Raw genomic sequence first — 144,179 nt, 5'->3', positions numbered from 1 at the left:
GTCCAAGAGTGCAGTGGACAAGACTAAACTGGAGTAGTGTGCAAGAAAAAGATGAGCCTCATTTATAAAGCCATGCGTCAGTTTTGCGCTACTGATGCGTCACTTTTTGTGACGCATTGGCAGCATAAAACATGTCCCTTGTTGCACCATATTTAAAAAGTGACGCATGTAGTTAGATGCGTCATTTTTTAAACCATTGCACCACATTATACCTCTGTCAAGTGTAATGTACATAGAGGGGTCATTTCTCTGCAAAAAGTCTCGTAATAATGACGCAATAAAATCTATGAGATTTCATTGCATCACTTTTATGACACTCTTACATCAAAATCTTGCACCTGCCTCACAGTAGAGATAAGACTGAGGCAAACGCTTTCACATGGAGCTTTCCCCATGTGATAGGATTCTGACACCTAAGCAGGAGTGCAGATGAGATGAAGCCTGTCCAGGGGATCACAAAAGGTGAAGTTTGTGTCCAAGAGTGCAGTGGACAGGACTAAACTGGAGTACTGTGCAAAAAAAAAAGAACCTCATTTATGAGGCCCTGCGTCAGTTTGCACTGCTGATGCGTCACTTTTTGTGACGCATCGGCGGCATAAAACATGTACCTTTTTGCGCCATATTTAAAAAGTAGGAAACACAGCACAGATCCTATGTACAAGCATTCCATATCATTACTGAAACCTCACTATTTTTCAAAATACAATTCCTCTAGGCAAACAAACTCAATATGCTTCCTACACTGAGTTAACACAGGTAACATCATTGTAAAGAGTCAAATTGACACCTGTGTCTAAGAGTGCCGTCGGGGATAGGCTTCATGAAGCCTAGTTCACTGCACTCTTAGACACAAGCCTCACCACCTACGCTCCCCAGGAAAGCCCAAACATGTACCTTTTTGCGCCATATTTAAAAAGTGACACATGTAGGTAGATGCGTCACTTTTTAAACCTCTGCGCCACATTATACTCAAAAATGTAAAAGCCATTCATTTTGCCCCAAAAAGTTTTTGATATCACATTTAGGAAATACAGCACATTTCCTATGTACAAGCATTCCATGTCATTATTGAAACCTCACTATTTTACAAAATACAATTCCTCTATGCAAACAAACTCAATAGCCTTCCTACACTGAGTTAACACAGGTAACCTCATTGTAAAGAGTCAAATTTATTTCTTTAAACGTGCACACATTCTTTATTCTTTTTAAAAAATGTTAAAGCTATTAATTTTTCCCAAAATCGTTTTTGACATCACATTTAAAAAACACAGCACAGGTCCTATGTACAAGCATTCCATGTCACTACTAAAACTTCACAATTTTACAAAATACAATTCCTCTATGCAGTAAAAACTTTTTACCAAGCATTATCAAAAAGCATGACACAAAGCAACATTAAAAAACCACACTTTGCTTCCAAATCTTCTCCAAGTATACAAGTCTCTATGTATATTAAATGAATCATAACTCACCTTTACAAATGCTTTAGGAGATTCACAACAGTGTCAGATACACACACCAATATTTCTTTAGCAGAGCAAAAGGTATGTTCTTCAGGCACTGCAAACCTTAATGGCACAGAGAACTTCTAATTCTACACACATATTCCTCATGGTAACCAATCAAAACTCTTCCCTCTGTATTTTCAAACAAACCAACACCCTTCCCCCCTTAGCCCTTTCTACCTGTTACCATAGCAAATCCCTCCTCACTGAGCTCTCAGGTTTAAAAGTTTATTCTACAATGTTGCAAATCACCTCAGCAAGGATGTTTGACCTGCGAATACACCAGCTTATCTGGTGCAATGTTTCTTTAAATGACTTTTTTTTAACCATTGAAATTACTTCTTACACAGAACACAACCATGCACCCTAACTTTCAGCTTTCAACTATCTCAATCTACCAATCATTGCTTGTGATTCAAGAGCACTGCAAGTCTACAGTTTTTTTTTGTAATTGTAATTGTGAAGCTTATAAAGCGCATGGTTACACTTACCAGTGTGTCCCCGCGCTGAATAAACCGCTGAGGAACCCGTCCTGGCCTGTTCCTGTGAGGCGCCCAGCTCCTGGGCACCCCCCTGGTGAAGCCAGGCCTCCTTAGCGATTAGGGCCGGTGTGGAGACTAAGCAAGCTATTGCCCAGAGTTGCAGCGTGGGACCCCATGATTAGAGTAGGCACCGTGCCGAGAATTATCGGGTCCACAGACATTTGAGCTCAAGACCCTGCCGCAACGGGAATTGAACCCTGGTCCTGGGCCAGACCTCTGCATCAGGGTCTGCCGCTCTAATCAGTGAGCCACACTCCTCCTTTTGCAAACTCCTATTGTTCCAACTGCCATTTCTTTCCCACACTTCATCTGACTGCACCAGAATCTCCTCTCACCATGTATTCTGTCTGGATTATTGGACATAGCTATATCCACTGGGCTCAAAGGTATGCAGCTACCAGAAATTTTCACAACCTTGATTTACAAAATGTGAACATTAAATGGATTGGCCAGAGAGGATTAAGATGTCACCAATTGATTCCATTGATGAAAACCTTTTTGCATTTGCCACACCCTAACCTCATAATTCTGCACTGTGGTGGAAATGACTTAGGCACTTTGACTGGGGTAGGTCTGGAAATGCTTTTAAAGGACACCTTTGGGCAATTGATGGCACTTTTTCCTCAAACTGCCTTGGTATTTTCCAATATTTGCCAAAGACAGAAATGGAAGTGGTCCAACCAATTTTGTCCACAATTTGAGAAAGCACGGAAACATGTGAATAAATCTGTTTCTGCTTACATGAGAGACTATGGAATGGGTTCAATATACAACAACAACTTGCGTTACAACATGCAAGATATCTACAGAGGAGATGGTGTGCACTTCTCAGATGAGGGGAATAGAATATTCCTCCTGAATTTAAGACTGTGCATTGGTACCTACTTGTAGGTACCTAAATCAGCCACAGGACCCAAAAGCTCTTTTCAGAGCTACCCTACCTCTGATCACTCAAAATGATTATCTTTTTCTAACTTTTTTCACTATTTTTCACCAAAGTACGCTCCCCGGTACGCTTCCCGGTGCGCGTACCGGGCGCTCCCCCCGCGAAAATTTAAAAATATATATATTTTTTGGTCTATATGGGCCTCCTAACACCCCCTCAGAAAACCTAGGGGGTCAGGGAGTGCCTACCGTGCCCCCTCTTATACCCTTTTCCAACGTTGTTTGTCCTCCATTTTCTGACTCAAATGTACCGAAACACAAAATGGAGGACTCCCGTAGCGCTGCCGGTACCCGTAGCGGGGCGCGCACCGGGAAGCGCTCCCAAAAATTTTAAAAGTTAATTTACATATAAACCACTGGAGACACTTTCACCAAATATAGAATAGGTCATACTACATACCAGTCCCTACCATTTTCCCAAATTTGGTGGAATTCCATTGAGCCATTTGAGCTGTAGCACTGTCTAAATATCCTGAGGTAAATTACATGACTAAAACACATATGAAAGTGTTAGAATTTGCAACCAATGAAAATGTTACTTTCATTTTGTATTTTTATGTGCTGACATTTCATTGGTTATGAACATGAATATATATGAAAAATGAGAGGGAAACACGGCCATTTTGAGTACTACTACCTGAGGTACATTTATAAAGGATTTCCTCTGAAAATATCAACTCCTTTCTGAAAGGTAATTTGTTAATTTTTAAGGGGAACTATGTTCTGCACTTTAAGTTAAATTGGAAAAACATTTTCTGATAGTTTTTTACTGTCCCTCTGTTATAGTTATAGATTCCGATAGGCTTCTCGGTTATAGTTATGGATTGATTTAGGCTTCTCTAGTATATTTATGAATTTACTTAGGCTTCTTCACATGCACTGTGGGTGTGGGGGTGTGGGGTGTTTGGGTGTGGGTGGAGGTGTGCGTGTGTGAGGTATGTGTGGGGATTGTGTGACTGTGGGGGTGTGGGGTTGTGTGCGTGTGGGTGTGTGTGGGACGTACTTGTAGGTACCTAAAACAGCCACAGAACCCAAAAGCTCTTTTCAGAGCTACCCTACCTCTAATCACTCAAAATGATTATTTTTCACTACTATTTTCACTATTTTTCACCAAAGTACGCTCCCTGGTACGCTCCCCGGTATGCGTACCATGCGCTCCCCCTGCTAAAATCGAAAAAAAAGTACTTTTTTTTTTGACCCGCGGGACCCTTTTATGGCCCCCACATCAAACCTAGGGGATCAGGGGGGTCTACCCTGCCCCCTTTTGGTTATTTCCCCCTTTGTTTTTGCCACCTCTTGTGTCTCGATCCTACCGAGACACAAGATGGCGGCCGCTCCAAACATTTTGGAATGTTTACAGACACCCGAGAGCCAATCAGCTTTCCGTGCGCAAGTCGCGTGGCACGCCCGGAGCGCGCCCCGGTGCGCGTACCGGGGCGCGCTTACAGATATATAAATGTTTTTGAACCTAAATTACTCAAAATCCTCTGGAGCACATATCTTGAGACATAGCAAAGGCACATCGGGCTACCAGTCCCTACAATTTTGCCAAGTTTGGTGACAATCCATTCAGCCGTTCGAGCTAAAAGTGCGACAGACCGCCCTATGGAAATTAACATGGGGAAAACATGTTTTGGGACCCCCCTTTTATCTCGGCCCCCGGTTGACGGATCCCCCCAAACTTTCAGAGAAGGAGCGAGAGCCGTGAGGCAACGTTGCTGAAAAAGTCAGGCAGAGTCCTCAACCGGCGCCAAAGTTATTCCCAATAGAATGCTGCAATTTCCCTATGGAAATCAATCCTAACTATAACTACCTACTGGCGACCGCCAGTAGGTAATATGAGCAAGGCACAGGGGTGCCGAAACTTTATGAAACCAACAAGCGAATAAAGAAATTGAACACCGTGAATTTTGGTCCGTGCTCTGTGTTTCTGCGCCAACTGGGAGTGTGTGGCGACGCACATGAAAACTTTGGTCGGTAACATATATATATATATCTCAAGCCGCGCTCTACTTTCACCCCTGTCACCACTTACGACAACATAGACATATTTCAGGATGCTGTTGTGAAACAAGTGAAGGCGTTGCATGTGAAAACTTTAAAATCTAACCATGGAAAACATCATGGCAGTAATGAATATCAAAAACTGGTCAAGAAAATAAAAGCGGATGGAAACATGATAGTCAGGCAATCTGACAAGGGGGGCAACATCGTGCTCTGGCCCAGAGCACTATATCTTGAAGAAGCCTACCTCCAGCTAAATGACCCGAACTGCTACAGACATTGTGAGATTAATGCACTCAGGAAAGCGCAAACGGATTTTCATTCTCTCCTGATGGGATGGCGGTCCAGTGGACTCATCAGTATGGATGAGTTAAAGTGCCTTAAAAATGATCATCCCATCACCCCTGTGTTGTACCTGATCCCAAAGGTACATAAGATGCGATCAAGCCGCCAGGTAGACCCATTATTTCGGCGTGCGGGGGTTTGTTGGAGAAAGCCACTACTTACATCGACTTGTTCCTCCAAGAGCATGTATTGGCGTTGCCATCATACATCCAGGACTCTAGTGATCTGATGAGGAAACTAAATGACTTACAGAGGTGTAATGACTACTGGCTAATTACACTGGACGTGTCATCTCTATACACAAGTATAGTACATGCAGACGGGTTAAGGGCTACTGAGTTCTTCCTGGGCAAGCGACCAATAGAGTTATCTGAACATAATAAGATGCTGCTCTCCATGATCAGTTTTTGTTTGCATCACAATTACTTCATGTTCCTGAACCGCTATTACCAACAGGTCAGAGGGGTTGCCATGGGGGCCTGTTTTTCTCCCAGTTATGCCTGTCTGCATATGGGGTACTGGGAGAAACAGGTCCTCAATGGTATTCACCTAGATATCTGTACTCGCCACATCATTCGATGGTACAGATACATCGATGATATTCTAATGATATGGCGTGGTACTTATGAGGAGGCTGCTAGCTTCATTGATGTTTTGAATATTAACTCATTCAATTTGTCCTTCACATCTCTTATTAGTCACGAGAAAGCACATTTTCTTGATGTTACTCTGGAAGTCAGTCAGGGCAATCTGGAAACTAAGCTTTACAGGAAGCCCACTGCGGGCAATACCATTTTGCATTCTGAAAGCCACCACCCCCCGCACTTGATTCGAAGCATTCCCTATGGGGAAATGCTTAGAATTCGGCGGGTTTGCAGTACAGAATCCCATTGTACAGTGGCACAAGCAGCCAGCAAACAAAGGTTTCTGGCAAGGGGCTACTGTGAAAATCTGATTGATACAGCTATCAGAAAAGCCATTGCCCTATCCCGCAATGAAGCACTGTCCCATAAGAAAGCCCAGAGAACTATTGGAGCCAGCAGTGAGCAACCAGTTAGACTTATCTGGACCTATAACAGTCAGCATGGGGCACTGAGAAAAATCATCAACCAACACTGGAATCTGATTAAATTGGATCCAGTTATAGGAGAACATGTGCCCAATAGGCCTGCGATTACCTTCAGGAAGGCGTTTTCATTGCAAGATGCACTGGTGAAATCCAGCCCTGAGGTGATCCCACCCAAAAACTGGCTAGCTGCCAGTCGCGGGTTCAGGAAGTGTTCTAGCTGCAAGGCATGCTCTCAGGGGCTCAACAAGACCGAGTTCTTGACAGCATTCTCCACAGTGCCTCGTAGAATCACCAAGCAGCTAACCTGCAAGTCGGAGTATGTGGTTTATGTGCTGGAGTGCCCTTGTGGCCTGCAATATATTGGTAGTACCAAATTGCAGGTTCACAAAAGGGTGCTCCAGCACATTAGAGCAATCAATACAAATGATGCCACATACCCCGTAGCTAGGCACTTTAAGGAGTTCCATAATAATAATAGTGGGCTCCTTAGATATTATGCTATTGATGTTTAATAGGTCCACTTAGGAGAGGAGGCAACCGAGATGGGATCTTAAGGGCTCTTGAGACCAGATACATCTTGGAGATGGACAGTAAAAGTCCTAATGGTCTGAATTCCACGGAGGACTTTTATACATGTCTATAGGCTTACCCATTTCTCCAACCTCTCGTATTGCCACTTCTCCTTTTGTCTTATATAGCTGGTTTTGCGTCCAGGCCATCTGACATATTTGTTTCTGCTAGTTGCCAGTTGATTAAATCTAAGATAAGAAACATCAGTATATTTAATCAGTCATCCCGTAAACTATTTCTATTTGCTATAGATCCTCAGTAAAGTTGTGCTAAACTGTATCTTAAAATTTCTATTTCATTAAGAACTGTTTTTAAATTTCACCTGTTTATAATTGTGTTTGCAATAACGGTATTTGTGGATGGGGTAACAGCAACCCTAGCAGGGCATCAGTGAACATGGTGAGGCATGTATAAAATCAGGCCTTTTTGATTATCCGCTCACCCACTATCAGTTAATAGAACAACTTGATTATGGGGAACAGTACATAAAAAATTCTGATTGTATATAGTTGTATATATATGAAATAGTTGTATATATTTTAAAAGGATTCTGGAGGACTGTCAGTTTGTGCATTAGGGGCTATTTGATACATGGCATTTAAGCAGTTATCACAAACCAGTCACACTATAGACAGTATTGCAGCTGTAGTTTTGCATAGATTGTAAATATATGAAATTTTATAATATGCCGTCAGGAATACCCAGAATGTCCTCTTTCCAAACTCCATATGAATTATCGGATAATTACACTGTATTTAAACATGTATACTAATGAGATGTGCCACTATAACACTGCATAATTTTCCTGCTTGCATTTATAAATTGCTGTTTTAACAAATATGTTGAGTATTTCCACTAATTAATTTGTAACCAATCAAAGTTACCGTTGTTACTGCACTAGCACTTTAAATACACGCAACTCTTTCAGTGCGTCATGTGATCAAGGCCTCTGTGTAGGCCGAAACGTTATCTGGCGTGGTGTACTGGAAAATAAAAACTCACCTGCACTCTGGGTCTTCCGTGTTCTTACTCGTCGATGGCTGAGGATTGATAGCCTGTCGCGATAGCAGGAATACAAGTGCGGATATATATATATATATATATATATATATATATATATATGTTTAAGCAAGGTGCGCAAGCGCTATGATGAGGGCTCACCGCAGCACCTTAACCCTCCGGTTTGTTTGTGGCACCCAGACGGTGATTGAAGGCTCCCTCTTGATTCGAAAGAATGTCCGACGCGTTTCGGGGCCAAAACCCGCCCCTTCTTCATGGACTGTGAAGAGAGAACGCCAAACTCAGCTTGCACTTTTCAAATTCGTTTTTATTTGAAAAAGGGCGTCGCCTGCCCTAAGTGGGTGGAGTTTTCGACACCAAGACTTCTGGTATATGTAGTCTTTACAAGTTAAGTAGTTTGTTAGAACCTTGAGTAGGTTGGCGTTTCTCCTCTTGTGTAATGTCTTTAAAACCTTAAGTAGGAAAGCGAAGGTAGGCTTCAAGCATCGCTCTATTTATCTTGAAGGTGCTGCGCTGACAGGCGCTGAAGGGTAACATCGCCTCAGGATTCAGTTGCTTGGATACTTGTTCCGCTTGTGAAACGGAGCTCCTCACCCCGACCAAGGCAGGCCGTAGTATAATGTTTAAGCAAGGTGCGCAAGCGCTATGATGAGGGCTCACCGCAGCACCTTAACCCTCCGGTTTGTTTGTGGCACCCAGACGGTGATTGAAGGCTCCCTCTTGATTCGAAAGAATGTCCGACGCGTTTCGGGGCCAAAACCCGCCCCTTCTTCATGGACTGTGAAGAGAGAACGCCAAACTCAGCTTGCACTTTTCAAATTCGTTTTTATTTGAAAAAGGGCGTCGCCTGCCCTAAGTGGGTGGAGTTTTCGACACCAAGACTTCTGGTATATGTAGTCTTTACAAGTTAAGTAGTTTGTTAGAACCTTGAGTAGGTTGGCGTTTCTCCTCTTGTGTAATGTCTTTAAAACCTTAAGTAGGAAAGCGAAGGTAGGCTTCAAGCATCGCTCTATTTATCTTGAAGGTGCTGCGCTGACAGGCGCTGAAGGGTAACATCGCCTCAGGATTCAGTTGCTTGGATACTTGTTCCGCTTGTGAAACGGAGCTCCTCACCCCGACCAAGGCAGGCCGTAGTATAATGTTTAAGCAAGGTGCGCAAGCGCTATGATGAGGGCTCACCGCAGCACCTTAACCCTCCGGTTTGTTTGTGGCACCCAGACGGTGATTGAAGGCTCCCTCTTGATTCGAAAGAATGTCCGACGCGTTTCGGGGCCAAAACCCGCCCCTTCTTCATGGACTGTGAAGAGAGAACGCCAAACTCAGCTTGCACTTTTCAAATTCGTTTTTATTTGAAAAAGGGCGTCGCCTGCCCTAAGTGGGTGGAGTTTTCGACACCAAGACTTCTGGTATATGTAGTCTTTACAAGTTAAGTAGTTTGTTAGAACCTTGAGTAGGTTGGCGTTTCTCCTCTTGTGTAATGTCTTTAAAACCTTAAGTAGGAAAGCGAAGGTAGGCTTCAAGCATCGCTCTATTTATCTTGAAGGTGCTGCGCTGACAGGCGCTGAAGGGTAACATCGCCTCAGGATTCAGTTGCTTGGATACTTGTTCCGCTTGTGAAACGGAGCTCCTCACCCCGACCAAGGCAGGCCATAGTATAATGTTTAAGCAAGGTGCGCAAGCGCTATGATGAGGGCTCACCGCAGCACCTTAACCCTCCGGTTTGTTTGTGGCACCCAGACGGTGATTGAAGGCTCCCTCTTGATTCGAAAGAATGTCCGACGCGTTTCGGGGCCAAAACCCGCCCCTTCTTCATGGACTGTGAAGAGAGAACGCCAAACTCAGCTTGCACTTTTCAAATTCGTTTTTATTTGAAAAAGGGCGTCGCCTGCCCTAAGTGGGTGGAGTTTTCAACACCAATACTTCTGGTATATGTAGTCTTTACAAGTTAAGTAGTTTGTTAGAACCTTGAGTAGGTTGGCGTTTCTCCTCTTGTGTAATGTCTTTAAAACCTTAAGTAGGAAAGCGAAGGTAGGCTTCAAGCATCGCTCTATTTATCTTGAAGGTGCTGCGCTGACAGGCGCTGAAGGGTAACATCGCCTCAGGATTCAGTTGCTTGGATACTTGTTCCGCTTGTGAAACGGAGCTCCTCACCCCGACCAAGGCAGGCCGTAGTATAATGTTTAAGCAAGGTGCGCAAGCGCTATGATGAGGGCTCACCGCAGCACCTTAACCCTCCGGTTTGTTTGTGGCACCCAGACGGTGATTGAAGGCTCCCTCTTGATTCGAAAGAATGTCCGACGCGTTTCGGGGCCAAAACCCGCCCCTTCTTCATGGACTGTGAAGAGAGAACGCCAAACTCAGCATGCACTTTTCAAATTCGTTTTTATTTGAAAAAGGGCGTCGCCTGCCCTAAGTGGGTGGAGTTTTCGACACCAAGACTTCTGGTATATGTAGTCTTTACAAGTTAAGTAGTTTGTTAGAACCTTGAGTAGGTTGGCGTTTCTCCTCTTGTGTAATGTCTTTAAAACCTTAAGTAGGAAAGCGAAGGTAGGCTTCAAGCATCGCTCTATTTATCTTGAAGGTGCTGCGCTGACAGGCGCTGAAGGGTAACATCGCCTCAGGATTCAGTTGCTTGGATACTTGTTCCGCTTGTGAAACGGAGCTCCTCACCCCGACCAAGGCAGGCCGTAGTATAATGTTTAAGCAAGGTGCGCAAGCGCTATGATGAGGGCTCACCGCAGCACCTTAACCCTCCGGTTTGTTTGTGGCACCCAGACGGTGATTGAAGGCTCCCTCTTGATTCGAAAGAATGTCCGACGCGTTTCGGGGCCAAAACCCGCCCCTTCTTCATGGACTGTGAAGAGAGAACGCCAAACTCAGCTTGCACTTTTCAAATTCGTTTTTATTTGAAAAAGGGCGTCGCCTGCCCTAAGTGGGTGGAGTTTTCGACACCAAGACTTCTGGTATATGTAGTCTTTACAAGTTAAGTAGTTTGTTAGAACCTTGAGTAGGTTGGCGTTTCTCCTCTTGTGTAATGTCTTTAAAACCTTAAGTAGGAAAGCGAAGGTAGGCTTCAAGCATCGCTCTATTTATCTTGAAGGTGCTGCGCTGACAGGCGCTGAAGGGTAACATCGCCTCAGGATTCAGTTGCTTGGATACTTGTTCCGCTTGTGAAATGGAGCTCCTCACCCCGACCAAGGCAGCTCCACCCACTTAGGGCAGGCGACGCCCTTTTTCAAATAAAAACGAATTTGAAAAGTGCAAGCTGAGTTTGGCGTTCTCTCTTCACAGTCCATGAAGAAGGGGCGGGTTTTGGCCCCGAAACGCGTCGGACATTCTTTTGAATCAAGAGGGAGCCTTCAATCACCGTCTGGGTGCCACAAACAAACCGGAGGGTTAAGGTGCTGCGGTTAGCCCTCATCATAGCGCTTGCGCACCTTGCTTAAACATATATATATATATATATATATATATATTTTTTTTTTTTTACACAAGAGATGCGGCACGACACAGTTCCAATTCAGTTTGTAACGATTTATTGCTCCAGCTCAGACCAACGCGTTTCAGCCTAGGAACAGGCTTTGTTCACGGTAAGTGAGCATACCACTATGTTTACTATTTATCCCACCTGGCTACTATGGTGCATTATGGGATATGTAGTTCATGTAATAAAAAAAGAGATTGTTTAACATGATTATGACATTAGCAATTTCAGCACTTAATTATTGACATTAGGTACTATAGCATTGTGTTACTAGTGAGTTCACTGTTATAGAGATAATCACAGTTTTAACTGATTTCTAAAGGTCACAGTGTACAACTAATGGTTTCATTTATGGTATAGTACCATAGATTAACAATATTCCATCAAATGTTTATATCATTTCCCTGGGTTTAGTACCCACTTGGGAAGTTCATATTTTTTCTCATATGTAACCATCGCAGTTCATTAGGTCAGTCACTGATGTTATTCTAAGTGTACGTAAAGTTCCTCGTCAAAGTTCATCTCTCTAGGCATTTTCGTTTTAAGTCTAATGATGAACTTTGATTCAGTTTGTCGTAATTTACGTTTTCTGTTGCCTCCGCGCTCATTCATCTCAATCATATGTATACCATAATATGACATGGCCCTCCAGTCACTTTTTTGACAGGTAGCCATGTGTTTAGCAGTAGCATAAGACATGTCTTTGTTTTTGACTGCTCTAATGTGCTCCAAAATTCGTTTTTTTAGGGCACAGGTCGTGCTTCCTATGTATTTGGATCCGCATTTGCATTGTATGATGTATATCACATGTGTGGATGAACAATTTATTTTTTCGGTGATCGGGAAACTTTTTCCATCAGTTTCTTCAAAAGTAGTTTTATTCAGGCCAATTTTGCAAGCTTTGCAAGCATTACATTTTTTAAACCCTTTTCTTTGGTCTGTTAGCCAGTCACTTTGTTTTTTAATCTTTTCCTCTTTGAAATGGCTGTGTACCAATTTGTCCTTGAGTGAGGAAGTTTTTTTGTAGGTTATCGTTGGTTCAGTTCCTACTATCTTTCCAATATCAGGGTCCCCTGATATCAGGTGCCAATATTTTTTAATTTTGCTTTTTATGATTCTGCTTTGTTTGTTGTAAGTTGTTACAAAGCGTGGTGGTCCTTTAAGATTGTCGGTTTTCAATTTTGGAATGAGTATTGTTGTTCTGTTTTGCTTTGCAGCTTTCTTTTTGCACTTTTCCAAAGTTTGTTGGCTGTATCCTCGTGTTCTCAATCTTTCAGCTGTTTCCTCTATTTTGATTTCTGCATCTTCCTTTTTTGAACAGTTTCTTTTCATGCGAATAAATTCGCCGTATGGGATGCTTGCTAGCAGTGGTTGAGGGTGAAAGCTAGTTCCATGTAGGATACTATTGGTTGCAGTTTCCTTACGGAATAGAGTCGTATGTATTTGCTCTTCTTCTACATAGACTTTCAAATCTAGGAAATCGATTTCTTTTCTGCTGGTTTTGTATGTGAACTCCAGTCCAATGTTGTTATCACACAGTTTGGCATAGTAAGAGTCAAATTCAGTTTGAGTACCATTCCAAATTAACCACTTGGATGCTAAGGGTATTTGCTCTTCTTCATGTAATTTCCATTGAAATCAATGGAAACTCCATGACGAGTTACCCTTGTCATTAGCACTGAAGGGGTTAAAAACAAATCGTCGATGTAACGAACCCATAAGATCAGTTTCTCTAGGTCTGCTTGATTTGATGGGTCCCATGCTATGGTTTTTTCCCACCAGCCCATGGTGGTGTTGGCATAGTTGGGTGAAAAAGAGATGCCCATAGAAGTTCCACATTCTTGCCTAAAAAGTTGCTGATTAAACAAGAATACATTGTTGGTAAGACATAGTTTGATTATTGCCATTAGCATTTCAGTGTGTTTAAGATTGCTGATATTTCTTTGTTTTAGGAAGTAATGACACGCGTTTAAACCTAATTCATGTTTTATAGAGGTATAGAGGGAGACTGCATCAATTGTCACCATCAAGTAATTCTCATTCCAGGAGATATTCTCTAATATTCGTAGAAAGTCCCCAGTATCTTTAATGTACGAGCTTTGACTTTTCGCAATTGGGGCTAGAAATAGGTCTACATATTGTGAGATATTTTCATATAGACTAGAGCATGATGAGACAATGGGTCTCCCTGGTGGATCAATCAATGTCTTGTGCACTTTCGGCAAAAAGTAGATTGTTGGAATTATTGGAAATTCATTGGTAAGAAATTTTTTCTCATCTTCAGACAACAATCCCTCTTTTTGCCAGTTTTCTAGTAGTCTATTTAGATGTAACACCATCTCATTTATGGGACTTTTTTCCAATTTGCTATAATTGGCTGGGTTGTTTAATTGTCTATTAGCCTCTTTGATGTATTTTTTGGTTTCCATTAAGACAATATTGCCGCCTTTGTCTGCCGGTTTTATTGTAAGACATGGGTCATCATTCAATGTTTTTATAGCATCTCTTTCCTTGCTGGTCAGATTCTCTCTGTTGTTTTTCTTACGAGTGTTTGAGAGTTTGTCTATTTCTTCTATTACTGCTTCAGAAAACATGTCAATTCTGTTGCCAGGTGATAGTGTGGGGCAAAACTTTGATTTATTTTTCAATCCGCTGTTGATCCTCCGATCAGTTCTTATGTCTAGTTCTTCCATCAGTTGTGATCCTGATGTTTGTGCTGTATCTTCATCATATAATAGCCCAAAGATATTTTGTAAGTCTGGGACCTCTTGGATCTGCCACGGTGATTCGTCCTCGGGGATTCTTGAGGCTTCCATATTTTCTGATTGTTTTGGTTTCCGTGCATGTATTTTAGCCAATTTTAATTTGTGGACATATTTGTAAAAATCAATCCTTGTTTCAACTGGGTTGAAATGTTTCTCTGGACAAAAGGAAAGTCCTTTGTTTAGTAGAGAGGTTTCTTCTTCAGTGAGTTCATGTTTTGATAAATTTATTATTAGATTCTCTATTTCCGGTTTCGCAAGGGGTAGATTTTTCTTTCTTTTGGCTCTTCGGGTTTTCCTTGTTTTCCGGCAGCGGTGTTTGACCCCTTTCCTCTTCCGCGAAATGTTCCTCTTCCGCGGCTCCCTCCTCGGGACAATGATTTGATATATATAACTTTGGTCGGTAACACATATATATTACCTACTGGCGGTCGCCAGTAGGTATATATAGTTAGGATTTTTTCCCTATGGGATTTTTGAAAATTCTATGTCTAATAACTTTGGCGTTTGTGGACGGAATTGGCTGAAATTTTCAGGAAAATGGCACATTTTGTTTCTGAGCAGCCCCTGAAAATTGGGCGGGGGTTCGTCCAGGGGGGTCGAGAAAAAAGGGGGGTCCCAAAACGTGTTTTTAACATTGAGTTTTCCATAGGGCGGTTGGCCTCACTTTTAGCCCGAACGGCTGAATGGATTTGCACGAAACTTGGCAAAATTGTAGGGACTGGTAGCCCGATGTGCCTTTTGTAGGTCTCAATATATGTGCTCCAGTGGATTTTGAGAAATTAACGTTTAAAAAAAGATATATATCTGTAACAGCGGACCGGGCAGCGCCCCGGTTCGCGTACCTGACGCGTAACGGAACTTTGCGTAGCGAAGCTGATTGGCTCTCCGGTGTCTGTCAACATTCTAAACAGTCCGGAGCGGCCGCCATCTTGTCTCTCGGTAGGATTGAGAGACAAGAGGAGGCCAAAACAAAGGGGGAAATAACCATAAGGGGGCATAGTAGATCCTCCCTGACCCCCTAGGTTTAAAGTGGAGGCTTTAAAAGGGCCCCGCGGGGCAAAAAAAATAATATTTTTTTTTGTTTTTTTGCGTGGGTAGCGCCCGGTCCGCGAACCGGGAAGCGTTCTGGGCAGCGTACTGCAATGAAAAATGAATGATAGACTTTTCAAATACTGTATGTTAATTGATTGTTGGTTTTGTTGATTATTTTTTAATTTTAATTTTTTCTGTAAACTACTTTCCCACCTTTTTTGATGGTGCGCTTCCCAGGGAGCGACCCGGTACGCGAACTGTTGAGCGCCCCGGTTCGCGAACCTTAAGCGTTACGGGAGTCCACCATTTTGTGTTTCGGTCGAATTAAGATACAAAATGGAGGGCAAATAATGTTCAGAATGGGTAGAAGGGGGCACGGTAGACTTATCTTGACCCCCTAGGTTTTGTGAGGGTGGCTGAGGAGGCTTATATGTGCGAAAAAGCTGATTGGCTCTCCGGTGTCTGTCAACATTCTAAACAGTCCGGAGCGGCCGCCATCTTGTCTCTCGGTAGGATTGAGAGACAAGAGGAGGCCAAAACAAAGGGGGAAATAACCATAAGGGGGCATAGTAGATCCTCCCTGACCCCCTAGGTTTAAAGTGGAGGCTTTAAAAGGGCCCCGCGGGGCAAAAAAAAATAAAAAAAAAATTGTTTTTTTGCGTGGGTAGCGCCCGGTCCGCGAACCGGGAAGCGTTCTGGGCAGCGTACTGCAATGAAAAATGAATGATAGACTTTTCAAATACTGTATGTTAATTGATTGTTGGTTTTGTTGATTATTTTTTAATTTTAATTTTTTCTGTAAACTACTTTCCCACCTTTTTTGATGGTGCGCTTCCCAGGGAGCGACCCGGTACGCGAACTGTTGAGCGCCCCGGTTCGCGAACCTTAAGCGTTACGGGAGTCCACCATTTTGTGTTTCGGTCGAATTAAGATACAAAATGGAGGGCAAATAATGTTCAGAATGGGTAGAAGGGGGCACGGTAGACTTATCTTGACCCCCTAGGTTCTGTGAGGGTGGCTGAGGAGGCTTATATGTGCGAAAAAAAAACAATTTTTTTTAAAATTTCACGAGGTTAGCTCCCGGTTCGCGTACCGGGTAGCGCCCCGGGGAGCGTACTTTGTTGAAAATTTGTGAAAAAAGTTAGAGTAAAATAATAATTTTGAGTGATCAGATGTAGGGTAGCTCTGAGAAGAGCTTTTGGGTTTATGGTACATTTAGGTACTTATAAGTAGGTACCAATGCACAGTCTTAAATTCAGAGTGAAAATTCTGTTGCCCTCATCTGAGAAGTGAACTCCATCTCCTCTGTAGATATCTTGCATGTAGTAACGCAAGTTATTGTTGTACAGGGAGCCCATTCCATGGTCTCTCATGTAAGCTGAAACAGATTTGTTTACATGCTTCCTTGACTTCTCAATTTGTGGACAAAATTGGTTTGACCACCTCCATTTCTGTCTTTGGCATATATTTGAATATACCAAGGCAGTCTGAGGAAAAAGTGCCATCAATTGCTCAAAGGTGTCCTTTAAAAGCATTTCCAGACCTACCCCACTCATAGTGCCCAAATCATTACCTCCACAGTGCACAATTAACAGGTCAGGTTTGGGCAAATGCATAAAGGTTTTCACCAATGGTATCAATTGGTGACATTTTAATCCTCTGTGGCCAAACCATTTAATTTCCACATCTTGTAAATTGAGGTTAGGTAAATTTCTGTTCTCACCATACCTGTGAGCCCAGTGGATATAACTATGTCCAACAATCCAGACAGAAAACATGGTGAGAGAAGGTTCTGCTGCAGTCAGATGAAGTGTGGCAATGAAATGGCAGTTGAAAAAATGAGAGTTTAAAATGAAAAAAACTGTGGAGTTTCTGTGTTAATGAAGCAGTAACAGTGATTGGTGGATTTTGATTGCTGAAAACAGAAAGTTAGGGTGCATGGATGAGTTCTTTGAAAGATGTATTTTGAATGGTCAATAAATAATCATTAAATGAAAGATTGCAGTGGATACGCAGGTGCACTGAGAGTTCAGAGTTCAATTGCAACATTGTTGTGTGAACTTGCAAACACCAGAGGTCTTGCAAGAGGTGGTTGCTATGCAGAAAAGGCATGAAATGGCAGAGGGGGGAAGGGTTTTCATTTGAAAAAAAGTGAGGGAAGAGTTTTGATTGGGTGACATGAGAGATATGTGTGAAGAATTACAGCATTTCTGTGCTTTTGATAGCTGCAGACTCTGGGGTGCATACCTTTTGCTCTGCTGAAGACAAATTGGTGTGTTTCTGAGACTGTTTTCAAACTCAAAGTATTTGCTAAGGTGAGAAAATATTTCTTTAATTTAGATAGAGAATAGTGTGCTTTAAGGAGAAAATTATGAAGAAAGTTGTGTTTTTCAAATGTTGCTTTGTCTCAAGTGTTTTACAAATAGATTTTGTTTCTTTGAGAAAATGTAATTGGAGAAAATGTGAAGTATTAGTACTGACAGGGTGTTTTTCTGCATAGGAGCTGTGGAGTCTTTTCAAATTATGACTTGAGAATCGTTTTTGAGGAAGATGAATGGTTATAATATTTCTGACAAGGACATAATGGTGTATGCTTCTTTATAATGCAATTGAATGTCTCTGATGTTATTTTTCCCATTTTAATGTAAGACCTTTCTCTGTGGCGCAAATTGCTTGTAAATATGCTCCCACCTGTGCATGGTAAATTTAGATTTTGAATGTTTGTGTTACATAGCCATGTTAAAAGTGATACAAACATGCTGCAAAGGCAATCAAAAAATGCTTTTATGTGTCTTAAGGACATTTTAAGTAATTTTCCCATGTGCAGTGTTTTGAAATTATGATTTGAAAATCGTTTTTGGGGAAAAGGAATTGTTTTTAAATTTTAGGACAAGGACATAATGGTGTATGCGTTTTTATAAGGCAATTGACTGTCTCTGATGTTATGTTTCCCATTTTAATGTAAGACCTTTCTCTGTGGCGCAAATTGCTTGTAAATATGCTCCCACCTGTGCATGGCAAATTTAGATTTTGAATGTTTGTGTTAAATAGCCATGTTAAAAGTGACCCAACCATGCTGGAAAGGCAATCAAAAAACACTTTCATGTGTCTTAAGGACATTTTAAGTCATTTCCTCATGTGCAGTGTTTTCAAATTATGATTTGAAAATCGTTTTTGGGGAAAAGGAATGGTTTGTAAATTTATGACAAGGATATAATGGTGTATGCTTCTTTATAAGGCATTTCTGTGTCTCTGATGTCATTTATCCCATATTATATTAAAAGACCTTTCTCCGTGGGGCACATTCATTGTAAATATGGTCACACTTGTGCATGTTAATTTTGGTTTTTACTGTTTGAGTTACATAACCATGTTAAAAGTGACCCAAAAAAATTGCAAAGGCTTTCAAAAAACACTTTCATGTGTCTTAAGGACATTTTAAGTAATTTCCCTGTGGGCAGTGTTTTCAAATTATGAATTGAAAATCGTTTTTGAGGTAATGCAATGTTGTTAAAATGTATGTGCGCCATATGCCCCCAAATTTCTTTTTCAGGGGTGCAGCAGGGTGTTCTTGAGACACCCCTGCACCTTTGGAAAAATTCCTAATTTGCGATGAGCTAATTGCTAATCGCAAATTGCACCTTCATTCATATGGGCATCCTGGCCCATGGAAATGAATGGGTAATTTGCAATTAGCAATTTGCTCATTGCAAATTAGGAATGGTAAAGAATTGCTATTTATTCCTTAAAATTTGCTATTTAGGAAATGCAAAATAGTTTGATGGTACATATGGCGGTTCATCTGTAACGAGATAAGAGGCTTAGGGATAGATTTATGATGACTGGCGCATCACCAGGGATGTGCCAGTCATCCTGCGCCGCTGTTCCGCCACCCATGGTGTGCTGCATTTACAATGCGGCGCAGCATGGGGCAAAAATGGCACAGATGTGACGTATCTGTGCTGTAAAGGTGGCGCATTGCTGGAATTGTATCGCAAGTGCGATGCAGCTCAAGCAAGGCTCAGGGGTGCCCCATCTCCACAATGTTGCGTCAAGACCTATGCCTGCTTAAAGCAGGCGCAGGGTTTTGACTCAGCTTTCTCCTATCTGATTGTAAATACGGCACACCATGGGTGGCAGAGCAGCGGTGCACGTTAACTGGTGCATGCCTGGGGATGTGCCATTTAACATAAATCTGCCCCTTTACATTTAAGTATGTGCAGGGGACACAGAGTTGGTGAGGCTTATCCAAGGTTAAGAAGAGATGAGTCCTGTTCACTGAAAAATTAGACATAGGCTTCACCTGCTCAGCATCGCTGGACATGGCTAAATAATAGCTGCAAAATGTTACTCTTGTTAAACAATTTTACTATTATAATCTCTGAGATTTGTCTCTTACTCTGCAACATCTCATTGTTGTTATCTTTCTTTAAAGATAAAGACAACATCAACATGAGCGACAATCTGCAATCAGTTGATTTTGACCTCATCATTGAACTTGTAATTGAAACATCAGTGGATGTTGATCCCTTGGATGATTTAAATCCTGAGGATGAAGAAGAGCGTGATGAGGATGCAGATTTGTCCGAATTATATGACATAGGGTGGGAAGCTGACCTGCTTGAGCCTATGGAACTATAAACATTTATTTTTAAAATTTATAATAAATAAAAAGTAAAAGTGTAAACCGTTTAATTTAAAAATAAAGACACCTTCAAAAACAGGTTATGTGTAGTGTCTTCAATAAAATATTAAAAAATGATCATAAAATTAGATCAGATTCACATATAAAATAGCACAGGTAACATGAATATAAATTCCATTTCTTTTCTGCTATTTCTGTATTGTAAATTTGCCAAGGACTAAAAAATCTTCTATTTAAAATGTCAAGTAGTGTGTTAAGTTTTTGATCACGGTTATTGATTTACTGTTTGGTAATAGTGGTTAATAACATTTTTTAATATATTTTACCACAGATTCAACTGCAGATCATTTCAACATTTCACCATGCCAACGAAAGAAAGAGAGAGAAAGGCTGCAAAACGTCAAAGACAGCAGGCCAATCAAAAGAAGCAGCAGTCCTCTAACAAAAAGATTTGTCAAGTCACGAAGAAAGCACCGGGTAAGAGTACAAAAACATTCATAAGAAATATGTGTAGTAAAAAAAATATTACTACAGAAAATGTTTCAGTCCATAAAAAGAGAAGCAATTCAAATGGAAAGGAAAGGCCAATCAAAAATGTTACTGCTAGAGCAAGAGATAACTCTGTGCATGATAGTAGAAGGAAACAACAGTTTAGGGACATTCGTAAACGAATGTTCCGAAACAGGATAATTGGCAATTTGTTAAAAAATATTAAGAAAGGTCAACAGAAAGTGGTTTTTTATAAGAGAAAAAAAAAATTTAGAAAGTTATTAATGAGGCATTTGAAATTAAACGTAAGTTATTTATTTTGATAATTAATAGAATTAGGAAGCTAAACAAGGCAATTTATGATTTCAAAAGAAATAGTAGATGGAAGAGAATAGTTAATCGTAGTAATTTTTGTGAAGTTTTTTCTGGAGAATGGATGCATAGTTCAAGCTCTGAGGCATTTTTTAATGAGGAGAGTTATTTCCAGGATACTGATTTGGTGCATGCAGTTGACACCAGTGGTCGTGCTTATGAAGTGAAAGATGGTTGTCCAGTTGAAAAAGAAAAACTTGTGACAACAGAGGCAGAAGAGGTGTTAGGTAATGAGGTTTTAGGAAGACGTGCTAAGGGTCATGTGTACACCTGGGAGTGTAGTAGTATTTGTAGTGTGCGACAGGATTCCATCAATTTGCTTTGTGATTTTGTACGGTCATTTAATAAGAAAAGTTTGAAGCAGAAAATAAGGTTGTTGCAAGAATTAGATCCTTGCAGAGTGAGAGAAGTGACAGGTTTGCATGGTCATTCACTGGCTTGTCTTTCCAGGAGAGTATGCCAGAGTGTTTTTCATCATTTCAGGATGCTAGCAGTGCATCATAATAAAGTGAGGAAATTAGTTAGAATGTTGTATTATGCTAAGAGTCCAGCAATTATGCTTAAACAATTATGCGCTGCTCTTTTGCATGGTTCTGAAATAGATGTGAAGAATATATGTGAAGAAATTGAGTTTTGTTACTTTGGAAGTAAAGAGGAGAATGTTGAAATTGACCAAGAAGAAGCGGGTAATGAGGAAGATAGTGTACAGGTTTCCAGTATAGATAATTTCCAGAGGGAAATTGCGACGTTTCAGGTCAAATCAAGTGAGAGGCCAAATTTCACTTGTGTGTGTTGTCGACGCACTTATTATAAGAATCAGACTAAGTTAGTGGATTTATATGCAAAAAGTGAAAGGGAAAATAATAGTGAATGGAAGGATTTCACAACATACTTGATGGTAGAAAATTGTTTTGATTTGGGATTGGATCTACGTGTGTGTACTTATTGTTGTAACAAATTAAATCAAAACCAGATGCCTGCTAGAGCAGTTCATAATAATCTGGAATTGATTGAGATTCCTTCTGAATTGAAGGATTTAAATACTTATGAATCTATTTTGATTCAAAGTATCCATCCCTTTCAGGCTATTGTAAGAATGGAGCCAAAGACAGGGAAATTGCCTCCATCAGATTTACAGAGAGGATTAAAGGGAAGAGTTGTTTATTTGCCTCTAGATTTGAAGAAAAACATTAACACAATTGGAGTGGAAAAAGTGGAAGAGGAACCTCTGGTTATCTTAGTTAATGGGGTTCCGACAAAGAATAAGAAAATATGGCAAGATTTAGTAGATGTTAGGAAAGTTAAAAAGGCAACATTGTATTTGAAAAAAAATAATAAATACTATAAGAATGTATATGTTGCAGAAGAGGAAGTAAGTGAGGAAGAGGATAGCGATTTGTGTGCTGGTCAAATTGAGAAAGTAGAACCCTCTACTAGTGAAGAAATATATGAACATTATAGTGTTCATCCTTTGCATTCCAAGGAAGTCATGGGGAATGCTATTGAGTTGTTTCAAATGAAACAAGCCAAAGGGAGTCCCATTAGTGTTTGGGAGGAAAGTTTGGAAGCTCGGTGTTTCCCACAGCTTTTTCCAACAGGTCAGGGAGGAAGATATGATGAGCGACCTCATCAAATTCCTGCTTCTGAATACCGGACTTTGCGATTGTATGCAGGAGATGCTAGGTTTCGACAATGCATTGCTTATTTGTTTCATCTCCTGTTTGAAAGCGATCTGTCTGGACTGTCATATGCAGTGAACCACATCTTGAAAAGTGGTATACACATGCAAAACATCTCGGCAAGTGACTTTATGGATAAAGTCAATGTCCAAGACAGTATTTTGGATTCTCACCTGATTAATCTCATGGCGTGTCAGCGTGGTACTAATGAGTACTGGTACCGTCGTCATGGTGATTTAAAATGTATGCTGAGGAACTTAGGTACTCCCACATGGTTCCTCACTCTGAGCTGTGCCGAGTATGGCTGGGAAGACTTACTTGAATTTCTACGAGAGGCAAATGCTAACGTAGATAACATCGAATTTAAGACACCCGGAGAACTGTGCTCTTTGGATCCAGTCAATGTATGTAGGTACTTCAATCATAGATTTGAAGCTATGATGTCTTTCATCATGAATAAGAAGAATCCACCTCTTGGAGAGGTGTTGGATTTTTTCTGGAGAAAGGAGTACCAAGCAAGAGGTGCTCCTCATATACATATGCTGCTGTGGATCAAGGATGCACCTAAATTTGGAACGGATCCAGAAGACTCAGTGATGAGTTTCATCCAACAGTATTCTACGTGTGCTGTTCCAAACGCAAAGGAGAAGAAAAGCCTAAGAGAAAAAGTTCTGCGTTTCCAAAGCCATCGATGTGGAAAGTACTGCCGTCGTAAATTCCGAAACAAGGACAAGTTCTACACCAAATGTCGTTTCGGCTTTCCACGACCGGTGATTTCTAAAGGAAGAGTAAACAGTTTGATGTCTTCGCTGCGACATAATGTGATGAAGAAATCACCTAAAAACACATACAATTTGAAGAGGAACGAAGAGTCCAAGTACATCATCGACTACAACCCGGTGATTTTGTCCATGTGGAATGCTAACATGGATATACAGTTTGTGGCTGATAACTGTATGGCTGTGGCTCGGTATGTGACATCTTACATCACCAAAAAAGAGAAGACAGAATTGAAGGATATGTGGGAGGACATTTCCCATGAAAAGAGCCTCAGCAATAAGTTGTACAGTTTCAGTCTGAAGATGTTGTCGCATCGAGAAATCGGAGCGTACGAATGCTCTGACCGGTTGTCTTCAGCAAGTCTCTATGCCAAGTCCAGGAGTATCGTTTGGGCGAGTCTTGGTCTTGCTGCAACGCGTAATCGAGTTCTGAAACCTGTGTGGGAAATTGAGTATTTGGCGGAAAAGGAGGCAAACAGTACTGACATTTTGAAGACCAACATGTTGGATACATATTATCCAAATAGAAGCAGTCACCTCGACAATGTTTGTCTGTATGAGGTTCTTCAAAATTACATATTCAAGAGGAACATCAAAGAAGATACTGAGAAAGGAGTGTATGCTGTAATAGGAAGTGAGGGATGTCTGATCAAGCAAAGAAAATGCCACTTGGTAAACCATCGAAAATTGACTGGCGAATCTCCTGAAAAAAAGGAGTTTTTCTATTTAGCACTTTTGCAACTTTTCAAGCCTTGGCGTGCAGAAGAGGAACTGCTTGGAGATTTCCTCTGTTATGAAGACTCTTTCAATGCTGCCAAGGAGACCATAGAATGTCCTGCTTTTCCCAAATATGTAGAAATGTTGAATGCGGAAATTGAGCAGGAAGCAACGATTGCAGCCAAGATTGCCAGAGACAGTTCTCAGGACAGTCAGAGTTCTGCTTCATTGAGTCAGGATCCACTAGGAGGACCTGTTATCGAAAATGAAGCTGCCACTGCCATGATTGAAGTGGAAAGAGCCATGGCACATGCTCAGGAGGATGCAGTTAACTTAGAAGAGTTGGAAAGACACCTCAACGTTGAGCAGAGGAAAATATATGACGAAGTTACCATGCAAATTGATCATGGATTAAGTCATGACAAGAAAGAGTGCTCATGTACGTCGTTGAAGCCTGTCCGACTGTACGTGAGTGGAGAAGCGGGAACTGGAAAAAGTTTCCTCATTAAAGCAATTTCATGCTATTTGCAGGAAAGGACAGAGTCATCGCTGTCTTGTGTTGTCACCGCTCCAACTGGACTGGCAGCACATAACATTAAAGGGATTACTTTACATCGTTTACTGATGCTGCCAGTGGAGCATGACAACAAATTACAATATCACAAGCTATCTGGAGATGCTTGTTTTGAAGTTTCAAGAATCTTGAGGAAAATTAAACTTCTTATCAATGACGAAGTAAGCATGGTTTCCAATGTCATGCTTGCCTTTGTGCATTTGAGTATGATGTGTTATTTGGTGGCAAACACATCATTGTTTTCGGAGATCTTTTGCAGCTGACACCAGTGAAAGGGCAACCTGTGTTCAAAATGCTCACGCATGAAGATACCAGGAAGTGCCTAGGCAGCATTGGCAACGTCAATATATGGTTAAACTTCAATTATGCTGAACTGCATGAAAATATGCGTCAGGCGAAGGATGAAGTTTACAAGACTATTCTACAAGATGTTAGAATTGGAAAAGTGACCGAGCATGGGAAAGAAGCTTTACATGCACGATTACTGTCAAATTTATATCCAGAACAAGATGTTGTGCCTGAGAATATTTTTCAGAAAATTACTGATAAGAAATCTGGAATATGTTTGATGCCAACTCTTGCAGAATGTGCCAAATTCAACAACAAAATGTTGCATTTAGAAAAGCAAGAGATTGTGAAACTGGAAGCTATTGACAGAGTAGAGCATATGGGATCAACAATTATTTTGTCTGAGAATCTGAAAACAAAATTGGATTCATTAGAGAAGAGTATATCTAAAACTGCAGGTTTTGAAAAGACTCTGAATGTGTGCTTGAACTGCCGTATAATTTTAAGAAGGAATTTACATGTTGAAAGAGGTCCTGGTAAATGGATCAATGGGTAATGTTGTTGATTTTGTAAAATACAGAAATAGAGATGGAATTGACTTTTTAAAAATTAAATTTGATGGCATTGAGGAAGTACAGCTAATTGGTCGTTGCTCTGCTAGATTTTTGCTTGTAAAAGACTTATATGTTCGCCGTAAGCAGTTTCCTGTTTGCTTGGCATATGCGGTGACAATCCATAAATCGCAAGGTTTAAGTGTAGACTGTGCATTGGTGAATATTGGCAGTTCTGTGTTCAAGGAGGGTATGGCATATGTGGCATTGTCACGAGTTAGAACTTTATCGGGATTGTACTTGATTGAGTGTGATGTCACAAACATTCGTGCGGATCTAGATTGTGTTAAGGAATACAATAGGTTAAGAAGAGAGTATGCGCCACATTTGCCTCAGTATCCTTTGTTTGAGAAACGTGTGGTAGGCCGGAAACGAAGAAATGTGACCAATACTGGGGAGGTTGTAGCAAAAAGACGAAAAGTCGATGAACCTAAAATTACAAGCAGAAACAAAAAGGATTCTGTTGAAGATGTTGTTGGTTTTCAATTTGAAAACAGTTCTGGTGTCAACTGCTATGCTAATGTAGTGGTTAATGTTTTGTTTTCTCTAGAAAATGTAAAAGAAGAGATTGTGGTCAATTCTGATCAAAGATTTTGCAGTTTGTTAAATTCTGTGTTAGAGAAATGTAGCACTGATAGAACAAACATAGAAAGTGTGTCTGAAGTTCGAAATCTGTTAGACAGATGTTCAGGCCAAACACAATTCTCTCAAAATATTCAGCAAGATTGTCAGGAGTTTTTAATGTATATGCTTGATGTATTGCATGCTGAAGGTGTAGATGTAGATCAGCTGTTTGGGCTTTCTTATCAATGGCAGCATGACTGCGAGAACTGTATGGTATCAAGTACTACTAGTGTAGACTCAGAAAGATTTATATATTTAACTTTGCCAGACAGTAAATCAGTCTCCTTTAATAAGCTAGTAAAAGCAGCTGATCACAACATGGAGTGTAGCCAATGTAAATCTGAAATGATGTCCACATTATTTATACGAACATATGGCCAGTATGTCATTTTAATGTTCCAACGATGTAGGCCTGATGGAACAAAATTGACAACTTTAATTAAAAATTTTGTAGCTTCGCAGTTGTCAATATCAGGAAGGACTTTTGTAACTGCAGCAATTATATATCATGACGGCCCTTCAATAACATCAGGACATTACACAGCTTATTTAAAGTCTAGAAATGGCTGGTCATTCTGCAATGATTCTGTTTTAATTTTAAAAAAAAAATTGCCGTATGACCTTAAAAACTCTTACCTGGTGTTTTTACAACCAAAATTTTAGGGAAATAATCTCGGGATGTGCTCTGTGGAATTTCAAGAAGTTCTAATGGCTCCTACACAATTTGGCCTTGAGGATAAGTGTAGTTCAGAGACATAACTTCTAACCATAACACTGGACGTCATGGAGAAATAAGTGCACTTTGAATGAGTTCAGAAAAACTATTTCTTTTTATAAGCTAATTGAAGCAGCCAATCAAAACATAGAGTAGAGGGAATGTAAGTCTGCAATGCTGTCTACTGTTTTACATTGCTTTGTGATTAAAAGTGATGTAGAGAATTAAATAATTGTAGTACTCATAGAGGTAGTGTAAGTCTGCTTCATAGTAAGCAGTATCAGTGTCATAGGAAATGTAGAACATGACTGAGCAAGAAGGGGAAGATATTACTATTCCAGGATTGTGAAAATGATCTTCAACATTTTAATTCTGAAAGTTGCAGAAATGCCAAATGACGGGATTGGCTTACAAGAAATCCAAGAGTTATAAATGGCTCTGACAAGATTTGGCCTTGTGGAAACTTGTGGTAGAGAGCAAGAAGTCATTTATTGCATGTAACATGTTTTTAAAAACGATGGAGATTTTCTTTCAGAAAGTGGCGGGTTTAAAGTAATAACAGCACAACAGAGTGTAAGCTGTTCATAGGACATCCTTTGACGTCATGGAAAGTAAGTTAACTTTAAGGAGTTCTGAATTCTGATTTGTTATGTTGTATGGGTTTTTTAAACACAATCATTTTGATTGTGTTTTTTTTTCCCCGCTGTTATATGATGAATACCTTCAAGTCACTGTTTTTAGTGAATTTTGATACATTCTGAGAACAGCAAAAATAAACCATTTAACATGTATAATTAATTCTGTACTGTTTGCATTTATGATGTATATGTAGAACTGTGTAGGAGGCATGGAGAAGGTGAGGCTTCTGTAAGTGTCAAAGTTGTTGCATGCAGTGCTGCACTTCTGCGTATTCTTTCATATGCTGGACTACATCTGCACAATGAGATACCTAAGCAAAGGAAACACAAGTGATGTGATTGTGAAATGAGCAAAATAAATTGCACGTATTTCATTTACATCACCTGTGTTTCCTATCATTACGAATCACATTGTGCAGATCAAGTTTAGGTCTGTCCAGGGAAACATAGGAGGTTTGGACTTTGTTCAAGAGTGCAGTGGACATGACTCACTTCATTGGTAGACCTTCACATGTATTATGTCCTCTATTCTCTTCAACAACTCGAAATTTCATCTGAAACCCTGAGTAGGCCTCACCTCAAACAAACCTCTGGATAGGACACATCTTATTGGCATCCTGAAGCAATCATTTAAAATTTTAGTGTCTTGCGACACTTTTCTGAGACAACAGCAATGCAAAAGATGCACCATGTTTTAAGATAGGCCTCACTTCATCTGCATCAAGATACTGTTAGTTTAAAATGTATATCTTTAGGACTGTGTAGGGGGCCTGGAGAAGCAGAAGCTTCTGTAAGTGTCAAAGTTGTTGAAAAACTGTTTGTCCTTCAATCTTTTCCCTTGTCTTTTGTAATTTTTAAATACATGTTTTAATATTTTTCAAATGTTTGTTCTCTCTTTCACAGATTGAAAGTATAAAAACAAAAAGTGAGTAATTTAACGACAATTATAAGGTAAATGTTTTGTATTCTTTTCGTTACATTTCTATCACATTCACCTACTATTAGTTCCACTGCTTCATTTCTTTAACCCTCAGTTTCCTGCCTTTGCTACTTCCCTCATTCCTTTCTCTATTACCTACTTACTCAACTCCTTCCACTCTTTTTCTCAGTCCCTCTCTTCTCATAGTTCCTCACTCTTGTTCACTCACTCCGTCTCTATTACTCTTAGTGTCTTTGACTGATCACTGTATCACTATTTGTTCATAATGCTTTCTCTGTGTAGTTGAAGCACACTAAGGGGCATATTATGAACACAGCCAATAAAATTATTGCTCTTTTTATTGGCAGAAAACTGGTGCAAAAGTGGTTTTAGCGGCAGTTTTCTGCTGCAAAAGCAGCTTTAGCGACACATTTCTGCCAATAAAAGCTGCAAAACTTTTATTGCATATGTTGATGATATGGCTCTATGTTACTTACATTTCTTTGCTGTTTCAATTAATCTTTTTCTGTTATTTTTTGTTTTCTGTTTTCTATTTTTTCTCTCTGTTATTCCCCATGTTTTAATCTTATTTTGAACATTCACTCACATTCTCCAAGAAACTCTTCTTTGTTAATGTTATACTCTCTTTTTTTTTTCTTTCACTTCGTTATCTATTTTGTTTTTCACAATTATACCCTCTTCCGTCTTTTCTTCGGTAAATAGATCTATTAAACAGTATCTCTTCTTTAGTCCCTATAGCTGTCTTTCTTTTAACATCACTCTCTGTTTACTTTCCTTATACTTACTCTATTTTTTTTTTTTTTTTTTTTTGGGTTAGCTCCCGGTCCGCGTACCGGGAAGCGAACCAAAAGAAATAGAGCTTGCCAGAGTGCTAAACATTCTAGCAATTTTTTAATAACGGGGAGGTAGTTCTGAAAAGAACTTTTTTTTAAATATTTTTGTTGTTTTATATTTTTTTTTTCTTTTTTGAACATTATTTGTTTTTTTGTATTTTTTGAACACTTATTTGTATTTTTTGTTTTTTTTCAAAGGGAAAGAACAGAAAGAGGCATTGAAAAAGGCTCAACAGGAGCAAAAAAAAAAATTAAAACTTGCTGCGTTTGGAGCATCGGTGTTTCTCGAAAGCCAAATTAATTAATTTCAGACTCATGTTTGCGCATGAAATTAAAGTGCCACAATATAAGCATGTCAGCTTCATATGGACAACATTTTTTTGAATATTTGGCACTGTTTCGTTGGCCTCTCCAACTGTGAGAGAGATATCAGTAGATGTTCTTGTCACCGAAGTTGGGGGGTTCTGTTGTAGTTCACGCATCTCTGCACGACTATAGTTGTTTGGATGCCACCTCTGCATATGTCGGTGCATCGTGTGATTTCCATAACTGTATTTTTTATTAGTGCCCCGGGATAACTTATCTTGGCAGATAAGGCACGTAGCATGGCGTGCATTGACTTTTTTCTCTCCTGGTGGAATGGAAAAAAATTGCCAGATAAAGCTAACTTTGCGATGAGATACCCGGGGTAACTCTTTGACAAATCGTGGTCCCTCTTCTTCCTCTCCGTCTTGTTCTTCCTCTTCCTCCTCTGTGTCTCCAATAAACTGTGCAGGTGGTCCTCTCTTCCTATGAGGAGATGGTGGTGGTGGTGGTGGGGGTGCAGAAGCTGAAGCTACTATTGAAGCCATTTTTTAATCAGAGCAAATGATCAGGTCTTCCTTTCTCAAAGTTGAAAGTCAGAGTGAGAAAAAAGGTGGGGGCTTTCATCATTTGGGAAAAAAAATAGTTCTAAACCAATGAAAAGTGTTATTTTTAGGTCACCTGACCTAGCCTTACATCATTATGAAACCAAAAGTGAAATGAACCAATGAAAAGTTTTATTAACAAGTCACATGACCTCTCACGCTCATGTTACGCGCTGCGGAACGCGCCCCGGTTAGCTTCCGGGTCGCTGCGCTTCGCGCCTCGGTCCGCGCCCCGGGGCACTTCCGGGTGCGCTAACGCGGTACGTCACAAGACGCATTATGCGGCAACGCGATATGTCGCGCTTTCGCGACGCGCCGCGGATCGCTTCCGGGGAGCTGCGTTTCGCGCCTCGGTCCGCGCCCCGGGGCACTTCCGGGTGCGCTAACGCGGTACGTCACAAGACGCATTACGCGGCAACGCGATACCGTCACTATGTTGATTTCTTACCGGTTCGCGGACCGGGTCGCGGCATTAATTTGAGCTAACGGAGAGCTTTCCGATTCGCGGACCGGGAGCGAAACAAAAAAAATATTACAAAAAATTATTAATAAACATATAAAATATATTTTTGGATTTAAAGAAGAATACATTTTACAGCTATAGATATTAGCTTTTAAAAAACCAATGAAATTCACTGAAAAAACCATAGGTTATAGACCATATATAGTTAGGAATTAGCATTTACAAAACCTTGAAAATTCACTGAAAAAACCATAGGTTATACACCATATATAGTTAGGAATTAGCATTTAAAAAACCTTATTTTACTCACACAAAACCAATGAAATTCCATATATAGTTAGTTGTACTAACTATATATCGCGCACCCGCAATCCACTGCTGATCATGTCACATATTACATCATTCATGACATGGTCAGTGACATCACTGATGACATCACTGATGACATCTCAAATGTGTCTTACATATTTAAGAATGAGTGGATGTATAAGTGTCTGGATGAAGGATTTAGTAGGTGCATGACTGACTGTATGAGTGAGTGGTTAAATGTGTCTCACTGAGTGCATGGGTTAGTGACTAAACTGTCTTAATTTGTGCATCATTATGTCTGTTCTTCTGTAAACTGCTGCATGTGTTGATCAGTAGCTATATGAGTAACTATATGGGTTATTGATTGGTTGCCCAATCATTTGTAGGGGAGACTGAGTGTGTGTGTGGGTGGCTGGGAGGTGTATGACTCTGTGCATAGATGTATGGGTTCAAAAGTGCATGTGGAAACAGCTGGATGGGTGGTTGACTGTGTGCATGAGTGTATTGGTGAGTGAATGGATATCTCAGTGCAACATGTCAAAGTAAGTACATATGTAAAATACAGTACATGTGAGAGTTGACATATATAAATAACTGTGCATAAGAGCCAGTGAATGTGTGAGTGGCTGTATGGATCATTGTGAACTTGTATCCAGGATTGTATAAGTGAGTAAATATGTTTTAGTATATGTTTGAATAAGTAAGGTGTGTATAACTGTATAGTTGTGAAAATGGAGGTGTGATTGATTCTTTGCATGACTGACTAGGTGTGTAAGTAACTCCATGGATGAGTGACAGTCTGTGAGCGTCTGTTTACACTGAGTGTATCTAAGGTTATAATAGAGTCTGAAGAGGTTCATCATATTATCACATGAATGATGTAATCAGTGATGTGATCAGTAATGTCAAATGAGATGTCATCAGTGATGTCATCAGTGATGTCATTTGAGATGTCATCAGTGATGTCATCAGTGATGTCATTTGAGATGTCATCAGTGATGTCATCAGTGATGTCACTGACCATGTCATGAATGATGTAATATGTGACATGATCAGCAGTGGATTGCGGGTGCGCGATATATAGTTAGTACAACTAACTATATATGGAATTTCATTGGTTTTGTGTGAGTAAAATAAGGTTTTTTAAATGCTAATTCCTAACTATATATGGTGTATAACCTATGGTGTTTTCAGTGAATATATATATATATATACACGCTTCACAATCCTTTTAACTCGCAAAAAGGAAGACAGCACTCACGGGACTTCAGCTTAGCGGTGATTTAATCTTTATGTAGACAGACGCGTTTCGGAAGCAATTCCTTCGTCAGTGGTAATGCTTCTGAACAAAAAGATTAAATCACCGCTGAGCTGAAGTCCTGTGAGTGCTGTCTTCCTTTTTGAGAGTTAAAAGGATTGTGGTGAAGCGTTTATGTGTTTGCGGGGCCCCACCGCAGTACGGCACCCGCCCGCTCAGTCATGTTTGGGTGCAACAGGAGCAGGATATATATATATATTCACTGAAAAAACCATAGGTTTGACACCAGTTATAGTTAGCTGGAAATTGTACTCGCATAAAACCAATGAAATTCCCACGTTATAGTTAGTTGGACTCACTATAACTTGCACCTGCAATGCACTGCTGATGACGTCACATATTACATCACTCATGACATGGTCTCGGTAGGATCCAGACACAAGAGGTGGCAAAAACAAAGGGGGAAATGACCAAAAGGGGGCAGGGTAGATCCCCCCTGACCCCCTAGGTTTGACGTGGGGGCCATAAAAGGGTCCAGTGGGACAAAAAAATAAAAGATTTCAATTTTCGCGGGGGGAGCGCCCGGTACGCGCACCGGGGAGCGTACCAGGGAGCGTACCATGGGGAAAACCCAGTGAATCAGTAAAATAATAATTTAAAGTGCTTAAAGGTAGGGTGGGTCTGCATAGAGTTGTTGTGTTGTGTGGGTGATATAAGTACCAGCATGTAAGTACCAATGCAGAGTTTTAAATTCAATGTAGATTGTCTCCTCTGTAGATAATTTGCATGTTGTTACAGAAGTTATTGTGGTATATGGAATCCATACCATAGTTTGTCAGGAAAGTAGAAACAACATGGAGGCAGGAGATGAAAAAGAGATGTCAAATACACATTGGAGATAATATAGTGGGAGAAAGGAAGTAACTATGAGCAAAATTACTATGTAACAAAAAAAATTGCACAGTATACTATAAGTCTCACATTATATTATATTCATATTGGTACTATTTCATGAATTACATATACAAAAGAATAATGTCTGGAACAATTTTTAATTATTAAATAATAATGTATTGCTGTGATTTTTCTAAATTTAATAACACTTCCAACATTATATCGTCAGGAATGTCCTCATTTTCAGTCCATGATTCAATTTCTTCCACACAATTAACTAACTCTTTGTCTAGAGACTGATCCATAAAGTCAAAGTCTTCCTCAGGATTGTTTTGAAGAACTATTTCGAAAGAAATATTTGCTTCTCCTTCCATTTTCTTGCTGTAAATTGCATTAAAAATAAATATATCAGTAGAGTTAGGGCAGTGTTGGGTTTAAGTTTAGACAGGTACTTCTGAGTTTTTAACAGTGAATTTATCTTTGGGCAGTGTATGGTATCAGGCAGGAAGTAGAAATATCAAAAAAGTGTATGTGAAGAAGCCTAAGTAATTTCATATTTATACCAGAGAAGGCTAACTCAATCCATAACTATAACAGAGAAGCCTATCTCAATCTATAACTATAACAGAGGGACAGTAAATAACTATCAGAAAACGTTTTTACAAATTAACTTAAAGTGCCCCTTACAAATTAACAACTTACCTTATTAAAAGGTGATGAAGATAAATGGAGAAATTTTTTTCAAGATGTACCTCAGGTAGGTGTAGTCAAAATGGCTGTGTTTCACTCTCATTTTTCATTTATATTCATGTACATAACCAATCAAATGTCAGAAAAAAAAGTAGAAAACAAAAGTAACATTTTAATTGGTTGTAAATCCTAACACTTCATATGTGTTTTTGTCATGTAATTTACCTCAGGATATTTAGACAGGGCTACAGCTCAAATGGCTCAATGGAATTCCACCAAATTTGGGAAAATAGTAGGGACTGGTATGTAGTAGGGCCTATTCTATATTTGGTGAAAGTCTCTCCAGTGGTTTTTATGTAAATTAACTTTTAACATTTTTTGGGAACGCTCACCGGTGCGCGCCCCGGTACGCGTACCGGTAAGCGCAACGGGAGTCCTCCATCTTGTGTTTCGGTAGATTTGAGACACAAGATGGAGGACAAACAACATTGGGAATGGGTAAAAGGGGGCACGGTAGACACCCCCTGACCCACTAGGTTTTCTGAGGGGGGCTTAGGAGGCCCATATAGGCCCAACAAAATTTTTTTTTTAATTATTTTTCACGGGGGAGCGCCCGGTACGCGTACCGGGGAGCGTACTTTGGTGAACATTAGTGAAAAACAGTTAGAGAAAAGTAATCATTTTGAGTGATCAGAGGTAGGGTAGCTCTGAAAAGAGCTTTTGGGTTCTGTGGCTGATTTAGGTACCTACAAGTGGGTTCCAATGCACAGTCTTATATTCAGGAGGAATATTCTATTCCCCTCATCTGAGAAGTGCACACCATCTCCTCTGTAGATATCTTGCATGTTGTAACGCAAGTTATTGTTGTATATTGAACCCATTCCATAGTCTCTCATGTAAGCAGAAACAGATTTATTCACATGTTTCCATGCTTTCTCAAATTGTGGACAAAATTGGTTGGACCACTTCCATTTCTGTCTTTGGCATATATTGGAATATTTTAAACACAAGAACACCTAGGGGTCTAAAAAAAGGTACCTTTTATACCCTTAGACCGCAGCGCAAGCTTACTGGAAAACTCTAGTAGGGGTAGGGAAGAGATGAACCTGAAAAAAGGAGAGGTGACAGTGATTGTAACAAAGAAACCCGCTCGGTTTTGAGGATTCCCATCAAACGCTTGTATGATCAAATTCTATCATTTGGTCATCCTCAGGGATCTGGCGTCTCTAGATCATTGAGACCCAAAAGTCCCCTGTAGTTGAGCGGGGTCAATGCCCACAAGCACTCAGTAACCAGTGATAGACTGAAGATGGGTATAGGTGCAGTGCAAAAAACAAGAAGTGGTGAATTTAAAATAGAATAGAGGGCAGAACAATGGATTTATTTAGAAGATGTCCTCTTCCTAATTAAAAACAACATGAACAGTGCAAGGATGCAGTATGGAAGCAAATTACTGCATGTAAGGCCAACATGTTTCAACCTCATAGGGAAGGACCCAAGGTTTTCATCAGGGCCCTGTTCACAACGTTGCTACTGCGTAGTGGCAAAACAAATAATTACAATTATAACAGATCCAGTGAAATAACCAACCAAAGGATACAGCGTTTGGGTTCAAAACTCCACCGTACAGAAGGTTCCAATCAGTGATCCTGTTCTGCCGGGGAGTAGACCTCACCTCACCTGGACTCTAACTCAGGAAAAAGGGGAGGCCACGCTCTCTCCGTCGTTGCCCCAGTCAAAAACTGAGTCAGGGGGAGGCGACCCTGACTCAGTTTTTGACTGGGGCAACGACGGAGAGAGCGTGGCCTCCCCTTTTTCCTGAGTTAGAGTCCAGGTGAGGTGAGGTCTACTCCCCGCAGAACAGGATCACTGATTGGAACCTTCTGTACGGTGGAGTTTTGAACCCAAACGCTGTATCCTTTGGTTGGTTATTTCACTGGATCTGTTATAATTGTAATTATTTGTTTTGCCACTACGCAGTAGCAACGTTGTGAACAGGGCCCTGATGAAAACCTTGGGTCCTTCCCTATGAGGTTGAAACATGTTGGCCTTACATGCAGTAATTTGCTTCCATACTGCATCCTTGCACTGTTCATGTTGTTTTTAATTAGGAAGAGGACATCTTCTAAATAAATCCATTGTTCTGCCCTCTATTCTATTTTAAATTCACCACTTCTTGTTTTTTGCACTGCACCTATACCCATCTTCAGTCTATCACTGGTTACTGAGTGCTTGTGGGCATTGACCCCGCTCAACTACAGGGGACTTTTGGGTCTCAATGATCTAGAGACGCCAGATCCCTGAGGATGACCAAATGATAGAATTTGATCATACAAGCGTTTGATGGGAATCCTCAAAACCGAGCGGGTTTCTTTGTTACAATCACTGTCACCTCTCCTTTTTTCAGGTTCATCTCTTCCCTACCCCTACTAGAGTTTTCCAGTAAGCTTGCGCTGCGGTCTAAGGGTATAAAAGGTACCTTTTTTTAGACCCCTAGGTGTTCTTGTGTTTAAATTATTGTGATGGGGGTTCAACCTAGGCATGGTCTCTAAACTCCCCTAAGACCCTATTTTCCTTGTTTTTTCATATATTGGAATATACCAAGGCAGTTTGTGAAAAAAGTGGCATCAATTGCCCAAAGGTGTCCTTTAAAACCATCTCCAGACCTACCCAAGTCAAAGTGCCTAGGTCATTTCCACCACAGTGCAAAATTATGAGGTCAGGGTGTGGCAGATGGTAAAAGGTTTTCACCAATGGTATCAATTGATGACATCTCAATCCTCTTTGGCCAATCCATTTTATGTGCACATTTGGTAAATCAAGGTTGTGAAAATTTCTGATAGCTGCATACCTTTGAGCCCAGTGAATGTAGCTATGTCCAATAATCCAGACAGAGTACATGGTGAGAGGAGGTTCTGGTGCAGTCAGATGAAGTGTAGGAATGAAATGGCAGTTGGAACAGTAGGAGTTTGCAACAAAAAAACATGTGGAGTTTCAGTGCTCTTGAATCACAAGCAATGATTGGTGGATTCAGATAGTTGAAAACTGAAAGTTAGGGTGCATGGTTCTGTTCAGTGAAAGAAGTAATTTGAATGGTTAAGAAAAAGTCATTAAAAGAAAGATTGCACCTGATAAGCTGGTGTATTGAGAGGTCAAACATCCTTGCTGAGTTCATTTGCAACATTGTAGAATAAACGTTTGACCCTGAGAGGTGAGTGAGGAGGGAGTTGCTATGGTAACAGGCAGAAAGGGCTGAGGGGGGAAGGGTGTTGGTTTGAAAATAGAGAGGGAAGAGTTTTAATTGGTTAACATGAGAGATGTGTGTGTAGAATTAGAGGTTTTCTGTGCCATTCATGGTTGCAGTGCCTGCAGTACATACCTTTTGCTCTGCTAAAGAAATATTGGTGTGTGTATCTGACACTGTTCTCAATCTCCCAAAGCATTTGTAAAGGTGAGTTATGATTCATTCAATATAGATAGAGAGTTCAGATTAGGAAGCACATTGAGCTTTTTTGCTGTTGGTTTGTGTCATGCTTTTTGAAAATGCATGGTATCAATATTTGCAAGATAGAGGATTTGTATTTTGTAAAATAGTGAGGTTTTAGTAGTGAAATTGAATGCTTGTACATAGGACCTGCGCTCTGTTTCTAAAATGTTATTCAAAAAACGATTTTGGGGCAAATCAATGGCTTTTACATTTTTGAGAAGGAATAAATAGTGTGTGCATGATTACATAAACATATTTGAACCTTTCACAATCATGTCACCTGTGTTACCTCAGATTAGGAAGCAGACTGAGGTTCTTTGCTGTTGGTTTGTGTCATTTTTTTGGTAATGCTTGGTAGGAATGTTTGCAATAGAGAGGAAATGTGTTTTGTAAAATAGTGAGTTTTCAGAACTGAAATGGAATGCTTGTACATAGGACCTGCGCTCTGTTTCTAAAATGTTATTCAAAAAACGATTTTGGGGCAAATCAATGGCTTTTACATTTTTGAGAAGGAATAAATAGTGTGTGCATGATTACATAAAAATATTTGAACCTTTCACAATCATGTCACCTGTGTTACCTCAGATTAGGAAGCACACTGAGGGCCTTATTTATGAAAAGAGCGATGCGTCAGTTTTCACTGCGCACTCCTTGCGACACCAATGATGCGTCATATTTAATGTATGACGCATCATGTCGCAAGGAGTTACAGATAAGTCAGTATTTCTGACGTATCTGTAAGCGCAAAAGTGACGCATTGCTGGAGTGGGTCACAAAAGTGACGCAACTCCAGCAATGCGTCCTTTCAAATGGGGAAAGCCCCATGTGAAAGGGCTTGCGTCAGTCTTACGCCTGCTGTGAGGCAGGCGCACGATTTTGACGTAACAGCGTCCTAAAAATGACGCAGTGAAATCTGATAGATTTCACTGCGTCACTATTACGAGGTTTTTTACAGGGGAACGCTCCCTCTGCATACAATATACCTGACGCAGGTATAATGTGGCGCAGGGGTTTAAAAAGTGACGCATCTACCTAGATTCGTCAAATTTTAAATATGGCGCAACAAGGCACATGTTTTATGCCGCCGATGCGTCACAAAAAGTGACGCATCACCAGCGCAAAGCTGACGCAGGGCCTCATAATTGAGGCTCTGAGCTTCTTTGCTGTTGGTTTGTGTCATGCTTTTTGATAATGCTTGGTATCTACAATTGCAAGATAGAGGATTTTTCTTTTGTGAAATAGTGAGGTTTCAGTAGTGAAGTTGAATGGTTGTACATAGGACCTGCGCTCTGTTTCTAAAATGTTATTACAAAAACGATTTTGAGGCAAATCAATGGGTTTCAGTAGTGAAATTGAATGTTTGTACATAGGACCTGTGCTCTGTTTCTAAAATGTTATTTAAAAAACGATTTTAGGGCAAATCAATGGGTTTAAGTAGTGAAAATGAATGCTTGTACATAGGACCTGTGCTCTGTTTCTAAAATGTTATTCAAAAAACGATTTTGGGGAAAATGAATGGCTTTTACATTTTTGAGAAGGAATAAATAGTGTGTGCATGATTACATAAAAATATTTGAACATTTCACAATCATGTCACCTGTGATACCTCTGATTAGGAAGCAGACTGAGCTTCTTTGCTGTTGGTTTGTGTCATTTTTTTGGTAATGCTTGGTAGGAATGTTTGCAATAGAGAGGAAATTTATTTTGTAAAATAGTGAGTTTTCAGTACTGAAATGGAATGCTTTTACATAGGACCTGCGCTCTGTTTCTAAAATGTTATTCAAAAAACGATTTTGGGGCAAATCAATGGCTTTTACATTTTTGAGAAGGAATAAATAGTGTGTGCATGATTACATAAAAATATTTGAACTTTTCACAATCATGTTACCTGTGTTACCTCAGATTAGGAAGGACACTGAGCTTCTTTGCTCTTGGTTTGTGTCATTTTTTTGGTAATGCTTGGTAGGAATGTTTGCAAGAGAGAGGAAATGTATGTTACCTGTGTTTCCTCAAATTAGGAAGTGGATTGTGCAGATGAGGTGAGGCATGTCCAGGGGCTCAAAGGAGTTGAGGTCTGTGTCCATGAGTGCAATTGAGAGGACTTACCTCCTCTGACCCTTAGACAAGCATTATCTAATCTGTGCCCCTTGGACAGGCCTCAATACATTGAGTATAATTGATGGTAACAGGGTGCAGATGAGATGAGGCGTGTCCAGGGGTGTAGATGAACTGAGGCCTGTCTAATGGTGCAGATGAGTTGAGGTCTATTCAGGGTTGCAGATGAGGTGAGGATTGTCCAGGCGTGCATAGGAGGTGATGCCTGTGTTGAAGAGTGTAGTAGAAGCGAGGTCTGTCCAGGGGTGGAAAGGAGGTGAGGGTTGTGTCTAAGAGTGCAATGGGAGATAGGCTTCATGAAGTGCAGTCCAGTGCACTCTTAGACACCGGCCTCAGCACCTATGCTCCCCAGGACAGTCCTTACCTCATGTGCACTGCTTACTAATCTGAGGAAACACAGGTGATATGATTGTGAAATGTGCAAATATATTTTTTAATCATGCAGATACTATCTAATCCTTGTCAATAATGTAAAACCAATTCATGTGCCCAAAATATTTTTTTAGAATTATATTTAAAAAACAGAGATAAGGTCATATGTATAAGTATTATAGTGTTTATATTGTTTGCTTATTGTCATTGTTTTGCTGTTTGGTAATAGTGGTCTATAATGATTTTTTTATTTATTTTTTTGTTTTCCACAGATTAAAATCAAGATTTCAATAGTAAGGAAATATGCCCTTAAGGCAAAGGAGACGAAAAGATGGTAAGCGGAAAAAATCAAAAACAGCAACGGAATTAAAGCAATCTCCTACAACAAATACTTCAAAAAACAGGAAAAAAGCTCCTGGTAAGACAACTAAGTCTTTCTTACGGAACATATGTAGATCAAAAAAAAATGTTGGACAGAATGTAGAAAAAGAGAAGGAGAGAGCAAATTTGAAGAGGAAGGAGAGATTCCCCAAACATTTTACTACTGCAGCAGGAGACAATAATATGTATAGGAATAGAAGGCTAAGTCAATTTAGGGACATTCGTAAACGAATGTTTCACAATAGGGTGGTTTTAAATTTGTTAAAAAATATTAAAAAAGGTAAACAGAGATCTGCTTTTTATAAGAAAAAGAAAAGTGTAGAGAAGATTGTTGATCAGGCTTTTGAAGTTAAGAAAAATTATTTATTTTAATAATTACTAGAATTAGGACACTTAACAAGACAATTGATGTTTTCAAATCAAACAGTAAATGAAAAAGAGTAATTAATCGGACTAATTTTTGTAAAGTTTTTTCTGGAGAATGGATGCACAGTTCAAGTTGTGAGCCATTTTTTAATGAGGAGAGTTACTTTCAGAATGATTTAGTGCATGCAGTTGACACCAGTGGTCGAGCATATGAGGTTAAAGACGGTTGTCCGATTGAAAAAGAGAAACTTGTGCCTAGAGAACCAGAAGAGGTGTTAACTGATGAAGTTTTAGGGAGACGTACTAAGGGTCCAGTGTACACTTGGAAGTGTAGTAGTATTTGTAGTGTGCGACGGGAATCAATCGATTTGTTTTGTAATTTCTTACGTACATATAGTAAGAAAACTCTAAAACAGAAAATGAAGATGTTGCAAGACTTAGATCCTTGCAGAGTGAGAGAAAACACAGGTTTGCAAGGGCATTCACTGGCTTGTCTTTCTAGAAAAGTCTGTCAGAGTGTTTTTCATCATTTTAGGATGTTAGCAGTGCATCATAACAAAATGAGGAAATTAGTGAGAAGGTTGTATTATGCAAAAAGTCCAGCACTTAAGCTTAAATAATTAAACAGTGCTCTTTTGCATGGAACTGAATTAGATGTAAGGAAGATTTTTGAAGAAATTGAGATTTGTTATTTTGGTGAAAAAGAAGACAGTGTAGAAATTGACACAGAAATTCAAGGTAATGTGGAAAACAATGTACAGATTTAAAGTACAGAAAAGTTTGACCAGGAAATTATCAGGTTTAAGGTGAAATCAAGTGAAAGGCCGAATTTTACGTGTGTGTGTTGTCGACGAACTCATTATAAGCATCAAACTAGATTAGTTGATTTATACGTAAAAAGTAAAAAGATAAATAATCATGAGTGGAAGGATTTTGCAACTTATTTGTGGGTGGAGAATTCTTTTGATTTGAGTTCTGATCAGCGTATTTGTAAATATTGTTATGATAAATTTAATCAAAACAGAATGCCTGCTAGAGCTGTTCATAATAATCTGGAGTTGGTAGACATTCCTCCTGAATTGATGGATTTAAATACATATCAGTCTATTTTGATTTAATGTGTCCATCCTTTTCAGGCAATTGTTCGCATGGAGCCTAAGATAGGGAAATTGCCTCCTTCAGATTTACAGAGAAAATTAAAGGGAAGAGTTGTTTATTTGCCTCTAGATTTCAAGAAAAATATTGATACAATTGGTGTAGAGAAAGTGGAAGAGGAACCTCCCCATATATTTGTGATTAGTATTCACCATTTTCCCAACACTACTTCTAGTTTCTCCCACATTTTCTACAAAAGAACCACTCGGGTTGAGATCTCCACACAGAAAAGACAGAAGAGGAGGTGGTGGAGGGACCCTACCAGTAGTTTGGTGAATTACATTTTGCAGTAAGTAAGTGGTGTACTACTGCAGTCCTACTTTATATACTACAAAATGCAGTTTGGGAGTTAGGCAGTTAAATACTGTAGCTGGCATCTTGTTGTCAGGATGATGGAATTTATTATACTTGCATCGAGAGTTGTTCAAGGACCTTGTTCTCAGAGACGTTTTCTAGATCAACATTCGTGATCATAAATGTACACTAGCGGTTTACACCTTAGCATTGGATGTCATAGTTTAAGGATTATGAACTTTAAACAATAAAATCATTGTAGCAATGTGCTTAAACTTTGTATTTATTATGTATATAGTGTTGGTTTCTTCATAAGCATTTCATTACATTTGCATGTTGTTCTTTGAGTAGCTCCATGGTGATGGAATACTCAGAAGTGAAGAGAGCCAGTTGCACCTGACTGCTTATACTTGATGGATGGGATCTTAACCTCTTTGTAATAAACTTATTTTACTTCTAACTAAAATCAACTCCAGCTCATCATTTAACCTGATTTTACAGTCATCATTTCTAGAATTAGGAACTCTATTGAGCCTGTCCACAAGTGGTCCACCTGAATCATCTATTTATACCGACTTCATCAATTTCACTTGAATCATGTATTGTATTAAGCTATTGCCAGGCATGGGGAAATGTTTGTATATAGTCTGGAGTGAAAATACAATATTAGACAGCATTGATAAGTTTGCAGCTGATGAACTATGCATATTGATAATATTTCAGATCACACACTTGATAATTATAGATATCACTCCCATTTTCCCCGATCTACTACTGATCACTGCACATATTCTCCGCATGGTTGTTAGTGGGCTCAGGGAAGTGTGGATGCAAGCATCACTTCAGCTGATTAATGAGCGCAAAGAAATCTGCAATAGTTAATTTCACACATGTTGGGAAGTTGGAATTTTGATGAGCATTCACAAACTCCTATATGACCAGTTTGCACTATGTAAATGAGCAGAAATAAACTCTAGCTAAAGGCTGGAGTAACACCTCTTCCAGGATAAAAAGGAATCACCCCAAGTCTTGGTGGGGTTATAGGAGAAGGATTTTATTCACGGGGTAAAATGTTTCCATGTGGAGAAATATAAGGAAAAAATTTGCATTTGCAATGTGGACTCTATTGCACCTTTGCTTAAATCTGATTGTGCAGGGGCCGATCCCACAACACTTAGGGGCATATTAGCAAGAACCTCATTAAAATTATCGCAGTTTTAGCAGCAGGAAACTGCCGCTAAAACAGCGATAATGGGCTTGCTAATATGCATTATAGAATTCCAATAGAAACCAAGGCTAGATATCCTGCACATCTAACCTGGGCTTCTATTGGAATTCTATAACGCATATTAGCAAGCCCATTATCGCCATTTTAGCAGCAGTTTCCTGCCTCTAAAACGGCAATCATTTTAACAAGCTTATTGCTAATATGCCCCTCTATTCTCTAATCTGCCTGGAACTACAGAACATGTCATATAAGGTTATGAATTTGAACGTAGATTCATCAAAAAAGGGCTCTAGAAACGTATAAAATGGCTGACTTGAACACGCTGGATAAGCTAAATCGATTGACTCAAAAACGTATGTTATGTAGAACCTTACTCAGCAAGACTTAGGGGGAATGACTTGGCTACGTACAGCAATACAAACATATGAATTTAGGGGCATATTAGCAAGAACCTCATTAACATTATCGCCGTTTTAGCAGCAGGAAACTGCAGCTAAAACGGCGATAATTTTAACGGGTTTCTTGCTAATATGCCCCTTAGTTTCAGAAGCCCTTGTTTCTCCAGTCCTTGAAAATAGCTCCTCGAACCTGCCTGGGCACTTCAAACTGAAATACCCAAGACTTAGACTCCTCTACATCTCCATTGTATTCATTTGAGGGTACACTGAATCAATCGTTGTAAGGAAATTCTGCTTGTTGACTTTTTCTTTTTCTTATGCACATTTTATGTATTTACCCTAAACTTTTATATTTAAGAAAAGTCTACTTGCGACCAATTTTTAACAAGGCAAAAATAACACCTACTCTAGAGACTGTTAGATATTGTTTTAAAATCAAAGACAATGATGCTACTGTAAAGCTAACGTCATTTTTAGACAATGCCTATTAAGCCTTAGCCTCCTGAGGTTAGTCATTTTTAACCATACTTTTTTCTTTTTTGACTTACACAAGTCCAATACTTTTTTAACTTGCTATGTTATATTCATGTTGACTGTGATACATTGTTTCTATTGAAATCGGTAGGATTAATTCAATAAACTTTTAATTGATGATGTGCTTAAATCTACACTCACTATGGGGCATATTAGCAAGAACCTCGTTAAAATTATTGCCATTTTAGTGGCAGAAAGCTGCCGCTAAAACGGCGATAATGGGCTTGCTAATATGCGTTATAGAATTCCAGTAGAAGCCCAGGTTAGATGTGCAGGACATCTAACCTGGGCTTCTATTGGAATTCTATAACGCATATTAGCACGCCCATTATGGCCGGTTTAGCGGCAGTTTCCTGCTTCTAAAACAGCGATAATTTTAACGAGGTTCTTGCTAATATGCCCCCAAGTACTATGTAGGTTTCCTCACAAGCGGGATAGGAACTCGTGGACAACGCCAGATGACACTTCTATGTGTATTCCTGGCGCACTCCTGCGGCTGTTTATGAACCGGACAAACAAACCAAAAATATTTTCAGTCTGCACATATACTTTAAAAAATTTTCGTGAATCTAGCCCATCGTGTTTGTCTCCTTTGAAATCAGGTTGAGGCGCTAGTGTAATTTCGTAAAAATGCCTTGTGGTTAAAGAAGAGCCATACATTGTGAATTTGTTTTCCACTCTTATAACACATGGCACAATCAAGGGCTGCAGTTCTCGAGTGGTCTGAAATGAGTGCCTGCTCTTAAATATTCAATTTACAAAGGAAGAAACAATTCAACCCATCTTTTGAAAGTTCAAAAGAATAATTTAAGCTGTGGAAGTAGCTCACAGTCTTTTATGCTCAATTTACAGCAATTTGTGATAATTGCAGGTTTTGATCTTTTCGTTTCCGCTTTAAAAACACTTTGATGCATTTTACTGTATTTATATTTGTAAAAAAAATATCAAAGGTGGTGAAATTATTTATTGTTGTCAACTTGCTGTATGTTTTATTGCAATGCATACCATATGCAGTGCGTCCTCTCTCGGCAGATTAATATTCATAGGTGAATGATGATAGCTTTAATCTAGTTGGGACTGGCACAAGAAGGAGGGATACAGGTGGCTGGGATAGATCAAAATTGATGTAGCATCATCTGCCTGCACCTGTAGATCAACACGTTTCTAAATAACCTGAAATAAACAGTGTTTATCTCCACATTCGAGATGTATATTTGTCTTTTCTTATGGTAGAGACCGGCTGTTTATCAGTTCGCTGGCCTGGTTCAGTGGCCCTTATTATTGCATAATATAAAATCACAAGGCTGTCTCGTCTTTCCAGCTCTCTCACCTGACTTCACCCCGGATCTTGCATGAAATAACGTAATAATAGCCGCACGGATCAATTTTATATAAATGTTCTCAACACCAGACGGTGTATAATAGTGCGTCAATAATGAATAGTCGAATTCAAATAAAAGTTTTTTTTCAATATGTTATCACCCGGGCCACCACGGTCATTTAAATTGTCAAAATCAGAGTGCAAGCAACTAATATTTACTGTGTACGCATGGCAATTTGCAAATGACTTGATTTAAGGTGACTTAGATTATAGATGTGGATAACGGGTGAAATTTAGGATGGTATTGATGAAATTCAAACTTGCAGGCTCCCACAGAAAATATATGTCTCTGTACTGATGCATTCATAGCTGAGCTGCTGTTATATGCTGTAGGATGGGCCTTGATTTAGGCTACACCTTCAAATATTTACAGACATGGGGGCATATTCTCAAGAACGTGTGATAACCATCGCAAAAGTAGCTTAACGCAACTTCCAACATCGCAGTCTATCGTGGGAAAATTACGCTGTGTTAACAAAGCATTCTCAACACGGCGGTACCATGCGATAGTCTCCGGATAATGCGCCAAATGTACGTGTAAAAATCAATGCCACGCTTCAAAAATGCGACACCCGAATGCAAAAAATCCTCCATTGAGGCAAATCTCGGTACAAAGAGCAGCAAAAAACAGCGACAGGCCTGCAAATCCCACACCAGAAACAATCCAAAGTACATAGCAACATGGATGCACCCTGACCGAGTGCAGAGACCGACGCGAACCCCACAACCCCCACAGATCACCAACAAGGAACAGCAGAGTCGAGATAGGCCAGGGAGAAGAGGGAGAGTAAGAGGGGTGCAGTCCGCAGGAAAACCAGATCAGCAGGACGTGACAGAACACTACCATCAATTGGCCCACAATTAGACTACCAGGAATGCAGCCGGAGTGTCGCGGAGGCCAATGGAGGAGGCCAAGAGGCGCTGGCATGATGTGAAAATCCAAACCAGGCACAAAGCCGCTGCCAACAGGAAGGCAGCAACGGCGACAGGAGGCGGGAGTCCTTTACCACAGGAGGAGCTGGAGGAAACGGAGGCCACAGTCATCAGTGTGGAGATGGTGCAAGGAGTCGGGAATGCGGACACAGCCCGGAAGGACCTGACACAACATCAACAGGGTGAGTAACGACCAGGGCCTTGGGGGACGGGGGAGACGGGCACAATGGCACATATGCACAACGAGGTGTAGCACACTGCATAACTCCAATGACCCAGGATCATGTCCATGTTCCCCGTAGCACACTCCAGCACACACACCGCAAGAATAGCACACTCACATTGATGACAATGTGGTACAATGCGCAAACACGCCTCTGCATAACAGAGTACATACCTGGATCTGCACATGCGCAGAAACAGGCCTACTACATCTGACAGAGCTGGAAACTGTGAACTGGAAATGTACACATACAACCTTACAACGGTTATGTAGCCCAAATGTAGACGGACCTGCATCCAAATCCTGCACCCCCCCAAACAGTCTACATGTAAACAAGAACAATGCACCAACATACATGTCAACACAATGTCACCATGCATCTCCCCATCACATTGCAGAGGGACACACAACAGGTCTAGCAGAGCAGAGAAGACCACACATCAGTGATGCCAGAGAGGACCATCACACCTTCGACACCAATGCCCTACAACAGCCAATGGACATCCCACGCAATCCACCACCATGACAAAGGCAGCCAAGCTATGCAGAGGAAAAGACAGACCCTGCAACAGACCACAAAGCAGAAAGTAACTGTAAGCACGGCTAGCTCACAACACTTCACCACGCCACACATGGCACCTCATTGCCAGGTGTCAAAAGTCCAAAAGGCGGTGGCTGAACAGGTGCGGGTGGGGTCCGAACCCATGGAAGGGGAACTAGATCACATATGTGGGTGTCCATTATCCATCAGGGATCACCCACACCCGACACCCACACTGCCATTGACACTAGCAGATGCACATACCCAGTACAGAACCACACCCATGGGCACTCAAAGATCAGACTCACAGCCACGTTGGCTCTGCGTACAATGGCCCAGTCCACTTCCCTTATGAAGTGAGTGGTTATCGACAAAGCTACATCTCCAAGTTCCAACCCGCTGCCTGCGGTGACATGGTTGCATCCGCTGTACACAGCACATAGTAATGTGATAGGGCATGTGAGCCTCATGCATACAACATAATCACAGGGACAGACTCAGATATCTTGTTGAACTGGCTATGGGCGCGTGCGCCCGGCCTCTTTATTGGCAGTACAGTGACACCTGTGCTGGATGTGTGTGGGGTGAGTGTAAGCCAGCCCGCACGGGGTGTTTGGTGCTGGCACCAACGTGAACAGTGGGCACCAGAACAAGGGAAACATAGGAACCTGCATAACAGAGTCAACTGCTGAGCAACATGGAGGGGGCCGGACAGTACAGAGGTCACTCAACATACAAACAGAAGTGTCCGTGAGTTGCAGTGCACTGAGGTAGGGGCACTAGAGCTGAGTGCACTCAGGTGAAGAAAATGTCTTGTACTGTGTCCCTTTGGGATATTCCTGATGCAGACGCAGTGAGTTGTGTTAGACCTGCATCATCTTCCACATCAACGTCCCAGGTCTCCCACTCTGCCTGAGGTGACATGGCTGCGCAACCTCTCCGCAGCACAAAACTCAATCAGTGACAGTCCATGGGTTGCAGTGCACTGAGTTTGTGGCACCTGGAGTGCTGAGCAGGGTAACAGGCAGTTGATGGCATCCACGAAAGATGCGAGCAACTCCGTTGGTCTGTCAGTACCAGTATTTCGACTCTGGCAGATGGCAGTTTGAGGTGGTCCTTGCGATGGTGGCGTGTGACTCCCACAGTGATGCCATGTACAGGCCGGTCAGGACTCAATTGGATGTGTGAAATCTGGTGGACTGCAGTTGAACCCCGAGTCAGCGGACAGTGCAGGGCCACTGACACATGACATTGTTGACTCCAAGGCCATAGTCTCAGAGGCCATCAAATATTGAATCAAACAGGCTGCCTGACTTGAGCTGCACAGAGTTCGTGGCCCCGGATGCACAGCGGCCAGTACAGGCACCCCCCACTGGACGGTGACTTGTTGTCCACTGAGGTAGGGCCACGCAGACTGAGTGGGTCCTTGTCAGTATCGAAGGTGAAAGTGGCAGACAGTTGCAGGGGACAGTGGAAGGTGTCCTTCAGGGCATGATGCAGAGGTCTGATGTTATCCGGAAGCAGCAAATTGAAGAGTGGAATGCGACAGCCTCGTTGCCAACATCAATTCGGTATCAGCTACATGAGGATAAAAACGACCCCCTAGGCCATATACTCAGATGCCACCACTGTACGACCAGAGAGTGTCCATGAATGTCGGGTAACAGACTTAGTGGCACCGGGGCCGAGAGGGGATGCAGTCTGCAATGATGCCGGTACACTGAAATGAGCTCCGCCATTGCAAAATCAAGACTCTTTCACCTACTGGACCACATTGTAGGCCAGAGACAGCGGTCAGCAGTGGCCCACAGCCACGTGTGATAGGCTTGCATTGCACAGAGTTTGTGACACCAGGGCAATCGTCGGTAATGTTCGATCACCTCCGTAACGACGTTCCTTTTTTCCTCCCAAATGGTAAGGCCATTCACCGCCCGCCAGATTGTGATGGCGGGCAGTGTGCTGGCGGGTGGAATGCCCGCCCACTATGGGTCTGACAGAGGCAATCGTTACAATGGCCTGTTGGACCCACCCGCATCCTCAGAATGGTGGTGATGCCTAGCAGGCACCATCCGTCAGCTTAGCAGGCTGCATCCCCACCAGCTTTTCCATGAAGGTTCAACCACTGTGATAAGGCTGGAGGGAATGTCCTTTGGGTACCCGTGGTTGGCCCCCCTTGTGAAGGGGCTGGTTGTTTGTAAACGTGGGGGGCACCTACGGTGCCCCCAACATTTCCCTGCACCATGTGACGGGCACCACATGATGCCTGCCACGTAGTGCAGGGAAATGCAAACATTGCATGTTTAACATTGCAGCAGGTGCAGCCTCATTGTAATGTCACTTGCGGGACCATTGCCCAATAGGCAGCCTGTCCCAATTCCCGGGACGATGGCAGACGGACCGAAGTCCGTCTGCCATCGTAATGAGCCCCTATACAATGTTTTTTTTTCCATACAGTAAATAATATTATAACATTATTTAATATCAAACATATTATAAAAAAATATATAACACAAACATGTTAAAATATATTAAATAATAATATACACTTTATAAAATTATTTAATATAATTTGTAATATGATATATTAATATATTATTTAAAAATAAGAACAATTATATAACTATTACACAATAAAATTAAAATGAATGCAAAATTCCCAAAATACCCAATTCATATTTTGCCATTTCATAAAAAACTTATATTTCCAAAATTTTCCATGATATACAATACAACTATGAAATATAAACTGTTTTAAAATGTTATATTATTTGTTAAATAATTACAATGTTGCAAAATGTATTTTCTTGTTTTATGAAAAAATGCATATAAAATATTGTACATAAAATAAATTGTACTAAATTTCTTTTCTTGATTTTTTTCAATAAATATAAATTGAAAAATTAAATACAAATCTATTTATTTACTTACTTTCTATTTTAATGTACACATATCAAAATTACAATAAAAAGTATTTATTAAATACAAAGCATGTTTATAAATATTATATTAGTAAAACTACTGGACACTAAAAATATATAATTCACTCTTCCCACTCCAAACCACATTAACTCAGGGTAGGTGCAGGACCCTAAACATATGTATTTACTATTGCCATTCCAAACCACATTAACTCAGGGAAGGTGCTGGACACTAAACATATATAATTTACTATTACCACTCCAAATCACATTAACTCAGGGAAAGTACAGGACACTAAACATATATAATTTACTATTGCCACTCCAAACCACATTAACTCTGGAAGGTGCTGGACACTAAACAGATATGATTTACTATACCCACTCCAACCCACTGTAGGGTCTGGGTTTCTTTACTACCCTGTTAAGATAGTCCCCCACTGGTCACATCACCCACCGAAATACAAAAAGACCAGAGCAGTCGGAGAGAGAAGTTTATTTCGCTCAGAGGTGGCACTGTCTGCCCAGCCTGTTAGAGACCATGGCAGAGTGAGCCCCTAACAACTGTGAAAACATGGTATATATAACTTACAGTTAAAAACGCATATGGACACATTTGCAACTGGTTAGAACCTGTTACACTAGTCCTTAAGCACATGCAAGAGGAAAAGAATGTGCAGACATCATCTTATCTATGTGAGGAAGTACAGAATTGGCATGACCTCGTCCTTGAGTGAGGCGCCTGAAACATTGCGTCACGTGATTACAAAACAGCAACTTACCTTTTGATAGAATTAACACTTGAAAGTTGCTAGTGCAAGGGAAATTGTCTCAAGTAATACAAAGTACATGATACTTATGCTAAGGCAGCAACATTGCAGCAATGCAAAAACTTTAAACAGAATTTTGAATTCCCACAGATCCTTCTTTTGAGCAATGCTCAAGGCTGCGAACAAGTAGAAGCAGAACAGGAGAAACTACGCAGTAGATAATAGGGAAGAGGCTCTGGGAGATGACCCTGAATATATGACAGCCTGTCTGTGAGAACACTTTCGTTAATCATCATCAAACCAAGTACCTCATCTTGCTGGATTAAGATCTTATTGGTATCTTTGATAGCAATCTGGGGTGGGTGACAGGCAGAAAAACATAAGGAGCAGCACATAAGCAAACATTGTATTCATAAGCAGCAGCTTAATATTAAACCGCCTATTGCTGCAGCAATTAAGAGCAATTTCCAACCTCATGTTGACAGAATATCCCAGAACCAACCCAACCATGACCAGGCACCCTGGTCTTGGCACATCTCATCTGGAATATGGTGTAGGCTTTGTATGGCAGCAAAACATTTGGAGCATTGTCAGTATATATACACAACAGGAGCTTCCAATGACCCTACATACTCTACACCGATCTGCAAGTATAATGTCTAAAACCATTCTGTTCTGAAGAGCCATAAGACGGTCTACCTGCATTTCTGCTGTGATGCTAGCCAAGGCCCCTGTTGTCTTATTAATCACCGCATCTACCACCCTTCTTAACTGGCAGACCTAGACACTATTTATCATTGCCCCCCAGAGTGGTACCAAACCCTTCATTGCATCAAGAAACTGCTGGAGGGTGGTATCTGTCTGATCAACTTATTTATGTTGTACTACTTTTTAATAACGGGAAAAGTTCACTCCTCTCTTCTGTAACAAATGTTTTTTATGATATTTAGGGGGGGCAATATAAGTTGGGGGAAGGAGGAATGCTATGTAGCAATACCCGGACTAGCCTTTAGGAAGTCACACATAAGCTTTATTACCACATACAAAGTAGGCATTGGGTGAAGAGATGAAGGGTGGTATTGAAGTGCTGATAAGAGGTATGATATGCTTACATTTTCTAGTCCCCACATATATGTTTCCCATTCCTGCCACACAAAGAAGAGCTTGAAGTGACAATACATTTATCGGGATCAACCTATCCTTGTTATATTTCTTTTCTTAAACACCGTCAATCTATGTGTCATGTTGTATCAGTAAAGTACCTGTTCTTCTAAGATGGTCCCATTTAATATTGTGCCATTTCAGCAAAGGGTAGCATTGAGGCCAGCAGTGGTACTATTGGAGGGGTGTACTTGTGAGGTGGGATCGAAAAGATGAAGAGATGGGAGTATCAAATAAATAGCGCTTTTGTCCCCCCTAGAATAGGCTGCAATGTTATTAGTGACATAGAAGCATTTCCCACCATCCTGTACAAGATCCATGCTGAGAGAATGGATAAGGGATGAAGGGGACACCATGCTGTGCTGAATGGGGAAGCAATCCACACACCCAACAATCAGTAATGTTAGACCCTAGCTGACTTTGATGCAAAGTCGGAATGAAAGTATTATTCCCATAAAAGACTCCATGGGCAGTTTTATGAGGAGGAAGATTGAAATGATAGAGCTCCTGTGGGGTCGGGATAGGCTGCACTAGACTATGCACAGGAAACTTTTCTTCTATAAACCAAGAAACACTGAAAATCACCATGACCACAATTAGCAATATGAAGACAAGGGTAATTTTTTCTTTCTCTGACCACATCCCTCTAGGAGGGGCAGGTACTAGCACTTGAGCTTCAGCTTTCTGGGCCTTACAAAATGGGTAGAGTTCCATTATTCATTGAATGACTTAGTCTTTCAAAGCGTCCTTTTCCTTTTTTGTTTTTCTAACTGTGCTGAACCAGTTTGTCCATTAAAGTTGGCGCCCTTGAGCATCTGCGGTGGAGCCTGCTCAGTCCTGAACTCTTCTAAATTCCTCATAGATGCAGTTGGTGTACTCCAGGCAATATACTTTCCCTAACTATTGTTCAAAGTCCTTGTAATTTTTGGGGCCCCAAGTTATAGCGTGAGGTACCTGGAAATGTTTGATCTGGAAATCGCAATAATTTGTCGTGGATGTTCAAAGGGCTGTGATTTTGGATTTTCAGACTGTTCCCTGTTTTCAGCCTCCTTTGCTGCTATTCCATCACTGAAAGGGACATACTCTGGCACATAATCGCACTCAACATCATCAATTCCCTCCTTTACCCCCTGATCGTAGGGCAATGGCAAGGGAACTCTCTTACAGTGGTGGGCGTGCATCCAATATTTCTTTCCTTCCACCTTAACAGCAGTCTGTGTTGCAGGAAGAACCTGGAAGGGTCCAATCTATCTGGGCTGGAGGCTGCTTTTCCACTGGAAATTCTTTGTCAGGATCCAGTCACTGGGTTTGATGCAGTGGCCCGGACCCTCAGGTGGTTTTGGAAGACTGGCCCTGACCTGTTTGTGGAGCAAAGACAAAGTTGTGGTCAATTGTTCTCAATAATCAACGAGCAATGGATACTCCAATCCAGACATTTGCTTTGGTCTTGGAACACCCTAGACATTAACTGGGTGGCCCATTACCACCTCATAAGGTGAGAGCTTCTGACACAAAGCACTAGCAGCACGCTTCCATTCGAGTGGCATACTTATCTTTTACAGTTATAACATAGGAACCGCAATAATAAACTCACCTCCAGGTTTCTTCACCTTGGAATGGCAGTGGAAAAACAATTGATTACCAAATGTTGGAAGCACCATGACCCCACCTAAACATACAAATGTGGAGAAACTCGATGCTTACCTGCGCTAGGGCAGAAAGCGTTGCACTCTGCCGTGAGGACACATTAGGACTCCGAAACCCCCTTGCTACTTATTGGGACACAATGCTGGTAAAGTGCTGATACCCTGCCCCAGAGCATGGAGGAGGCGAGCCTCATCCACACTGGCCCCTGCAGTAAAATAGTGAGGAATATCACACCCATACGTGCATCCCACACCCCAATTGCAATCACCACTAGAAGGCAAACCACGCACACCAACATTGGGAAAGCAAGGTCTGTGGTGCACAGGAGCCAGCATCATGTTTCATACCTATTCCTTATAATGTATTATTTTGCCTCTGTTCAGTAATAGCCCACCTACACAGTTCAACAGCACACTAGTTCAAACATAAGTAGTAATATAGACATGCACCACAAGCCCCATCAACATCTGATGGCTGGCATCATGACACACTCCCACAATCTGCCGTGAAATGAAAAACAATGGACCAAGCTTGTCGATGATACATAAAACAGTAACATAAAGGCAAAATGAAAATTAATCAAAGTACAAGAGATACTATGTTAGATAAGACATATAGTAATGCCCATGTAACCAGCCAATATGCAATGCAATGTTTGATCAGTTGCACACCAAATATGCTTGTTAAACTTCAAAAAGCGAATAAAAAAAGATTTTTTTTAAAATAATAAAATCTACCCACATTGGTTCCCACACTATCAGGCAGCATTCAAATGTGGCACCACAGCTTGTGCTGTTTGTGTGGAGGGAGGCAGATAGCACGGTACACAGGAAGTGAAGGATACTCACTTCCGGGGGCACATTGGAGGAGGCCATCTTGGAGGAGGTGCCGGTCTAGTGTTTGCACTGGGACTGGTCTCAGCCTCATATTTAGTTGGTACCAAAATGACGCGCTGCAGTATTACTGCCTTAGAAGTTCCTGACACGCTACGGAAGTGCTGGCTTGTACATTTGTACTTTCAAAATCGCCGTTGTGACTGTCTGCCGAATGAATGACGATTCTGCACAGTACCTGTATTTTTAAATTCTTATAGCCTAAGTTACCTGCCACATTAGTATTCTATTATTAACTGAGGGAACTTACTGTTCTGGGCACCGCTTCTCTCCCCGGTCCACCACAGCTTGTGCTGTTTGTGTGGAGGGAGGCAGATAGTACGGTACACAGGAAGTGAAGGATACTCACTTCCGGGGGCACATTGGAGGAGGCCATCTTGGAGTAAGTGACGGTCTAGTGTTTCACTGGGACCGGTCTCACCCTCCTATTTAAAGCTCACATAGCGCCGACGCGCAGCGGACGCGGCAGCGTGCGTGCCGTGGGTGAGCCGAAGGCGCGCCAAAGGCGAGCCCGTCCGCGCCCGTCCGCGCCGCGGCCATGCCGAGGGCCAGACATGCTAGCCAATTGCACCCAAAACAACATATGACCAGAGATACTATATTGTCTCTAAATAAATATTCTAATCCTTGCCATCAGGCCCTTAATGTGGACACCTGGGTGGGACCTATTAGCTGTTCACGAGTCCTTTACTTTTGCAGGAGCATTAGTTTATCGCCCTCCAGGACAGCAAAAAGAGTTCTTGGAGAGCATTGGTGAGCTGCTTAGTAACCTTACACTCAGGTTATCCAATTTTACACTCCTAGGCAATCTAAATCTCCATTTGGATGCAACCACAGATCCAGGTGTGATTTGTTTTAGGGACATGGTGAATGTCCTCGGACTAAGACTACTCACCCTGGTCCCCACACACAGAGCTGGCCATACTCTGGACTGCATCAGTTCTAACTTAGACACGCTGATAGTGAAACCCTCGCTTATGCAAACTTGGTCTGACCACAAATTCATCCCTTTCGATTTCTTAGTGGAATGCAGGGCCTCTGGTAAAAGTATTGTGAATACTGATCGGTTGGGCGAACCCAGCTGGAAAAAGATCACAGAGCACCCTGATTTCCCGAGGAGAGCCAATGAAATTAAACTCACAATCACAGGAAACACCTTAACAGACAATCAACTTTTTGGGGACTGGATCTGTGAAATAAGCAAGCAGGTGGGCCACACAGGTTCAGACACTATATCTCGCCGTAAGAAAATGTCTGCACCTTGGTTCTCACGGTTTTTAAAAGAAAAACAAGGTGAAGTCATGGCGCTTGAACGTAGATGGCACCGACATTATGATAAAAATGACCTTAGCACCTATAAAATGGCTAGGAGACATTACCATGCCCTGATTAAACGCGCGAAAGCTTATTTTTATACAGCAGCCATTGTAGCTACTAATAACAATCAGAAAGAGATTTTTTAGATAGTAAACGTCTTTAGGAACCCCAATACATTGCTGCAGGAAATCCCACCCTCCCAGACCCTTTGCAACACCATAGCCGATTTCTTTGAACAGAAGGTACAAGCCTTTACTAAAGACTTCCCCCATCCTGTTTCTTCTATCTCTGATGGGGGGGTCTATGGATGATGTTACAAACACTGCCTGTATGAGTCTGGAGGAAACCCGCCAGGCCATCTTATCTATTAAATCAGGATCCCCTTTTGATCCTTGCTCCCCTATGTTGGTTAACCCCATTATTAATAGTGTTATCAACTCCTCACTGTCCTCTGCCGAAATTCTGTTGGAATGGAAACTCACAGCAGTAAAGCCGCTTCAGAAAAAACAATTAGCAGACCCTACAATCCTCTTGAATCTACGGCCCATCTCACTTCTTCCGGCACTATGTAAGTTAACGGAAACTTTTGTTAACAGACAGCTTACTATGTTTCTAGAGGACAATAACATACTACATACCAATCAAGCAGGTTTCAGAGCCCAGCATTCAACAGAGTCCGCCCTCCTGTTTACAGTAGAAACCCTACGGGCCGCCATGGATCAGGGAAAGAAGTCTGTCTTGATCTTATTAAATCTATCCGCGTCCTTTGATACGGTCTCACATGCTATCCTTATAGACCACCTAGCAACATCTGGCATAGCAGGAGTCGTATTGGAGTGGTTTAAGTATTTTTTTAAACATAGACGCCAAGTGACTACCCTAGGACAGTTCTGCTCAGAAGAAAAAGCTCTGATGACAGGGGTCCCTCAGGGCTTCTGTCTGAGCCCAACGCTTTTTAATCTTTATATGGTCCCCCTGATCAAATTAATTTCATCCTCTAAGATCAGCACCATCTCTTATGCGGATGACACGCAGCTGATCCTAGTCCTTGATAAAGATATGGTAAATGCCGAAGAAAACCTTAAAAACTGTCTCTCAGCCACCTTTGAATGGATGAGAACCAATCACCTGAAGTGTAACTCGGGTAAAACTGAAATCCTTCCGTTTGGACAACAAAATCTTTCTGTCCCCAAACAGTGGTGGCCTGAGGATACAGAAGCGCCCCCTAATACAATTAGTGCTGCCTGCAATTTGGGAATCAAGTTTGATGACACTTTGTCCTTTAAACAACAGGCGTTGGCTGTGGCAGGCACCTGCTTTAACATCATAAAGGGATTGAGAAAATTCTTTGATCTGCTCCCATTAGAAGCCAGACGAACGGTGGTGGTTGCATTCATAACATCAAAACTGGACTATTGCAACAGCCTTTATGCGGGATCGAATAAAGCGGTTCTACATAGGCTGCAGATGGCCCAGCATGCAGCCGCTCGCCTTGTGCTCAGATGGCCCAGGAAGTCCTCTGCCTCTGCAGCGCTGAATGCTCTTCATTGGCTACCTATGCACAAACGCATCTAGTTTAAAATACTAGTCATCACTTTTAGGGCCTTTCATTCTCAAGGACCTAAGTACCTCCAGAAAGCTTTCAGTCGCTACTGTCCATCGCGTAACCTTAGATCCCCAAACGCGAATCTGCTAATCATCCCCAAGTTTAGGCTTTCGACCAAGGGAGGGAAATCCCTGGCAGTGATCGGTTCCAGGGCCTGGAACAAACTTCCATCTCAATTACCTCAAATTCCCTCTGAAACACGGGTCAGAAAATCACTTAAGACCTGGATATATAGCCTGGCGAACACAGCGTACAAAGCGTTAGTTTGAGTGGTGGACCCTACGGATAAGAGTAGTTCTGACCAGCTTTTACATCTGTCTCTGGTTTTTAGAACAAAGATGCTCCTTGGAGTGATAGATGCGCTATAGAAATGTTTCTTCATATCACATCACATATTTACTTTTTTATTTCGACCTACAAAAATATCCAGTTTCAAATACCGTAGGGACAAAATATCCATATCAAGGATATCAGTGACCAGAATATTGACCTAAGGTAAGAAATATTGTTTTTGGTAATATCGAAGTTAGTAATATCGATAGTTAAAATATCGATGTTAATAATATCGATGTTTATGTTAGTGTTATGTATTTCAGTATGTATTTTATAAGTATGTGTTTCACATGTTTTGTTATGTTGTATTTTTGTTTTAAATATATGAATTACATTTTTAGAAGTTAGTATTTGCTTTTTTTTGTAAAGTAAAATTTGCATTTTAGTACCGTCGCGGGTAATGGGTTTATAAGGGAATAGGGTGAGAAGTAATTTAATTATGGTAAATTAAATCATAATTTTTAGAAATTATTAATTATTTTTAATTAAATTTAGAATTTTAGTTCCGTAGAGGGTTGTGGGCTTATAGGGGAATAAGTGGGAAGTAATTTAATGATTAGTTTTTATTTATTGGGATTGATCATTTAATGTAAATTAATTATTAATTGGTAATGAAATTGTAGTAATTGATTAATTCATAATTATATTAATTGTGTTAATTTTTTTATTTCTAGCGGGTTGAGGGTTTATAGGGAAATAGGGTGGGAAGTAAATTAATTATAATAAATTAGTTAATAATTACATTTTTTTGGTATTGAGAATGAATTTATTATTTATTAATTATTAAGTGTTCATTAATTGTTAATAATTGATTCATTGATAAATATATTTACTGTGTTAATTTAGTTTATTAGCGGGATGTGTCTTCATAGGGGAATAGGGTGGTAAGTATTTTCTTATAATTAAGTAATTATTAATGAATATTTATTGGAATTGATAATTGATTTATTGTCAATTAACTATTAATTGGTAATACATTTTTATCAATTGTTATTTATTGGTGTTGATAATTAATTTATTGTTAATTAAATATGAATTGGTAATTAATTGTTATTATATGATTCATCGATTATTCTACTAACTTTGTTAATGTTTATGCAGAGTGGGTTGGGGGTCTATAGGGTAATTGTGTGGGAAGTAATTTAATGTTATTAAAGTAATTATTAATTTTATTTTATTGGTATTCATAATTAATTATTTTTGATTTATTATGAATTCAGAATTTAATTAACACAATTATTTATTTATAAGTCTGTTATTTTAAACCCAACACTATCAACACTTTACCTACTGTTGCACTCTCGGGAGTGGGAATAATAATGTTTACCCCTACGCTATCAACTCTTTCCCTACTTTTGCACTTACTGGAGTGGGAATAGTAAGTTTTACCCATACGCTATCAAACACTTTACCTACTGTTGCACTCTTTGGAGTGGGAATAGTAATTTTAACCACCTACGCTATCCAACACTTTCCTTACTGTTGCAATAATTGGAGTGGGAATGGTCATTTTAAACTCTTCGCTATCCAACATTCTCCCTACTGTCTTAATCACTGGAGTGGGAATAGTAATTTGTACCCCTACGCTATCCAACACTTTCCCTACTGTTGCACTATCTGGAGTGGGAATAGTAATTTTTGCCCCTATACTATCCAACACTTTCACTACTGTTGCACTTTCTGGAGTGAGAATTGTAATTTTAAACCCCTACGCTATCCAACACTCTCCCTACTGTTGTACTCACTGGAGTGAGAATAGTAATTTTTACCCCTACACTATCCAACACTTTCCCTACTGTTGCACTCACTGGAGTGGGAATAGTAATTCTTACCTCCAGGCTATCAAACACTTTCCCTACTGTTGCATTCACTGGAGTGGGAATAGTCATTTTAACCACCTACTCTATCCAAAACGTTTCCTACATTTGCATTAATTGGAGCGGGAATAGTAATTTTAAACTCTTCGCTAGACAACCCTTTCCCTACTGTTGCACTCAGTGGTGTGAGAATAGTAATTTTAAACCCCTACACTATCCAACACTTTCCTTACTGTTGTACTGTCTGGAGTGGGAATAGTAATGTTTACACCTATGCTATCAAACACTTTCCCTACTGTTGTACTCACTGGAGTGGGAATTGTAATTTTTACCCCTACGCTATCAAACACTTTCCCTACTGTTGCACTCTCTAGTGTGGGAATAGTCATTTTTCCCTCCACGCTATCAAACACTTTCCCTACTGTTGCACTCTCTGGAGTGGGCATAGTAATTTTTACCTCCACGCTATCAATCACTTTCCCTACTGTTGCACTCACTGGAGTGGGAATAGTAATTTTAACCACCTACGCTATCCAACACTTTCCCTACTGTTGCAATAATTGGAGTGGGAATAGTAATTTTAAACTCTTTGCTACCCAACACTTTCCCTACTGTTGCACTCCCTGGAGTGAGAATAGTAATTTAAAACCCTCACGCTATCCAGCACTTTCCCTACTGTTGCACTCTCTGGAGTGGGAATACTAATTTTTATCCATATGCTATCCAACACTCTCCCTACTGTTGTACTCAACGGAGTAGGAATAGTAATTTTTACCCCTACGCTATCCAACACTTTCCTACTGTTGCACTCACTGGAGTTGGAATAGTCATTCATTTGAACCCTTTCCCTATCCAACACGTTCCTTACTGCTGCACAGTCTGAAGTGAGAAGAGTAATTTTTACCCCTACGCTATGCCACACTCTCCCTACTGTTGTACTCACTGGTGCGGGAATAGTAATTTTTACCTCCACGCTATCCAACACTTTCCATACTGTTGCACTCACTGGAGTGGGAATAGTAATTTTAACCACCTACTCTATCCAACACTTTCCCTACAGTTGCAATAATTGGAGTGGGATTAGTAATTTTAAACTCTTTGCTAGCCAACACTTTCCCTACTGTTGCACTCTCTGGAGGGAGAATAGTAATTAAAAACCCTCACACTATCCGAAACGTTCCCTAGTGTTGCACTCTCTGGAGTGGGAATAGTAATTGTAACCACCTAGGCTATTCAAAACTTTCCCTACTGTTGCAATAATTGGAGTGGGAAGAGTAATTTTAAACTCTTCGCTAGCCAACACTTTCCCTACTGTTGCACTCCCTGGAGTGAGAATAGTAATTTTAAACCCCTTTGCTATCCAACATTTTCCTTACTGTTGCACTGTCTAGAGTAGGAATAGAAATTTTTACCCCTACGCTATCAAACACTTTCCCTACTGTTGTATTCTCGGGAGTGGGAGTAGTAATTTTTTATTCCTAAGCTATCCAACTTCTCCCTACTGTTTTACTCACTGGAGTGGGAATAGTAATTTTAACCACCTACACTATCCAACACTTTGCCTACTGTTGCAATAATTGGAGTGTGAATAGTAATTTTAAACTCTCTGCTAGCCAACACTTTCCCTACTGTTGCAGTCCCTGGAGTGAGAATAGTAATTTAAAACCCCCACGCTATCCAACACTTTCCCTACAGTTGCACTCTCTGGAGTGGGAATAGTCATTTGTATCCCTACGCTATGCAACACTCTCCCTACTGTTGTACTCACTGGAGTGGGAATAGTAATTTTTACCCCTACGCTATCCAACACTTTTCCTACTGTTGAACTCTCTGGAGTGGGAATATTTTTTTTTTATCCCTACGCCATCCAACTTCTCCCTACTTCTGTACTCCCTGGAGTGGGAATAGTAATTTTTACCCCTACGCTATCCAACACTTTCCCTACTTTTGCACTCTCTGGACTGGGCATAGTAATTTTTACCTCCACGCTATCAAACACTTTCCCTACTGTTGCACTCACTGGAGTGGGAATAGTAATTTTAACCACCTACGCTATCCAACACTTTCTCTACTGTTGCAATAATTGGAGTGGGAAAAGTAATTTTAAAGTCTTTGCTAGCCAACACTTTCCCTAATGTTGCACTCCCTGGAATGAGAATAGTAATTTAAAACACCCACGCTATCCAACACTTTCCCTACTGTTGCACTCTCTGGAGGGAGAATAGTCATTTGTATCCCTAAGCTACCCGACACTCTCCCTACTGTTTGTACTCAACGGAGTGAGAATAGTAATTTTTAGCCCTACGCTAGCCAGCACTTTCCTACTGTTGCACTCACTAGAGTGGGAATAGTCATTCATTTGAACCCTTTCCCATCCAACACTTTGCTTACTGCTGCACAGTATGGAGTGAGAATAGTAAGTTTTACCCCTACGCTATCCAACACTTTCCCTACTGTTGCACTCTCTGGAGTGGGCATAGTAATTTTTACCTCCACGCTATCAAACACTTTCCCTACTGTTGCACTCACTGGAGTGAGAATAGTCATTTTAAACCCCCACGCTATCCAACACATTCCCTACTGTTGCACTCTCTGGAGTGGGAATAGTAATTTTTATCCCTACGCTATGCAACACTCTCCCTACTGTTGTACTCACAAGAGTGGGAATAGTAATTTTTACCCCTATGCTATCCAACACTTTTCCTACTGTTGCACTCACTGGAGTGGGAATAGTAATTTTAACTACCTACGCTGTCCAACACTTTCCCTACAATTGCAATAATTGGAGTGGGAATAGTAATTTTAAACTCTTCCTAGCCAACACTTTCCCTACTGTTGCACTCCCTGGAGTGAGAATAGTCATTTTAAACCACTATGCTCTCGACCACTTTCCTTACTGTTGCACTGTCTAGAGTGGGAATAGTAATTTTTATCCCTACGCTATCAAACACTTTCCCTACTGTGGCACTCTCTGGAGTGGGATTAGTATTTTTTTATCCTTACGCTATCCAACACTCTCCCTACTGTTGTACTCACTGGAGTGGGAATAGTAATGTTTACCCCTACGCTATCCAGCACTTTCTCTACTGTTGTACTCCCTGGAGTGGGAATAGTAATTTTTACATCCACGCTATGAAACACTTTCCCTACTGTTGCACTCTCTGGAGTGGGATTACTCATTTTTATCCCTATTCTGTACCAACACTCTCTCTACTGTTGTACTCAACGGAGTGGGAATAGTAATTCTTACCCCTACACTATCCAACACTTTCCTACTGTTGCACTCACTGGAGTGGGAATAGCTATTCATTTAAACCCTTTCCCTCTCCAACACTTTCCTTACTGCTGCACAGTCTGGAGTGAGAATAGTAATTTTTACCTCCACGCTATCAAACACTTTCCCTACTGTTGCACTCACTGGAGTGGGAATAGTAATTTTTACCCCTATGCTATCGAACACTTTCTCTACAGTTGCAATAATTGGAGTGGTGATAGTAATTTTAAACTCTTTGCTAGCCAACACTTTCCCTACTGTTGCACTCTCTGGAGTGGGAAAAGTAATTTTTACCTCCAGGCTATTAACACTTTCCCTACTGTTGCACTCACTGGAGTGGGAATAGTCATTTTAACCACCTACTCTATGCAAAACGTTCGCTACATTTGCATTAATTGGAGCAGGAACAGTAATTTTAAACTCTTCGCTAGACAACCCTTTCCCTACTGTTGCACTCAGTGGAGTGAGATCAGTAATTTTAAACCCCTGCACTATCCAACACTTTCCTTACTATTGTACTGTCTGGAGTGGCAATAGTAATGTTTACCCCTATGCTATCAAACACGTTCCCTACTGTTGTACTCACTGGAGTGGCAATTGTAAGTTTTTACCCCTACGCTATCAAACACTTTCCCTACTTTTGCACTCTCTAGAGTGGGAATAGTCATTTTTCCCTCCACGCTATCAAACCCTTTCCCTACTGTTGCACTCTCTGGAGTGGGCATAGTAATTTTTACATCCACGCTATGAAATACTTTCCCTACTGTTGCACTCACTGGAGTGGGAATAGTAATTTTAACCACCTACGCTATCCAACACTTTCCCTACTGTTGCAATAATTGGAGTGGGAAAAGTAATTTTAAACTCTTTGCTACCCAACACTTTCCCTACTGTAGCACTCCCTGGAGTGAGAATAGTAATTTAAAACCCCCACGCTATCCAGCACTTTCCCTACTGTTGCACTCTCTGGAGTGGGAATAGTAATTTGTATCCCTATGCTATCCAACACTCTCCCTACTGTTGTACTCAACGGAGTGGGAATAGTAATTTATACCCCTACGCTATCCAACACTTTCCTACTGTTGCACTCACTGGAGTGGGAATAGTCATTCATTTTAACCCTTTCCCTATCCAACACGTCCCTTACTGCTGCACAGTCTGAAGTGAGAATAGTAAGTTTTTACCCCTACGCTATGCAACACTTTCCATACTGTTGCACTCACTGGAGGGAGAATAGTAATTTTAACCACCTACTCTATCCAACACTTTTCCTACAGTTGCAATGATTGGAGTGGGAATAGTAATTTTAAACTCTTCGCTAGCCAACACTTTCCCTACTGTTGCACTCCCTGGAGTGAGAATAGTAATTTTAAACCCCTATGCTATCCAACACTTTCCTTACTGTTGCACTGTCTAGAGTGGGAGTAGCAATTGTTATACCTACGCTATCACTTTCCCTACTGTTGCACTCTCTGGAGTGAGAATAGTACGTGTTTTTATCCCTACGCTATCCAACACTCTCCCTACTGTTGTACTCACTGGAGTGGGAATAGTAATTTTTACCCCAACGCTATCCAACACTTTCCCTAGTGTTGCACTCTTTGGAGTGGGAATAGTAATTTTAAACCCCTACGCTATCCAACACTCTCCCTACTGTTGTACTCTCTCGAGGGGAATAGTAATTTTTACCCCTACGCCCTCAAACACTTTCCCTACTGTTGCACTCTCTGGAGTGCGAATAGTAATTTTTTATCACTAAGCTATCCAACTTCTCCCTACTGTTTTACTCACTGGAGTGGGAATAGAAATTTTTACCCCTACACTTTCCAACTCTTTCCCTACTGTTGCCCTCTCTGGAGTGGGCATAGTATTTTTTACCTCCACGCTATCAAACACTTTCCCTACTGTTGCACTCACTGGAGTGGGAATAATAATTTTAACCACCTACACTATCCAACACTCTTCCTACTGTTGCAATAATTGGAGTGTGAATAGTAATTTTAAACTCTTTGCTAGCCAACCCTTTCCCTATTGTTGCAGTCCCTGGAGTGAGAATAGTAATTTAAAACCCCCAGGCTATCCAACACTTTCCCTACTGTTGCACTCTCTGCAGTAGGAATTGTCATTTTTTTCCCTACGCTATGCAACATTCTCCCTACTGTTGTACTCACTGGAGTGAGAATAGTAATTTTTACCCCTACGCTATCCAACACTTTCCCTACTGTTGCACTCTCTGGAGTGGGAATAGTAATTTTTATCCCTACGCTATGCAACACTCTCCCTACTGTTGTACTCACTGGAGTGGGAATAGTAATTTTTACCTCTACGCTAATCAACACTTTTCCTACTGTTGCACTCACTGGAGTGGGAATAGTAATTTTAACCACCTATTCTGTCCAACACTTTCCCTGCAGTTGCAATATTTGGAGTGGGAAAAGTAATTTTAAACTCTTCCTAGCCAACACTTTCCCTACTGTTGCACTCCCTGGAGTCAGAATAGTCATTTTAAACCCCTATGCTCTCGAACACTTTCCTTACTGTTGCACTGTCTAGAGTGGGATTAGTATTTTTTTATCCATACGCTATCCAACACTCTCCCTACTTTTGTACTCACTGGAGTGGGAATAGTATTTTTTACCCCTACGCTATCCAGCACTTTCTCTACTGTTGTACTCCCTGGAGTGGGAATATTAATTTTTACCTCCACGCTATGAAACACTTTCCCTACTGTTGCACTCTCTGGAGTGGGATTAGTCATTTTTATCCCTATTCTGTCCAACACTCTCTCTACTGTTGTACTCAACGGAGTGGGAATAGTAAATATTACCCCTACGCTATCCAACACTTTCCTACTGTTGCACTCACTGGAGTGGGAATAGCCATTCATTTAAACCCTTTCCCTCTCCAACACTTTCCTTACTGCTGCACAGTCTGGAGTGAGAATAGTAATTTTTACCTCCACGCTATCAAACACTTTCCCTATTGTTGCACTCACTGGAGTGGGAATAGTAATTTTTACCCCTATGCTATCCAACACTTTCCCTACAGTTGCAATAATTGGAGTGGGAATATTAATTTTAAACTCTTTGCTACCCAACACTTTCCCTACTGTTGCACTCCCTGGAGTGAGAATAGTAATTTAAAACCCCCACGCTATCCAGCACTTTCCCTACTGTTGCACTCTCTACAGTGGGAATAGTCATTTTTACCCTTACGCTATGCAACACTCTCCCTACTGTTGTACTCACTGGAGTGGGAATAGTAATTTTTTATCCCTACGCTATCCAACACTCTCCCTACTGTTGTACTCACTGGAGTGGGAATAGTAATTGTTACCCCAACGCTATCCAACACTTTCCCTACTGTTGCACTCTTTGGAGTTGGAATAGTAATTTTAAAACCCTACGCTATCCAACACTCTCCCTCCTGTTGTACTCTCTCGGGGGGAATAGTAATTTTTACCCCTACGCCCTCAAACACTTTCCCTACTGTTGCACTCTCTGGAGTGGGAATAGTAATGTTTTATCCCTAAGCTATCCAACTTCTCCCTACTGTTTTACTCACTGGAGTGGGAATAGAAATCTTTACCCCTACATTATCCAACACTTTCCCTACTGTTGCCCTCTCAGGAGTGGGCATAGTATTTTTTACCTCCATGCTATAAAACACTTTCCCTACTGTTGCACTCACTGGAGTGGGAATAGTAATTTTAACCACCTACACTATCCAACACTTTCCCTACTGTTGCAATAATTGGAGTGTGAATAGTAATTTTAAACTCTTTGCTAGCCAACCCTTTCCCTACTGTTGCACTCCCTGGAGTGAGAATAGTAATTTAAAACCCCCACGCTATCCAACACTTTCCCTACTGTTGCACTCTCTGCAGTGGGAATAGTCATTTTTATCCCTATTTATTTATTTTAATTTCTTCTATAGCGCTGGAATCAATCCCGTAAGGGTATCTCCGCGCTGTGCCAGCAGTAGGAAACTCAGTCAGTGAATCAAGGGAAGTTAAGTGGGCAAAAATGCTTCTTGATAAAGGAGGGTTTTTAATATTTTCCTGAAGGATAGGTAGTTAGTAGTTGTTCTGGCATCAAGGGGCCGTTTGTTCCATAGGGCAGGTCCGACTGAGGAGAAGGCCCGGTCTCCTTGTCTGGACTTCTTTGTGGCCGGGGGTTTTAGAAGGGCTTGACTGCTTGAACGAAGGGACCTACTGGGCTGATATGGCACCAGGGATTGAGACAAGTATTTAGGACCTATACCGTAGATGCATCTATGGACCGTGCAGCAGATCTTAAAATCGATGCGCTGTCTTATTGGGAGCCAATGCAGTTCCCTCAGCAAGGGTTTAGAGGGGGTCCTAGCTGGTGCGCCCATAACCAGTCTTGCTGCCGTGTTCTGGACCACCTGCAAACGACCTACTGCATCAGCGTTTGCTAATGTCAGCAGGCCGTTGCAGTAGTCCAGACGACTGGTCACTAATGCCTGCACAAGTGTCTTTCTGTAAGAGGCAGGGAGATACGGAAAGACACGTCTAAGTAGGCCAATAGTATGAAAGCACAATCCTGCGATGTGGTTGGTGTGCTCCTTCAGGGTCAGCTTTTGGTCCAGTTTCACCCCAAGATTCTTCACATGATGTTTAGATATAGGTACTGGGCCAAGATCTATTGGCCACCAGTCAGGGGACCAAAGAATACTTGCTTTGCCAAAAAGCATGACCTCAGTTTTTGTGACATTGCATTGGAGGCAGTTCGTCGCCATCCAATGTGACACCGCCCTCATACCCTCAGCAAAGTTCTCTTTGACTTTAGAGTCAAGGGAGCTGAAAGGGTAGAGGAGCTGGGTGTCATCAGCGTAGGAGATCGGTGTGAACCCATACTTCCGCACAATCTCAGCAAGGGGGGCCACATATACATTAAACAATGTAGGGCTAAGGCTATGCAACATTCTCCCTACTGCTGTACTCCCTGGAGTGGCAAAAGTAATTGTTACCCCTACGCTATCCAACACTTTTCCTACTGTTGCACTCTCTGGAGTGGGAATAGTAATTTTTACCCCTACGCTATCCAACACTTTCCCTACTATTGCACTCACTGGAGTGGGAATAGTAATTTTAACCACCTACACTATCCAACACTTTCCCTACTGTTGCAATAATTGGAGTGTGAATAGTAATTTTAAACTCTTTGCTAGCCAACACTTTCCCTACTGTTGCACTCCCTGGAGTGAGAATAGTAATTTAAAACCCCCACGCTATCCAACACTTTCCTTACTGTTGCACGCTCTGGAGTGGGAATAGTAATTTTTATCCCTACGCTATCCAACACTCTCCCTACTGTTGTACTCACTGGAGTGGGAAGAGTAATTTTTACCCCTACGCTATCCAGCACTGTCTCTACTGTGTACTCTCTGGAGTGGGAATAGTAATTTTTACCTCCACTCTACCAAACACTTTCCCTACTGTTGCACTCTCTGGAGTGGGAATAGTCATTTTTATCCCTATTCTGTCCAACTCTCTCTCTACTGTTGTACTCAACGGAGTGGGAATAGCAATTCTTACCCCTACGCTATCCAACACTTTCCTACTGTTGCACTCACTGGAGTGGGAATAGCCATTCATTTGAACCCTTTCCCTATCCAACACTTTCCTTACTGCTACACAGTCTGGAGTGAGAATAGTAATTTTTACCTCCTCGCTATCAAATACTTTCCATAGTTTTGCACTCCCTGGAGTGGTAATAGTCATTTTTATCCCTATTCTGTCCAACACTCTCTCTACTGTTGCACTCAACGGAGTGGGAATAGTAATTCTTACCCCTACGCTATCCAACACTTTCCTACTGTTGCACTCACTGGAGTGGGAATAGCCATTCATTTGAACCCTTTCCCTATCCAACACTTTCCTTACTGCTGCACAGTCTGGAGTGAGAATAGTAATTTTTACCTCCGTGCTATCAAACACTTTCCCTACTGTTGCACTCACTAGAGTGGGAATAGTAATTTTTACCCCTACGCTATCCTTTTTTAAAAAAAAGTTTTTATTTGCATTTAAGTTTTATAAAGCATCATTACCCCCCCCACCCCTCACCCCTGCAGAACAGGTAGCAAAATCTAGCTTATTGTTGATTTTGACAAATATGGAGAAAAGTATATACATTTGTTCAGTGAACATGAAGCTAGCAAACTAAGAACAAAGCATAGGCAAATAGAGAGAGACATTAGATATAAAACCTAAGAGATTCAAACATTTCATTCCTCATGCATCCAATCTAACAGAGGTGCCCATATCATCAAGCCCTTAATCCTCTTTGTCCTCCCTTTGTTTCTATAAATCGCTACTTCTATGTTGCAGGTTGCAAACAGCCTGGTTCTCCATCCTACAAAGGATGGTGCTGGTGGATCTATCCAGGCTGACGCTATGCACAGTCTGAAAACAGCCATAGCAATGAAGATAAGCCCGTTCATTGAATGGGGTCGGGGTCTGTTGGATGTACCTAATAGAATTACTTCAGTTGAAATGTTAATACGGCAAAGGGCGAGGATGGAAAGAAAGTCAGAGATTGTCGATATGATATTCTCTAAAAAAGGACAAGTAGCAAACATGTGAGTTGAATCTGCTGATGAAAGGGAGCACCTCGGACAGTGTGTCCTGAATCCGTTCCCCCATTTTGCTAATTTGTCTGGGGTATAATAAAGTGAAAAAAATGTTTTATAAAATTGTGCTTGGAGTTTCATGGACATTAGGGTTGATATTGACATCTCCAAGGCTTCCAAGGAGGTTCGAGGAGAGATGCCAAGTCTACTCTGCCATGCCACCATATGTTTCTCCATATCGTCTGGCATCAGTAAATTAAGCCCTTCATATATCTCGCTATCCAACACTTTCCCTACTGTTGCAATCTCAGGAGTGGGAATAGTAATTTTTGCCCCTACACTATCCAACACGTTCCCTACTGTCGCACTCCCTGGTGTGAGAATAGTAATGTTAAACCCCTACGCTATCCAACACTCTCCCTACTGTTGTACTCTCTGGAGTGGGAATAGTAAGTTTTTACCTCCAGGCTATTAACAATTTCCCTACTGTTGCACTCACTGGAGTGGGAATAGTAATTTTAACCACCTACTCTATCCAACACTTTCCCCACAGTTGCAGTAAATGGAGCGGTAATAGTAATTTTAAACTCTTCGCTAGACAGCCCTTTCCCTACTGTTGCACTCACTGGAGTGAGAATAGTAATTTTAAATCCCTACACTATCCAACGCTTTCCTTACTGTTGCACTGTCTGCAGTGAGAATAGTAATTTTTACCCCTATGCTATCAAACACTTTCCCTACTGTTGTACTCACTGGAATGGGAATTGTCATTTTTACCTCCACGCTATCAAACACTTTCCCTACTGTTGCACTCTCTGGAGTGGGAATAATAATTTTTTATCCCGAAGCTATCCAACTTCTCCCTACTGTTTTACTCACTGGAGTGGGAATAGAAATCTTTACCCCTACGCTATCCAACACTTTCCCTACGGTTGCCCTCTCTGGAGTGGGCATAGTATTTTTTACCGCCAAGCTATCAAACATTATCCCTACTGTTGCACTCACTGGAGTGGGAATAGTAATTTTAACCACCTACGCTATCCAACACTTTCCCTACAGTTGCAATATTTGGAGCGGGAATAGTAATTTTAAACTCTTCGCTAGCCAACACTTTCCCTACTATTGCACTCACTGGAGTGAGAATAGTAATTTTAAACCCCTACGCTATCCAACACTTTCCTTACTTTTGCAGTGTCTGGAGTGGGAATAGTAATTTGTACCCCTATGCTATCAAACATTTTCCCTACTGTTGCACTCTCTGGAGTGGGAATAGTAATTGTTATCCCTACGCTATCCCACACTCTCCCTAATGTTGTACTCACTGGAGTAGGAATAATAATTTTTACCCCTATGCTATCCAACTCTTTCCCTACTGTTGCACTCTCTGGAGTGGGAATAGTCACTTTTACCTCCAGGCTATTAACACTTTCCCTACTGTTGCACCCACTGGAGTGGGAATAGTCATTTTAACCACCTACTCTATCCAAAACTTTCCCTACATTTGCATTAATTGGAGCGGGAATAGTAATTTTAAACTCTTCGCTAGACAACCCTTTCCCTACTGTTGCACTCAGTGGAGTGAGAATAGTAATTTTAAACCCCTACATTATCCAACACTTTCCTTACTGTTGTACTGTCTGGAGTGGGAATAGTGATTTTTACCCCTGTGCTATCAAACACTTTCCCTACTCTTGTACTCACTGGATTTTTACCCCTACGCTATCAAACACTTTCCCTACTGTTGCACTCTCTATAGTGGGAATAGTCATTTTTCCCTCCACGCTATTAAACACTTTCCCTACTGTTGCACTCCCTGGAGTGAGAATTGTAATTTAAAACCCCCACGCTATCCAACACTTTCCCTACTGTTGCACTCTCTGGAATAGTCTTTTTTATCCTTATGCTATCCAACACTCTCCCTACTTTTGTACTCAATGGAGTTGGAATAGTAATTTTTACCCCTACGCTATCTATCACTTTCCTAGTGTTGCACTCTCTGGAGTGGGAATAGCCATACATTTTAACCCTTTCCCTATCCAACACTTTCCTTACTGCTGCACAGTCTGGAGTGAGAATAGTAATTTTTACCTCCTCGCTATCAAACACTTTCCCTACTGTTGCACTCTCTGGAGTGGGAATAGTAATTGTTATCCCTACGATATCCAACACTCTCCCAACTGTTGCACTCTCAGGAGTGGTAATAGTAATTTTTGCCCCTACGCTTTCCAAAACTTTCCCTACCGTTGCATTTTCTGGAGTTGGAATAGGTATTTTTACCCCTACGCAATCCAACACTTTCCCTACTGTTGCACTCCCTGGAGTGAGAATAGTAATTTTAAACCCCTACGCTATCCAACACTCTCCCTACTGTTGTACTCTCTAGAGTGGGAATAGTAATTTTTACCTCTAGGCTATCCAACACTTTCCCTACAGTTGCAGTAATTGGAGCGGTAATAGTAATTTTAAACTCTTCGCTAGACAGCCCTTTCCCTACTGTTGCACTCACTGGAGTGAGAATAGTAATTTTAAATCCCTACACTATCCAACGCTTTCCTTACTGTTGCACTGTCTGCAGTGAGAATAGTAATTTTTACCCCTATGCTATCAAACACTTTCCCTACTGTTGTACTCACTGGAATGGGAATTGTAATTTTTACCTCCACGCTATCAAACACTTTCCCTACTGTTGCACTCTCTGGAGTGGGAATAATAATTTTTTATCCTTAAGCTATCCAACTTCTCCCTACTGTTTTACTCACTGGAGTGGGAATAGAAATCTTTACCCCTACGCTATCCAACACTTTCCCTACGGTTGCCCTCTCTGGAGTGGGCATAGTATTTTTTACCGCCAAGCTATCAAACATTATCCCTACTGTTGCACTCACTGGAGTGGGAATAGTAATTTTAACCACCTACGCTATCCAACACTTTCCCTACAGTTGCAATATTTGGAGCGGGAATAGTAATTTTAAACTCTTCGCTAGCCAACACTTTCCCTACTATTGCACTCACTGGAGTGAGAATAGTAATTTTAAACCCCTACGCTATCCAACACTTTCCTTACTTTTGCACTGTCTGGAGTGGGAATAGTAATTTGTACCCCTATGCTATCAAACATTTTGCCTACTGTTGCACTCTCTGGAGTGGGAATAGTAATTGTTATCCCTACGCTATCCCACACTCTCCCTACTGTTGTACTCACTGGAGTAGGAATAATAATTTTTACCCCTACGCTATCCAACTCTTTCCCTACTGTTGCACTCTCTGGAGTGGGAATAGTCATTTTTACCTCCAGGCTATTAACACTTTCCCTACTGTTGCACCCACTGGAGTGAGAATAGTCATTTTAACCACCTACTCTATCCAAAACTTTCCCTACATTGGAGTGGGAATAGTAATTTTAAACTCTTCGCTAGACAACCCTTTCCCTACTGTTGCACTCAGTGGAGTGAGAATAGTAATTTTAAACCCCTACACTATCCAACACTTTCCTTACTGTTGTACTGTCTGGAGTGGGAATAGTGATTTTTACCCCTGTGCTATCAAACACTTTCCCTACTCTTGTACTCACTGGAGTGGGAATTGTAATTTTTCCCTCCACGCTATCAAATACTTTCCCTACTGTTGCACTCCCTGGAGTGAGAATTGTAATTTAAAACCCCCACGCTATCCAACACTTTATTTATTTATTTATTTATTTTTAACATTTGTTAAGCGCGAACAATTGCCCCAGGCGTCTCGGCGCTCTCTGGAATAGTCTTTTTTATCCTTATGCTATCCAACACTCTCCCTACTTTTGTACTCAATGGAGTTGGAATAGTAATTTTTACCCCTACGCTATCTATCACTTTCCTAGGGTTGCACTCTCTGGAGTGGGAATAGCCATACATTTTAACCCTTTCCCTATCCAACACTTTCCTTACTGCTGCACAGTCTGGAGTGAGAATAGTAATTTTTACCTCCTCGCTATCAAACACTTTCCCTACTGTTGCACTCTCTGGAGTGGGAATAGTAATTGTTATCCCTACGATATCCAACACTCTCCCTTATTTGCACTCTCAGGAGTGGTAATAGTAATTTTTGCCCCTACGGTTTCCAAAACTTTCCCTACCGTTGCATTTTCTGGAGTTGGAATAGGTATTTTTACCCCTACGCAATCCAACACTTTCCCTACTGTTGCACTCCCTGGAGTGAGAATAGTAATTTTAAACCCCTACGCTATCCAACACTCTCCCTACTGTTGCACTCCCTGGAGTGAGAATAGAAATTTTTAACCCCTATGCTATCCAACACTTTCCTTACTGTTGCACTCTCTGGAGTGGGAATAGTAATTTTTTCCTCCACGCTATCAAACACGTTCCCAACTGTTGCACTCACTGGAGTGGGAATAGTAATTTTTTCCTCCATGCTATCAAACACGTTCCCTACTGTTGCACTCACTGGGGAGGGAATAGTAATTTTAACCACCTATGCTATCCAATACTTTCCCTACAGTTGCAATAATTGGAGTGGTAATAGTAATTTTAAACTCTTTGCTAGCCAACACTTTCCCTACTTTTGCACTCCCTGGAGTGAGGATAGTAATTTAAAACCCCAACGCTATCCAACCCTTTCCCTACTATTGCACTCTCTGGAGTGGGAACAATCATTTTTATCCCTATTCTGACCAACACTCTCTCTACTGTTGTACTCAACGGATTGGGAATAGTAATTCTTACCCCTACGCTATCCAACACTTTCCTACTGTTGCACTCACTGGTGTGGGAATAGCCATTCATGTTAACCCTTTCCCTATCCAACACTTTCCTAACTGCTGCACAGTCTGGAGCGAGAATAGTAATTTTTACCTTCACGCTATTAAACACTTTCCCTACTGTTGCACTCACTGGAGTGGGAATAGTGATTTTTACCCCTACGCTATCCAACACTTTCCCTACTGTTGCACTGTCTAGAGTGGGAATAGTAATATGTATCCCTACGCTATCAAACACTTTCCCTACTGTTGCACTCTCTGGAGTGGGATTAGTAATTTCATATCCCTACGCTATCCAACATTCTCCCTACTGTTGTACTCACTGGAGTGGGAAGAGTAATTTGTACCCCTACGCTATCCAGCACTTTCTCTACTGTTGTACTCTCTGGAGTGGGAATAGTAATTTTTACCTCCACGCTATCAAACACTTTCCCTACTGTTGCACTCTCTGGAGTGGGAATAGTCATTTTTATCCCTATTCTGTCCAACAGTCTCTCTACTGTTGTACTCAACGGAGTGGGAATAGTAATTCTTACCCCTACGCTATCCAACACTTTCCTACTTTTGCACTCACTGGAGTGGGAATAGCTATTAATTTTAACCCTTTCCCTTTCCAACACTTTCCTTACTGCTGCACAGTCTGTAGTGAGAATAGTAATTTTTACCTCCACGCTATCAAACACTTCCCCTACTGTTGCACTCACTGGAGTGGGAATAGTAAATTTTACCCCTACGCTATCCAACACTTTCCCTACTGTTGCACTCTCAGGAGTGGGAATTGTAATTTTTGCCCCTACAATATCCAACACTTTTCCTACTGTTGCACTCCCTGGTGTGGGAATAGTAATTTTTACCTCCACGCTATCCAACACTTTCTCTACTGTTGCACTCTCTGGAGTGGGAATAGTAATTTTTATCCCTACGCGATCCAACACTCTCCCTACTGTGGTACTGACTGGAGTGGGAATAGTAATTTTAACCTCCTACGCTATCCAACACTTTCCCTACAGTTGCAATAATTGGAGTGAGAATAGTAATTTTAAACTCTCGCTAGCCAACACTTTCCCTACTGTTGCACTCCCTAGAGTGAGAATAGTAATTTTAAACCTCTATGCTATCCAACACTTTCCTTACTGTTGCACTCTCTGGAGTGAGAATAGTAATTTTTACCTCCACGCTATCCAACACTTTCCCTACTGTTGCACTCTCTGGAGTGGGAATAGTAATTTTTTCCTCCACGCTATCAAACACGTTCCCTACTGTTGCACTCACTGGGGAGGGAATAGTAATTTTAACCACCTATGCTATCCAATACTTTCCCTACAGTTGCAATAATTGGAGTGGTAATAGTAATTTTAAACTCTTTGCTAGCCAACACTTTCCCTACTTTTGCACTCCCTGGAGTGAGGATAGTAATTTAAAAACCCAACGCAATCTAACCCTTTCCCTACTATTGCACTCTCTGGAGTGGGAACAGTCATTTTTATCCCTATTCTGACCAACACTCTCTCTACTGTTGTACTCAACGGAGTGGGAATAGTAATTCTTACCCCTACGCTATCCAACACTTTCCTACTGTTGCACTCACTGGTGTGGGAATAGCCATTAATTTTAACCCTTTCCCTATCCAACACTTTCCTTACTGCTGCACAGTCTGGAGTGAGAATAGTAATTTTGACCTCCACGCTATTAAACACTTTCCCTACTGTTGCACTCACTGGAGTGGGAATAGTAATTTTTACCCCTACGCTATCCAACACTTTCCCTACTGTTGCAATCTCAGGAGTGGGAATAGTAATGTTTGCCCCTACACTATCCAACACGTTCCCTACTGTTGCACTCCCTGGTGTGAGAATAGTAATTTTAAACCCCTACGCTATCCAACACTCTCCCTACTGTTGTACTCTCTGGAGTGGGAATAGTAATTTTAACCACCTACTCTATCCAACACTTTCCCTACAGTTTCAATAATTGGAGCGGGAATAGTAATTTTAAACTCTTCGCTAGACAACCCTTTCCCTACTGTTGCACTCACTGGAGTGAGAATAGTAATTTTAAACCCCTACACTATCCAACACTTTCCTTACTGTTGCACTGTCTGCAGTGGGAATAGTAATTTTTACCCCTATGCTATCAAACACTTTCCCTACTGTTGTACTCAATGGAGTGGAAATTGTAATTTTTACCTCCACGCTATCAAACACTTTCCCTAATGTTGCCCTCTCTGGAGTGGGCATAGTATTTTTTACCTCCACGCTATCAAACACTTTCCCTACTGTTGCACTCACTGGAGTGGGAATAGTAATTTTAACCACCTACGCTATCCAACACTTTCCCTACTGTTGCAATAATTGAAGTGGGAATAGTAATTTGAAACCCCTATGCTATCCAACACTTTCCTTACTGTTGCACTGTCTAGAGTGGGAATAGTAATTTTTATCCCTACGCTATCACACCTTTTCCCTACTGTTGCACTCTCTGGAGTGGGAATAGTAAATTTTTTTTCCCTACGCTATCCACCACTTTCCCTACTGTTGCACTCCCTGGTGTGAGAATAGTAATTTTAAACCCCTACGCTATCCAACACTCTCCCTACTGATGCACTCTCTGGAGTGGGAATAGTAATTTTTACCTCCACGCTATCCAACACTTTCCCTACTGTTGCACTCTCTGGAGTGGGAATAGTATTTTTTTCCTCCACGCTATCAAACACGTTCCCTACTGTTGCATAAGCATGGGCGTAAAATCCGCTCCGCTCGCGGATTTTTCGGATTTTCGGCAAATTCGCAATCCGCGAACTCTCGCGAATTTGTCGAAAATCCGTGAATCCGCTCGCGGTGGATTTTTTGCTTGGTTGCGGCGCGCGGCGTGGTGCACGGCGTTCACTTTCCGTCATTTTAGCGTTTGCCGAGTTGTTTTTCTTTGCGAGTGACGCGCCATTTTAGATCTTGCTGCGTGTTCCCGCGGGAGTTTGTCGCCCGCGAATACGTACTCGCGGCTTGCCACCTTGCACAGCACACCTCGTGAGAGTTCGCAATTGCGAACACGTAGTTGCGGCGGAAAGGAACAATCTCGCACTTGCGAAATAGAGATTTTGCAATTTCGCACAAGAAAATCACCAGCAAACAGGATAAACCTTCAGAAAATTATGATGTTTATCAGAATCACTCCTCAGGTTGACATTTGCATGGCCTTTTTTTTTGCAAGGAGTCCATTTTGGGGGGGGGGAGGAAGGAAGTGCCCCACAGTCTCCAACTTCCTGTTCCTGTCCAGCAGGCTCCTCCCAGTGCTTTGTCCATCTCCTGGTCACTTTCATTTGGATCTGGAGCTGGAAGGATTACTTTTTGTGGGTGCTGCTGGATATTTGGATTTGAGGCCTTTTTGACTGTCTTTGGATCACTTTTGGATTAGAAATCAACTTTCACAAGTAAGTTTGTTTGGGGCATTACAGTTGCTGCAAGTACAATTTTTGAACTTTTTCAGAAAATTAAATAAATTATATTGTGGGTAGCCACAGTATCCAGTAGGACCAGGGTTGGTTATGGGTGCATGATACAACTGTTTTGTTGAATTTAAACACCATTGAGGCCATGGATGGGCTGGGATTGTGCAGATTTTATTGTTTTTTGTCGTTTTTTTGGGCCTGCTGGTGTGGCCCTTTGCCCAGGGGTGGTGAGTGAGTGTTGCATGGGCCTAGTCTTTCTGTGGGGTGTCTTCTTGAATTTAAACATAATTGAGGCCATGGATGGGCTGGGATTGTGCTTATTTTATTGTTTTTTGTCGTTTTTGGGGGGCTGCTGGTGTGGCCTTTTGCTTGCCCAGGGGTGGTGGTGGTGCATGGACTGAGTGTGCCTGTGGTGTGGTCTCACTCTCTTTGATGTAAACATCATGGATGGCATTGGATTGTGGTGATTTCTGGCTGTTTTTCTGTTTTTTGTGGGTGTACTACTGTTGATGTGGACTGGCCATGTGGGTGGTGGTGGTGGCCATCTTGAGTGCTGGCTGGTACAGGCAACATGTGCTTGGGGTGTAAGGGGGCATTTTGAGGAGAGGCAGTGTCTGAGGCCTGCACTTATTTTGCCTACTTTTCATCCCTTATGCCCAGGGGTAGTGAGTGTTGCATGGGCCTAGTGTTTCTGAGGGGTGTCTTCTTGAATTTAAACACCATTGAGGCCATGGATGGGCTGGGATTGTGCAGATTTTATTGTTTTTTGTTGTTTTTTTGGGCCTGCTGGTGTGGCCCTTTGCCCAGGGGTGGTGAGTGAGTGTTGCATGGGCCTAGTCTTTCTGTGGGGTGTCTTCTTGAATTTAAACATAATTGAGGCCATGGATGGGCTGGGATTGTGCTTATTTTATTGTTTTTTGTCGTTTTTGGGGGGCTGCTGGTGTGGCCTTTTGCTTGCCCAGGGGTGGTGGTGGTGCATGGACTGAGTGTGCCTGTGGTGTGGTCTCACTCTCTTTGATGTAAACATCATGGATGGCATTGGATTGTGGTGATTTCTGGCTGTTTTTCTGTTTTTTGGGGGTGTACTGTTGATGTGGACTGGCCATGTGGGTGGTGGTGGTGGCCATCTTGAGTGCTGGCTGGTACAGGCAACATGTGCTTGGGGTGTAAGGGGGCCATTTTGAGGAGAGGCAGTGTCTGAGGCCTGCACTTATTTTGCCTACTTTTCATCCCTTATGCCCAGGGGTAGTGAGTGTTGCATGGGCCTAGTGTTTCTGAGGGGTGTCTTCTTGAATTTAAACACCATTGAGGCCATGGATGGGCTGGGATTGTGCAGATTTTATTGTTTTTTGTCGTTTTTTTGGGCCTGCTGGTGTGGCCCTTTGCCCAGGGGTGGTGAGTGAGTGTTGCATGGGCCTAGTCTTTCTGTGGGGTGTCTTCTTGAATTTAAACATAATTGAGGCCATGGATGGGCTGGGATTGTGCTTATTTTATTGTTTTTTGTCGTTTTTGGGGGGCTGCTGGTGTGGCCTTTTGCTTGCCCAGGGGTGGTGGTGGTGCATGGACTGAGTGTGCCTGTGGTGTGGTCTCACTCTCTTTGATGTAAACATCATGGATGGCATTGGATTGTGGTGATTTCTGGCTGTTTTTCTGTTTTTTGGGGGTGTACTGTTGATGTGGACTGGCCATGTGGGTGGTGGTGGTGGCCATCTTGAGTGCTGGCTGGTACAGGCAACATGTGCTTGGGGTGTAAGGGGGCCATTTTGAGGAGAGGCAGTGTCTGAGGCCTGCACTTATTTTGCCTACGTTTCATCCCTTATGCCCAGGGGTAGTGAGTGTTGCATGGGCCTAGTGTTTCTGAGGGGTGTCTTCTTGAATTTAAACACCATTGAGGCCATGGATGGGCTGGGATTGTGCAGATTTTATTGTTTTTTGTCGTTTTTTTGGGCCTGCTGGTGTGGCCCTTTGCCCAGGGGTGGTGAGTGAGTGTTGCATGGGCCTAGTCTTTCTGTGGGGTGTCTTCTTGAATTTAAACATAATTGAGGCCATGGATGGGCTGGGATTGTGCTTATTTTATTGTTTTTTGTCGTTTTTGGGGGGCTGCTGGTGTGGCCTTTTGCTTGCCCAGGGGTGGTGGTGGTGCATGGACTGAGTGTGCCTGTGGTGTGGTCTCACTCTCTTTGATGTAAACATCATGGATGGCATTGGATTGTGGTGATTTCTGGCTGTTTTTCTGTTTTTTGTGGGTGTACTACTGTTGATGTGGACTGGCCATGTGGGTGGTGGTGGTGGCCATCTTGAGTGCTGGCTGGTACAGGCAACATGTGCTTGGGGTGTAAGGGGGCCATTTTGAGGAGAGGCAGTGTCTGAGGCCTGCACTTATTTTGCCTACTTTTCATCCCTTATGCCCAGGGGTAGTGAGTGTTGCATGGGCCTAGTGTTTCTGAGGGGTGTCTTCTTGAATTTAAACACCATTGAGGCCATGGATGGGCTGGGATTGTGCAGATTTTATTGTTTTTTGTCGTTTTTTTGGGCCTGCTGGTGTGGCCCTTTGCCCAGGGGTGGTGAGTGAGTGTTGCATGGGCCTAGTCTTTCTGTGGGGTGTCTTCTTGAATTTAAACATAATTGAGGCCATGGATGGGCTGGGATTGTGCTTATTTTATTGTTTTTTGTCGTTTTTGGGGGGCTGCTGGTGTGGCCTTTTGCTTGCCCAGGGGTGGTGGTGGTGCATGGACTGAGTGTGCCTGTGGTGTGGTCTCACTCTCTTTGATGTAAACATCATGGATGGCATTGGATTGTGGTGATTTCTGGCTGTTTTTCTGTTTTTTGGGGGTGTACTACTGTTGATGTGGACTGGCCATGTGGGTGGTGGTGGTGGCCATCTTGAGTGCTGGCTGGTACAGGCAACATGTGCTTGGGGTGTAAGGGGGCCATTTTGAGGAGAGGCAGTGTCTGAGGCATGCACTTATTTTGCCTACTTTTCATCCCTTATGCCCAGGGGTAGTGAGTGTTGCATACTTGCATGTCCCTAGTCTTTCTGTGGGGTGTCTTCAATGTAAACATCATGGATGGCATGGGATTGTGCTCATTTTTCTGTGTTTTGTCGATTTTTTGGGGTGTATAACTGAACTGATGTTCCTCTGTCTTCCATTGCTTTTAGGTGCACAAGAAGACTCAATAGAACCACCAGTGCCAGGAAGAAGTCCTGCAGCGGTGTGTGCAGCATAACGTCACGCGACGTCACGTCTGGACACAGAACCCTCTGCAACTCGTGCAACTGCTGCCTGCTGACCTGCTCTGAAGAAGATGGCCCCAAAAAAAGTAACCCGTAGCTCCTCTAGCAAGAAAGGTGCCAGTAAGGAGCAGAAGAAGCAAGTTACCAAGGACACTGGTGTGCCGCCCGCCCCTTTTTTTGGGAGTAAAAAGAAAAGTATGCCTGCAGCAGCTGCAGCGGGATCTGCTGGGGACCAAGCTGGCAGCAGCACCCCCGCTCCATTGGGCTCAGTGCCACCACCACCACCACGCCAACTTAAGTCCAAGCCCTTGAGTGCTGCAGAGGCAGCCAGTATACTTCTTCAATCACCATCGACCAGTGATGTTGGCTCATCGCAAGAAAGCAGCAGCAATGTCCCTCAATCAACACAGGTTGTTGTAGCTCATCTGACGAGTGTTGAACAACCACAGCCGCAACAACAATCACATGTGCAAGTACAAGCCCAAGTACATGTGGAAGGAGAGGCAGCGCAAGGAGATGCGCAAGCAGAGGTGCATGGAGGGTCACAACAAGTGCCCACAATAGTTGTTCCTCCCGAAGTAGGGGCACATCAGGAAATCGACAATCAAGGCGAGGTATCATTTGAGGAAGCCACTCCTCCTGATGATCCTTCATTGTCTTCCACACCCCTAGCAAGGAAGAGATCAAGGGTGGTGTCTACATCCTCTTCAAGCACACCTCCTTCTGATGATACGGATCAAACTTGGGAACAAACAAAGGTAGTTAAGCGTAAAAGGAAGCTCGTCCAAAGTCTCAGAGTTATGGAGTGTGATGAGTCTCAACAAGAAGTGGCGGATACTGCTGCTGATGAAGACTCTGCCAACGACGACCCAGTCATCATAAAGGTCACTGCAGCCCCAGCGGGCATGCAGCAAACAGACATTTTGACCCTAGCCCGAAGAGCTGCTGAGCGTGATGATGATGTTGTCGATGAGGAGGCAGTGGAAACACCACAATCATTGGAGTTAAGTAGTACACCAACTCGTCCCGCTTCCATATTTCTTTCGGGCAAGAAGAGACCTCCGTCAACCTCGACCTTAATTAGTGGCGGTGAAAGTGCAAAACGTACAAAAGTTGGGCAATCCACATCCTCCACTTCATCTGGCATTAGCTTCATGACCACCACCACCAGTATCGCCGCCTCCTCCATGTCCCACAGACACTTCAAGTCCCCAGTTTGGGACTTCTTTACTGTTTGTCCAAAAAATCCAAAGTTTGCCATTTGTACCATTTGTAAGCAAGCAGTTAGTCGTGGTAAGCCAGGTACCAACTATGGTACCGGAGGCCAGAGAGGTCATCTTAGGAGACAGCACACTGTCAAATGGTTTGCGCACCTAGATGCGATCAAGAAAGGCCAAATTCAAGGAAACGTTGATGTTTCATCTGATGATGACGAGCAGGAAGAAGACGTGTCAAACACTTCCCTTACACCCAGTACCCCTGTCAGCAGCACACCCAATGTGAGGCACACTAAGAGTGTTGGAGCGAGTGAGACACCAACGCACAAAAGTTCACCAGCGAGCAAAATTGGGTCAACGAAGTCATTATCAGCCCGTAAATGCTTGGTCCAGGGCAACATTAGAACAATGCTTACTTCAGACGTGCCATATGAACGCAACCACCCACTGACGCGTCTGTATAACACTAAGCTGGCTAAAATGCTAGCTGTGGACCTTCTACCTTTTTCTTTTGTAGAAGCGGTAGGTTTTCTTGAATTAGTGGCAACGCTCTGCCCTAAATGGAAGGTTCCGAGCCGGTTCTATTTTGCCAGAGTTGCGGTTCCAGCACTACATGAAGATGTGCTGCAGGCGATTGGGGCAGCTTTGCAGAAGAGTGCTGTTCACACAATACATCTGACAACAGACATGTGGACCAGTGGCGCAGGCGCTGATTACATGTGCATCACTGGACACTGGGTCTCTTTTTCAGGTGTTTTAGCAAAGCTAAACGCAGGTGTTGACCCGGACAAAGTTTTCAAAGCTGCTCGGAAGCATGCAACACTAGCCATGTTTGGCTTGGAGAAAAGTCACACAGCAGAAAACCTTTTGGAAGAGTTTAACAAAAAGGTCTTGAAAATGCTATCCCCCCTAAAACTCAAGATTGGTTATGTTTCCACGGATAATGGCGCCAATGTAGTTAAGGCCATGCAGATAGGTGACCATGTTAGAGTGCCGTGTTTGGCGCACTGTATCAACCTGGTAGTTCAAAAATTCTTGAGTGATAAAGACAGTACAGCGTTCGAGGTAATGGCCACCTGCCGCAAAATGTGCAACCATTTCAGCCATTCTTTTAAGGCCCGGAAGCATCTGCGGAGACTGCTATTTCAACGTGGAATGCCAGTGAAAGCACTCATCCAGGAGGTGGCAACACGTTGGAACTCAACCTTCTACATGCTTGAGCGTCTGTATGAGCAGTATACGGTACTCGATCACTATTTCTTCACAGAGGGTACATCTCAGAAGGAGGACCTGCGGATGAGTGCGGCGCAATGGGACATAGTTAAAAGCCTGACAGACATGCTTCGTCCTTTTGAGTTCTTCACGCGTGCAGTCAGCCAGGAGGACTGTAATTTGGGAAAAGCTATCCCATTGTTGTGCATGCTGGAGCACCAACTGATGGCGGTGTCTTCTGAGTTTGAAAAAGATGTACAAAAAAAAGACCATTTTATTTTGTCTGAGAAATTATTAGAGCGCCTACGTGGTGATGAACGTCTTCAAAAGATCAAGTCAGATCAGCATTACATTTGTGCTACTATTCTGGATCCACGCTACAAAAAGGCGCTGGCAGGCGAAGCATTCTTTCCTTTTGCTGATGCAGATGTTCAAAAGTACAAACATTGGTTAGCCTGGTCAGCCAAGAGGTTTGAAAAAGAACGGCAGGTTATTGAAGGAGAAGCCAGTACATCAGCATCAGCATCAGCAGGCCATCCCCAGTCACAAGAATCCACTTCTGCACCTGTGGCTGGGGCACAAGTGACCTCTCAGCCGTTAAAGACACCGGCAACTGGATCATCTGCACCACACACAACAAAAACAGTGGCTGTTGTAGAGGATTGACTAAGTTTGCTTGGGTATGGTTCTCGAAAAAATGTCACAGCCACAGCAAAAAGTAAGCAAAGTGGAGGAACCGTTGCTGACCTTGAGTCGATGGTGCAGGACTATCTGAATGACTCAACAGTGGTCTTTCTTAATGATGAGCCATTGCAGTATTGGCATGGCAAAAAACAATTGTGGCCACAGCTCTTCAACCTGGCTATAAACTATTTGTCTTGCCCACTCGCAAGTGTGTCTTCTGAACGTGGTTTCAGTGCTGCTGGTGGCATTGTAACTCCCAAACGGAGCCGCCTCTCGCCCAAAAATGTGGAGCGGCTGACAATGATCAAGATGAATCAGCACCTCATACCACCAGATTACAAAGTACGAGAAAGCACGCCGCATGAAGACGAGGAGGACGGCAACGTAGATGAGGGGATTTGTTCTCTGTTCGGTGTCACTGACCTCATCCAGCCTGAATTTGCAGAGTATGATGACGAAATCTTGTTCTTATTCCCTGACACCGAGCCCTGAAAATGAGACAATCAATCAAGAACTTTCTTTTTCGTCCTTATTCACTTTTATTCCTGTGTGCTTTGTGTCTCTCTTTCTTTGTTTTGCACAGTTAATTTAATTCAAACTTTAATCACCTAATCCCAAAAACAAGACCATCATCAGAACTGTCTTCACTTGTTTGCTTATTGATTTGAAGGTGCCGCAGTCTACATTCCTCAGGTTCACAAGTTCTGAAGAACATGCTCCTCTATCCTCCTCCTCCAGACTGCGATTTCCCTCCAAGCAGAGTGCTGGATTACGCCCAATGAAGAAAGACTCAGCACTTGTGGGGGTGTTGTACTTCTTTGCGGGTGAGTTGACGGATTTGGGCCCATTGCTGTGAAGCTCTAATAATGGACAAAAGTGTTTTGGACCAAATATGAGGTGGAAATTTCTTGCCGTTTTTGCTGACTTGCTTGCCTTTGAGGTGCTCTTTGGCGGGGTTCCGGGTGTTTGTGGGTAATTTTTGGTGTCTGTCGAAGCACTGATGCGACATTCTAATCTTGATTGCATTTGCTTTTCAGGAAATCCGTGGTGGAAAACAGGAGTTATGATGATTGATGATGATGACCTAGCTGAACAGCGCCGCATTTGGACCGAAGGCCGAGAGATATTGTAAGTATGAGATTTAGCTTTTTCGCTGTTTGGGGGTGTTGTCGGGTGACTTTTTGCGGGTGGGTTGGCGGGTCTTGCCTGGGGCATTCCTGGGAAGGTCTAATACCGGATAGAAGTGTTTTGGACAAAATCCATAAGGAACAGCCTTTTTTTTGCTATTTCTTCTGACATCTTGCTCAATGTAGCGTTTTGGGGGGCTTCCTGCTGTTCGTGGGTGGGTTGCAGCCGGGGTCTCTGTCTTGTCGAAGCACTGCTGCGACAGTCTAATCTTGATTGCATTTGCTTTTCAGGAAATCCGTGGTGGAAAACAGGAGTTATGATGATTGATGATGATGATGACCTAGCTGCACAGCGCCGCGTTTCGACCGAAGGCCGAGAGACATTGTAAGTATGAGATTTAGCTTTTTCGCTGTTTGGGGGTGTTGTCGGGTGTTTTTTTGCGGGTGGGTTGGCGGGTCTTGCCTGGGGCATTCCTGGGAAGGTCTAATACCGATAGAAGTGTTTTGGACAAAATCCATAAGGAACAGCCTTTTTTTTGCTATTTCTTCTGACATCTTGCTCAATGTAGCGTTTTGGGGGGCTTCCTGCTGTTCGTGGGTGGGTTGCGGCCGGGGTCTCTGTCTTGTCGAAGCACTGCTGCGACAGTCCAATCTTGATTGCATTTGCTTTTCAGGAAATCCGTGGTGGAAAACAGGAGTTATGATGATTGATGATGATGATGACCTAGCTGCACAGCGCCGCGTTTCGACCGAAGGCCGAGAGACATTGTAAGTATGAGATTTAGCTTTTTCGCTGTTTGGGGGTGTTGTCGGGTGTTTTTTTGCGGGTGGGTTGGCGGGTCTTGCCTGGGGCATTCCTGGGAAGGTCTAATACCGGATAGAAGTGTTTTGGACAAAATCCATAAGGAACAGCCTTTTTTTTGCTATTTCTTCTGACATCTTGCTCAATGTAGCGTTTTGGGGGGCTTCCTGCTGTTCGTGGGTGGGTTGCGGCCGGGGTCTCTGTCTTGTCGAAGCACTGCTGCGACAGTCTAATCTTGATTGCATTTGCTTTTCAGGAAATCCGTGGTGGAAAACGGGAGTTATGATGATTGATGATGATGATGACCTAGCTGCACAGCGCCGCGTTTCGACCGAAGGCCGAGAGACATTGTAAGTATGAGATTTAGCTTTTTCGCTGTTTGGGGGTGTTGTCGGGTGTTTTTTGCGGGTGGGTTGGCGGGTCTTGCCTGGGGCATTCCTGGGAAGGTCTAATACCGGATAGAAGTGTTTTGGACAAAATCCATAAGGAACAGCCTTTTTTTTGCTATTTCTTCTGACATCTTGCTCAATGTAGCGTTTTGGGGGGCTTCCTGCTGTTCGTGGGTGGGTTGCGGCCGGGGTCTCTGTCGAAGCACTGCTGCGACAGTCTAATCTTGATTGCATTTGCTTTTCAGGAAATCCGTGGTGGAAAACAGGAGTTATGATGATTGATGATGATGATGACCTAGCTGCACAGCGCCGCGTTTGGACCGAAGGCCGAGAGACATTGTAAGTATGAGATTTAGCTTTTTCGCTGTTTGGGGGTGTTGTGTCGGGTGTTTTTTTGCGGGTGGGTTGGCGGGTCTTGCCTGGGGCATTCCTGGGAAGGTCTAATACCGGCTAGAAGTTTGTTGGACAAAATCCATAAGGAAACACCAGTTTTGTCACGTTTTGTAAGTTAGGGTTCGTTAGGGTTAGCCCTAGCAGCAGGATTGCATGTGTTTCGGGGGGTTCTATTGCAACGCCGTTCTGTTGTTGTAGAGCACTGTTGGAGCGATGCTGGCTATGGATACTTTTGCTTGCTTGCAAGTGGTTTGAATACAATCCACGGTCTGTATTTGGGCCTACTGTTACTTTCAAAGTACGTTTTGTAACCATTTTTCTGGTAGGCATCGTTTTTGGAGATATGATTGGGGTTCTTCTACATTTTTGCGACTGGCTTTAGTAAGGGTCTTGGTGGGAGCATTGCTGGGAAGGTCAAATTTTGTTCTAAAACACAGTAGTACACCTACCTTGAGGGGAAAGATCCGCTATAATATTTTGGCCATACTTATTGATCCTTAAAAAGGTGACTCAGACAGAGCACGCAATTTCAAAAATATTGTACTGTCTATTAGGGAAATCAAAGTATCACTTTTTGAACCACACAGCGTACATACCTTTTATTTATTTATCAGTGGTATTGTAATAGCACTTCCTGTTTTCCGTTCAATAATTACAGGCCGGGTTTCAGTCAACATCCGCCAGGCAGGCAGTGGACAGGGTGTCTTCTGTCAGTGGTCACCACATTGATGGACGAAGCGTCAGCTGGAATGGAGGAGTGCCGCCAATAAGAGGAATTGTTTGCTGCATGCAACTTACTTACCAAATTCAACAGGACAACTCCAACAACATACGCAATACAGATACAGTATCCATTGTTGTCTTTTATTCTATGAGTGTGACTGCATGTGCTTACCTTTAGTTTGTAACCAAAGATTGTCTGTATCTTCAATTATTGTTTGTCCATGCTCTGCTTTTTTTTTCTTCTCTCAACAAAACCTACCCAAAAAGAAACCCCATTCCCATCCATTTTACAAACCCTAACCCTCTTCCCCCGGGCTGTGTTGTTTTGCTTGATGTCTGACTAAAATGACATCAATAATTCCACACACTTGCTGGGGAGGATAAGGTCATAGCAACAGGCTGGTGAAGGAATACGAGGATATCTTCTAGACTTACTCAGCTTCAGTACTATATCTTCTAGTAGTAGTAGCCAATGTCAAATAAATTCAACGCAAGTACTAGTTATACTTGCAAGCAAATACTTTACCATTTGTTAGGCTACATTATGGCACTGTTCTAGTGTACTGTCACCTGCTATTTTCTCGATCGTACCGTAACCGTTGTAATGCTACAGTAAGGAGGACAAACAAGGTTTCGTTTTCTTTTTTTCCATAGGCATGCAACTGCCACTGTGTCACACCACTAGTACCACCGCAATGAGGAAATGTCACCCGCCCAGGATTGACAACGTTAATCCCCATTTCACCTGGAGCCAGCCCTGGGCCTAGCCCTAATTTCTAACACAAATTACAGGTAAGATAAGCGTTTGGTGGGAGGTAGTATAATGGAGTATTATTTCGGAGTAGACAAGAGATTGACGGTTGTACTACTAAAGTCCTACGACTGTTCAGGAAAACAAAGTTACTGTTACATCGCCGCCCCCACCCACCAGACTGAAAAGCAGTAAAAAACAGGTATGGTCAGATAAAGTTAAAAAATATATTTATTTAGCCCTAACAAAATAATCTCCCTCACCCACCCTAACCCCAACGATTGTCTTTGAAACGTCCCAAAACGATCCCAACTCCCAAATCCCACCCCCCAAAAGTCTATAAAAAAAGGGCAAGGGACACTCCACTACTGGAGGGTGCTGGTGCTGGTGCATGATGCGGCATGGGCATCATACTCCTTGCGGAGGGTGGCAAGCTCGGAGCGGAGGCCCTTAACCAAGTTCTTATACCTCAGGACCTCCTGCTCCAGGTTGGACATGCGGACTCGTAGGCGGCGTTGGCGGTCCTTGCAGCTCCTGTGGGGGGCAGCTGGTATTTCGGTTGCTTGGCGGTGGCGGTCGTCTTTCTTAGCCCGGCTCGGTCCCGCTGGCTTAGTCACGGAGGAGGATGCAGTGGTCACAGTCGAGGATGTCGTTGTTGCCCCGCTCGACTGCGTATCCTCCTCCTCCTCCAGGGCCACCAGCCGCCGATATTCGGCGACAGTGGCCTCCAGCCTCCGTTGCCGGGCCAATCTAGCCTGCTCCCTCCTTGTTGTTGATTTGGAAGGAGCAACTATATGAAGAAAGAAAGACATAGTCTGTAACCAATGCTCCTTATTAATAACACAAAGTGATTGAGCCGAAAGTTGGGTCACAGAGTACAAGTAGCAAATTGAAAGCACAGTACATAACTATTGAGGACAGTATCTATGTAACCTCCCACTTCTGCATCCTTGCTCTAACATTAGTGGTAGTTTAATGAACAAATTCTACGACCACTATGGACTTCCATTACAGTCGACTATGACAGTACACCAGTCTTATTCTTCTTCTTCTCTGTTGTTTAGGGAAATTGGTACGTTATCTTATGCAAGCCGGCAGAATGACATGGACAGCACAGTGAACTTGCACCCGAGAAAAAAAGTTGCACACCATGATGAGTGAGACAGACTTGCGTTACTGTACCGGTCCAGTACATGCAGGTGGTGAAGCTATTACTTTTCTATTACGGGTGGCACTGAGAATACTCTGTTACAAGGGCTACTGCTTAATTAATTTACCTTTCACCCTACAGTGCAAATGAGTACTAGAAAAGGAAAATGAAGAAGCTAACTAATTTGATTATCTATCACTTCACATGGGACGTATTTAATGACAGATGAGATGACTTTAGGTGCTTTGCTTAATATTGAGTGAACAGTGATACACCCACACATGAATGACGTCATACAAGTAAACTAAAGTTATTAAGAGAGGTACGGAGTGTCCACCGTAATAACCAGATATATGCTGTGATTGCAAACGCAATACAAAGTACTGCTACTATTCATGGTAGTATTGGACACATTTACAATTTCTTTTCCTTGCCTTCCCTGCACTGGAACGGACGTGCGGGTGCGGTGGTACATGCTCTTCAAGGTAACACTTACTTCACCTGGCGACCATCTACTCTCTCTAGATACACATGTGCTATCTAAGAGTCAGAGAATACCATGCTCCAGGCATCCATTCAGTCAAAGTATACGCACACATACAGTTTCTGTTTCACCCACCCAGGCTGCTGTCCTTCCACCCATCCTTGCTTCATCATTGACCCAGCCATGCACCATACCATATTCTTTCCTTCCCAGCCACCTCGGGGGCCAAGCAAACACATATCGTTCTTCTTTGCCAGCCATCATACAAGTTCGCGTCCCACTTACTTACACCCTTCTTTCGCTTTTCGTTCATCCCATCCATCACGTTCGTCTAAGAACTTATTGGGATTCTTCTCACCAAAAAGTTCACAGCTAAGTCGGAGTACATTTCGAGGAGGCTACTACCTGGTTGATTTGTAATACACCCGTGCAGAAAGCACACTATGCAGTCTTCAATCTCAATAAGTAAGGAATATATAGCTTACCTGTTTCCGCCACCACCGTTTGATCCCCCACAGGACCGTCCGCCGGCTCTTGCACCGCCTCCTCCCCAGAGGCCTCCGAGTCCTCGCCCAACACAGCCACCTCCGCGCTGGCCCCGTCACCAGATGTTACACCTACAAAGTACATTTAAGAATGTTAGAATACACCACTCACTACTATATAATATTTGGTCTAGGAGAAATGTTAAAAAAACAGAATACAATGTAATAATTTGTGACTGTCTACTCCATAGTAAAAATGTCCCATTTTCCAGGGAAGGCTGTTGTCTTGCTGCACTTTTATGCACAACTGATGAATGCTTGCTTTTGATTTTTAACACGCACCACTTTTTCTCCTAACAGACAGAAGCTTGACTCCTAAGAACACGACCAGGATCAAGTTCAAACAAGGTGAGAGCTCGGCTCAACCACAAGAAATGTGTCCAATTAATCGTCAGCACTAACCACTTTTCCGTTTTCAGTTAAATAGTTTTATGACAAAGTAGATTTTAATAAATGTGTTTACTTTTAATAAAGCTTTTAAACTTAAATAGACTCTGTGGTTTTTGTTCCTCTAGACTAGAGTGGATGAGCTAAAGGTTTTGGAATTTTTGCAAGCATGAGTGCCTCTGACACTTCTTGACTGTGCTGTGACTCCGTACTACTCTCTTGTCCTGCGTACGATAATCTAGAGATCATTGGGGATCTATAATCGGTGACTTCGGGAGCTGAATGACTCTGCCACACTATCTAGTCAGTAAGGAGACAGTGCATAGAGGTATTGCTGAATATAATGGGAGTCCAATGGAATTGCCAAATGTCCAATCTTAGTTAGCTACACAGACAGACTAATAAGAATAGTCTAGTAATACCACAGGGAGTCATATTCGAGGCAGGATAAGAATTTATATCCAGTCTACAAGAAGATCAAAGACGATTTAGAAAAAATCGAATGAGGAACGCTAGGAAAAAATAGGAACTGTTTATTAAAATGTAAACTTACTGGGGCCAGCAAAGGAGCCCTCGCCTGCCCGATCCTGGCCTGCATCCTCAGCACCCTCCTCCTGTGTCCTCTTGCCCTTGGGGGGAGCTGATGTACAACATGAAAGAAAGAAAAAACAGAAAACATGGATGAGATTTTTCAACCAAATCAAACATTTCAAAAGAACAATAACAAAATATTTTGGAAAAATAGCAAATAGATAGACCACTATTCCACGGGATCTATCTCATGTGGTATACTACGTTATTCGTATTGCCTGATTTGCGGAACGTTGACTTAGAAAGTTCCTATGTAACTCAATAAACAGACTACTAAAGAGGCAGCAGTGCGCAGCACGCGAAGTGACAGACAAAGTCCATCCTGCTTGCAGATCAGTGAATACTCAAACTATCAATCCACCCGCCACCACCGCCACTATTTCTTCTTATAGCCATGTGTCTAAAGGAAGGACTGGACTTCAGTCTGTTGGGGCTGATTTAGAAGTCCCTTGCGGAAGTTGCGGCTCATTTTCCTCCATTGTTGCGTGCCTTTTGTGACGCAGCGGCAGAACAAAAGACTCGCCATGGTGTTGGTGCGGCGTATATATTAAAAAAAAACACATATGGGCATATGGGCGATGCATCACGTTGTAAAGCCCTGCGCCATCAGGGGGCGTTCCGGCGCAAGGGAGGGCGTACCTGCGCAGGAACGAATCCTAAAAGTGGCTGAGGGAAATCTACAAGATGTCAATCAGTCACTTTTAGGACAATGATGCATGACTCAAACCCTGCGCGCTTGAAGCCGACGTACGGCTTGATGCAGCATTGGGGAGATAGGGTACCCCAGAGCATTGCTGGAGCTGCGCCATCGTTGGCACGCAACTCCAGCAATGCGCTGCCTTTACGGCACAGATGCGTAAGGCTTCTGTGACGTTTTGGGCCAATGGGTGGTGGTGGCATGGCACACAATTACTGCCGCATCCCTGCTACTTTGCAGGGATGCGCCGGTAATTGAAAATATGACCCTTACTGTCTAGCATTACGCAGTTCTTTTCTTTACACTACACTCATACATAATTTCTCAGGCCAATGAAATGCTTCTGAACACAACATACAAAACAAAGAAGCATAGTAGCAAGCAAGGCTACTGAGAAGGAGAGCAGTGCACCTGAAATGCATAGAAGATTTTGAAATATAATTTACCTCAATGTAATCGGCAGCATTATTGCTCTTGGTAAAGAACAAAGATTTGCAAATAACAGAGCAGGATAAAACAGAGTAGTAAATGTACTACTACTACTACTCACCAAGCCCGGGGACCTCTACGCCGAGCGCGTCCAGCAAGTCCCGCTCCCGGTCCATGACATCGGTCCAGCGGTGGGTGGCCTGGTTATATGTGCGCCGGACCCCAGAGATCTTGTACATGGCCCGGCACACCTTCTCCCACCGCTTGCGACGCTCCCGGATGCCATAGCCAGTCGCGATCTTGCCGCCTCCCAGGATCGTCTTGGGGAGGCGGCGCTGGACGTGGAAGATCAGTGCCGCCACTTCCTCCGCGCTGAAGATCTCCCTCGGGACCACTTGCTCCCCCCTTAAACGCCCGCACGGGAGCCGGGCACGGGGTGCGGGACCCTTCCCCTTCTCAGGGTGCTTCCCGGCTCCCTTTACCATGGTCTGGGCAGAAATAGAGTTAAATGATAAACAAGAAATAGAATAGTGAAGAAGAAAAGAAAAGAGTTTAAAAAAGTAGTTTAAAAGTAACTAAAAGCTGCAGAAAACACAAAAATATAGAGCTAGAAAAATAGAGGGATAGATAATAAGTAAAATTAGATCAAAAAAACTTCAAACAAGCAAAGGATGGCAGAGATTGAGAGAGGATAGAGAAAGCATGCCCAGAACCATAGCAATGAATGAGAAACAAGATGGCCGCGCCCGTTCACGACCGCGTGGGTAAGTTCGCGCGAGATTTTCCTTGCGAGTACGCGCGAAATTGTACTAGCGAGCAGCACACTTTGCGAGATTACACATAGCGGGCGGAAACGGAATTACGTCACGCCAACAAGATGGCCGCGCCCATGTACGACCGATAGGGTAACTTGGCAAACGTATAGCTAGAAGCGCCTCGCGAACACGCGCAAGATCACGCGAACATACACGTCGCAAAAAAAACAATTTTGTATTCGCACGTATTCGCGGCTTCCGAAATCGATCTCGCACGGATTCGCGCCCCAAAAAACGCGCGAAATTGCAGAAAAAAACGATTTTAGCTAAACTGAAAGCAATGAGCAGGTGCAAAAGTTCAAACTTAACATTAGTAACATTCAAGGTAGTGCTTCCTGATGGGCCCCTCCAGAGTTTGCAACTATTCTATGACCCTGCTATGACCCAAACAGCAGGCTCATAGAATAGCTACAAGTACACCATAAAGGTCCTGTGAAAAAAAAATTTCACTGCAACAAAAAGCAAATTACAGATAAGGAAGGAAGCAGGTGCCAGCCAGACTGGAACTTTCAAAATTACTGACACATTAATGAAACACAAATTAATTGATGGCAGTTGAAGAAGGGCAGGTGTGCTTGCTTTTTTCAACCACCATAATCTACAGTGATAAATAAACCTAATGGGTGGCAGTGAGGATGTACCACAGGGTGGCATGGGTGTCCCAGAGGGTGGCAGTGGTGAAACAGAGGGTGCTGTGAACCTGTGATGATAAACCAGACGTAGAAACAACATAGTCGCGGCCGTTGCGAGCCGAAAAGTAAGTTCGCAATTGCGAACTTGTCCCAAAATCGGCGCGAACGCGCGCCAACACAAAAAACGGGAAAATCCGCAAATCCGCTAGAGTTCGCGGATCTTCGCGGATTGCGAATCCGTAAATCCGCAATTTCGCATACGCGAGATCCGCTAGATCCGCCCATGCTTCAGTGTTGCACTCACTGGAGTGGAAATAGTAATTTTAACACCTACGGTATCCAACACTTACCCTACTGTGTCAATAATTGGAGTGGGAAAAGTAATTTTAAAGTCTTTACTAGCCAACACTTTCCCTACTGTTGCACACCCTGGAGTGAGAATAGTAATTTAAAACACCCACGCTATCCAACACTTTCTCTACTGTTGCACTCTCTGGAGGGGGAATAGTCATTTGTATCCCAAAGTCCCCGACACTCTCCCTACTGTTGTATTCAATGGAGTGGGAATAGTAATTTTTACCCTTACGCTAGCCAACACTTTCCTACTGTTGCACTCACTGGAGTGGGAATAGTCATTTATTTTAACCCTTTCCCTATCCAACACTTTTCTTACTGCTGCACAGTCTGGAGTGAGAATAGTAATTTTTACCCCTACGATATCCAACACTTTCCCTACTGTTGCACTCTCTGGAGTGGCCATAGTAATTTTTACCTCCACTCTATCAAACACTTTCCCTACTGTTGCACTCACTAGAGTGGGAATAGTAATTTTAACCACCTACGCTATCCAACACTTGCCCTACTGTTGAAATAATTGGAGTGGGAATAGTAGTTTTAAACTCTTTGCTAGCCAACACTTTCCCTACTGTTTCACTCCCTGGAGTGAGAATAGTAATTTTAAACCCCCACGCTATCCAACACTTTCCCTACTGTTGCACTCTCTGGAGTGGGAATAGTAATTTTTATCCCTATGCTATGCAACACTCTCCCTACTGTTGTACTCACTGGAGTGGGAATAGTAATTTTCACCCCTACGCTATCCAACACTTTTCCTACTGTTGCACTCACTGGAGTAGGAATAGTAATTTTAAACTCTTTGCTAGCCAACACTTTCCCTACTGTTGCACTCCCTGGAGTGAGAATAGTAATTTTAAACCCCCACGCTATCCAACACTTTCCCTACTGTTGCACTCTCTGGAGTGGGAATAGTAATTTTTATCCCTACGCTATGCAACACTCTCCCTACTGTTGTACTCACTGGATTGGGAATAGTAATTTTAACCACCTACGCTGTCCAACACTTTCCCTACAGTTGCAATATTTGGAGTGGGAATAGTAATTTTAAACTCTTCGCTAGCCAACACTTTCCCTACTGTTGCACTCCCTGGAGTGAGAATAGTAATTTTAAATCCCTATGCTATCCAACACTTTTCTTACTGTTGCACTGTCTAGAGTGGGAATAGTAATATGTATCCCTGCGCTATCAAACACTTTCCCTACTGTTGCACTCTATGGAGTGGGATTAGTAATTTTATATCCCTACGCTATCCAACACTCTCCCTACTGTTGTACTCACTGGAGTGGGAAGAGTAATTTTTACCCCTACGCAATCCAGCACTTTCTCTACTGTTGTACTCTCTGGAGTGGGAATAGTAATTTTTCCCTCCACGCTATCAAACACTTTCCCTACTGTTGCACTCTCTGCAGTGGGAATGGTCAATTTTATCCCTATTCTGTCCAACACTCTCTCTACTGTTGTACTCAATGGAGTGGGAATAGTAATTCTTACCCCTACGCTATCCAACACTTTCCTACTTTTGCACTCCCTGCTGTGAGAATAGTAATTTTAAACCTCTATGCTATCCAACACTCTCCCTACTGATGCACTCTCTGGAGTGGGAATAGTAATTTTTATCCCTATGCTATCCAACACTCTCCCTACTGTTGCACTCAACTGAGATGGAATAGTAATTTTTACCCCTATGCTATCTAACACTTTCCTAATGTTGCACTCACTGGACTGGGAATAGTCATTCATGTTAACTTTTTCCCATCAAACACTTTCTCTACTGTTGCACTCTCTGGAGTGGGAATAGTAATTTTTATCCCTACGCGATCCAACACTCTCCCTACTGTGGTACTGACTGGAGTGGGAATAGTAATTTTAACCTCCTACGCTATCCAACACTTTCCCTACAGTTGCAATAATTGGAGTGAGAATAGTAATTTTAAACTCTCGCTAGCCAACACTTTCCCTACTGTTGCACTCCCTAGAGTGAGAATAGTAATTTTAAACCCCTATGCTATCCAACACTTTCCTTACTGTTGCACTCTCTGGAGTGAGAATAGTAATTTTTACCTCCACGCTATCCAACACTTTCCCTACTGTTGCACTCTCTGGAGTGGGAATAGTAATTTTTTCCTCCATGCTATCAAACACGTTCCCTACTGTTGCACTCACTGGGGAGGGAATAGTAATTTTAACCACCTATGCTATCCAATACTTTCCCTACAGTTGCAATAATTGGAGTGGTAATAGTAATTTTAAACTCTTTGCTAGCCAACACTTTCCCTACTTTTGCACTCCCTGGAGTGAGGATAGTAATTTAAAACCCCAACGCTATCCAACCCTTTCCCTACTATTGCACTCTCTGGAGTGGGAACAGTCATTTTTATCCCTATTCTGACCAACACTCTCTCTACTGTTGTACTCAACGGATTGGGAATAGTAATTCTTACCCCTACGCTATCCAACACTTTCCTACTGTTGCACTCACTGGTGTGGGAATAGCCATTCATGTTAACCCTTTCCCTATCCAACACTTTCCTTACCGCTGCACAGTCTGGAGTGAGAATAGTAATTTTTACCTCCACGCTATTAAACACTTTCCCTACTGTTGCACTCACTGGAATGGGAATAGTAATTTTTACCCCTACGCTATCCAACACTTTCCCTACTGTTGCAATCTCAGGAGTGGGAATAGTAATGTTTGCCCCTACACTATCCAACACGTTCCCTACTGTTGCACTCCCTGGTGTGAGAATAGTAATTTTAAACCCCTAGGCTATCCAACACTCTCCCTACTGTTGTACTCTCTGGAGTGGGAACATTAATTTTAACCACCTACTCTATCCAACACTTTCCCTACAGTTTCAATAATTGGAGCGGGAATAGTAATTTTAAACTCTTCGCTAGACAACCCTTTCCCTACTGTTGCACTCACTGGAGTGAGAATAGTAATTTTAAACCCCTACACTATCCAACACTTTCCTTACTGTTGCACTGTCTGCAGTGGGAATAGTAATTTCTACCCCTATGCTATCAAACACTTTCCCTACTGTTGTACTCACTGGAGTGGAAATTGTAATTTTTACCTCCACGCTATCAAACACTTTCCCTAATGTTGCCCTCTCTGGAGTGGGCATAGTATTTTTTACCTCAACGCTAACAAACACTTTCCCTACTGTTGCACTCACTGGAGTGGGAATAGTAATTTGAACCACCTACGCTATCCAACACTTTCCCTACTGTTGCAATAATTGAAGTGGGAATAGTAATTTTAAACCCCTACGCTATCCAACACTCTCCCTACTGATGTACTCACTGGAGAGGGAATAGTAATTTTTACCCCAACACTATCCAACATTTTCCCTACTGTTGCACTCTTTGGAGTGGGAATAGTAATTTTTACCTCCACGCTATCAAACATTTTCCCTACTGTTGCACTCACTGGAGTGGGAATAGTAATTTTAACCACCTACGCTATCCAACACTTTCCCTACAGTTGCAATAATTGGAGTCAGAATAGTAATTTTAAACTCTTTGCTAGCCAACACTTTCCCTACTGTTGCACTCCCTGGAGTGAGACTAGTAATTAAAAACCCTCACACTATCCAACACGTTCCCTACTGTTGCGCTCCCTGGAGTGGGAATAGTCATTTTTATCCCTATGCTATCCAACACTCTCCGTACTGTTGTACTCACTGGATTGAGAATAATAATTTTTACCCCTACGCTATCCAACACTTTCCCTACTGTTGCACTCACTGGAGTGGGAATAGTAATTTTAACCACCTACGCTGCTTAACACTTTCCCTACAGTTGCAATGATTGGAGTGGGAATACTCATTTTAAACTCTTCGCTAGCCAAAACTTTCCCTACTGTTGCACTCCCTGGAGTGAGAATAGTAAATTTAAACCCCTATGCTATCCAACACTTTCCTTACTGTTACACTGTCTAGAGTGGGAATAGAATTTTTTACCCCTACGCTATCAAACAATTTCCCCATTGTTGCACTCTCTGGAGTGGGAATAGTAATTTTTTATCCCTACGCTATCCAACACTCTCCCTACTGTTGTACTCACTGGAGTGGGAATAGTCATTTTTACCCCTACACTATCCAACACTTTCCCTACGGCTGAACTCTCTGTAGTGGGAATAGTAATCTTTACCTCCACGCTATCAAACACTTTCCCTACTTTTGCACTCACTGGAGTGGGAATAGTAATATTAACCACCTATGCTATCCAACACTTTCCCTACTGTTGCAATAATTGTAGTGGGAATAGTAATTTTGAACTCTTTGCTAGCCAACACTTTCCCTACTGTTGCACTTCCTGGAGTGAGAATAGTAATTTAAAACCCCCACGCCATCCAACACTTTCCCTACTGTTGCACTCACTGGAGTGGGAATAATCATTTTTATCCCTATGCTATCCAAACCTCTCCCTACTGTTGTACTCAACGGAGTGGGAATAGTAATTTTTACCCCTACGCTATCCAACACTCTCCTACTGGTGCTCTCACTGGAGTGGGAATAGTCATTCATTTAAACCCTCTCCCTATCCAACACGTTCCTTACTGCTGCACAGTCTGGAGTGAGAATAGTAATTTTTACCCCTACGCTATGCAACACTCTCCCTACTGTTGTACTCACTGGAGTGGGAATAGTAATTTTTACCTCCACGCTATCCAACACTTTCCCTACTGTTGCACTCACTGGAGTGGGAATAGTAATTTTAACCACCTACTCTATCCAACACTTTCCCTACAGTTGCAATGATTGGAGTGGGAATAGTAATTTTAAACTCTTCACTAGCCAACACTTTCCCTACTGTTGCATTCCCTGGAGTGAGAATAGTAATTTTAAACCCCTATGCTATCCAACACTTTCCTTACTGTTGCACTGTCTAGAGTGGGAATAGTAATGTGTATCCCTACGCTATCAAACACTTTCCATACTGTTGCACTCTCTGGAGTGAGAATAGTAATTTTAAACCCCTACACTATCAAACACTTTCCCTACTGTTGTACTCACTGGAGTGGAAATTGTAATTTTTACCTCCACGCTATCAAACACTTTCCCTAATGTTGCCCTCTCTGGAGTGGGCATAGTAGTTTTTTACCTCCACGCTATCAAACACTTTCCCTACTGTTGCACTCACTGGAGTGGGAATAGTAATTTTAACCACCTACGCTATCCAACACTTTCTCTACTGTTGCAATACTTGAAGTGGGAATAGTAATTTGAAACCCCTATGCTATCCAACACTTTCCTTACTGTTGCACTGTCTAGAGTGGGAATAGTAATTTTTATCCCTACGCTATCACACCTTTTCCCTACTGTTGCACTCTCTGGAGTGGGAATAGTAATTTTTTATCCCTACGCTATCCACCACTTTCCCCTGTGTTGCACTCCCTGGTGTGAGAATAGTAATTTTAAACCCCTACGCTATCCAACACTCTCCCTACTGATGCACTCACTGGAGTGGGAATAGTAATTTTAACACCCACGGTATCCAACACTTACCCTACTGTGTCAATAATTGGAGTGGGAAAAGTAATTTTAAAGTCTTTACTAGCCAACACTTTCCCTACTGTTGCACACCCTGGAGTGAGAATAGTAATTTAAAACACCCACGCTATCAAACACTTTCCCTACTGTTGCACTCACTGGAGTGGGAATAGTAATTTTAAATACCTACGCTATCCAACACTTTCCCTACTGTTGCAATACTTGAAGTGGGAATAGTAATTTGAAACCCCTATGCTACCCAACACTTTCCTTACTGTTGCACTGTCTAGAGTGGGAATAGTAATTTTTATCCCTACGCTATCACACCTTTTCCCTACTGTTGCACTCTCTGGAGTGGGAATAGTAATTTTTTATCCCTACGCTATCCACTACTTTCCCCTCTGTTGCACTCCCTGGTGTGGGAATAGTATTTTTTTCCTCCACGCTATCAAATACGTTCCCTACTGTTGCACTCACTGGAGTGGGAATAGTAATTTTAACACCTACGGTATCCAACACTTACCCTACTGTGTCAATAATTGGAGTGGGAAAAGTAATTTTAAAGTCTTTACTAGCCAACACTTTCCCTACTGTTGCACACCCTGGAGTGAGAATAGTAATTTAAAACACCCACGCTATCCAACACTTTCTCTACTGTTGCACTCTCTGGAGGGGGAATAGTCATTTGTATCCCAAAGTCCCCGACACTCTCCCTACTGTTGTATTCAAAGGAGTGGGAATAGTAATTTTTACCCTTACGCTAGCCAACACTTTCCTACTGTTGCACTCACTGGAGTGGGAAAAGTAATTTTTACCCCTACGATATCCAACACTTTCCCTACTGTTGCACTCTCTGGAGTGGCCATAGTAATTTTTACCTCCACTCTATCAAACAGTTTCCCTACTGTTGCACTCACTAGAGTGGGAATAGTAATTTTAACCACCTACGCTATCCAACACTTGCCCTACTGTTGAATTAATTGGAGTGGGAATAGTAATTTTAAACTCTTTGCTAGCCAACACTTTCCCTACTGTTTCACTCCCTGGAGTGAGAATAGTAATTTTAAACCCCCACGCTATCCAACACTTTCCCTACTGTTGCACTCTCTGGAGTGGGAATAGTAATTTTTATCCCTACGATATCCAACACTTTCCCTACTGTTGCACTCTCTGGAGTGGCCATAGTAATTTTTACCTCCACTCTATCAAACACTTTCCCTACTGTTGCACTCACTAGAGTGGGAATAGTAATTTTAACCACCTACGCTATCCAACACTTGCCCTACTGTTGAATTAATTGGAGTGGGAATAGTAATTTTAAACTCTTTGCTAGCCAACACTTTCCCTACTGTTTCACTCCCTGGAGTGAGAATAGTAATTTTAAACCCCCACGCTATCCAACACTTTCCCTACTGTTGCACTCTCTGGAGTGGGAATAGTAATTTTTATCCCTATGCTATGCAACACTCTCCCTACTGTTGTACTCACTGGAGTGGGAATAGTAATTTTCACCCCTACGCTATCCAACACTTTTCCTACTGTTGCACTCACTGGAGTAGGAATAGTAATTTTAAACTCTTTGCTAGCCAACACTTTCCCTACTGTTGCACTCCCTGGAGTGAGAATAGTAATTTTAAACCCCCACGCTATCCAACACTTTCCCTACTGTTGCACTCTCTGGAGTGGGAATAGTAATTTTTATCCCTACGCTATGCAACACTCTCCCTACTGTTGTACTCACTGGAGTGGGAATAGTAATTTTAACCACCTACGCTGTCCAACACTTTCCCTACAGTTGCAATATTTGGAGTGGGAATAGTAATTTTAAACTCTTCGCTAGCCAACACTTTCCCTACTGTTGCACTCCCTGGAGTGAGAATAGTAATTTTAAATCCCTATGCTATCCAACACTTTTCTTACAGTTGCACTGTCTAGAGTGGGAATAGTAATATGTATCCCTGCGCTATCAAACACTTTCCCTACTGTTGCACTCTCTGGAGTGGGATTAGTAATTTTATATCCCTACGCTATCCAACACTCTCCCTACTGTTGTACTCACTGGAGTGGGAAGAGTAATTTTTACCCCTACGCAATCCAGCACTTTCTCTACTGTTGTACTCTCTGGAGTGGGAATAGTAATTTTTCCCTCCACACTATCAAACACTTTCCCTACTGTTGCACTCTCGGCAGTGGGAATGGTCAATTTTATCCCTATTCTGTCCAACACTCTCTCTACTGTTGTACTCAACGGAGTGGGAATAGTAATTCTTACCCCTACGCTATCCAACACTTTCCTACTTTTGCACGCACTGGAGTGGGAATAGTCATTCATTTTAACCCTTTCCCTACCACGTTCCTTACTGCTGCACAGTCTGGAGTGAGAATACTAATTTTTACCTCCACGCTATCAAACACTTTCCCTACTGTTGCACTCACTGGAGTGGGAATAGTAAATTTTACCCCTACGCTATCCAACACTTTCCCTACTGTTGCACTCTCAGGAGTGGGAATTGTAATTTTTGCCCCTACACTATCCAACACTTTCCCTACTGTTGCACTCCCTGCTGTGAGAATAGTAATTTTAAACCTCTACGCTATCCAACACTCTCCCTACTGATGCACTTTCTGGAGTGGGAATAGTCATTTTTATCCCTATGCTATCCAACACTCTCCCTACTGTTGTACTCAACTGAGATGGAATAGTAATTTTTACCCCTATGCTATCTAAAACTTTCCTAATGTTGCACTCACTGGACTGGGAATAGTCATTCATGTTAACTTTTTCCCATCAAACACTTTCTCTACTGTTGCACTCTCTGGAGTGGGAATAGTAATTTTTATCCCTACGCGATCCAACACTCTACCTACTGTGGTACTGACTGGAGTGGGAATAGTAATTTTAACCTCCTACGCTATCCAACACTTTCCCTACAGTTGCAATAATTGGAGTGAGAATAGTAATTTTAAACTCTCGCTAGCCAACACTTTCCCTACTGTTGCACTCCCTAGAGTGAGAATAGTAATTTTAAACCCCTATGCTATCCAACACTTTCCTTACTGTTGCACTCTCTGGAGTGAGAATAGTAATTTTTACCTCCACGCTATCCAACACTTTCCCTACTGTTGCACTCTCTGGAGTGGGAATAGTAATTTTTTCCTCCATGCTATCAAACACGTTCCCTACTGTTGCACTCACTGGGGAGGGAATAGTAATTTTAACCACCTATGCTATCCAATACTTTCCCTACAGTTGCAATAATTGGAGTGGTAATAGTAATTTTAAACTCTTTGCTAGCCAACACTTTCCCTACTTTTGCACTCCCTGGAGTGAGGATAGTAATTTAAAACCCCAACGCTATCCAACCCTTTCCCTACTATTGCACTCTCTGGAGTGGGAACAATCATTTTTATCCCTATTCTGACCAACACTCTCTCTACTGTTGTACTCAACGGATTGGGAATAGTAATTCTTACCCCTACGCTATCCAACACTTTCCTACTGTTGCACTCACTGGTGTGGGAATAGCCATTCATGTTAACCCTTTCCCTATCCAACACTTTCCTTACTGCTGCACAGTCTGGAGTGAGAATAGTAATTTTTACCTCCACGCTATTAAACACTTTCCCTACTGTTGCACTCACTGGAATGGGAATAGTAATTTTTACCCCTACGCTATCCAACACTTTCCCTACTGTTGCAATCTCAGGAGTGGGAATAGTAATGTTTGCCCCTACACTATCCAACACGTTCCCTACTGTTGCACTCCCTGGTGTGAGAATAGTAATTTTAAACCCCTAGGCTATCCAAAACTCTCCCTACTGTTGTACTCTCTGGAGTGGGAATAGTAATTTTAACCACCTACTCTATCCAACACTTTCCCTACAGTTTCAATAATTGGAGCGGGAATAGTAATTTTAAACTCTTCGCTAGACAACCCTTTCCCTACTGTTGCACTCACTGGAGTGAGAATAGTAATTTTAAACCCCTACACTATCCAACACTTTCCTTACTGTTGCACTGTCTGCAGTGGGAATAGTAATTTCTACCCCTATGCTATCAAACACTTTCCCTACTGTTGTACTCACTGGAGTGGAAATTGTAATTTTTACCTCCACGCTATCAAACACTTTCCCTAATGTTGCCCTCTCTGGAGTGGGCATAGTATTTTTTACCTCCACGCTATCAAACACTTTCCCTACTGTACTGTTGCACTCACTGGAGTGGGAATAGTAATTTGAACCACCTACGCTATCCAACACTTTCCCTACTGTTGCAATAATCGAAGTGGGAATAGTAATTTTAAACCCCTACGCTATCCAACACTCTCCCTACTGTTGTACTCACTGGAGTGGGAATAGTAATTTTTACCCCAACACTATCAAACATTTTCCCTACTGTTGCACTCACTGGAGTGGGAATAGTAATTTTAACCACCTACGCTATCCAACACTTTCCCTACAGTTGCAATAATTGGAGTCGGAATAGTAATTTTAAACTCTTTGCTAGCCAACACTTTCCCTACTGTTGCACTCCCTGGAGTGAGACTAGTAATTAAAAACCCTCACACTATCCAACACGTTCCCTACTGTTGCGCTCCCTGGAGTGGGAATAGTCATTTTTATCCCTATGCTATCCAACACTCTCCGTACTTTTGTACTCAACGGAGTTGGAATAGTAATTTTTACCCCAACACTATCCAACACTTTCCTACTGTTGCACTCACTGGAGTGGGAATAGGCATTCATTTTAACCCTTTCCCTATCCAACACTTTCCTTACTGCTGCACAGTCTGGAGTGAGAATAGTAATTTTTATCCCTACGCTATCCAACACTCTCCCTACTGTTGTACTCACTGGATTGAGAATAATAATTTTTACCCCTACGCTATCCAACACTTTCCCTACTGTTGCACTCACTGGAGTGGGAATAGTAATTTTAACCACCTACGCTGCTTAACACTTTCCCTACAGTTGCAATGATTGGAGTGGGAATACTCATTTTAAACTCTTCGCTAGCCAAAACTTTCCCTACTGTTGCACTCCCTGGAGTGAGAATAGTAAATTTAAACCCCTATGCTATCCAACACTTTCCTTACTGTTACACTGTCTAGAGTGGGAATAGAATTTTTTACCCCTACGCTATCAAACAATTTCCCCATTGTTGCACTCTCTGGAGTGGGAATAGTAATTTTTTATCCCTACGCTATCCAACACTCTCCCTACCGTTGTACTCACTGGAGTGGGAATAGTCATTTTTACCCCTACACTATCCAACACTTTCCCTACGGCTGAACTCTCTGTAGTGGGAATAGTAATATTTACCTCCACGCTATCAAACACTTTCCCTACTTTTGCACTCACTGGAGTGGGAATAGTAATATTAACCACCTATGCTATCCAACACTTTCCCTACTGTTGCAATAATTGTAGTGGGAATAGTAATTTTGAACTCTTTGCTAGCCAACACTTTCCCTACTGTTGCACTTCCTGGAGTGAGAATAGTAATTTAAAACCCCCACGCCATCCAACACTTTCCCTACTGTTGCACTCACTGGAGTGGGAATAGTCATTTTTATCCCTATGCTATCCAAACCTCTCCCTACTGTTGTACTCAACGGAGTGGGAATAGTAATTTTTACCCCTACGCTATCCAACACTCTCCTACTGGTGCACTCACTGGAGTGGGAATAGTCATTCATTTAAACCCTCTCCCTATCCAACACGTTCCTTACTGCTGCACAGTCTGGAGTGAGAATAGTAATTTTTACCCCTACGCTATGCAACACTCTCCCTACTGTTGTACTCACTGGAGTGGGAATAGTAATTTTTACCTCCACGCTATCCAACACTTTCCCTACTGTTGCACTCACTGGAGTGGGAATAGTAATTTTAACCACCTACTCTATCCAACACTTTCCCTACAGTTGCAATGATTGGAGTGGGAATAGTAATTTTAAACTCTTCACTAGCCAACACTTTCCCTACTGTTGCATTCCCTGGAGTGAGAATAGTAATTTTAAACCCCTATGCTATCCAACACTTTCCTTACTGTTGCACTGTCTAGAGTGGGAATAGTAATGTGTATCCCTACGCTATCAAACACTTTCCATACTGTTGCACTCTCTGGAGTGGGAATAGTAATTTTTTATCCCTACACTAACCAACACCCCCCCTACTGTTGCACTCACTGGGGAGGGAATAGTAATTTTAACCACCTAAGCTATCCAATACTTTCCCTACAGTTGCAATAATTGGAGTGGTAATAGTAATTTTAAACTCTTTGCTAGCCAACACTTTCCCTACTTTTGCACTCCCTGGAGTGAGGATAGTAATTTAAAACCCCAACGCTATCCAACCCTTTCCCTACTATTGCACTCTCTGGAGTGGGAACAGTCATTTTTATCCATATTCTGACCAACACTCTCTCTACTGTTGTACTCAACGGATTGGGAATAGTAATTCTTACCCCTACGCTATCCAACACTTTCCTACTGTTGCACTCAAAGGTGTGGGAATAGCCATTCATGTTAACCCTTTCCCTATCCAACACTTTCCTTACTGCTGCACAGTCTGGAGTGAGAATAGTAATTTTTACCTCCACGCTATTAAACACTTTCACTACTGTTGCACTCACTAGAATGGGAATAGTAATGTTTACCCCTACGCTATCCAACACTTTCCCTACTGTTGCAATCTCAGGAGTGGGAATAGTAATGTTTGCCCCTACACTATCCAACACGTTCCCTACTGTTGCACTCCCTGGTGTGAGAATAGTAATTTTAAACCCCTAGGCTATCCAACACTCTCCCTACTGTTGTACTCTCTGGAGTGGGAATAGTAATTTTAACCACCTACTCTATCCAACACTTTCCCTACAGTTTCAATAATTGGAGCGGGAATAGTAATTTTAAACTCTTCGCTAGACAACCCTTTCCCTACTGTTGCACTCACTGGAGTGAGAATAGTAATTTTAAACCCCTACACTATCCAACACTTTCCTTACTGTTGCACTGTCTGCAGTGGGAATAGTAATTTTTACCCCTATGCTATCAAACACTTTCCCTACTGTTGTACTCACTGGAGTGGAAATTGTAATTTTTACCTCCACGCTATCAAACACTTTCCCTAATGTTGCCCTCTCTGGAGTGGGCATAGTATTTTTTACCTCCACGCTATCAAACACTTTCCCTACTGTTGCACTCACTGGAGTGGGAATAGTAATTTGAACCACCTACGCTATCCAACACTTTCCCTACTGTTGCAATAATTGAAGTGGGAATAGTAATTTTAAAACCCTACGCTATCCAACACTCTCCCTACTGTTGTACTCACTGGAGTGGGAATAGTAATTTTTACCCCAACACTATCCAACATTTTCCCTACTGTTGCACTCTTTGGAGTGGGAATAGTAATTTTTACCTCCACGCTATCAAACATTTTCCCTACTGTTGCACTCACTGGAGTGGGAATAGTAATTTTAACCACGTACGCTATCCAACACTTGGGAATAGTAATTTTAAACTCTTTGCTAGCCAACACTTTCCCTACTGTTGCACTCCCTGGAGTGAGACTAGTAATTAAAAACCCTCACACTATCCAACACGTTCCCTACTGTTGCGCTCCCTGGAGTGGGAATAGTCATTTTTATCCCTATGCTATCCAACACTCTCCGTACTTTTGTACTCAACGGAGTTGGAATAGTAATTTTTACCCCAACGCTATCCAACACTTTCCTACTGTTGCAGTCACTGGAGTGGGAATAGGCATTCATTTTAACCCTTTCCCTATCCAACACTTTCCTTACTGCTGCACAGTCTGGAGTGAGAATAGTAATTTTTATCCCTACGCTATCCAACACTCTCCCTACTGTTGTACTCACTGGATTGAGAATAATAATTTTTACCCCTACGCTATCCAACACTTTCCCTACTGTTGCACTCACTGGAGTGGGAATAGTAATTTTAACCACCTACGCTGCTTAACACTTTCCCTACAGTTGCAATGATTGGAGTGGGAATACTCATTTTAAACTCTTCGCTAGCCAAAACTTTCCCTACTGTTGCACTCCCTGGAGTGAGAATAGTAAATTTAAACCCCTATGCTATCCAACACTTTCCTTACTGTTACACTGTCTAGAGTGGGAATAGAATTTTTTACCCCTACGCTATCAAACAATTTCCCCATTGTTGCACTCTCTGGAGTGGGAATAGTAATTTTTGATACCTACGCTATCCAACACTCTCCCTACTGTTGTACTCACTGGAGTGGGAATAGTCATTTTTACCCCTACACTATCCAACACTTTCCCTACGGCTGAACTCTCTGTAGTGGGAATAGTAATATTTACCTTCACGCTATCAAACACTTTCCCTACTTTTGCACTCACTGGAGTGGGAATAGTAATATTAACCACCTATGCTATCCAACACTTTCCCTACTGTTGCAATAATTGTAGTGGGAATAGTAATTTTGAACTCTTTGCTAGCCAACACTTTCCCTACTGTTGCACTTCCTGGAGTGAGAATAGTAATTTAAAACCCCCACGCCATCCAACACTTTCCCTACTGTTGCATTCACTGGAGTGGGAATAGTAATTTTTACCCCTACGCTATCCAACACTTTCCTACTGGTGCACTCACTGGAGTGGGAATAGTCATTCATTTAAACCCTCTCCCTATCCAACACGTTCCTTACTGCTGCACAGTCTGGAGTGAGAATAGTAATTTTTACCCCTACGCTATGCAACACTCTCCCTACTGTTGTACTCACTGCAGTGGGAATAGTAATTTTTACCTCCACGCTATCCAACACTTTCCCTACTGTTGCACTCACTGGAGTGGGAATAGTAATTTTAACCACCTACTCTATCCAACACTTTCCCTACAGTTGCAATGATTGGAGTGGGAATAGTAATTTTAAACTCTTCACTAGCCAACACTTTCCCTACTGTTGCATTCCCTGGAGTGAGAATAGTCATTTTAAACCCCTATGCTATCCAACACTTTCCTTACTGTTGCACTGTCTAGAGTGGGAATAGTAATGTGTATCCCTACGCTATCAAACACTTTCCATACTGTTGCACTCTCTGGAGTGGGAATAGTAATTTTTTATCCCTACACTAACCAACACTCCCCCTACTGTTCTACTCACTGGAGTGGGCCCCTACTGTTCTACTCACTGGAGTGGGAATAGTAATTTTTACCCCAACGCTATCCAACACTTTCCCTACTGTTGCACTCTTTGGAGTGGGAATAGTAATTTTTACTCCACGCTATCAAACACTTTCCCTACAGTTGTAATAATTGGAGTGGGAATAGTAATTTTAAACTCTTCGCCAGCCAACACTTTCCCTACTGTTGCACTCCCTGGAGTGAGAATAGTAAATTTAAACCCCTATGCTATCCAACACATTCCCTATTGTTGCACTATCTGGAGTGGGAATAGGGCTTTTTTTTTATCCCTACGCTATCGAACACTCTCCCTACTGTTGTACTCACTGGAGTGGAAATAGTCATTTTTACCCCTACACTATCCAACACTTTCCCTACGGTTGCACTCTCTGGAGTGGGAATAGTAATTTTTACCTCCATGCTATCAAACACTTTCCCTACTGTTGCACTCACTGGAGTGGGAATAGTAATATTAACCACCTACGCTATCCAACACTTTCCCTACAGTTGCAATAATTGGAGTGGGAATAGTAATTTTAAACTCTTTGCTAGCCAACACCTTCTCTATTGTTGCACTCCCTGGAGTGAGAATAGTAATTTAAAACCCCGACGCTATCCAACACTTTCCCTACTGTTGCACTCTCTGGAATAGTGATTTTTATCCTTATGCTATCCAACACTCTCCCTACTTTTGTACTCAATGGAGTTGGAATAGTAATTTTTACCCCTACGCTATCTAACATTTTCCTAGTGTTGCACTCTCTGGAGTGGGGATAGAGATTCATTATAACCCTTTCCCTATCCAACACTTTCCTTACTGCTGCACAGTCTGGAGTGAGAATAGTAATTTTTACCTCCTCGCTATCAAACACTTTCCCTACTGTTGCACTCTCTGGAGTGGGAATAGTAATTTTTGCCCCTACACTATTTAACACTTTCCCTACTGTTGCACTTTCTGGAGTTGGAATAGGTATTGTTACCCCTACGCAATCCAACACTTTCTCTACTGTTGCACTCCCTGGAGTGAGAATAGTAATTTTAAACCCCTACGCTATACAACACTCTCCCTACTGTTGTACTCTCTAGAGTGGGAATAGTAATTTTTACCTCTAGGCTATCAAACACTTTCCCTACTGTTGCACTCACTGGAGTGGGAATAGTAATTTAAACTACCTACTCCATCCAACACTTTCCCTACAGTTGCAATAATTGGAGCGGGAATAGTAATTTTAAACTCTTCGCTAGCCAACACTTTCCCTACTATTGCACTCACTGGAGTGAGAATAGTAATTTTAAACCCCTAAGCTATCCAACACTTTCCTTACTGTTGCACTGTCTGGAGTGGGAATAGTAATTTTTACCCCTATGCTATCAAACACTTTCCCTACTGTTGAACTCACTGAAGTGGGAGTAGTAATTGTTACCCCTACGCTATCCAACACTTTCCCTACTGTTGCACTCTCTGGAGTGGGAATAGTCATTTTTACCTCTAGGCTATCAAACACTTTCCCTACTGTTGCACTCACTGGAGTGGGAGTAGTAATTTTAAACTCTTTGCTGGCCAACACTTTCCCTACTGTTGCACTCCCTGGAGTGAGAATAATAATTTAAAACCCCCACGCTATCCAACACTTTCCCTACTGTTGCACTCTCTGGAGTGGGAATAGTAATTGTTATCCCTATGCTATCCATCACTCTCCCTACTCTAGTACTCAACGGAGTGGGAGTAGTAATTTTTACCCCTACGCTATCCAACACTTTCCTACTGTTGCACTCACTGGAGTGGGAATAGTCATTCATTTTAACCCTTTCCCTATTCAGCGCTTTCCTTACTGCTGCACAGTCTGGACTGAGAGTAGTAATTTTTACCTCTATGCTATCAAACACTTTCCCTACTGTTGCACTCACTGGAGTGGGAATAGTAATTTTTACCACTACGCTATCCAACACTTTCCCTACTGTTGCACTCTCTGGAGTTGGAATAGTTATTTTTAACCCTACACTACCCAACACTTTTCCTACTGATGCACTATCTAGAGTTGGAATAGTAATTTTATTCCCTTCAGTATCCAATATTTTTCTATACTTTTTTTAGTTGATGTTGCGTATAATTTATTTTAAAAATATTAAAAATATTGTAGTTTTTAAATTTTATATATATATATTTTATTGATATTATTTTTGTTTGTGTATATATGTACTTATAATTAATAAAATGTTTTTTTACAATGTATAAGTTATTAAAATAAATATTTACGTATAATGTTAAGTAAGTATATATATTTTATATGTATATGTTTAATTTATTTAACGATATATGTATTAGTTAGGATTTTTAAACACTTTTAAATATTTTTAACAATGTTTCTTTTAATAATATATATTATTTACTTTATTTTACATTATTTTTTTAACATTAAAAAAAACAATATATTTAACACCGATATTTTAGACATCGATATTTTATTTCGATATTGGGATAGGATGTCGATATTCTTGACTTTGATATTTTTGTGAGAATATTTTTGCCCCTCGATATTGCAGTGTTCGATATTTTGTCAGTGATTTATCCACCTTGATTCAGCTCTTCATAGTTACCTTTATTTCTAATTGCATGCATATGTTGCAAGATGTGCAGTTTAAATTTGTTCATGGTGCTTCTGATAAATTTATGACCACATGAGCTGCAAAAAGTAGACCAAGTACCTGAAGGAATGGTCTGTGCTGATGGGCACTACTTTTAAGAACATAATGGGTTTACAAGCTAAATATGCCACTTTGGAATTGGATCAAATGATAGAATAAATAGCCAAACTCAAGGCCATCTTTTGAGAAACTCCCTCAGTAGGAGGAGATAAAAGAATTTGTCACCCCCATGGAGGACAGGCGAAACAAGTATGAAGATAAGATCAAACAAAAAAAGAAAAAAGAAACATACATTCCTGAGAGATAAACAGATTATGCCCAAGGTAGGATCCTAATCTTTGAATGCAAATTTGATGATGCCATCTGCCAATACAAAAAGGCGGGGCTCTCAAGCAGCAGGAGCTTGCCACTTTGGAATCAGGATCAGACAAGTACTCTTCCAATGTGGATGAACAGAATAGTTTAGGAAGACATAATTTTGTCTCATTCATAGAATTGGACGAGTACATTTCTTTACAGAGAAATCAAACAGTTCATGGGAGACCATCCAGAGGAAGAGGAGGTAACAAAGGGAAAGGAAAACAACAAGGAAAGGGAAAAGAAACAACAAAGGAAACATTGCCGAATGGGAGAATGACAAGGAAACCAAAGAAAAAATGAAGGGTGAGAATGCCTTACCTGTTAATAATCTTTCTCACCACAACCTGACCCCTTATGAACAGACTGTGTTGGAATTGGGATCAACCTTTTGTCCTACTGCAAACTTTGACTTTTGCAGAACTAGGATTAATGAATTCCCATTTGTATGGAAATTGAAATTGAAGAAAGGGTTTCTTCAAAACCCTAAGAGGACATTGTCTGACAAGAGTTCTACATTAGTCTTGGCTCATAATACCCCTGCTGATGATTTGTGTATTGGTGATGTAAGGGGATTGTCCACTTTGGTAGAGTTGGAAGGGGGAACAACTGAATGAACAATGACAAAGATGTTTGCGAATCTCTTAATCTAGAATTGGATAGAACATCTACTACTCCCTGCAAACCTAAGTCCCCATGTAACCCTAATACATCGCATGACACAATTGATTCTTATCATGAAGAAGTGGTCAGGGATTTGATGATAATCTGACAAAGAACTAAGGATAATCATGCATCCAACATCAGCAGGGGTCAAATGGAAGCACTTGCAAGATGACCACAATATGGTAATAAAACCCTCCTCTAAGACGCATTAACACATTTATGACCAGTGGAAGCGATATCTGCATTGTCCTCACATGCCTGTATGGTCTCAAATATATTGGCAGTACCATTGGGCCTGTCAAAAAGCACGTTCTGGAACTCTACAGGCCAAAAAAGAATTTAGATCAGGCTTACCTGGTTGCTAGGCACTGGGCTAGAATGCATCAAGAAAATGCTGCCCTCCTTGTTTTCTTTGCTATTGACAGGATCGAAAGAACAGTCAGAGGGAGTAACAGAAAGAGACACTCATGGCAAAAAGAGTCTGAATACATCATTCTGGTGGGCAGCAAGTTTCCTGGTGGATTGAATGAGAGTGAGGAGCTTTACATACACATCAGCTGATGTGGTACTTTGCTGAAGTTTGATCATTCCGTTTTTCTCATGATTTTCTCCAGGGCCCCAGTTCCCTCCCTCCACGATTTCCTGTTCTAGCACATTACCCCTTGTTTGTTTACAGTGGCCATTTTGAGGGTTTACTATTACAGTTGTTTCTTCCCTCCTATGCTTAGCATGAAGGATTGGTTGTGTTCTTTTGTTGGATTCTCTAACTGTTTCTCTCGTTGCCCACTACCACCCTCCTCATAAAGGCCGACACCCACAACACCCACCCCATTACTTTTTATGTTATCAGTGTAAACACAGTAACATGGTTATGCTCTCTTGTAGAGCAGGTGAGCACTTAAGGTGTAGTAACTTGGGATATGATATCATGAGTCAATTCATCCTGCTGATTAGGTCACATTTTATTTGATTGGTATTGGCCACTTGACCGTTATCTATTTCAATTTGGTTAATCTAGGGTGTTGATAGAGGGATCTGTACCATAAACCAATTGTTTAGTTGGATGTCATGCTTGTTTATTAGTAGGCCACTAAGCCACATTTCTTGCCTAATCAAATATCCTCACTGTTTAATGTCACAATAAAGTTTGGTTTGCCATATTAGTCTATATTGCATTTTGTGGTCAGAAATCTGGCAGTTCATATATACGAACAACCAGCATGTATTAGACATTCCTCATTTTACATGTTATTTTGTTGACTTGTGAATTTCAAGTTTATTGGGTACAAACCCTATATAAATTGATGTATTATTAACTTCATTACTGGTTTTATGCACCGCCATTTGTTATTAGGCTTTGTATAGTATTTATTCCATGTCTAGCACTGTGAAGATTATTTCTGTGGTTATGGGGCACAATTTTCTAATGAGGCTGTGATAAATCAATATGGAAACTGAACACTAAGTGCAATCTCCATTTGTCCCTTGATTGATCTCTGAGGCACCACCTTTGTCACCAGTGGGTAGTTATAGTTAGGATTTAGTTTCCATAGGAAAAGCATTTTTCGACTTGGCTATAACTTTGGCATTGTTTGACCTATCTGCATGACATTTTAAAAACAAAGTGTCAAGGAGGGTTCTAATAATTGAACGTTTGGGGGTGATCCGTGCAGTGGGGACAGAGAATTTGGGGTGCGAAATAAAGTTGCATTTGTAATGTTAATTCACATAGGAACCTCTAGCCACCTCTACAGCCTAAACAGCTGAATGGACTTAGACAAAATTTGGCAGGGGGTAGATGTCAGTTCAAGGAAGCGCCCTTGCTTATTTGGTGTAAATCCGTTTAGTAGTTGTTGAGAAATTTAAGTTTAAAATTATAGTGATATCTTTGCTGATGGATATTTCGCAAAGGTTTCGCTATGAATCCCGAAGTCATGCGCCAATGGGAATGCGATCTGATTCGAAGGATGCAATCTGAATAGAAAGTTGCGCCCACCATTTTATCTATCAGGAATGGTTTCCAGGGCTGAACAATTGTGTGAAAGCCCACATGAGGGGTCAGGGTGGAGATACTCTGACCCCATGGTAGAGAAATGGGGGTGTTAGTGACACAAGTTATCTGTCCAAAATGGATTTATTTATTTGAGGGTGATATTTACGTCAAAGCTGTAACTTTCAGCATGGCCCCACCGTGTACCATTGAGGGAATATTTTGACTATCAACATCGTATTGGTGCAAATATAGAAAAATGTATCAGTGAATCATTAATATGCATTGGTATAGAGATATTGAGATATTGAGAAATGTTTTAATCAATATTTATATAGTGAGTTAACTACTGTGATGATTAGTTATCATTTTTTAATGTGGTGGTGGCTATTGAATTCCTGCTTTTGCTTTCTGCTTTCGCGACTTAACGGAGGGGATCAAATATTCCGATGTCATTGTGATCTCTGGCCTCACCGTGAAAACAGAAAAAAGGTTGTAGAGATGATTGTTCTAGAAATACACAAAAAAAACATAGGTTTGAAAGATGCTTTTTGAAGAAACGTAGTAGAAAAATATAATTTTAAACATGGTTTGAAACAAGTATGTTAATAGTAATATGTGTTCAATGTTTAGAATGGAATTTTTTACATATTATTTTTTTATGTGTTTGTGGCCATTGATTGTCTGCTTTAGTTTTCCATTTTTGTGATGTATCCATGGGGATCGTGATTACCGACGTCTTTGCGGTCTCCAGAGTCACAGTGAAAAGATGCAATAGGCTTTATGGATGGTTTTTATATTGAAACTCTCTACAGAAATATGACTTTAGAGAATACTGTAAGAAACCCCTAGTCTGTAAAATACTGTATGTGTGCATATATGTGTTTTAGTCTTTATGGAAAAGGTGTGATTGTCGCTTTTATGATGTCATCACGACGTCCTGAATCACTGCAAAAACAGAACTTAAAGAGGAATTTGAAAGAAACTTCATACGAAAACATGAGTTTAAACATGTTTTTAAAGAAGTATGTATATAGGAATATGTGTAGGGTAATATTTAGAATGAATTTTTTTATATATTATTTTTGGGTGTGTTGATTGATTGTCTGCTTTTGTTTTCTGCTTTCTCGATGTGTCCGCAAGGACTGCGACATCGTCGCAAATATTCCCAATAACTAAAGAACAAAATACCTTTTACAAAAAAATCACAATAATTTGTGTACTTAGGTGGCTCCGACAAGAGCCGTTGTATTGGTTGTGTCCATATGGCTGCTTTGCTTAAAATCAGATGCAGGGTTTCAGGCTACTTAGAAACACCCTGTTACTTTCATCTGTAAAGTGAACTCCATAATTTCAATACATTCCATGCATGTCAAAACGCAGATTGTTGGTATAGATACAGCCCAAGCGATGGTCTCTGAGGACTGCATAAATAGTTTTATGAACATGTTTCCTGGCGTTGTCAATCTGTGAACAGAATTGATCTGACCACTTCCATTTCTGTCTTTGGCATATATTAAATTACACCAAGACAATGTGAGGGAAAAGCGATATCAATTTTGCAAAGGTATTGTTCCTTAGGATTTCGAGCCCTACCCCAGTCAATGTTCCCTGGTCATTGCCACCACAGTGCCCAATCATGAGGTGAGAAGCTTGCAAAATCACAATGGATTGATCCAAAGCCAGCAACTGATGAAACTTTAACACTCCCCATCCAAACCAAGTAATCTGCACATTTGGCAAACCCAAGTCCCTGTCAATACCTCGCTTTTTTACAGGCGCTTTAGCCCAATAGACATAGCTGTGGCCACAATCCATACTCTAAGCATTTTGAAGTGAAGGAACAATAATAATCAGAAAAGGGCTGGAACTCAATGAGGTAGTTTTCCTAAGTAAAGGAATTATAATTGAGGTGTTTAAATATATATATATATATATATATATATATATATATATATATATATATATTTCATTGGGTGCTGTCAGCTTGAAAGTGAATAAAATTAGTAGTATGTTGGATGCCTTAGCAAGAAGTGTTATCATTGGCTGTTATTTAAGAAAATAAATGAAATACAGGCATGGATATGCTTTTGAATCTGTGGAGAAAAGCCTACCTGCTGTATCTTATTTGACAGCAGTGTGTTCCTTCTAGAATGAGCTATGAACTTGTGACCTATTGCTTCCACTAGGTTGCTAGGTACACTGAGCTAAGACTGCACTGGAGGGAAAGAGACAGAACATTTTTTTGTAAAGTTAAGGAGTGATGACACAATGTAAGTAATGGTAAGTTTTAATTTCCAGCTCAAGACTATGTAATAAACTGTTGTGTAGTATCTACATTTCAGAAAAAGGAAGCTTGATATAGGTTTAAACCCCATTTTAATTTTGCGATTTCTCAGTGATGATTCCGGAAACATCTCACCAACAGGAATCTAATTTTGAAAGAAAGGGAACAGGTTAACAAATGCTAACCATACACAAGTGGAGTTGAAGTAGTCTAAAATAAAAGACATGATTTAATTTGCTAATTTTCTTTTGATGATAGAGTGGAAAGTTGAAGAGGTTGCCATATTAGAGTTGCTTTGTATGAGAGTGGTGTACCATTCTTGTGCTTAGTTTTTACAAAAGTAACAGTGTCAAAACTATCCAGAAAGAGCTAAAACAACAATATAATCTGCAAACTCAATTCACTGTTATGTATATAACTTTGTAATCATTTTAAAAATGTACATTAGAAATTAAGATGTATATGGGAATATGATTAAAAGAAGTATCACAGTGATGTGAAATAATATAAGAGAAAAAGGAATTAGTACCTCTTTATTACATTGTTTATTTTATTGAAAAGAAACAGCATCATTTTGTGGAAAGTTGCAATGAGATACTAAGATTGTTTTAAATGTCTAAACATAATATGTAGAATAGATACATCTGTTATTTGCATTCTGTGAGTTGTAGTACTTTTAGTAACATTATTGAACAGGAAGAGTGTAGTGAGAAATAATACATTAGGTATGTATTGGGAAGTGTTTGTCAATCTGTTTTTTAACTTAAATGACTGCTTGGCATATGCTTAAATGGTGAGATATGATTTTTGTGCTTGCACATAGCTATATATACGGTCGGATTTTTGAGTTTACTTAAACATGCAGAGAGATATATATTTTTGGAAAGATAGCTTGATGGTGTATATCTATTAAGAAATGGCTTATATGATTACATGGTGAGCTATGATCAGTAAGGCTGATCACAGCTCACTGATGTATATGGTGAGCGTAGTGTTTTTTTTAAACACGGTTTGTTTAAACTTGAAAAGGCTTGATAGTGTGGAATGCCTCAAGAGTTCTTGTGCTACTTCATTTTGAGCGTAACTTTTGTTTAAGATATGCTGAATATATGTTTTAGAGGCAGAGGAAGTATTTGAGAAATGATGTAGGTATGCCATTCGCAAAAGTTGTTGTGCTTTGAAACATTTCAAAATGCTGTTTTCTGTTTTAGAAACGTACTGATGCATGTGTCTGCTCAGTAACAAAGCAATGTGTGTTTCTAGAGAACCATGTATGCAATTATATATCAAGTGTGATTCCCGAATTTCAGTCACACATAGCTCAGAAGAAAAACAGGTACAGTAAAAACAGGTAGTTTGATACCAACAGAAGGGGATAACCAATGAGATAAAGTGACAACTGTTATATATCTCACTGCAATGAAGGTACTTTCAGTTAGGCAGTATTCAGGCACTCGTGCAATCACCCAGCCACTACTCAGTCAGTCATCAAGTCAGTGATTCACTATTCATGGAATTTATGAATTACCCAGACACTGCACATGTACTCTTGCAATCAGGCAGGCAGACATAATCTAGTCATTGAACTATGCAGGCACTACCCATACATCATGTAATCACCTGGGTCCTAATGATTGACTTTTGCAATTAACAAGGCTGTAACTATGCAATTATTATAACATTTGTGCAGAACCTATGCAGTCATATTTAAATACCCATTTACAACCCATGCAGTCATTAAAATACTGAGGCACATACGTGCACGGATGAAACACTCATGCTCTACTCATGCACTCATCTAATTACGTAGAGAGTACCATCACCCATCCAGTAACTATGCAGTCATGCAATTACTGAGGCAATAGTCTTCCACTAATGCAATCACCCCAGCAATACACTTATTTTCATTCAATCTCTCCAGCTTTAACGATGGAATCATGCATTCATACAGACACTAGTCATGCACTCATCTAAATAGCCAGGCACTAATGATGCACTTATTCAATTCTCCAGGCACTACCCATGTAGTTATCCAAACATCCAGGCCCTAGCTGTTCACTCAACCAAAAACAAATGGGCAGCATCCAATCAGTGAAACACCATTCACCCACTGATTCAATGGGTTAGGTGCTATGCATGGGCTTAAACAATCATGTATGCACTATCCATGTACTTAAAAAATCACCTATATACTATGTATGTACTCTTGCAATAATCCAGGCACTAGAATAGCACTCATTTAATCATCTTACTGAAGCATTAGTCACACACTTGTCTAAGCATTCAGGCTCTACTCATGCATTCATCCAAACACACAGATACTAGTGGTATACTCATGCAAACATGCAGGCAGTAAGTATGCAGATATGGAATGACCCATGGAGTTATAACATAGTAAGGGAATCATCTATGCGTTACCTGTATCCTCAGGGAATCACCTAGGCATTACCTATGCACTCATTCAATCATCCAGGGAGTACTGATGTATTCAACCATAAACCCTTGTATTTACAAGTTTTTCTGAGGAATATGTAGTCTTTTAGAAACATGTGGGGAATTATAAATGCAACCTGCCACACAGTCTTTGTAAGTACTTGGAAGAATTATTAAGATATTTGGTTGGATATAGACTCATGTGCATATTTTTATATGCATCATTTACCAAAATGTTATTCTGATACATTTAAGTAGAAACGTACTACATACACCAGTGACACAGTGGTAGAGAGGCACGCAAATAGCTGTTATGGTGTGTTTTGGGATTGACAGTGTTGAGACACTGAATGTACTTATACACTTAGGTACTGCGGCTCAGAGACGCAAGCCATTTGCTATTTTGAAAGCACAGGGATGCATCATATTTACAACAATATGGTGGATCTCTGTGCTTTCCCCAGCGCTGGCACACAACTGGCTGTCATGATTCAGTGGAGACACCCTTGCAGCATGGTGCAAGGGTGCCTGTGTTGCAGGGATGATTGTTTTTGTGCAGGAAGGCACACCTTCCTGTACAAAAACAATCACAAGAGGTGCTTTCCTCTCTCTATGCATGCTGCAGAATGCAGCACACATAGAAAGAGGAGAAAACAAGGAGAAATAAAAGTATTTCTCCTTGTTGTGCCTTCTTACATCTCCCCTGGGGAGGCGTAGATTTCTGAAGTGTTCCTAGGTGTACGAATTGTGTAAATCTGGGAATGTGGCAAAATTCATGGGTGTTGCGTTGGAGCACTCACACCAACACCCATGACACGCTCCTTTCATGCAAAGTGGTGCGTGAAAAGGGCCCGTATATACAAGGCCATAGAAAGCTACGCAGGGTTGCTTAATGTGACCTGTAAAATATGTAGCATCACACTATGCCAAAGGTGAAATAAAGTGATGCTTTGGTGCTTGGGACTTGTAAATACGCTCCCTTGGTTTGATGTTCATTTTAAAATTTAGTACAGAAGGCATAAACTGGCCTTTCACCATGTATACATTAGAAGTGAGATATGGTGCAGCTGTGTTGTAGGACAAAGTGCTAAGATTTAAAAAGGTAACTAGTAAATAAAGTTGTGTGCTTTACATTGGGTTTGATATATTGAAGTACGTGCATGTAGCAATATAGCTAGGGCCATCTGTAGATTTAAAACTGCAACATACCATAAAACAGTTTTTGTACTATGTCCAAGTCAGTACTAAAGCATGTTGTACGTTGGCTCGGGTAAAAATGGAAAAATACTTGTTTTTTAACAGAAAAAAAGATATACATCAGTATACACAATTAGAATGCCTACAAAAACTCAGATGAAAAAGCAACATAGGCAACTACAGTATGTTGGCAGAAATGAGTTACAAAAGGGGCAAATTGCAAAAAAAGTGTTGAAAGATAAAAGAGCTACTGGTAAGAGGGCAAAGTAATTTCTTAAATTATATCTGACTGTGGGTAGGTAAGGATGAGTGTGACGGTCTGTATGGAAGAATGAGTGGGTGAGTCAGTAGCAGTATTGATTTGTAAGTGTATATATGAGGGGCTGTATGTGTAAGTGAGTGTGTGTATGGTTGTGGGGGTGAGGGGATTTGTCAGTGGTATATGGGTTAGTAACTGGGTATGTGAAAGGCAGTAAAGGTGAGTGACGGGATATATAAGTGACTATTTGGATGAGTGGGTGATTGTGGGAATTTAAAGAAACAAGAGTTAGATATAATGTTAATACAGGAGATGTACCTTCTGAGGATGAGATGAAAAGATTTATGGTTGGGGAGGGATAATGAACAGGATATGCAGTAAGAAAAAGTGCAACCTAAAAGGACTGATTTAGAGTTTGGCATAGAGGGCATTCTGTTGCAACAGCGATGGAGTACCTTTTCAGCCAAACACAGGATCCACCCACACCATTGAGAGGTTGGCTGAACAACAGTATGTCGACAAAGGAGCCTACACCTGCTCTGTTGCTGATTTACTCCTCTGACTTCCAGACAGAGCATGGCCCATCAGAGGTAAGCCATCCGACCATCTGCCTAATTTAAAGTAGGAGGTCAGATCATTGTTGTTGCCTGATGATGAGGAACAATAAAAATAAAAGTTGCCCTAACAACAACAGGTGTGTGTCATTTTTTTGGGTCTTTTCAAAAATATACTCCTAAAGCAGGATCATGTTTATGCAAAAAAGTAAATGTTTATAGGAGTTTGATGGAGCCATCTGTCAAACCTTCACAACATTGACAGGAACCTCAGTGACAGCGATTCCTGCGAATGTTAAGATATGTGCCCGGGGTGGGAGGACATGTCTAAATTTGAGGAAATGAATCTCCATCAGGGCACCAAAGTAATTTGGGGGCATATTATCAACAACTAGCGATAATTATCGCTATGTTGGCTTAGCGGCAATATTGTTATCGCCGTGTTGCGGCGATTTTTATCGCTTAGGAGCCTTGCTATTATCAAGGTTTATCTCCTAAGCGATAAAAATCGGCCGAAATGCATGAATATCGCTGTAAAGTCAGCGATATTCATGCATTACCGAGCTAATGCTCTTAGCCATGTTATCCACCTCCCATTGGATAACATGGCTAAGAACTGCTCAGGGCAGGTGTTAGCTTTTGGAGATATTCGCGCTTAGCTCAGCACGAATATCTCCAAAAGTTGGTAATAGAAGATAGCGATGTTAGCGACTGTTTCCAGTCGCTAACATCTTGGCACGCCCACTTTGCATGTCATTAGTGATAAATATCTCTGACATGCAAAGCGGGGCCCAAGATGGTCGCTATCTCCGACTAGCTGTCGCTAACTGGTGTTAGTGACAGCTAGGTAATAGGGAGATAATTTTATCTCCGCTTTCTTGGCTTTTAAAGCCAAAAAAGCGGAGATAAATCCCTTGATAATATGCCCCTTAGTCTGTCAGCCTGACTAACATTACTTCATCCACCAAAGTCTAAATCCGGCCTTAAGTGTGTACCAGTCTTGATGTCAGCCCATTCTAGTGCAAAAATATCATGTGCTATAGCAGATATTATGAGAAGTTCAGATCTAACCTAAATTAGAGTAGATACCTTCAAGTTTCTTATTTTTTCCATCGGTGTTCTAAACATAGATACCCCAGAAATATTACAGACTTTGTTTGACAATATATTGAAATTTCCAGGTACGCTGGCAATTACAATACAATACTAAACAAGATGCAAGACCTATCTTCCTTTCCTCCATACAACAATATTAGCAGCTCAAGAACACTTCTTCAAAATATGATTTTGTTATATCTTTGGAGGGCAAGGAACCCAGAGACAAAGGGATACTCAATCAAATCAGCTTTATTCGGTGAACACAATGCAATGACACCATAAAATCATTCTAATCATAAAAAGCTCTTTAATTACAGTTTACAGAGCCTGATTGTACAATCTAATTGCAGGACGTCTGTTTAAAATTGAGGTATAACAGTCCATTTAATAATGTTCAATCAAAAATAAGCAATCAACAATTCATAGCCATAAGGTACGGTGTGCTTACAATGTATAAGTAAGATTTTCTAAGCAGCATTCATTCTAATCAATTATAAAGTGTGGACAACACTAAATGCTATTCTAAAGTTACTTTCAATCATCCTGTTTCTCATATGACAAGATGTCCAAGTGTGCATAGGCCGTTCGTCTGCTTATTGCGAGGAGTATATACATAATAACTGCATTTATAATTTCCAGGTTTTCCAGACTACATATTAAATTAAAAGCATGTTTGTATTGGAAAAGTGAATTTGATAAAAACAATGGTTTTAAAATGCTTTTCCGGATATCTAGATAAAATCTACAAAAAAATTAAAAGATGCAGCGTGGATTGGGGGGATTTTCCATCACACGGGCATTTAGACAATTTATTACACCACAAATCTTGTTTTGAAAAACCCGTTAAATAGTGTAGGGTACCAAGCCTTAATCTGGTCAGGTAAAATCCATATTGCGTGTTTCTCACCTGTATTAAATAGTATTGCAGACCCCTTACTGATAGAATTTCATAGTATGTTTTTACACTATTTTTCTCACTAGATTCATACTCTCTGGCATCTTCCATAGCCCTCAGATATTGCATCTTCAAATCGCTTTTAGTAAATTTTAAAATTGATGAGAGATTCTTCCTATCCATACTTAACCCTGAGCGTCCCAAGAGAGGTTTCATATACTCCAGCCAGGGGATCTTACTGCTCTGGTCTAGAGAAAGACAATCTACAAGTAGATCTTTTGTAAATTTGGTCTCATCTTTTGCTCATAGACCGCGCCAGAAGGTGAGGGCCGCCATGTTAATTAAATCAGTTAGATACGGAACATAGAGCTCTTCGTGTATAATGAGGTTTGCAGTTGAAACAGGAACAGCCAACTGTCTTTTTAGAAAATTATTTTATTAAATTTGTAGCGGGCGATGTTCGCTCTACCCCACAAAGCTGCCTTGTAGCAAATGCCAGTCGTGCACTTGCTGCGGTACAGGGTCAAAATCTCTCTAATTGGTTTATTGCCAATTTTTGCAGAAAACCTCATAATACCTTCAGTGCTTCTTAGAAATTACAGCTTGCACTATTCCAAGTGTGTATTCCATGACCCATTCTGATTAAAGATCAATTCAATTCAATTCAATAGAGACTTTATTTCGGTTATATTTCACACCATAAAAGTACACATATATACAATACAATTAAAAACATTACTCATAGTATTACAATAATTCATAGTCACATTAAAAAATCATTAATGATCAAACCTAGGTATGAAAAAGTAGAATGTCAATGTTCACCCCTCCCACATGATGTTGCCTGTTTTTCTGTTTAGAACTCCCACATGACATAACAAATGTTTTCTTCAGATTTATCTTGAAATCTATTATACACTGCAGTCCGTTCACTGTCCTTGATAGCAGGAGAGCATTGTCTGCATAAAGGAGAACAGAAATTGTGCATGCCTTAACCTTTGGGGCATTAAGATTTTTTTAAAATAAGTCTACATTGTTGATGTATATAGAAAATAAAAGAGGCGCTAAAACACAACCTTGCCTTATGCCACGTGTAACTCTAAAATATGGGGTGCATCCCCCCTTTATACCAAAACGAACTCCAGAAGTTAACATATTATAGGTCTGGTCAAAGTAAGTAATTATATCGTCCAGATCATCTAGTATCTTCAAGGTCTTCCATAGTTTTGTGTGGTTCACAAGGTTAAAGGAGCTGGTGAGACCTACAAAGCACATGTGTAGGACCCCCTCATTGGCTAAAGTGTACTTCCCTTTTAGTAACTCTAAGTTAACACATTGTTCTACCATCCCAATACCCCTTTTGAAACCATATTGGGACTCTGACAAGATGTTATTATCATAGGTCCAGTTTTTTAATCTTTCCAGAATTATTCTCCCCATCAATTTAGATGAGGAGTCAAGGAGTGATATCGGGCAGTAGCAATTGGCCTTACTTCTGTCCCCTTTTTTAAAAATAGGGACAATTACACTTTCCACGCAGGATGAGGGTAGCATCCCCCCAAGGTGGCATTAAAAACGTTTAATAAAATTGGAACCCAGAAATCCATGTTATGTTTAAAAATGTAGATGGGAACATCATCCGAGCCGGCGGCTTTGCCATTTGTGCACTTTTGTAGCACAGTTGTTATTTCGGCTGCAGTGATAGGTGCTGATGTTACCGGCTCCACCAAGACAAAGTTGGCAGTATTAAAAATATTCTCATATTGCAATATCCAATCCTGCGGGGGACTAACAGTATCGATTTTTACTGCGCTGTTTTCCCTAAAGAAGGAATGATCAATCGTTTTCCAAAACAGAATTGCATTTTGTGTATCAGCGGCCTGAATGAGAGTCTTCCAGGCCTCCTCGCAGATTTCTCGTTTCCATTCTTTCAATGCAATTTTATAATTTTTCCTAAGTTGTAAAATATTTGTACTATCTCTAGGTTTTAATTTAAGAGCCTTTTTTAAATCCCCATTTAGGTGTGAACAGGTCTGATTAAACCACCTGGGGGTAAGGACACAATCCTTATTTTTTCTCCTGGAGGTCAAATTGTTGGCTATTGCAGTTGTGATATTGTAAAAAGCACCTGTAACATCAATATTCATTACATTTTGGTCAGTACATATTTTTAGATCTCTCGTTTTTTGGCCCTTAATATTTTCAATAAAAGAGGTAGGATCGACACCTGACCAGCGTATAGTTGTACCATTGTTTCCCTGAGCCCTGATATTTAAGTCCATAGTCTTACCCCTATTTTGGTTTGTTAGGGAGAGCTTCAGGGTCAGTGTTAATTGAAGGTGGTCACTTAGGAGACTTTCGCGGACCTCTAATTTTCCTAATGATTCTGCACAAATGGTGGACACAATGGTGGTCAATGGTAGATGATGACCTAGGCCCCATAAATGTTTGTGTTTTTTTCTTTCCATGAGAAATGGTAAAGTCCACGACAACAGGGATACTCATTCCATTAAAAAATATAGATACTTTTCAAATGACACTATTCCCTAATCCAGGGGATATTGCTAGGGGGAAGAATGGATATAACCCATTTTCCTATAAATCTGTCGGATCATGTAAAGACAGACTGAAGAGAGGTAGCTTTTCAGGGGTGAGACTCTAATAAACTATGTGAAAAGTTTAGTTAATTACTTTGCTCAGCTCCATGTATAACATAACCAGGCACTATTCAGCATACTTTCAAACCTTTCGTTAGGGGAAAAACAAACAAACAGTCAATAAGGGGACCAAACAAGTTCAACACAGAGCAACATAAATTCTCTTGGGCAGGGAAACAATTGTCCTCCTCAATGTTAAGTTCTTTTTTTGTTTAAAGGAAGTTTATGTGTTACAAAAATAAGACATATTGCAATAAACAAAGAATTATATATATGCATAGAATAATACAGCAAAAATGATTTGGCAAAGGGGGAGGGAGTGAAAGAAAGAAAAGACAGGGGGATAGAAAGAAAGAAAAGAAGGGGGATGGGTAGAACATCCATATTAGGCAATACATGCGAAAAAACACTAGTTATGCATAAAATGTCCTACTTATATTGAGATATTCTATAATTATAAGGTAAAGTTTAATTAAAACAGCAGTAATTGTAAAATCAAGGGGGCTTGGGTACTCTGATAGCTTTTTGGCTGAAACATTTAAGAACTCTGTAACGGGCATCCAAAGTATCTCCCTTTTACTAGCAAGCAAGAGTGGGTGTGCATAGGCTCTATCTAGTCTATGATTATTGCAAATGCCATACCACCATGCTTGAAAAGATACAGCAGAGGCATCTTTCCATGATTTAGGGTTAGATGTAGGTGGCTAAATACCGGTCGGTAAAGCAGAAATTCCGTAAATTTCAGCGTTACTGACCGGTGTTTAGCCGTGTGCAATGTAGGTATTACCGAATTCCATCGGTAATAACGAATCAGTAAATTAAAGGGAAATCAGTTACCGATTCCTTATTTACCGATCGGTCAACACCGAAACCTCAAAATACCGATTCGGTAAATAAGGAATCGGTGAAAATTTGGTAATGCGATGTACCAAAATTCGGTAATACCGAATTTGACCAAATTCGGTATTTAAGAATCGGTAATTACTACTGACTCAGAGCAGGTGGGAATCAGGTGCAGTGCATAAAAATAGCCCCAAAATGCAACAATGTGAACACAATGGCGGCCCTCTACGTCATAGCAAGGCGGCTACGTTTGCGAGCAGCAGGACAGAGGGTTTGGAGACGGGAAGAGCCTGTGTACAGACTGCGTGTCACACTGTTCCAAATGACTGAGCCAGAAATCCATGACAGGTAGAGGCTACACCCACACACCATCCTTGACCTGATACGGGACCTGCAACAATACCTGCCCATGTACAGGTACTCTGTGCCTGCACCTCCTGGCATCAGGAAGTTACGAGGGTGTGGTAGCTGCAGCAGGTGGTGTGTCACAGAGCTGCCTGTCCCGTTTCTTCAGCTCCTTTCTGGACGGCATGATGCAGAGAATGCATCACTAGATGGCGGCGGGGAACATGGCGGCCGGAAGCTAACGGTCGTGGCAGTGAACACCCAAGATGTGCTGTGTGAGGAGGAGGACGCCTGACTTCTGATGCTGCGTTTCCTACTGGTTTTCTTTTTCTTTACCGAATTGCCCTAAGATGCTGATTTCAGCGCTTTTAGGGTCTTTAGCTTCAGCCCTGTTTGGATAGGGAAAATATCCATTTCCCAGCTCCAGCCCTTTACTTGCTGACTCTCCTGCCTCCCGTCTCCGCTAACTCATTCCTTGCCCATCTGCCCGGTGTGGCTCACGCTCCCTTCCCCTTACTGTGGCGCTGCAGCGCTATGGTCCGGCGTGGACGAAGGGCGGCTCTCTTGTTGTCGGGCTGAGGGAGCTGGCTATGCGCTCCGCGTTCGATTGCTGGCGTTCTTCTGTCCTGACTCTGACTTTGCTGTCTGTTTGCTGTTCGTTCCTCTGGCCATTGGGGGCTCGGGTGTGTTCTTGGCAGGGACGACCTGTCCGTTCTGGGGGCTTTGGTGGGTTCCGGTTTGTCCCCCCCCCCCCCCCCATCTACTCGGCTCGCCTTGCTGCCTCCTTGGTGCCTGCCTGGGGTGGGCACTGTGACAGCTTTCAAAGTTTTCAACATTACAACATTACAAACAAGCATTGGTAAATGCATTACGTTTTACCTATGTGCTAACGTTTACGGCATTGCACAGGCTTGGCTCCGGTCTTTTTCTAGTAAAATTCAGAAAGGAATGCTACAGGGGAGCATGGCGGCATTGTTGTTTTTTTGTATTATCAGCATCGAACTCTGCCCCCATCTCCCCCTCCTTAATTAAGGTGCAGAGTACAGAGATCGTTGATGGTGCAGGTTGGAGGGGAGAGAGCGGTCACGGAGTTTCCAAGGAATCATGTCCTTGGCGCTGCTATGGAGTTGAGGAGGTGGGCCCTTCTTATGCAGCCCCGGCTCCCTTTGGGCGCAATGCTGACCTCTTTTTTGCCCTTATTTCGGCAAGTTGCAGTGAATTCATCGGCCTCACAAGACTTCAATTCAACACGGACTAAGGTAGGAGCTGGCTGTGAAGCTTCATGGGGTGTGAGTGTGCCAAATAAGGTGACCTTAAGCAGTATATGCTCACCATTGGGAGTTCACAAGGAGGCTATTGAACTGTACTCGTCAAAAAACCTTGTACATCAATTTATTCACCGTATGGAGAAGCGTGTGGGCAGTAAACCTGACAATAACTTGTGTTTAGTTAAAGAAACCTATGAGCCCACGGTCTGTCGCTATACGTTGCGTAATAGACCCCCTAATACGCTGGCTGTGATTTCTAAACCTGGGGTTGTTTCTCCTCCAGTAGTGGTAGTAAAGGCTAGCACTAGGCAGGCAACAGGCGCCTCTGTAACTGAGGGATCTCCCCTAGGTAAGGGAAAAGGTCGTAAAAAAATAAGGCGAGGAACTACGGTTAAAATTACGCCCTCTTTGAAATAATTTTACAAGGTTATCTCCACTAACACTGTAGTCTGTGGGCAGAATACTAGCACGAAGGATAAGGATAAAGTGGGGGCACTGAATATGACGACCATTTCTATTCCCCCTGATATTGCTGCTACAACCACTACAACTATAGCCACTGTCGCAGCAGCAAGCCCGGTGGTTAGTGATTTGAGCCCCCAGCACTCCACTGATCCCACTGTTACTGTGAAGAATCTGCTCACACAGGGCCATTTAGCACCTATCCACCCGTCAGTGGAACTATCAAATAGCTTTTCGGCATTGGAGATTCAGAACACTGATCAGGAAGATGCCTCTATTGCAACTTCAGTGAAAGGGCCGGAATTTCAGTCTCGGCCTCAGACGCTTGGAACCCCTGAGCCACCCCAGCAGTCTTCTTCGTTATCGTCACCATCCCCGCCATCTGCCCAGTCCGCACCTGGGCATGTAGGTACATCTGGGTCTCCTGGGTCATTGGCCCATATCCTGATAAGTCTGAGAGATGATATCGGTAGGAGGTTCACAGTTCCGGAGGCCAATCAGGCAGCTATTCAGGCCTCCTGTGAGGTGCTTGCTCAGAAAGTGGAGGAGGTTTCGAAAAGAATGGATGTACTCGAGGCAGAATTACCAAAAATTAAGGATGCTTTGAATGTGTCTGTGGCTTCAATAAGTAAAATGGCCAAGCAGAATCAGGACTTGAAAGACGACATTGAGCGGCTGGAAAATCATTCCTGGAAGAATAACCTCAAGATTCTAAATGTTCCGGAAGATCTGGAAGGGAGCGACATTAAGAAATTTGGTGTCTCCCTTCTGAAAGCTACTATTCTTAAGGACTCTGAAGATGTAGGCCTGGACTTGAGCATGGACATCCAGAGGGTACACCGGGACCCATTTAGGAGGGTTCAGGGAGAGAGCGTCCCAGAAAAATCCTGGTGAACTTCCTAACGTATACCATTAAGGAGAGGATCTTGTCTCTCGCTCTGAAAGCTGGTCAGTTAAAGTGCACCTCTTTTTCTACTGGTTTCTCTTTCTCAATCCGTTAGATGTCTCCCATATCACCGCCACTAAGCAATGGGAACTGGGGAAGAGAATGGTGATACTGAATGCACTGGGAGCCAAGTCCCAATTGAGATTCCCTGCCTCATTGTGTATCATGTGGAATAACCACATGTATAACTTGAGACATATTGATGAGGTTGATTCCTTAATAGAGAAAATTAAAGAGGAATGCGGAGGAGGAAGCAGTGGTGGAAGTGGATGTGTCAGCAAGGTGTAATCAGCGGATATAACCAGTGTAGTGCATGTTCGTCATAGAACGTTGAAAAGGAAAAGGGAAAAGGATAACATAAGGAGGATAAAACAAAATAAGACGAGTCAAATTGGTATAGTAAGTGGAAGTATGGTGCGTAGGAAAGAAGTTAGCTTTCCAAACTTAGTAGTATTTGTTCACAGTCACATCTTGGGTGTTCCTGCCCAAGAGCATATGCCCGGGAAAAAAGGGAGGGTTCCCCTTGGGTGTAGATGGTTGAGAGGGGTCACGGGGGGGGGGGGGTAGGGCGGGTAGTTGTCAGGGGGAGCACGGGTGGGGCTGCAGGGGGAAAAATTTACAAAAAATGTCCTCTTTTTCACTGTAAGCTTAAGTGTAAATGCTTCTCTAGTCTGTCTAATTTTGGAGGGAAGCCTGGTATCGAATGACATCCAATAACATAAAGTTCCTATCTTGGAATGTTAATGGACTGCGATGCCCCCGTAGACAGAGGTTAATCATGAAACATCTGGAGCAATCCTCCGCACAGGTTATCCTGTTACAAGAAACCCACCTGAGCAACTCCGAATCTAGAGTTACTTTTAGTAAATATAAGTGGGTGGAGAGCTTTTGTTGCTCCGACCAAACAATACACAGTAAGGGTGTAGCGGTTCTGTTTAGATCTAACCTAGGAAGCACCATTAAGGCTACATTAACAGATCAATCTGGGCGGTGGATCTTGGTGCAGGCAGGGATGGGGGGAGGGAACTCGCCAATGTGTCCTACTATGGCCCTAACACTGACGATTCGATATATCTTCTCAGAGTACAGGCCAAACTAGCAGAAATCACTGTCCCAGTAATAGTTGGTGTGGACTTTAATGTCCTCCTTAATCCCTCTAAAGAAAGGTCCAAACTTAGCCGGTATGTGTCAGCTCAGCGTATACGCCGGACGATGATTAACCTGATGCACGAGCTTGGATTAGTAGACCTATGGAGATCGAAGAAGGAGGACGAACCAGGTTTCACTTTTTTTAGTAAAAAGCACAGCCACTCCTCCAGACTAGATTACATTCTTACAGATAGGTCTTCTTTAGAGTATTTAGTAGATATCTCTATCCTGCCTTCAGTTTTATCCGACCATGCCCCAATAACTTTTTTGTACCAAAGTGGGATTCCGAGAGCTGCCCCGAGGTGGACTTTGAAAAGGGCAATGTTATTAAATGAGGAGTTAATTAGATTCATTAAAATATCGACTGTGGAGTACTTCTTTTTTTTTTTTTTTTTTTAAAGACGTTTATTATTATTCAAGATGGCAGTACATATAGCTTAGCCTACAACCCTGCGGGCCGGCTGCAATATTGCAATGTGACTTGGGGATAAGGGGGTGCAGATTAAGATGCATCGTACCGTCCATTGTACCCTCAGTAAATGAGGCTTTAATTACAGTTTACATATCACATGCGTTCACTGTACAGTTATGTATGCAAATGACGTCTCATTTTTAATTTTTTCTTATAAGTAAACTGTTTAACTCTGCAAACAAAACAGATCAGTTCTCATTGGTATGTCCCAAATTATAGCTGCTCCAGCATCCATGACACTAAACCCACTAAAACTGAGCGTCTGGCCATGGTAGGGCGGCAATGAAGCAGGGGTCAGCAGTGCATGCGCTCAGTCTGCCTCCGTCAGAATGTGCGACAGCCTTGAGAGCAGTGGGGCCCCTCGGGCTGTCAACAGAGTGCGCGTAGCGCCTAACGGATGAACAGTATAGCCACGCTATGATCTCGGGGGACGTCACTAGCGTCCGGTCTCGTGGCCGGACAAGGGTCCAGGTGCATATTCTTGGTGTGGCGTGTAAGGAGGTCATGGCTACGCTTGGGAAACCAGAGTCTGAAACAATGAACATGGGGATATGTGTGGGATGGGGAGTGGGAAGGGAGAGTGTACCTGCGGGAGCGATGCCGCAGAGAGGGGCTGGGGGTGTGTTTCAATCCATTATGGATTAGTGTGACTTGGAATGGGTGGTCACCCGTGTCCGGAGCCAGCATGTCAGACGTATGGCGCAGCCGCTGCCCAGTGCGTCCGGCGGGGGGGAGGCTGCCCGCGAGCCGCCGGCGCCTCATCCCCAGCGCTCCCGGCTGGCGAGTGTCATGTTGGGGGGGATACAGCCTGTGTCCCTGTCGTCGTCGCTACTACCCCAGCAGTGCTATCCTACTCGCAGCGGTCTCTATGTGAGCCCTCTGGCCGCGCCCTCCCCCTGGAAGGACCTCAGTATTTCGTCCCAGAGTTGGGCTATCGGGAACTGCCTTAAGCCCGCTATCTCCTCCCGGTGTAGTGCCGTGCTTTCTGCTCTAGCCCAGTTGGTGAAGGATGCGTACCAGTGTTTGGGGAATGGTGGTTCCCTTCTTTTCCAGTGTTTAGTGAGCAGTATTTTGGCTGTAATGAGGCCCAGATCCCAGAACCGAGCCTGCGTCTTATTGAGTTTGGTTCTTTTGTATAACCCAAGAATACAAGCCTCCCACGTGTGGGGCAACCCCGGGCCCGTGCTATGTGTCAGGAGAGATGTCACCTCTCCCCAGTATGTATCTAGAGAGGGACAATGCCAGAGCATGTGTAAGATATCTGCGCCCAGCAGGTCGCATCTAGGACAGGCGGCAGTGTTGATCATGAAATATCTGTTGATCCTATCTGGAGACAAATACGCCTGGTGCAGTATGTACAACTGAATGATCTGGAAGCAGGGGCTGCGTGGGACATTCACAGGGCTGGCCAGAACAAGGTTCCATTCCTTATCCGTCCAATCCCTCCCGCGTTGGGCTGCCCATTTGTCCCTAATCGGTTGTGTGGGTCGTTGTGTGTGTATGAGAAGGGCCTGCGCCAGCCAGCGGATGACGTGGGAGCCGTTGCCCATAACATGCAGGTACTGAATCAGGTGGTGAATCGGTGGCTCATCCTGGACATCCCCCCAGGACTCCGTATATGCTCGCAGTATGGACGCGTGGAGCAGGAATTGCCCCGCCGGCAGACCCGTGCCCTCCGACAGTTCCGCAAATGTGAGCAGAGCCCCATCTGCATAGAGGTCGCCCATGGTCTCCACCCCAGCCGTAGTCCAGCTCTCTAGGATACGTGCTGTCACTGCTCCACCCCTCCGGGGGGTGCCCAGCAGGGGGAGTGCGGGGGCATACGGCCTAACTTCCTGAGTCAGCTTTAGGCTACGGATGAAGCATTTACGAGCCACGGCCACGTGCAGGGGAAGGGGGCGGGCCCCTTGGTCAGGGGGTGAAACAAAGCGCAAACCTGCGAGTGGGTCCATTGGTAGTCAGCGGTAGCCGTGTCGTCAAGGTGCGAGCCGCCGAGCCAGTGTGTCACCCATTGTAGCTGTGCGGCCAGGTAGTACAGCTCCATGTTAGGGACTGCCAGCCCTCCCTCAGCAGTTGGGGAGTACAGCTTTGCCAGTGCTACGCGGGGGCGCCCAGCGTTCCAGATCAGGCTGCGGAGCATTGATTCCAGGTCGCGGAATATCTTAGTGGGGACATACAGTGGGATGTTTGCAAAGTGGTATAGCAGCCTGGGCAGGGCTATCATTTTAGTTAGCGCTACTCTGCTGGGCACATTCAGTGGCAGGGTCTTCCAGAAGGCCATCTGGGCCCGCAACGACGAGACAGCGCGCACCAGGTTGCCCTCCAGGATGCTGTGTGTGTCCCTGTAAATATACATTCCGAGGTACTTAAACGTGGTGGGGTACCATGTAAGTCTAGTGCCACCGAGGCGCACATCACACTCCCGCAGGTCCGGACTGAACGAATATACTCCAGACTTAGTCCAGTTGACCCTGAGACCCGATACTTCTTCAAAGGTCCAGAAAATGTCTGACAGCGTGTCCGGTACCGCGGTGAGATCCCGCACATATAGCAGTAGGTCGTCCACGTAAAGCGAAACTGTGTGCACCCCGTCAGCCAGCGGGATCCCCCATTCTGCTCCCCTTTCCCACAACAGTGCCGCCAGGGGCTCAATGGCCAGAGAGAAGAGAAGGGGTGACAAGGGGCAGCCCTGTCGGGTGCCCCTGCGTACCCGCACCGCCTCCGAGAGCAACCTGCCCGTCCTCACGCGGACACTGGGCCGCTGGTAGAGGAGTCCCACCATGTCCGCGAAAGCATCGCCCACGCCGAACCTGTCCAGCACCGGCCCCAGATAGGGCCACTCCACGGAGTCAAAAGCCTTCTCAAGGTCTAAGACTAGACACCCCGATCTCGGCCAGTGCAACGTGGCGGCTTCCTGAACTCTGAAGAGGCGGCGTATGTTATGGGAAGTGCTCCTCGCTGGCATGAAACCATTCTGGTCATCATGCACTAGGTTCGAGACCTCCAGGGCCAAGCGTCGGGCCAGCAAGGAGGTGAAGACTTTATAGTCAGTGTTCAACATGGCCAGTGGCCTGTTGGACCCCATGCATGTTGCATCCCTGCCCGGCTTCAAAAGTGAGACTAGACTGGCTTCATTGAGCGTGTCCGGGAGTGCCGAGTCCTCGATCACAGCGTTATAAATCTTGAGCAACTCCGGGATCAGCGTGTCCGAACATGCTTTAAAAAATTCGGCAGGTACGCCATCTGGGCCAGGGGATTTGCCATTGGATAAGGCGAAAATGGCCTCGCGCATTTCCTCCTGGGTAAATGGTGCTCCCAGGTCCCCCTGCTGCGCGTTCGTAAGGGAAGGCAGCTGCACTTCTGTAAGGTAATCTGAAATAGACGCCGGGGAGACCCTCAACTGGGATTTATACAGTGCCTGGTAGTGTCCTACAAAGGCTTGGTGTATCTTATTCTGTGTGTACACTATCTCTCCCTCAACCGTGCGGATGGCGGACACCGGCTCCGTGCGGCTCTCTTGCCTGACTAGCCAGGCCAGCAACCTCCCGGGTTTGTCGCTGTGTTGGTGTACGCGCGCCGAGTGAGCCGCATAATTGATGTGTCTCAGTCGTTCCAGTAATGCCGCATGTTCCGCTCGAGTCTCGTTCAAGCGGTCACCCCTCCCAGCCACCGCTTCCTGCTCCCAGCGTAGCAGGTCCGCCTCCACCCTGTGTAGATCTGCGTCTAGTGTTTTCTGCAAACTCCCCTGCGTGCCCAGACAGTGTCCCCTTACCACCACCTTGAAGGCGTCCCATTCTACCTGCGGGGAGGACGCTGTGCCCGAATTGTCTGTGAAGTATTGTGCTACGCAGGCCTGTAGGGAGTCTCGGAAGGGGGCATCCAGCAGTAGTGCAGGTTGTAATCGCCATGTGGGAATGGGCGGATGTGGGCGTTCCCAGGCCATGTGCAGTGTGTGCGGATTATGATCCGAGTGTGTCCGGCCAAGGTATTACAAATCAGTGATGTGTGGCAGCATTTCCGGTGACACCATGTATCTGTCGAGGCGGACTTGTAGCGCGTGCGCCCCTGAGTAATAAGAGTATATCCTGGTGTTGGGGTTGTGAGTGCGCCACGCATCTTTCAAATCCCACTGTGCCGCCCACTGTGTGAGTGCTCTCGTGGCTCCCAGAGACGCCGCGTCCGGCCTAGGTGGGGCCGAGCGGTCCAACATGGGATCCAGCACTGTATTGTAATCTCCCCCCAGTATCCAGGGAACACCGTGCCAGGGTGCTAGCTTCTCCGATATGCGTGCCAGAAACCCCCCCTGGTCCGTGTTTGGAGAGTAAATGGACGCCAGAACAACCGGCTGCCCATCCATGCGGCCCCTCAGCAACACATATCTCCCCTCCGGGTCTGTGAGTACATCTGACATTGTGAAGGGAGTGCCTGGCCTTACCCACAGTAGCGCCCCACGGGCAAACGATGAGCACTCTGTGGCATACAGTTGTCCCCTCCATCTACGGCGCAGCGCAGCCACCTCCGCCCCGCACAAGTGTGTTTCCTGCAGGAGTGCAACGTGCACCTGCTGCCTTTTCAGGTAGGAATATATTTGATAGCGGCGCGCTGGTGTGTGCATGCCTCTGATGTTCCAGGTGCAGATCTTTATCGCAGACATTCTAGCAGTGTGAACTCCCCCCCACCATATCCACAAGCAGCGGCCCCACCAGGGTCCACCTCACTCCGTTGTCCAACTCTCCCACATCCACCCCCCTCAGTACACTCAGCAATGTTTAGGAAGACATTAGGGAAGGGAAAAACAAGGAACAACAAAAACCAGCTGTGGGCAAACCCCACTACAATACCAAAAGGGCAGTGGCGAAACGGGCCACCGTCCATACTCTCGAGAGGGACAACCTTTCAAGTCTAGAGGGAACGTGTGCTTAGCACAGTCTCGGCAGTTCAGATGTTCAGTTAAGGAAGGGGATCAAGATCCTTCCCCGAGCCATATGAGATATGCAACTGGCAGCCACCATCAGCATTCCGGAACGTTGTGCTGGTCGGCCCACAGGGGGGGACCCCGCCCAGGCCGGCCCCGGCAGAGGAAGGGTATAAAGAGATGTGGTGTGCTTCCAGGGCCCCTGGCAGGGATGGCTCCCCAATGACCGCAGCCCGCAGTCAGAGCCGGTATAGAATGAGTACGGGTCAAAAGACAACCCCACCACCACCACACCCCTTGTCTATCAGTGCCACTTGGGCAGTACTCACTGTTCCAGCTAATCACTGTCCAATCGGCAGGCAGGGGGGGAGAAGACGCCTCCGGCAGCGTCGTGCACCAGCTGCGCCCCAGCGTCCGGTCAGGTCATGCCGCCAACCCCTCCTCCATGGCAGCTACCTCACAGATGACTCTTGCGGAGTCAATGAAATAGGTCAGCAGTTTGCGGTGTGACGTCTGACAAGTCCACTGAAATCTGGGAGTTCGGAATCCCATACACGGCTTCATCGTCATCGCTGAGGACTGCCCATTGGCCGTCATCCGGGGCCGCTTCCTGGGATGGCAGGGCGCTCAACTGGGAGACTCTCCGGAGCGCATCTTGTTGTTCCTGGAGTATTTGGTCCATCGGGGGCGAGTGTTGCGGCCCCTCCCCCGGGCGCTGAGACTGCTGCGTTCTGTTTCTGCGGCGGCGCCGCGGCCCGCGTATTCTAGGCCTCATCTCACCGCCCCGTGCCTGTCTGGGTGCCGTGTCCGTGCCCTCGTCCAGCCATTCACCGACCTCCTCGGGGGTGTTGAAGAAGTGAGTCTTGTCCCCCGCCACCACTCTCAGTTTTGCTGGGAAGAGCAGGGAATATTTAAGGCCTGCGGTGCGGAGTTTCCGCTTCACCTCCATGAAGTTGTGCCTGAGACGCTGCATTTGGACAGTGTAGTCGGGAAAGAACAGTATCACGGCATTGTCTATTCGGATTTCACCGAGGCGTCTGGTTTCCCGCAGCACCGTGTCCCGGTCCCTATAATTCAGTATCCTGAAGAGCAACGGCCTCGGGTTAGCGCCTGTGGTGTGGGGCCTCGTCGGCACTCTGTGCGCTCGCTCCACTACAAAGTAGGGTGATAAAGTGCCTTCGGGCAGCAGGGTCTTAAGCCAGTCTTCAACGTGCAGGGCAGGGTGGTTCCCTTCCCATTTTTCCGGGACCCCCACGAGCCTGATGTTGTTGCGTCTCACCCTCCCTTCCGCATCTTCGGCCCTATCTTCCAGAAACTCCACTCTGTTCAGGAGGTCTTGCACTTGCCTGTCCGTCTGTGCGACCTTGGGTTCAATCTCCTTCACCGTACCCTCCAGGGTCTTTGTCCGGTCGGACAATTTCCTGTGATCGTCCCTTAGGAGGGTCAGATCCACGGCGACTCCGTCTATTTTGGACTCTAGGGAGGTTCTGGTCTGGTGGAGCGACTGTTCCATACGCTCCATGGCCGCCAGCACGCTGTCCAGCCTCGCAGTCAGTTGGTCGGTGGCCATTTTGTTGAGCAGCTTGTCTGTTTTTCCCTTCTGCTGGGCGCCTCCAGTCCCGGTGCGGGTCCGCACCCCTCCGGACATGGGCAGGATCGCAGCTCCACCGCCTGGGCCGCTCCCCCAGGATCACGCCAGTGCCAGGCGGGGCGTCCGTCGGCCAGCAGCCGCCCCGCTGGCCGGGGTCGTCGTCGCTATGGCCGGGGGCGGGTCCTTCAGGGGGGGGTCCTCGCCCCCACCCGACGCGGTTTCACCACGCCGCCTCAAATGTAGCGGGCGGCTGTCAGGGCCAGGCCCAGGTCGCAGTCCCCCGCGTGTCTCCCCGTCCCCCAGGCAGCCGCTATCCCCGCAGGGGTTCTTCAGGTGGGTCCGGTGCAGAGCGCGCTGTTGCGGGCCGTCGTCACAAGTGGTCAGCCAGTCTGATGCCAATTGTGGTGAGGCGACTATGTGGGGGAGCCGGGCAGCCCCTTCGCGAGCAGCGGGCCCGCAACACAAGTCCCAGGCGGCCACCCCGCGCGGGCTCCGCTATGTCAACAGGCGCGAGAGAGACTCACCAGACGGCTCCGGTCTCAGCCCAGCCTCCCGGCGATGAGCCCCCTTCAGCTGGGTCCGCCTCCTCAGTAGCGCCTCAGTGGTGTCCTTCTTGTCTTGCCCGCCCCGGGTGCTTCTCCAGGAGATGAAACGAGTGCGCGCCACTCGCGAGGCATCTGGCGTGTAGTGGCCGCCGGGCGAGGGCCTGTCTTCCCCTCTTCTCCCAGCCCGGGCCCCTCACAGTCATCCGGCAACGGGGTGCGTTGTTTTTGGGACCACCGGGGGCCGCCACCAGCTCGGCGGCAGTCGACCAGGGGATCGCAGGCAGCGTGGCGGGGTCCGACGGCCGGGGGCCTATGTGCTGGGCCCGAGCCGCGGCCTCTCGTGATTGTCTCGCCGGCCGGGAGGCAGCTCGTCCCGCAGGAGGGCCTTAGGACAGGCCGGGGTCAGCCTCGACGGAGCCTCAAGACGAAAGTCGGCCAGAGCGCCGAGAAGCATTCCGGGGGTGTCCGCCTGCAGTTTCGGGCAGCCGCGGTGAAATGCGGCAGAGAATCGGCTCAGGGAAGGGGAGCTCGGCATGGAGCTCTACCCAAGGGCGACCTCCGCCATTGCGTGCCTAGCCACGCCCCTCCCATCGACTGTGGAGTACTTCACCGAGAATTTGGGTTCAACATCCTTTGAGTTTGTTTGGGATGCGTTTAAGGCCCATATCCGGGGAGTGCTTCATAGCTCGATATGCTCCAAAAACAGGGTAGAGATGTCCGAATTTAAGAGGGTGGAGAAGGAGATTTCTAGATTAGAGAAGGCAAGATCCAGCTGCTTACCTGACCAACTGCCACAAATTCTTAAGGATTTGAAGCACCATCGCTTGGCATATAGGAATAAATTAGATCAAAAACAGAGGGCCCAATGGGCAGTTCATAAAATGGAAAATTATGATTATGGTGAAAAGATAGGAGCCACCCTTGCACGGAAGATCAAAGCCGATAGAGCGAGGAATAACATCAATAGTTATATATAGATGAGAGTAGTACAACATCTTGCCTTCAGGAAGATATGCAGAGGTACCTTCTGTCCTTGTTTTCAAAGCTATATAAGGAAGATAAGGCCCCTCCCACAGATTCGATTCATGATTGGCTCAAAACCAAGGTTCTATCTCGTTTCTCAAGGGAAGGCTGGGACCTGTTAGAAGCCCCAATTTCTGATGAAGAAATAAAAAGCTGTCTTAAGAAGATTAAAAATAATAAGGCAGCAGGGACAGATGCACTTCCGGGGGAGGTGTATAAGATTTTGGAAGATGCGATAGTGCCTAGACTCAGAGAGTTGTTTAATTTTATCTATAGTCCTGAAGGTAGGATCCCCCGTCATGGAAAGAAGCAATAATAGTGCTAATTTTGAAGCCGGTAAAGACCCCCTCCGTGCAGACTCATATAGACCTATATCCCTGCTGAATGCAGATTATAAGATCTTCACTAGCATTCTGGCAAGGAGGCTGGCGAGGGTAGCGCCCCAATTGATTAATGAAGACCAAAAGGGTTTCCTGCCGGGAAGGTACATTCAGGAGAAAACCTTACAGTTAATTGGGTGTATCGATCTGGCGGTGGCACGGTCAGAACCCTTGGCGATGGCTGCCTATGATGCCGCCAAGGCATTTGATCGTGTTAATTGGTTCTTTTTCTGGGAGACCTTAAAGGTAATGGGATTTGGTCCTCTGTTTATCAATACTCTTACCAGATGTTATGCGGGGGCCTCCGCTGTTATTCTTCTTAATGGTTTATTGACACCAAGTTTTAGTATTGGGGAACGCGGCAGGGGTGCCCTATTTCACCCCGGCTGTTTGACATCTATAGTGAGCCTTTGGCTCAAGATTTGAGACTCGATGAACAGATCACCCCATTTCAGATATCTGACCATAATTGTAAGCTGGCCCTATACGCTGATGACCTGCTGGTTTACACCACCAACCCAGCAGAGGTATTTCCCAGGGTGGAGGACACTTTGGTTGAGTTTGGCCTTTACTCTGGATACTCGGTCAATCCATCTACGACCGCGATTATGTGTTGGGGCGTTGAGGGATATTCTGCGAGGCACTGCGGGGAGTTAAAGTATTTGGGGTTCACCATAACACACGATATCGATGCTATCCTCATGACTAACTTGAAGAAAGTGTCTAAGGAAATCGAACATCTCCTCTTGAAATGGCAGAATGTCCCCCTCACTATCTTCGGCAGGGTCAACCTGGTCAAAATGGTTATACTGCCAAAGTTGACATATCTGTTTGGGGCTGTCCCACTAGACTTTCCCTGAAAATTATTGGGTAAAATCCAAAGTAAGATTGGGAGCTTTATATGAGCCAACAATACAAATTCCAGGTTATCTTGGAAGAAGTTAAAACGGAGGATAGTTAAGGGAGGCCTTGCACTCCCGGATGTCTTTCTTTATTCTCTGGCTTTTCAGTTTAAAAGCATTCGCTGCCTTCTCTCTAGTCCCCCTGGCTCCAATTGGGGGAAAATTTTGAATAGCATGGTCCAACTCGAGGGAAGTAATACAGGGTTTTTATACAAATTTGGCGCTCCCAGATTCTTCAAAAAGGTATGATTAAAGGTAATAAAATCAGCTCTCATGTTATGGCAAAACTTGAAGAAGAAGGGGGGAATTATATATTACTCTGATTTAGCCCCTATTTGGGACACCCCAGGGCTGCCCGCCTGCCTGAATGATATCTTGGCTATCCCTATTAGGAGGGCGGGAATTGCTACCTGGTCCGATTTGATATCCTCAGATGAAGTCCATCCATGGGAGGTGTTAAAGGGGAGAATAGGGGAGAACTTTTCCAGCTTCAAATATTTGCAAATATGTTCCTGGTTTCTGCTGAAAGTGAGCTTATAGGTGGAAACTGGGAGATTGAAAGCAAACTCCAAAATATAAACCCCATAAAAAAGGAGGTAGGGTTATGGTATAGGGCCTTAATAGTTGCAGAGGCTTTAGATCTCCCCCCCTTACACAGTATGGAATTCATCAATCCTGGAAAATGCCTCTGTTGAATTGTTTTCTTTTTCCCTTCACAACCTATATAAATACGTTAAGTCAGCCTCTTTAAAGAAAAATCTCTTTTTTGTGGTAAACAGATTATACTATACACCACAGAAGATTGCTAGATTTGCTCCAAATTCAGTTCGGCAGTGCCCGAGGTGTGGTCGGAGGGAGGCCGATGACTTACATATGTTTTTTGAATGTGTACACCTAAAGGTCTTTTGGGAGAATGTTGAGAGGGCATTGGAAGGAATCTTTAAAGTTAAAATCAGTATTACCTTGTCTTTAGTTGTATTTGGTATTGAAAATAATCCTACAAATCAACCCTCTAATAAATCAATTGGGTTACTCCTCTGCTTGATATTATCGGCCCGTAGAGAGATTTGCAGGTTGTGGAAAGACCCTGAGCCTCTGCTATATGAGATCTGGCTGAGAGCAGTATTGAGTATGGCAAGACTGGACCAAGGGGAGGGGAACATCTGAGTACCTTTAACTAGCTGGGGTACAGAAATGAGGCTGCTTTAACTTCCCTACGGTCCAATGATTACACCAAGCCTCGTACGAAGAAGCTAGCCTGGTTGGCCTAACAGCGATGCAAGAGCATGGATCCAGGGTGCCTGGCTTGAAAGTTGATCCTTATGCAAAATTACAGACGCTTAAGGTGAAATGAGGACAAAAAAAACTAAAAGAAAATGCATCACTACATATGCTTCCCCAGCACACAGGCGGAGCTGCAGAACACCAAGCTGGATTTCTACCAAAAGGCCCAGTTCCCACATGTAATAGGCTGCATCGATGGGACCCACATACCAATCTGCCCACCTGCATATACAGAATACATATATTGCAACCGCAAATCCACTCACTCCATCAAAGTGCAGGTGATATGTGATGCAGACTTCATCATTACTGACATTTTGGCCAAATTCCCAGGGAGTACCCACGACTCCTACATATTCAGGAACAGTGGGATCTATACATGTATGGCTGCTGGTGAATTCGGAAAAGGATACCTTCTATGTAAATCAATGTGACACACCCTGATGTATACCTTGGATTAACGTATCGATGACCCAAATTAATGGCACTTTCTTTCCCATTTAGGTGAAAGGGCATATGCTGTCAGGTCATTCATACTAACTCCATACCTCAACCCATCCACCCCAATGGAGGGGAGATACAATGTGGCATATAAAAGCACGTGCAACATTGTGGAGTGCACCTTTGGACTACTAAAAAGCAGGTTCCGTTGTTCCTCAAAAGTGGAGGTACACGTCAGTACCGCCCCATCATCTGCTGAAAAATAATAGCATCATGTGCAACGCTGCATAACCTTGCCACAAAGAAAGGAACAGCAGTGGAACTAGCTGACTTTGAGGACGAGGGTGAGGACAATCTACAGCCAGAGCACAGTGCAGTTGGTGTGGCAGCAGCACCGGATGGGAGACACAGACGGGCTGAGATAACACGCAACTATTTCTGAGTGAGTAAGGAGACATAGCCAGTTACTGTATTTGAGTGATGGTATTTAATGAACAGTGCACACCACCAAGATCAGAACCAGTGTCCATACACCCATGGGTTACATCACCCATTTCTATACAACCATATAATGGCTGGCTCTATTTCTTGCGCCCACGTGCTGTACTTCCACATTCCTTTGCCCCACTGTCTGCACTGCCAGTTTGTCCAGGGCCAGTGAGGTGCGTTTGCTGCGCCTCCAGGACTCGGTGGGAGAGGGCGTAATGCTACTCGGCTAGTAGCCTCCTCACTTTCCCCCCATCTGCTGTAGTGGCCACCTTGTCTGTTTGCAGCAGTTAAAGTGCTGAGGTCACTGGGAGCATCCTCCTAGCCACATCCCGACTACAGTGTGCCATCTCCTCCTGCATGGCTATCGAGTGTCTGCACATGAGAGAGGTAGCAGTGGATAGGCGCTTCACTGCCTTGGTGTAAGCATCCAGTCCCTGCCTCTCCCTGCGCCTAGACAGACGGTCTTCCTCCAAATTGCTGCAGAGCTGCCTCACAGCCGACGCCACATCACTCATGCCCTCAGCCATGGTGGTGTTAATGGCACTGATGCCCTTTTCCATGCGATGCATGTGAGCATTCATGTGTGCCATCTCCCACTGCACTGACCTAATCGTTATCCCTTGCAGGCGCTGGACCTTCAGCATGTTGTCTTCAAGCCCAGCGAACACACTGTCATCTTTGCCCTTGGATGTGAGGACTGGCTGCCCTTGCCCTGCGGCGTCTGGAAGATGTGTCGGCGTGCTCTGATGGGACCTGGGATCTTGCCCTGTTGCCGTTCCCGGCCACTGTTGACTGTTGGACCCCTGTGCTGTCCTCCTTGGACTCCTCCATCTGCTGGAGGATGGCCACGGCATGCCTCCTGCCTGATGGTGGTGGTGGTGTTGATTGTGGCAGTGGTGATGGTGGTGATGGTGGCGTTCTCTGGAGCTGTGGTGATGGTGGTGGCATTGGTGGTGGTGGGGTTGTGTGCCCTGCAGGTGACTGGTCCTCCTCCTATTGTCTCCCCTCTGGCCTGGGTGCCTTTCCCTGTACTCCCCTCTGCTGCACTGCAAGATGTCTTGCCTGTAAAGACAGAATGTAGATATGCTCACTTATCTGGCAGCATTTGCATTGTAATAAACAGTATGCCTGCCAATCACACTGACTGTCC

Source organism: Lissotriton helveticus, chromosome 2_1, assembly GCF_964261635.1.
Source record: "Lissotriton helveticus chromosome 2_1, aLisHel1.1, whole genome shotgun sequence".
Classification (NCBI taxonomy): Eukaryota; Metazoa; Chordata; class Amphibia; order Caudata; family Salamandridae; genus Lissotriton; species Lissotriton helveticus.
The sequence above is the reverse complement of the archived record's forward strand: the minus strand, read 5'-3'. Positions refer to the sequence as shown.